Genomic DNA, 125090 nt, shown 5'->3' with positions numbered 1-125090 from the left:
ATCCCAGGACCCTGGGATCATGACCTGAGCCGAAGGCAGACGCTTAATGACTGAGCCACCCAGGCACCCCGACTTTGCTGTTCTTAATGATCTTTCTGAGGCCCACTGCTCTCCTCACTCTACATGTTGCCTCAGGCAATTTCATCCTCTCACCTGGCGTTAGCAGCCAGTTTCTGCTGCGGGCTCCCCAGTCTCTACCTCCCTGCTAACCTAGCCCCAAGCTTCATGTTTGTATAAACTTTGCCACGTGGAGCTCCCATAGCCACCCCAGACTCAATTTTTCAAAAACTGAGTTCCTTCTCTTCTCAAGACGTGCTCCTCCTCCAGAGGACTGGAAATTCCAAAACTCTAATCCTATGGTTGGTTCCCCCTGGCAACCAGACAAGAAAGAGGCTTTCAGCAAAGTGTGATTTCAGTGAGCGGAACATACGTTCACTCGGTCTGCTCATATTGATGTATTTAAGAACACTTTTTACAAGATGTTTCTGAGAAGCGATCTGAAAGATGCATTCAGCACAAGGACCCCATCCTTAGAGAGGGTCCGAAAGTCACCTCATTAATTCAACAAAGGACACCTTTATTGCTCTCATCACTTAGGAAGATCCAAGGATTTTTGGAGCTCTGTGCCAGGAACAGGGTTGTTTCAATGAGTGGTACTCTGTGATGCTTATAGAGAACAGTTAAAAACACATCTTACATGGGGGAGGTGGTGGGGGGATGGGCCAATTGGGGGATGGACATTAAGGAAGGCATTTGTAATGAGCACTGGGTATTATATGCAACTGATGAATCACCGAACTCTACCCCTGAGGGGCGCCTGGGTGGCTCAGTCGGTCAAGCATGTGACTTCTGGTTTAGGCTCAGGTCATCTCACGGTCCTGAGATCATGCCCTGCATCAGGCTCCCCGCTCAGTGGGGAGTCTGCTTCAGATTCTTTCTCCCTCTCCCTCTCTCTCCCCCTCTGACGCTCCCTGCTCCCACATGCTCTCTCTCTCTCTCTAAAATGAATAAATCAAATCTTTAAAAAAAAACAAACCTACATCTTACAAGATTTTTCTTTTCTTTTTTTTTAAGATTTTATTTATTTATTTCACAGAAAGAGACAGCGAGAGAGGGAACACAAGCAGGGGGAGTGGGAGAGGGAGAAGCAGGCTCCCCGCCGAGCAGGGAGCCCGATGCGGGGCTCGATCCCAGGACCCTGGGACCATGACCTGAGCCGAAGGCAGATGCTTAACGACTGAGCCACCCAGGCATTCCCACAAGATTTTTCTAAGAATTATTTGAAAGAGGCTTTCAGCAAAGTGTGATTTCAGTGAGCGGAACATACGTTCACTCGGTCTGCTCATATTGATGTATTTAAGAACACTTTTTACAAGATGTTTCTGAGAAGCGATCTGAAAGATGCATTCAGCACAATGTCGTTTCAGCGAGTGGATGTTCTCTGATGCTTGTACAGATATGTTTAAAAAGACTTCTTACAAGGTTTTTTAAGGATTATTTAAAAGATGATTTCAGGGGCGCCTGACTGGCTCAGCCAGTAGAGCAAGAGACTCTTAATCTCAGGGTTGTGAGTTCGAGCCCCACATTGGGTGTAGAGATTACTTAAAAATAAAATCTTAAAAATAAAAAAAAAGATGATTGTAGCACAGTGTTTGTCCAGTAAGTGGGTAATGCTTATACTGAATGTTTAAGAGCACTTCTTAGAAGATGTTTCTAAGATGCTGTTTGAAAGGAAACTGGGTGAAGAATTTATGGGAACTCTGTACTATCCTCTCAACTTTTATGTAAATCTAAAGTCATTTAAAAAATAGTCTATTTTTGGGCGCCTGGGTGGCTCAGACGGTTAAGCGTCTGCCTTCGGCTCAGGTCATGGTCCCAGGGTCCTGGGATCGAGTCCCGCATCGGGCTCCCTGCTCCTTGGGAGCCTGCTTCTCCCTCTGCCTCTCTCTCTCTGTCTCTCATGAATAAACAAAGAAAAAATCTTTAAAAAAAAATAAAAATAAAAAATAGTCTATTTTCAAAAAGTAAAAAAAAAAAGTCTAGGTTTTGTAAGAGATGGAAGGGAAGGGGCTCCTCAGCTCAGCAGCAGGGTTAGCCTCGGCCAGCTGGAGGAAAGGAGACGTGGGCCCCAGGTATTTCTGTGAGCCCTGGCAGGAAGTTGAGGGTTCACACCTGAGGGCCTCAGAACCTATGGAAAAACTGTGGGTTGCATGTGGTGAAATTTGGAGAGCCCCTGAGGGCTGAGGGGAGCAGAGGAAGACGCTGACCGGAGGACAGAAAAGAGCCATTTCCTGTCGCGTCACAGATTTGTGCCAAGAGCAGGGCCCAGAGTCCCAAGCCTAGAGGCCTAGATTGACGGTCTCCTTGGAGTTTCACGTCTTGACCAGCGGAGGGCGCTGAGACACCACACAATTTTTCTTTCGCTTTCCCACACCCCTGCTTTAGATTTCCCAATTTTCTCTTTCCAAAGTTCCAAAGCCTTCGATTCCAGGAGTTAAAAGTTCTTTTCTGAGCTGGCCATGTTTGCAGGATGAGAAACTCTTTGAAACAGCCCAAAGGGAATACCTTTGAAGAGAAAGAATTTGGTTATGCCTCTGGAAGCTTCTTTCTTTTACTTCCCTCAAGGAAGAGCTAGCAGTGTCCACGCAGGCCATTACTGAATACTCAGTGCGTGTCAGGTGATGTTCTAAGTGCTGTCTCATTTAATCCTCAAACCACCTCTGAGTGGTTAATATCACCCTCGTTTTACAGCCAAATAAACAGAGTCGCAGGGAGGTTTAGGAGGTTACCAGATCATTCCTATCGTGCTAAGCTGCATTCCTATTTGGTTTTAACCAGTTCACAGTTATTCAACAGACGTGTGTGCTGGGCAGCCTGTCCTGGGAGGCGCTCTGTGAGGAAAGGATTCTATGTCAGTAAATTTGGCAAAGCTGCAAACTATCTCTGTTTCTGCGCATATCAGCACAGTGGAGAGAGAACCCCAGGAGGCAGGCAGCAAAGAAACCTGCTTGGTTTTGTTCAAACCCATCATTTTTCAAATGTCTTTGTCTAGAGAACTTTTGTTGTTGCTATCACCTGTTCACATCTACACAACAAACTTTGTGAAGTGCTGTGGTCAGCTCTGCGGTGGTGGCAGGGAGGGGAGAGATGAGACTCGTTTGGGAAGGGTGTTTGGGTAGCTAGGTGCAGGGAGAGATGAAGCATAGATAGACTGAGGCAAGAAGTTCAGTGAGAGCAGTCTGGGGACTCTTCTACCATGAGGCAGTGGCCATGAGGGTGAAGAGGAGGGGATAGACCGGAGACAAACCAGGAGGTAAAAGCAACAGGCCCAGTGGGCCATCGGATTGTGCAGATCTGGGAGGGTAGCAGACAACTGAGGGTGGGAAGTGTGTAGGATGGCTCCTGGGTTTTCAGCTGGAATCGTCAGGTAGATGATGATCTTGCACATTCACCAAGATGGGAAGCCAGGTAGAAGAGATGTGTATTTGGGTTGCGATGTCTGCAAAAAAGTATTCCAGAAGCGAGGAACATGGATATGCATGTTGGGGGAGAGCTTGCAGCTGGAAATAGAGATCTGACATTTAAGGGGTTGATGGGAGAAGAGGAGCTAACAGAAAAGAAAAAGAGTGGGAAGAGACCCAAAAGAGAGGTGCATACCAGGAAGCAGGGAGCACTATTTCTGGAAGGAGGGAGTTGTCACCTGCTTCGGAGCTCATTGGCAGAAGAAGCAGGGTGGGAACTGGAGGTGGACATCATATCAGCCATGTAGGAAGTCATTGATGAAGTTTCAGCAGAGTACAGAGAGGCTAATCCAGATTATTATGGGATGCATAAATGAAGTGGTGGGGGTGGTGGTGGGTAGTGAGGCAGTGAGAGATTCGTAGGGTGAAGCAGGATCAAGGGAAGGTTTTGTTATAGTCTCCTAAATACCACTGCAAGTAATTCCTCTAATCCATGGACACACACGTCACCCCATCTACCGAGAGGCAGAATCTATCTTTCCTCCCTCTGGGCTGGCCATGAGACTTGCTCTGTGTGTGACCAAAAGAGTTGGCAGAAGCGGCGTCCTGGCTCTTCCCACCAAGCTCAGTCCTTAAGAGAACCAGCAGCTTCCCTTTTTCCCTCTTGGAACCAGCAGCTGTGCTGGGCTATGTTGCTGGAGAGATGGCCCCTGTGGAGAGGCCTCTGGGGAGGGCGACAGGGGACTTGTTGGGCACGCCAGCTCCAGAAAAGATCCCAGATGAATGAAGTCATGTCAGTGACCCTAGCTGACTTCACACGAGGCAGAAGAACCACCAGATCAACTCAGAGAATCATGAGAAGTAACCGACTAGTATTTCAAGCCACTTGGGGTGGTTTGTCATGCAGCGATAGATAATTGGAATAGCGCCCTATTTCTGGACTGAGGGGAAGGAGCCGGGGGAAGAGACACTGATTCATGACCAAGGAGGAATAACTGATGGAGTGAGTTTGTCCAGGAGGCTGAAGGGATGGCCCTGGGCAGAGGGAGGGCTCCTTCTTCCCCTGACACAAAAGCAAAGGACAGTGTGGACACAGAAGCGTTACAAGGTGGGAAGCTGGGGAGTCCTCTGCCCCGACCCCACGTGACTTCTGCTTTCATTGTGGACACAGAGGGTGGGGCCTTGCCAAGAGTGAAGTGCCCCGATGAGGTGGGGGTGTAGGTGAGCCCTGGACGCTTGGCTCAGTGATAAAACCCACCAACAAAAACATGAACCCACACTACACACAGAGCGCCCAGTAGGTCTCAGCTCAACTGCTCTCTGGGGTGAATGGTGCAGGGGACAGAGGGACACTGGACTCTCAGAGACTTTGACTGACTCAAGTCCTGGCTGGTCCTATGATCTGTGGCTCCCCTTTAGGGTATCGGACTAAATTAGTAATTCTTAACCTTTTTTGGGTTATGGATTCCCCTGACACTCCGATAAAAGCCTATAGATGTAACTTTTTTTTCATTTTTTTCCCAAGATTTTATTTATTTATTTGAGAGAGAGGGAGAGACAGCGCACGCACGCACAAGAGCAGGGGGAGGGGCAGAAGGAGAGGGAGAAGAAGCAGACTCCCCATCAGAGCACAGAGCCGGACACACTCAATCCCAGGACCCTGAGATCATGACCTGGGCGGAAGCCAGACATTTAACCAACTGAGCCATGCAGGCTTCCCTAGATGTAACATTTTAGATAAACCACATATTATTTATTTGTCTGTCTCCACCCATGAAGACAGGGTTTGTTGTCTGTTTCATTTACTGCTCTCTAGACTAGAACAGTGCCTGACACGTAGTAGATGTTCCGTAAGTACTAATGAATGGATTTGGGGGATGCAGAACCACCCCCACCCCCACACCTGAAGTTAGCCAAGGTTCAGGATCCTGAAAGAAGATGATCATCTTTCTGTCTCAAGATTCTTAGAGTCGGGGCACCTGGGTGGCTCAGTCAGTTAATCGGCTGCCTTCGGCTCAGGTCATGATCCCAGGGTCCTGGGATCAAGTTCCATATCAGGCTCCTTGTTCAGCGGGGAGCCTGCTTCTCCCTCTGCCTGCCACTCCCCCTGCTTGTGCTCACTCTCTCTCTCTCTGTCAAATAAATAAAATCTTAAAAAAAAAAAAAAGATTCTTAGAGTCTATGAAATTCCACCTGAGTGCTTCTGATGTAGTGTGTAGCTCACTCAAACAAAATAAACTGCTAGCCCTGTACCCTGGGAAGAAATATTTGCTATACAGATCCTATGAATAGGAGGCCAGAAGTTGTTTTAAATGCATTTTATGTTTTATCTTATTTAACCTTCACATCACCCAATGAGGAGGATTTTATTTTCCTAATTTTTTAAATGAGGAAACCGAGGCTCAGAGAGGTTAAATAACTTACCTAAGGGGCCCAGCGGATCAAAGGTGGAGCTAGGATCTGAACCTGAGTCTGTCTGGCTCAAAATCAACTGAAAGATATTTCTTCCAGGTTGCTTAGGTGGCTCAGTCGGTTAAGCATCTGCCTTCCGCTCAGGTCATGATCTCAGGGTCCTGGGATCAGGCACATCGAACCTCCATCGAGCCCCGCATCGGGTGCCTGCTCAGCGGGGACTCTGCTTTTCCCTCTCCCTCTGTGCTCTCTCTCTCTCTCAAATAAATAAATAAAATCTTAAAAAAGAAAAAAGAAAGATCTTTCTTCCATGTCCTAACGACCCTGAAGTAAAGGTTACACTTCTTCCTTCCAGCATAAGTACAGTGGGTAGGGTTGAGGGTCTGTGGATGAAGACAGGCCTCCTATCCCACCAGAGGAGCGGCTGGTGTGTCAGGAATATTCCCAGGAGAGGGAGACCTGGTTGTCCCGTTCATCTGCTGGAGGCCCTGGAGCCAAAGCCCCTTCCCTCACTGAAGCCTCCATGAATCCCTGTGACCACGGCGAATTCAGCTGTGCTCCCATGTGTCCTCACCTAACCCCACAAAGAAAACAGTCCAGATACCTGACCTCCCATGAACTGCTAATCCTCTGAGAGGCCCTGTTTCCAAATCTATGAAAGGGACGTAAGGACAGTCACGGCAAAGGGCTGTCCTAAAGCTAAGAGAGACATCTGCAGTGCTTGGAGACTCTGCTCTCTTCTCCCCACCTCAGACCGCCCCCCCCCCCCCCCCGAAGCAGGTGCTAGCGTTAGGAGGAACTCCATCTCCCTGGGACTCCGTAAAACAGGTAAACAGATACCAGAACACTGCAGGATGTCGTGAGCCAGCCCACAGGATTTACGTGGGTGACCACGGGCCTCCCTCGCCTCTGGCCACCCCGCTCCCTGCACCTCCCGCCAACCTCCTCTTAGCTCGTAAATCTCCTTCACACAGAGCGCGATAAATCAGGGGGCTGTGGGAGACCCCCCAGCTCCCTGCGCCCTCCCTCCCCCTCCTGGAGAGGACCAGGGCGCAGGAAGCCCCAGGGACGGGGGGGCGGGGCCGCCGCAGACCCGCCCAGTGCGGCATGTTAATTACAGGCCCGGAGCCTACGGGGCCTGATTTACTGCGGGGCGGGCCGCGTCCTGCGGCGGCCGCTGGGCACGTCTAGGGGAGCCTGGAGAGGCAGGGGCAGGACACCTGACAGGCTCCCAAATTCTGAGGGCCTTGTTGAAATGACAATCTTGATCGCAACAAACTGTAGTATGTTTATATATAAATAAAATATAAACAGAATAGCAATAGCGAACATTGATTGAGAGACTGCGCCAAAGCGGACTAAACTCTTTATTAATTCATTCATCAAATATTTATTGAATGCCTATTCGGTGCCAGGAATTTTGCATATACTATCTCGTGAACATCCCCAAACAGCCCTGCAAGGTAGTCCTTATGGTTCCCATTTTGCAAGTGGAGAAATCCCAGCAAGAAGTGATTAAGTGACTTCTCCAAGGTCACTAAGCTAGTGAGTAGTGGGTCCAGGACTCATACCCCTGGCTATCTGTCCTTGGAGCTTAAACTTTTTTGAGTTACTCATACTGCATCTTTGCTACCGCTTGCCTCACTGTCTTCCTGATCCACCAGGAGCTGTGTGAGCTTGGGAAAATATTTTTGCCTTGTTGAGTCTCAAATGAGACTTCGTTGGCAAAAGAGGAACTCTTCCCTACCTACCTCACAAGGAGTTAGGAGAATCAAACTAAACTGGAGTTTATGGAAATGCTTTTTAAAGTTGTCTGCAGAAGAAAGCAAAAGTGAAGAGAACAGACGAGGAGACAGTGAGAAAGTCTTATCTTGTATGTGATTGAAGAACCATAAGAAGAGAAAAACAAAAAGCAACAGAGGCAGTATTTGAGAAGATAAAGGTGAGGAATTTTACCAGTCTGAGAAGAGATAACAAACGACAAATTCAGGAAGCCTAACAGCTAAAAAACACACACATTTAAATGTGTCCTAGTGAACAATCAAAACAATCAAAACCACCAAAAACAATGCAAAGCTTTCAAAACCAGTCTGGGAAAAAAATTACCTTCCAAGGAGCAATGGTTACTCTGAAGCTGGCATCTCTCATCAATAGCAATGGAAGTAAAAAGACATCATATCTTCAAAGTGATTTTCTTTTTAAGATTTTATTTATTTATTTGACAGAGAAACAGCGAGAGAGGGAACACAAGCAGGGGAAGTGGGAGAGGGAGAAGCAGGCTCCCTGCTGAGCCAGGAGCCCAATGTGGGGCTCCATCCCAGGACCCTGGGACCATGACCTGAGCTGAAGGCAGACGCTTAACGACTGAGCCACCCAGGTGACCCTCAAAGTGATTTTCTAAAAATGTAATCGTCAACCAAGACTTGTATAGGAGAACCAAAGTTGAGAGAGCCATCACCAGCAGGCTTTCAGTAGAGAAAACTCTAAAGACTGTCATTGAGGCAGAAATAAATGGCCCCAGATGGAATGTCTGAGATACAGGAGGTAGGCAGAGCAAAGAAATTCGTGAATATATGAGCAAATTTAAATGAACATTGATTGTATTTTTTAAAAATCTGTAAAACACTGTATGAAAATTATATTGGTTGGGGCGCCTGGGTGGCTCAGATGGTAAATGTCTGCCTTCAGCTCAGGTCATGATCCCAGGGTCCTGGGATCGAGCCCACATTGGGCTCCTGGCTCAGCGGGGAGCTTGCTTCTCCCTCTCCCTCTGCTTCTCCCCCTGCTCATGCGCTCTCTCTCTCTCTCTCTGTATCTCTGTGTCTCAAATGAATAATAAAATCTTAAAAAAAAAAAAAGTATATTGGTTAAGGTGATGTTCGATGCAGCTCTGCTCCAGACATGAAGAAGGGCCCAGGCTTCTTTTCCTTTTTGACTCCTCATCTTTAGCTTGTGGCTCCCATGGCTGCCCTCCATCTTCAAGCCAAGAGGAAAGGGAGGGAGTATGGAGGCTGCATATGAGAAGTTATTATGAACAGGACTGGGAGTGACCTACATCACTTCTGCTCACATTCACAGGAGAACCCAGCCAACTGCAGGAAAGGCTGGGAAATGGTGTAGCCGCTGTATTCATGATCTATTGCTGCATAACAAACTACCTCAAGACTTATTGGCTGAAAACAACAATGAACATTAATTATTTCACAGTTTCTATGGGTCAGGATTTGAGGAGCTGCCTATGTGGTAGATTTCTTCTCTTTTTTTTTTTTACATGATGGAGTATGCATGTGACTCCTAGAACTCCTGCAGCTATTTTTCACGATGAGGGAAGCCACCTTGAGAAAGAAACATACAAAGAAGAGATATAAAAGAATCACAGAAGAATAATCAGAGGGCTGATTAAACTAGACAAAAGGATTCTAAAATTCCCATGGAAGTGTAAAGAGCCAAGAACATCCAAAACAATTCTGAAAACAAATAAGTATCGGCGCGCCTGGGTGGCTCAGTCGGTTAAGCGTCTGCCTCCGGTTCAGGTCATGATCTCAGGGTCCTGGGATTGAGCCCCGCATCGGGCTCCCTGCTCTGCAGGGAGTCTGCTTCTCCCTCTCCCTCTGCCTGCCTGTCTGCCTACTTGTGACCTCTCTCTCTGTCAAATAAATAAATAAAATCTTAAAAAAAAAAGAAACAAGGAGGCCAAGGGAGTGCCAGATCACAGAAGGATTAAACAGAAATGGCTGGGAGTGGCATTATAGAGATGTGGCATTACGAATCACTAGAGACAGAATAAGCTATTTACCAAACGGAGTTGGAAAATTTGGCACCTGGGTTCTAATAATAATAAGAATAGAAATCCAATAATAATGAAAGCAATAACAATAACAATGACTACCATTTATTGATACCTACAAAGTTGTAGAAATATACATTCAATTTATCTCCTATCCTCACACCAACCCCTCAAGGTAGGTGTTATCATTTAGTGACAGATGAGAACACTGAACTTCGGGAGGGCAGAGATGGCTCCTTGAGACCACACCTGGCTCTCAGCCTCCTGGGTGCTGGGGGTGGGGGGAACCCTGTTTCTCTGCCCCAATAGCAGTGCCTTGTCCTAAGAATTCCAGGTCAGGGCAGTGGCTGCCTCCCCGGGAGACAGGGAGACAGAGTCCTCAGTCTACACCAAGCTTGGCTCCTGGACCCAGAATGCCTACCTCACCCCTGACTGACCCTGGGGCAGATCTATGGCTGATTAGAACCAGGCTAAAATCACAGAGGCCCTTTGTCATTGCTTTAATGAGAAGCCAATCACCGGGTCATTAGTGGGTGGAGGTGATAAGGAGTTTGGTACTGGGGTGGAAGGGAGGAGGATGCTCTTAGTTCCTGGATGATTTACAGCTCTAGTGGCCAGACTGGCTGGGGAAGGGAGCAGGGTGGTGGCAGGAGGAGAAAGTTAACATTCGTAGAACACCTCAGAGGAGCCAGGCCCTGTGCTGAAAGCATAATATGCTGTTTCATTTAATCTTCACTACAAATCTGATGAAGCAGTACTATTACATGTCCCCACTTTACAGACACGGAAACTGAGGCACAGAGCGGTTAATTAAGCATCTTGCCCAAGGCTATACAGCTAATAAATGATGGTCTTATCCCAGAGCCCAAACAACCACTCTGCTGTTAAGTGTTATAGGCACAGAGGTGAGGGTAGGTCAAGAAATATCTAGCTTTAGAGCAAGAAGGAACAAGCTATTGGGATGTGCTTGATGGAGGGAAGTTATTCTGTGGGCTGGGCGTTTTGGGGTAGGGTAGAGAGCCCTATGCCTGCATGAGCTTAGAAGAAAGAACTTCTGGGTGGTCAGTCTGCCAGAAAGAGGATAACTATCATAATAACAAAATTGTATTAAGTATCTATGTGCCAGGCACAGCACTAAGGGTTTTCTGTGCATGATGTCATTTACTTACCATAATCTGCATAGGAGGCAGTTAGCAATCCATTTTAGAGATGAGGAAACTGAGGCTAAGAGAAGCTAAGTCACCTGGCCCAGGTCTCAAAGCTGGTACATGGTAGGTACCAGGATTGGCTTGGGAGTCTGTGCTGTCAGGATTCTTGGTTGTAAACAACAAAACCCGATCTGGCTCACTTAAGCAGAAGAGGAACTTATTGGGTAGCTCTGAGGAAGCTCGCAGGATCAATGGAAAGAAAGGCTGGGGATCATGTCTGGGAAACTCATGGGAATTAAGGAAACTGGGTGGCTGGACCCAGGCCTAGGCAGTAACCTCCTGTGGATGCCCCTGCAGGACACTGGAGGCTCCTGGCCCAGGGACTGGCAGAGAAATTTCTCCTGTCTTGCCTGTTTCTATGGGACACCTTGCTCCACATTCAAGTCAAGACTCTAGTCTGTCCCAGCTGGGAGGAACGCCTCCCACCCGGAGCCCCACCAGGGAGGCCCCTCCCCCCAGGTAAGAAGCCTATTGGATGCTACTTAGCAAACAACAACAATGACAACAAAAAACAGGTACGGAATGCCCCAGTGCCCCAGGTCTCCCCACCACCACCCTCCCCCTCCCCGTCCCAGGTGACCATAATGCCATCAGCTCTCTGCCCTACCCAAGCCTTCTTGTCCACAGTTGGACCCTAGTTCAGAGAGCCCATCACTAGGAGCCGCTCAGAAATCCCCGGCTTCTGGTTCTTGAAGGAGGATGGGGAGATGATAGCACTTTCCTTTTCATCATCTGCCACATCCAGTTGGTTGCCCCCATGTACCAAAGCTATTTTCCAAACAGGTGTTGACTCCAGCACCCTCCCCCACCAACCTGCATAGTTCAGGCCCCTCCCTGTCACCTGGACCCCTGCAGTAGCCTCTTAACTGGAGTTTGCCTTAGATCCATTCTCCATACCGCTCCAAAGAATTCTAGCTACAATCCATATACGACTGTGTCACTCCTTAACTTAATATCCTTTCGTGGTACTGAGGGACCTATAGTGACGAAAAGCCAAATTTTTTGGCATGATGCCTAGTAAGCCCCAACTTATCTCCCACTCCCTGGTCTCTCATATCATGGTTTGGCAAAGCCAGTTTACTGCATTGTCCTCATCATACTATGATGGCTTAAACTTCTGGGCCCTCCCACATGTTGTTCCCTCTGTCTTCAATGCCTTTCCACCCCTTGTTTGCTTGGCAAACTCCTATTCATCCTTTGAAATTCAGTTCAGGCATCATGTCCCCTGTAACACCTTTCCTGATCCCTCAAAGAAACTCATACTCCATCCTCTGCATTACTTCTAACCTTCTTTTGTTTCATGCTATTGAAATAATTTGTTTTTGAGGGCAGGAACCCTATCCATTTTGTTCATCACTGTATCTTCAGTACCTAATCCAAGACCTGGCAAATAGGTGCCCAATAAATGTGTAACTCAATCGACTAGGAAAGGCTTGCTGAGATGGAGGGGCTGGGGCGGAGGTGGGGAGATGAATGAATAAGAAGAGGGGTTCAGGAGACTGGGGATGGAGTGTGGCAAGAGCCAGACTCAGTTTATGAGGGGTGAGAACTGGTGCCAGGAGATGAAAGGAAGAAGATAGTCATTTTTTTTTTTTTTTGAAGATTTTTATTTATTTATTTAATTGGCAGGGAGAGAGAGAGATAGCGTGAGAGGGAACACAAGCAGGGGGAGTGGGAGAGGAAGAAGCAGGCTTCCGGCTGAGCAGAGAGCCCGATGTGGGGCTTGATCCCAGGACCCTGGGATCATGACCTGAGCTGAAGGCAGTCGCTTAACCAACTGAGCCACCCAGGCGCCCCAAGAAGATAGTCATTGCAGGATGTAGGGAAAGACTAGCTCAGAGAAAGCAGCCTGAGCACATTTGTATTTCCGAGGAAGGAGCCAGTGGAGAGGGAAAGCTATGAAGCCAAGGGAGCAGCAACTGATGAGCCAAGGTCCCCAGAAGAGGTGGGGTGGAGGCTGAGAGAAGAGGACATGCCCCAGAGCACTGCCAGGGGAGGGAGGACACCAACACAAAGAGATGAGGTAGGGTGGAGGGAGTCTTCATCCAGCAGTCAGAGAAAGAGAAAGTTAATGTTTTGGGGTTTTTTTAATTTTTAAAAAATTTTAATTTTTAAAAAATTTTAATGTTTTAAAAGATTTTTTAGGGGCGCCTGGGTGGCTCAGATGGTTAAGCATCGGCCTTTGGCTCAGATCATGATCCCAGGGTGCTAGGATCGAGTCCCGCATTGGGCTCCCTGCTTGGCAGGGAGCCTGCTTCTCCCTCTCCCTCTGCTGTTCCCCCTGCTTGGGCTCTCTCGCTCTGTCAAATAAATAAAATCTTAAAAAAAAAAAGGATTTTAAAAAGTAATCTCTACACCCAACATGGGGCTTGAACTCACAACCTTGATATCAGGTGTCACAAACTCCCCCAACTGAGCCAGCCAGGCACCCCTGTTTTGTTTTTAAAGCTCCATGAAGTGGGGCGGGGGGGAGGGGGGAGGAATCAATGTTTAATGGCTTCCCATCTCTTGCCCAAGTACAACTGGAAGATATTACAGTAGCCTACACGATCATGTCGCCAACCCAAGCTCCCTTCTTACTCTCTGCCCCACCCTCACTGGCCACCTTGCTTGTCCATACGCTCCTGAAACTTGTCGATACTCTCCTGCCTTAGGACCTTTGCACATGCTGTTCTCTCTGCCTGGAAGCTCTTCCTCAAAATGGACACAATGCCTTGTCTCATTCAAGTCTTTACTCAGATGTCACTTTCTCAGGTGAGCTTTCCCTCACCCCACCTCCCCCAACCCGGGAACCTGCACACACTCTCCACTTTTCTATCTTTTCTGGAGTTTTTTTGTTTTGTTTTTCCCCAGGAGTATTTATTACCTCCTAATGTACTTATAAAATAGTACTGGTTTACTCCATAAATGACTTCTTTTCCTTATTATTTGCTCTCCGCACTAGAATGTGACTCCCGTGAGGACAGGTTTTAGTTTTATTCATTACTGTACACCAGTAACTAGTGGGCAGTCGATACACTTTTGTTGAATGAATGAATGAATGAATGGGCAGCGCCTGAAACTGAGCCCAAATTTGCCAGATTCCAAACTACCCCTGCACTATGTCGGAACTGAACTGTTGAGGGTCTCGGCCTGAAGGCGAAGGAAGTCTGCAGGCCTCCCCCGAGGCCGGCTCCCCGGCGTGATCGCGTTCTCAGGACCCCGCGGGCTCCATTTCTCCGGAAAGCCCGTCCCCCGGCCCGGGCTTCCTCTCAGTTGGGACTTCTGCCCTCCCTCGGGCGAGCGACGCCGGAACTTCCAGAGGAAGAGCAGGAATTCCTGAAATCCAGGCCCAGCCGAGCGGTAATAGGCACCTTCGCGGCCGCGGGCGGAAGCGCCTGGCCCTAAATCACGGCCGCGGCCCCTCCTCCCTCCGCCCGGCGGGGCGCGGGGAAGCGGCGCTCCCGGGCGGGGGCGGTTCCAGCCGCGCGGCGGGAGGGCCCGGCCGCCGCCGCAGGTGCCGCGGACATACTTGTCCCGCTGCCCGCCTTTGAAGTCCGGCCGCACCGCCCGCGCTCCCCGCGCCGGAGCCCCCCGCGGAGCCGCGCGCCCCGGGGACCCAGCGAGTCCCCGCGGATCCCCGGGATTCGTGGCAGCGGGCCGGGGCGGGGCGGAGGCGCTTCTCTCCGGCGGCCCCGGCCATTTGTCAGGGGAGTGTGGCTCAGAATTATGAATTTGCAGCCGTGGGCCATTTCCTGATCTGTGCGGGGAAGGGCGCGGAGTGTGGCGGGGAGCTGGCCTGGAAATGTGTGAAACGCGGGGAAGATAAGCCAGAACTGTTGAGGGGGGACGGGGGACAGGGATTGGGAGGGTGGGCCCCTTCTCAGGCCTGGGAACTGGGGCTGCTTGGGCATTTTCTTGGCTTTTCCTAACCTCGGTTTAAGGTCGATTTGAGGGTTCATGTTAGGGGACCAGAAGAGAAGTCGGTGGTTCAACCTCGTTTTTTTTTTTTTTTCCCTGCTGATTTTCTATGGCTGTTTTGTTCCTTTTGAGACCCATAGTTGTCTCTTGTCATAAATTTTCCCTCCATCCAACACATGGGTAGGGATTTCTAAAGTTAATGCGCGAGAAGAAAATTGCATGTGATCAGAATTACCCTTGAATAAACCTTATGTTGTGGTATGCAAGGCATGATGTAAATAACCCTCAGCAGTCATTCTTATGCAAGCTAAAATTTAATAGCCGCTGAGCTGGACTCTGGAGGAACGAATATATCCTTCTGAGCATTCCAACCACGTTGCTGTTAAGACACAATTTTGAATTCCATGGATCTGGGATGAGGTCTCACACGCTGCTGCCTATACAACACACTATGAGAACCACAGCCTTTCTTTCTTTCTTGTTTTTTAGATTTTATTTTATTTTTTAAAAAATTATTTATTTATTTATTTGACAGAGAAAGACACAGCGAGAGAGGGAACACAAGCAGGGGGAGTGGGAGAGGGAGAAGCAGGCTTCCCGCCGAGCAGGGAGCCCGATGCAGGGCTTGATCCCAGGACCCTGGGATCATGACCTGAGCCGAAGGCAGACGCTCAACGACTGAGCCACCCAGGCGCCCCTTTACATTTTATTTTTAAGTAATCTCTACACCTAACATGGGGCTTGAACTTACACCCCCCCCCCCAAATCAAGAGTCACATGCACTACCAACTGAGCCAGCCAGGTACCCAGAGAACCACAGCTTAGACAACTGTCAAATTCCCCCCAGGGAATGGGGTGGGTGGGGAATTCCAAAGCATTTCTATGTGGCTGCACAGTTTGTTTCCTTCTATTTTAATCCTGAGTTTCTATAAACTTAATACACATTTTTGGTTGTCAACACACGTGAAAGCCTATAGCACTGAGCCCGGTATTTGTCGATGTTCAATAAATGTTTACTGGATTTGAATATAGAGCTTGTTTAATCAGACCAGTATGGAGTTTCCATAGTTTCATAAATTTCTTAATATCAGGGATTGCACCATTTATTCAATATTCAGAAACTATTTCCTTGCACCTGCTGTGTACCAGGCACTGTGCTAGGACTGGGAATACAGAGAGGACCTAGATGTGGACCCAGCATAAACATAAAAGTACAATATGACCTGCTAAATTCTGAGATGGAGTTAAGAAGGGGAGCCCTCTAGTTCCATCCACATCGTTGCAAATGATAAGATTTCTTTTTGATGGCTGAGTAATATTCCATTGTATATATATACACACCACATCTTTTTTATCCATTCATCTGTCGATGTATATCTGGGCTCTTTCCATAGTTTGACTGTTGTGGACATTGCTGCTATAAATACTGGGGTGCAGATGCCCCTTCGAATCACTATGAGGGTATTATGCTAAACGAAATTAGTCAATCAGAGAAAGACAAATATCATATGGTTTCACTCATATGTGGAATTTAAGAAACAAAACATGAACATAGGGGAAGGGAGGGAAAAAGAAAATAAGACGAAATCGGTGGGGGGAGACAAACCATAAAATACTCTTAACTCTAGGAAACAAACTGAGGGTTGCTGGAAGGGAGGTGGGTGGGGGGATGGGGAAACTGGGTGATGGACCTTAAGGAGGGCACTGCACTGAGTGTTATATGCAACTGATGAATCACTAAACTCTACCTCTGAAACTAATAATATACTGTATGTTAATTGATTTTTAAACAAAATAAAAATAAAGGGGTGCCTGGTTGGCTCAGTCGGTTAAGCATCTGCCTTCGGCTCAGGTCATGATCCCGGGGTCTGGGGATCGAACCCTACATCAGGCTCCCTGCTCAGCAGGAGTCTGCTTCTCCCTCTGCTCCGACCCCCCCCCCACTCTTGCTCTCTCTCTCTTTCAAATAAATAAATAAATAAAATCTTATAAAAAATAAATAAATAAAAATAAAGAAGGGAGCCCTGTGGGGAAGGGCTCGGGGCTGGCTTCACAGAGGAGAAAAGGTTAGCAAGTGGCTGCAGAGGCTAGTGACCCCTTGCAGTCCACTGACCTCCAACCAGAACTCCATCCAGAACTCTGGCCTTCCCACCCTGTGTGCGTAGAGAGCTCCAGGCTGATCTTGACTCTCCTGGGGCTACTCCTGGCTTACTGGGCCCTTGCTCACCTGCAGTAAGGTAAGCAGGGGGGCACGGGTTTGTCACTCCTCCTCTCCTGTGCTCTCCCTGGGGTCCCGGCAGTCATCAGATCAGCTGGTGTTGGAAATAGGATTAGCCATGGGAACCCCAGGCAACAAATCTCAGCCCAGGAGGCAGGCAGTTGGGCTCCTCTGGACTTTTCTTGGCTTCCAGCCTATATTCTCTATTCTTTCCTACTTGTCTTTCTTCACTGGGGGGGGTGGGGCCCTCCCTCCCTACCCCAACCCTTCTCTATATATCAGCCAAGCTCTTTTGATTTTTTACACTTGGTTGAAACTATTTGAATATCTTAATGGCTTTTGCTTCAAAGGGCAGGTGCCAGGCCTCTAATACTGGCAGGTGGTTGGTGGGGGTGGGGGGACTCCCTGAGTTGAGAAGGCAGGTCCAGCCCAGAAGGGTTAAGAGCTTGATCTTTGAGTAGGAGCCACACTGCCTTATTTGAAATCCTGGCTCTGCCACAGCTCAGCCTTCTGACTTGGTGCCAGTTACTTAATTCTCTCTGGGTCGTGGTCTGTAAAATGGGTATTATAATAACAAGGCCTTCCATATAGGATTGTTGTGGGGCTACCCTGGGGCTCGGTGGGAAGGGAAGGATTCCTTGGGTAGGTCATGTCTATCCTTCTATGAAGATGGTGGGGGCTCTGGGCTTGCCCATCTATTTCCTCCTGATGGGGGGGAGGGCTATGGCTCCCTGGAGACACCATGGGGGAGGGGAAACCTGTTAATGATCACACTCAGACTGGGGTTACCCTCAAGATAACCAGGTGCAGCATTTCTTAAGGACGACTCTTTACTGGGGCCCATTTCACTGAGACCTCTGAGGCTGGTATCCTAGAGGTCTGAGGACTGAGGTTCAGAGCCTTTCCCTAGGTCTTTATGAAAGAAGCAAATATCAGATGAGTTTGTGCTCATTACAACTACACCACTGTGTCCTGCACTCAAGACCAGCTTCATGGGCATGGGACCTGTGCACCCCCCCTTAGAAGGGCCCCAAGCTCAGTTTAATGCTCTGCTGTCACCATCTTCAAATTCTCGATAATTTTGAACAAGCAACCCCACATTTTCCTTTTGCACCAGGCCCTGCAAATTATGTAACTGGTCCTGCCTACCTTCTTTTGTAGAGAGGATGTCTTCTTTGCAAAGAAAAGGGAACTGAGGTACAGAGAAGAAGATATGACTGGTACTAAGTCATGTAGCAAGTTGGTAGCAGAACTAGAACCAGGTCTCCTGACTCCCTGTCCAGTGGAATTCTCTGGAAGTACTCAGATGCCCAACTGTGCCCTGGGTGGGGGAAATTTCAGAGGGACACTGGCTAAGGGAAGTTTCAGAAGGGGACACTGGCTGGGGGGTAGGGCAGGAGAGGGCTTCCATTCACCAAATCACTTCTCCCACCTGGCCCTTCTGGGACTGAAATGCTCACCTGCTACCTCCTGACCTGCCCACCCTTGGCCCTTGGGGCCAGGCTTTTCTGAAGGGCTGGGCAAATCCATGAGCAGGGCAGTGACTCAATTCTCTCTCTCAAGTGGCATGGAGGGGCTAAGGAACATGGATAGGGGTGGGAGCAGAGGTGGTCATAGAATGTAACACTCAGAAACCGGATTCTCTGGGTTTTGACCTCTCGCTCTGAGACCCAGTGAAACTGACATCCTGTTAGGAGCTGGATGGGTAGACATGGGTGCTCAGCCATGTGTGCCCTCTGCTCTGTGTAGAATTCTGCTGGCGGCGTGCATTGCTGTGTGATTGTGTGTGCATGTGTGTGTGTTGTGGGGCGATGGGAAACAGATGGAGTAGAGAGGAGAAAACATCCACTTCTCTCTGCCTTCATTCACTTTTGACTTTCACAGATATTGCAGATTTGGAGAATAGAGCCCCGGAAATACAAATGTCCTTAGGATGCTTACAGTCTAGTGAGCAAGACTGACAATAAAACAAATAATCACACAGATACATGCATAATTTGTTTCCTAGTGCCCTGTTCTCTTCCTCCGTGGAGCAATGAATAGTTTGAAATAATGGGGTGGTTGGCATGCTCTTTGGTGAGATAGATGTGAACCCTATACCCATCCCAGCTGATGCCACAGCAAGCCTTTGCATTTTGGAGGCATTTGGATTGTGGCTGGGAATGAGATTGAGCTTGGTGCTCCAAATAACTCACTTGTGGATGCCTGAACTTCCACTGAGGGTCTTTCTCTAGGATTAAGTATTATTCTTTTTCCAGAGACTCTATTTAAAATTCAAATCCGGGATGCCTGGGTGGCTCAGTCATTTAGCGTCTGCCTTCAGCTCAGGTCATGATCCCAGGGTCCTGGGATCGAGCCCCGTGTCGGGCTCCCTGCTCCGCGGGAAGCCTGCTTCTCCCTCTCCCACTCCCCCTGCTTGTGTTCCTGCTCTCACTCTCTCTCTCTCTCTCTGTCAAATAAATAAATAAATAAATAAATAAATAAATAAATAAATAAATCTTTAAAAAAATAAAATAAAATTCAAGTCCCCAGGAATCGGTGGGTGGGGTGGGTTCACTGAGTTCATAACTTGGCAGTGCTGTGTCATGAGACAGAGCAGCCCAAGGGCCCTGAATACCAAGAGATGCCCCTGATGGGTACCACAAAGGGACCCGGAGGGCCACAGGACCATCTCCATCACCCTCTGCTGCTGACTCAGTCCAGCTCTGCCTTCAGAAGTGGGGGCCAAAGAGAGGTAGAGGTAGAGTAAGGCCCAATCAAAACCCAAACCCAGAATCCCAGTCAGCCTCACTCGCGTAGCTGAAAAAGCAAGAAGCTCTAGGTCCCTGTTATCCGCAGGGCCCTGCTGTATCAGCTAAGTCCCTCTCTTGTGGGCCCCACTGGGACATATTGGTCCCACTGGGACAGTCACGCTTTCCTCAAGGACAGCTCTGTGTTGTTCACAGGCCTTGACAAGAACTTTCAAGGTTTGTGACACACACTCAACTGGCCCTGTGACCCTCCGGTACCCCATCAGCACTCCTGCCCGGGGGCCACATTTGGCACTGTATTTGGGGTCTGCAGGTAGAATGTCCAATCTGGTCGCCAGAGAGAGGCCCTGGAGTGAGGCAGAGCCAGTTGTCCCTGGCGGCTGGAGCACTGCCCCGGGCGTGGCCGGGCTGCCCGTCTGGTCCCCTTGTACAAGAATCTGCATGCTTCCTCCCTTCGTTGTTTCCTTCCTCTCGGTTCCTCCCTCGCCAGCTTACCTGGAGGCAGGTAATAAAGCAGGAGGAGGGAGATGGATGGATGGGAAGGGTGGAGAGCCACGTGGTGCCATAAAGCCCAGCTAGAGAGGGCCCGTCCGGGGAGTGTCCAGCCTGCGGGAGTCAACGCTCAGAACGTGGACTGTCAGCCCAGTGAGCCAGAGCCGGGGCAGCAAGGCCCGGGGAAGGCCATGCACCGAGGCGCGCCAGGAGGCCTCAGAGGCCTCAAGGGGGCCGAGGGCTCCTCCGAGGACTTGGGGGGCTCTTGCCTGGAGGCCGGGAGGAGCTTTGAGGTGCTGAGGGAGAACGGCGAGGCCGAGGAGGCGGCGGGCGGCAGGAAGCGCGCCCGGCCGGTGCGCTCCAAGGCGCGGCGCATGGCGGCCAACGTGCGGGAGCGCAAGCGCATCCTGGACTACAACGAGGCCTTCAACGCGCTCCGCCGGGCGCTGCGGCACGACCTGGGCGGCAAGAGGCTCTCCAAGATCGCCACGCTGCGCAGGGCCATCCACCGCATCGCGGCGCTCTCCCTGGTCCTGCGCGCCAGCCCCGCGCCCCGCTGGCCCTGCGGGCACCTGGAGTGCCACGGCCAGGCCGCGCGCGCGGGGGGCAGCGGGGATGCGGGCTCCAGCCCGCCGCCGCCCGCCCCGCCGCCCGCCGGCCCCTTCGCGCCGCGCTGCGCCTCGTGCTCCCCGCACACGCCCCTGGGACGGCCCGGGGCGGTGGCCGAGGCTCCGGGCGCGGCCCAGGCGTCCACGGGAAGCTGGCGCCGAGGTCCCGGGGCTCCCTTCGCCTGGCCGCGGGGGCACCTGCGTGCGGGCCCCGGGCTGGGCTTCCAGCACTGCTGACTGGCCCCGGAGCGACCCGGTGCGCCTGGAGGGAGGCCGGCCGGGGAGGAACCAATGGCAGGAGGGCTACAAAAGGGAAGACTACTAAAAAACGTCCTGGACCGAGAAAAACTGAATGGCCAAGGCCTGATAGAGAGAGGAAGCAGCCTTGGCAGTTGGGAAGGAACTCGAGCCCAGGGCTGCACTCCCCAGCACCCCTCTCCGCCGTCCCGATCCCAACCAGGGGTGGCGGCTCTGGGCAAGGAGCAAGGATCGTGCTGGGGCTCTTTCTTCCATTTGGACTTGATGGACTCTTCTTGGAAAGTAAACTTCGCATTTCTGTGCCTTTGAGCCCTATGTTCTCTTGCTGTTTTTTAGGAGAAAGGGGGCTTTTGGACAGGGGGACTTGTATGTGGGAGTGTGGGTGACGCCCGGTGTGGTCTGATGATAGTGTGGCATCCACATCCCCTGCCCGTGCCCATACCCCAAGTCTGTGATCTGAGAGAGGCAACAGAAGGAGCTAAATAAAAACAGAAAAGCTATTATCTCTGTCTGCTATCAGGTGTCCACTGGGCCCAGTGGCTCAGGGTGGCAGGAAGGCCTGAGGTCTGGGAGCTCACCGTGGAATGTCAGGCCAAGGGCCTGATGCCCACAGATAGGTACCTGGGGCATTGATTCATGGCAAGCCCCCAGGTGTGGTTGAGCATTGTGAGGAGCACTGTGGGAGAGGACATTATTTGAAGAGGGGGAGCGGCACCAAGAGACTCAGGATGCAGTCCATCTCATCTCTGGACAGGACACCCTGCAGTGAGCCACTCTGAGGGCTGCAATGGAAGTAGAGTCTGGGCCAGTCTCAGGAAAGGAAGGCTCGGGCAGACCAGGGCCTGGAGGCCAGTAAGTCCCACCTGGACCCTGAGCGTGGGTGCATGGAGCTCCCAGGGAAAAGGGGTCCAGTGCAGCCAGGGCCTCTATGATGAGGAGCAGACAGGGAATCGGGAAAGATTATGGGGAAGAGGTTAAGGGAATGAGGGCCTCAGGCCAAGTCTGCCAAGAAAGTGGGAGGCACCACCAGCCTTCTCAGAGAGGTCTGGAGAGCTTTTGCATCTAAGCTGAGCACTCCCGAGCTAATCTCTGGCCCCACTCTTGCTGACGGGCTGCTGCTGCAGCTGCTGCTGGCTGGGCTGAGAACCCAGATGTGCCAGGGGAGGGCTGAGGGCTCTCTGGTCTCCTTGGAGAGCTGGACACTTGCCAGCCGCAGGAAGAAAAGTTACCCAGCTCAGAATGGGGGACATCACGGAAGCTGGAGAGATGCCTGTAGACCCAGAGATGAGTGAGGGGTCCCCCAAACAGTCAAGGTGAGGTTCAATGCCATAATTAAAGATATCTCTGCTTTCTGCAAGCAAGACACTGGCTGGCACGCTTGGCATCCTGTCCCTAGCCCACAGGTGTTAGGGTTCCTATTTCACAGGGCAAGTGTCTGCAGCACAGATCCCAGGAAAGCTTTGACTCTGGGCAGAGGAGTCACAGGGTCCAAGCAGGAACAAAATGTGGGAATCTGGCCCCAGGCCTGCCCACTGAGCCTTCCATCTGTGGAGAGGCGGGGCCGCTCTTTGATGATGGAAAGGAAAGAGCCACACTGGCCTGGGTCCAACCTCTGCTCAGCCACTCACTCCCTGTGTGACCCATGGCCTATCTTAGCCTCTCTAAACCTCTAGTTCCTCACCGCTGACCCAGATGATTCCATCTCAGGGTGGCTGGGAGGGTTAACATTCGTTCATAAGATACAGTTTGTGGCAATGAGAAGGTGTTCCTTCAATTGTTACTGTTTGTATATTATTATAATCTTATGACCAGTTTGGACAGAGCTTCTGCCTCGCTTCAGCTCCAGGTTTTTATGCCCTGGAAACATAATAAAATGACCAGCAAGTCCTACTTTTTAAGTTCCAGGATAGAAAAAGGTGAGCGATCTGGCTCGGTGGCCCGCGCCGCTCAGGCATGGTGAGGGCGCCCCCTACAGGTGGAAGCTCGAGTGTGCAGGAGATGTGTGAGGTCGGAGGGATGGATGTGAAAGTACTTAGTCTCTTCACTTTCCAGCTGAGTGACCTTGGGCAAATGACCTAAGGGCTTTGAGCCTTGGTGTTCCGCCCTGTATAATGAGCTAAAATATGGACTTACGTCATAGGCTGTTGCACAGAGAAATGAGAGAATGCATTTCAAGCACTTAGTGTAGTGCCTGGCCCTGTGAGCACTCACTGAGTGGAAGCTATTGAGACATATTCTATTCACAAGGTTGTTATAAAGAGAGAATGCCCGGGAAGGTGTTTTATAAACGGAAGTCCACAACACACTAGTTATTCTCTTATCAGGACCATGTGTTTGAGTGCACACATGTGTATATTTGCATGCTGTTAGGTGTTTGCCTAGTATTCAAAGAGGTTTTTCTTTTAAGACTTTATTTATTTGAGGGAATGAGCGAGTGAGCGAGAGAGAGAGAGAGAGAGAGAGAGAGAGAGCACAAGTAGGGGGAGGGGCAAAAGGAGAAGGAGAAATAGACTCCCCGCTGAGCAAGGAGCTCAATGCGGGGCTCGATCCCAGGACCCTGGGATCATGACCTGAGCCGAAGGCAGATGATTAACAGACTGAGCCACCCAGGTGCCCCTCAAAGAGGTTTTCTTTTTTTTGTCATAAAGGTTTTCTGACATACACACATCATGTGAGTATTTATATAGATGTGTGGATGTGTGAATATTTGTGTGTGCATATGTGTATGGATCGACCTAACAGGTACTCCCCAACACATTAGGGTCTCCTGGGCCAGAATACCTTGAATCTGCTGGAGATTCTCTCCCTCCCTCTCCCTCTGCCCCTCCCTCAGCTCATGCTCTCTCTCTCTCTCTCTCTCTCTCTCAAATAAATAAATAAATAAATATATTTTTTAAAAAAAGATATGAAGGACTGGTGTACCTAAAGACAGAAATCCTATATCTCTAAGGTTGATAGGGACGGTCCACTGGAATAGCCTCGAAGGAGAGGGGGCAGAGAAGAATGACAGATGCTTGCAGCAGCTTCTTAGCTCACGAAGGGCTCCAATACACACGGTCTCTTGGCTTCCCTTAGGAAGTTTGCGCCTTCTAACCCCTTCCCTTATCCTCGTTGTCTCCGTCCCAGGGAGCAGTACCTTGTCTGTCTAGCAATGAAGGAGACGTACCAGCAAAAATAGGACTGATGTTGTCAGGGGTGTGGAGAAAAGGGTACATTTATAGATTTGCTAGTTGTCCTGTGTCTCTGTTCCTTTTCTGGTAGGAAAAAATTGGCAAAATCACATTAAAAAGACTCCAAGGGAGTAATCCAAAAAAGAAAAGCAGATTTGCAAAAAGGCAGTCCCAGAGGCACGGCACAGGGAAGGATTTGCAATAATACGAATGCCCAACCGTAGAGGCGTGGCAAAGCCGACTCTGGAGTTCTAACAGAGTGAACATCGTGAGTTAGCAGAGCAGATCACAAAATGGTCTGTGCCCACTGATTATAACTGGAGACAGACATGTAGGTACATGAACATACCCTAAGAGAATTTGGAGGGATGCAAACAGAGTTAGTATCTTTTAGGTTCTTCATAATTGCTTTCTAAAGGTGAAAGATTTGTCTCCCCAGAGCACCTTCCAAAGAGGTGTAGGGAAATGTTTTGAGCAAGGACAGCAAGGACAAAATATCCCGAGGGGATTCCTTAGGAGGGACGCCACCTCACCGGATGTGAAACCCAGGTGCTTGCTGATAGGAGCAGGATTACATCAAGTTTTTCTTACAGTGTGTGTGTGTGTGTGTGTGTGTGTGCGCGCGCACGTGTGCGCAGATTCCAGAAGGAGGCATCTGCCCCTGGTGCGGGGTGAGCCGAGCCCAGGGCAGGCAGAGGTAGGAATTAGTGTCTATGTGGACACACTCTGGGCACTTGGTTGGTGTCTTCATCTTCCTCTGGTTCAGCCAGCCAGCCGTAACTGGGCCAGACCCTGGGCAAGGGAGCCGGAGGCCCAGTGGCCCCATCCAGGACCTCACAGCCAAGCCAGGAGGTGAGGGAGAGAAGGAAGTGACTTTCGTCAGCAGCCAGGCCGGACAGCATGGGAACAGAAAGGCTAATCCATCTGTCTAGCTGCAGGGGCTCACAGTTCAACCCCCCCCCCCCCCACCCAAGGCAGGCAGGCCTCGTGAAGGTGGAGGAGCTCCATGCCCCCTTCTGAAGGCTGCAGCTGGCCCAGCAGCTCGCTGTTCTGCAGAAAATGGGCCCAGAGTTCCCAGATCTTCATGTTAAAAGTCTGAAGCTCCACGTCTATGTGAAATGGATTTTTTTAAAGCACATATTGAATTAACACTGTGCAGACCAGACCCATTTTGCATGATGAGTATGGCCCATGGGCCTCCGTTGAAGACCCCAGTTGGGAGTGGGGGGGCGTGGGGAGGCAGCACCCGCAGGCTGAAGCCAGGGCAACTGGCTGGGCTGGGCTTACCAGCCCTGAGCCCAAACCTGAGGCTCCTCCCCGCCTCTCCCCTTCCTGGACCCCCAACCCCACCTCTGGTCATTCCCCTTCTCACTACCAGGCCACCAGGTGGCACCGTGAGCCCAGCCGCGCACATTGGCCAGAGAAGCCTGCCCCCACCCCGGACCCCGAAAACCAGCCCACCCTACCACCTCACAGTCACCAGCCACCCTGGGGACTTCTTGGCTTTTTCTTTTTCTCTTAGGATTTTTATTACGTCAAAAAGACCCCTTTATGTCGGGTTCATTCTGCTCTAGGCCAGCACTGCCCAATAGAAGCGTAATACAACCCCTGTTTTTAATTTTTAATTTTCTAGGCATATTTTTAAAAAGTGAAGAGACAGAGGTGACATGAATTTTAATAATGTTTTATTCAGCTCAGTGTATCAACAATACTATCACTTGAGTATGTAATCAATGTACACGGTATTCATGAGACATTTTACATTCCTTTTTGTACTAAGTATTCAAAATCTAGTGTGTTTTATACTTACAGCCATTTCAATTTAAACCAGCTATATTTCAGGGGCTCCTTTGGCCAGAGGCTATGGAATCTTTGGGCTGGGCAGCTGTAGGCCCTATGGAGGCCCCGAACTTCCCACCCTCGGCAGGAGGTCTCCTGTTTAAAAAGACATTAGCATATTTTGGAAGTTCCTGGGCAGGGAAGCCCAGCTCACTCTCCTGCTCCACCCCTGGCCTGGGGGAGGAAGAGCCTCCTTTCAGAACCGAGATGAGTCCCTACTTTCTCTCTTTTTTTCTCTCTCTCTCACTGCCTACCCTGGAGGCCTGCATTTTGCAAACAACAATGGGTTTCCTTTATGGAGCGAAAATTCTTTTTTTTATTTTTTTAATTTTTTTAAGATTTTATTTATTTATTTGACGGAGAGAGACACAGTGAGAGAGGGAACACAAGCAGGGGGAGTGGGAGAGGGAGAAGCAGGCTTCCCGCTGAGCAGGGAGCCTGACGTGGGGCTCGATTCCAGGACCCTGGGATCACAACCTGAGCTAAAGGCAGACGCTTAATGGCTGAACCACCCAGGCGCCCCTGGAGCGAAAATTCTTAATTTAATATAGTCAAATTTACCAAACTTGACAATTTGTGCTGAAGCCACACACTATTGTCGAAACTTATTAGCCTCCAGGTGCCTTTTCAGCTCCCCAGACTCCCCCTGAGCCCCTAGCAGGTGGCTCTTCCCTCTGTCTGTGGTCTGTTCTTCCCTCTCGCAGCCGCCTGGTCACAGCCCTTGGTGGAAGCAGCGCTTCTGAAGCCAGGGTGACACACCAACCAAAGCTATTTCTTTCCACTGCAATGGCTCATCGGGCTCCAAACCGGTCCCCGGACCTGGACAAGGGACTGACGTCTGGTTGAGAGGAGTGTCCCTCCATTTCCGGCCTCAGTTTTCCCATCTGGAATATCAGAGGATCTGAAACTCACAACCTCTGAGGCCCCATCCCACCTCTGCCTGCCCCCTCCATCCTGCATTACCCTAGGGGTTTAGATTCCTTCCTCTACCCTCTTCCACCGCCGCCCCCCACCCCCAGCACACACACATGCACACACCCACTGGTTCCAGGGCATGCTTCCGAAACACTGTAAGGAGAGAGAGATCAAGGACACAGAGGAGACATGGAGCATAGAGGAGGAGGCTGAAACAGGGAGAAGACAGGAGAGGGAGTGAAGAGAGACAGCAAGAATCAGAGAGGACAGGTGACCAGGACTGAGGTCCCTCGGAGCTGGCGTCTGCCTCCAGGGAACTCCTGAACAGAAGTATCTTTGCTGCTCTTTAAAAGTACCCCTGGGGCGCCTGGGTGGCTCAGTGGGTTAAGCGTCTGCCTTCGGCTCAAGCCATGATCCCAGGGTCCTGGGATTGAGCCCCGCATCGGGCTCCCTGCTCAGTGGGGAGTCTGCTTCTCCCTCTGTCCCTCCCCCTGCTCATGCTCTCTCTCTCAAATAAATAAATACAATCTTTAAAAAAAATTAATAAAAACACCCCAGAAAAGCTCTGATAGGCATGAGATGGAGCCCACACTTCCTCCCTAACACCCCGTGGTGAGGTGCTCAGAGACCCATTGAGGCAGGATCCTCCGGTGGTGCTTAGTCCCCCTCTCCTCCTGGAGCCAGGAGCCAGGCTGTGGCCAGAACACCTCTGGGGGCTGGAGGTCAGGGTCGAGGTGGGATGCCCTAGGGTAGGTCCAGGGCTCAGCGTTCCCTGACAGAGAGGAGGAAAGGCAGAGATAGGAGGAAGTGTGACCTGCTCCAGGGGCAGAGAAGCAGAGGACTCCATTGCCCAGGACAGGTGAAAACACACCTCTCTGTGACCGACTGTGTCTGTTTCCCCCATCCGGAGCCCCCAGACCAGAGAGGCAACTTCTGTGGCTGCAGTGGAAATGAGAGGCCCACCCAAGTCCCTCTGGGCTGGGCTGGGCTGGGCTGGGGCCCAGGCACTACGCTGCTCGCTGCTCGGCAGTTCTCAGGGGAGTGGGGAATTGAAAAGGAAAAGCATCTCTGAGGAGGGTGGGGGGAGGGAGGCTGTGTGGTGTACTCTCTCTCTCTCTGACTTAGCCTAAGCCTCACCCGGGAGAGGAGCGTCTTCGCTCTGCTCTTGGAGCTGCTTTCTGTTACTTCCCCGCCCATCTCTGCTGTCAGCAGCACCAGCAAAGTTGGCCTCAAACTTGAACAGAGCTGAAGGCTCCAGCTTCCCGAAGCTCCGCGGGGGCATCGGGCCTGCCTCAGCCTCCGAAGTCAGCTGGTCCGGAGAAGCCGACCCTGGCCAGCTCCCGGGTAGCCCTTGCTCCCCTGGGGGACGCTTCTGCCCCTGGCCTGTCGGCCCCCAGTCTGGGCAGAGGAATGGTGTGCTGAGCTCTCTCTGGAGCCGATCATCTCAGCCTGAAGCTGGAGCAACCCAAGGCCCAAGCCAACATGGCCAACCCGTTGCAGCCTCAGTTTCCCTCAGCCCAAGAGCCAGGCACCGCCTTACCCCTGGACCTGCCGGAGATGGAGATGCTCCTCACGAAGGTGGAAGGCAAGGATGACAAGCCACTGAAGCTGTCCAAGTCCCTCTCGAGGGCCCTGGACCTGGAGCAGAATGGCCACGGCCTGCCCTTCAAGGTGGTATCCGAGGGGCGCCAGGACGCCACGCTCCCCTGGTCGGCCTCTCGGGCCAGCTCTAGGCGGGCGTCCTCCATTGCCACTGCGTCCTCTGCCCAGGACCAAGAAGTCCCCAAAGATTACCTCATCCTTGCCATCGCCTCCTGCTTCTGCCCCGTGTGGCCCCTCAACCTCATCCCCCTCATCTTTTCCATCATGGTAAGTGCTGCTCTCTGTTCCAGGGCTCAGCAGGTGTGTTCCCCGGGCAGACGCCAGATCCTCTGCTCAGGGCACAAGGAAGAGAGAGCTGGGGGCTCGGGGCTCGGGGCTCGGGGCTGGGGGCTGGGGCAGACTCCCTTTCTCACCGGGCCTACTGCCCCCGTTGGAGAGGGGGCCAGGGCCAGGAGACCTTCTGTTTGCGGTCTTCCCTCTTCTCTGCTCTTCGGTGTCACAGCTCGACTTTGCACACATCCCTGCTAGGGAGGGGACCCAGGGAGCCACCTGGAGCCAAACTCTACACTGCAGGAAGGCAGGCAAGTTGGGGGGCTTGCCTTCTGCAGGGGGGTGTCCTGAGGAGTCATCCTGAGCAGGGCTGTGCGTCAGTAGAGGTTTGTCCAGCGTGGGGGCTCAGGACCCCGAGTTCTCGGGAGGGGATCCAGCCGACCCCACCCCTCACCCCGGGCCCCCTGGGTATTCCGATGGCCTTTGCCAACTCTGGTTTCCAAGAGCCGGTCGTGGCTTCCCTGCCATGCGCCGGGGGCCCTGGGGCCTGGCTCCCCCGAGGCTGCCCCTTTGGGGAGGGGAGGCTGTTTTTGCTGGGGCCCTCTGGACTTGGTGTCACACTGATTTCAGCATCTGTCTTTAGTCTGTTTTTAGGGTAGGGAGGTCTGGGCCGTGGGTGAAAAATGTGTGTCAGAGGACATGGCTGGCCCTGCCAAGGAGGAGCATGTGGGCTAGTCTTTTCTTCTCACACACTTGTCCTGTAGGCTTCCTAGTAAACAGTCTTAGGTTGTCCCCAAACCAAGCCATTTGGATAGAACTACTTATACAAGATCCACAGAAATGTCCATAGATGTTGGCAAGTGACTTTCGAGGTCCAGGAAGAAGAGGGAGGCGGGGGGGGTGGTGAGAGGGAGAGACTGGGCAGGCAATGGCTTCCAGAAGGTAAATAGAAAGTGGGAATAGTAAACCCCCAGCCCCAGGCTGGTCAGGGCTGGGGGACAGGGTGGGGAGATGCTGTCTGCTTCCCTCTGGAGTGACTCCCCTGCTGAGTCATCTATCACCGAGTCCTCAGGAGCTGTGGTCACTCCTGCTGCCCCCGGGCTGTCCTCTGAGAAAGCCCCTGTCTCCTCAAACACCTCCTTCCACTTCACGAAGGCCCAGTGTCCAGCCAGGGATGCCTTCCCTGACCCCCCATCAAATCTAGCTCCCCCTGCCAGGACATCAGGGGAGCCCGGTGGCATTCCTGAGACTTGGCATGGGCACAAGAGCAAGGGCTGAGCAGGGGCCGGGGGTGGGGGGCGTGTCTTTGAGGAGTTTCCTGTGCGGCCTGCTGTACTTGGGGGTGGCTGGGGGCAGAACCAGGTCCCAGGGGTGCAGCCGGGAGTTCTGGGCAGGGCCAACCTCTTGGTTACAGGGAGAAGCCCCAGGAGGGGAGACAGGCTTCAGGGAGGGAAGCCACAGAGGGGCCAGGAGAGAACAGTTGCTGGAATCCATCTCCTTGTGGGGGCGGCAGGGTGCAGGCTGGGTAGACGCTGCCTTTGTCAAAGGCGCCTGCATCCAAGACTGTGAGACCACTGAGCCCACCCCCAGGGCATTTCTACAGCCTTCTCAGGTTCCCGAGTCAGTTCCAGAGGCCACTGGGTCAGGGGCAGGGAATCCGGTGCTAAGCCAAAGCCAGACCCCATCACCAGTTCCCAGGAGCCTCCAGTCCGGTGGGGAAAAACTTGTAAACAGATCCTATAACCCATTGCAAGAAGTGCTCATGCTAGACAAAACCTCAGCATATCGTGGGGCCTTGGGCAAGTCACTGAAATCTCTCTTCTCAGTATTCCCATCTGCAAAATGGGTGTCACATAACACCTACATTAGAGAGCTGTGTGGGGGTGAAGTGAGATGAGCTGCACGAAGGGCTGAAGAGCAAGTGCTCTTACACCTTAGCAATAATTGAGTGGGACCTGAGTGTCTCCCTGGCCGGGGGTGGGAAGCCATCATGAGTTTTTTGGGGTTTTCTTAGAGCTTTGACATATAATACACATATCATACAATTCACCTGTTCAAAGTGTACAATTCAAAGATTTTTAGTATCTTCACAGATCCATGCAACCATAACCATAGTCAGTTGTAGAACATTTTCCTCATCTCCAGAAAAGCCCATCCTTTTTTTTTTTTATCACCCCATCTCTCCCTTGATCCCTCTCAGACCTAACAAACCAGTAATCTTTCTGTCTCTATGGATTTGCCTCTTCTGGACAGTTCATACCGGTGGAATCATACAGCGTGTTGTCCTTTGGGACCAGCAGCAAGCTTCACCCGGCATTTACATCACAGGGCCCGGAGACAAAGAAAGGTGTGGTCAGGTTTCCATTTTGGTGGAGCAGGTTGGTGCAGGGTAAGAGGAGGGGTGAAAGGAGGCTCTCTGAGCCTGGCAGTTGGGAGAAGGAACCTTTGCAGGAACACTAGGTGAGAGATGAAGAGGTCTGGACCAAGGCCCTGGCAAGGGGCAGATAGGGTTTCTGGAAACCTAAGAGTTGTTAACACAGAACATTTATTTATTTACTCAGTGAATCATTCACTTGACTGGCAAGTTGCTTGTTTGGAGGCAACTAAATGGTAGAGAATGATTAGGTCCCCCTTGAATGAATATGCCTCTTTTACCAATGAGGCGCCATGCTAGGCATTTGGGAGGATGGATGACATGGTCTGTTTGACATGGCCAAAGGATGCAAGGTTATGGTGATGGAAGGAGGTGGGCAGGGACCCGCTCTAGGAATTTAAGTTTTATCCCAGTGGCTCTGAGGAGCCCCTGAAAAATTTTAAGCAGAGACATGATGTGGTCTGTTCAAATTTTAAAAGCAACACCCAACTGCACTGTGGGAAATGAGCTGACCTGGCAGGACTGGGAGTAGGGAGACCCCATAGTAGGCTTTTGAGACAGTCCAGGTGGGCTGATGAAGGCATGGACCAAGCAGTGGCTTAGGAAGGAGGGCACCGATGAAAGAATTGTTGAAGAGAAAATAACAGCACTTTCTTCACACTCCTGATTATCCAACTCCAAGATAGAGCTGTCTCTAAGACAGCGCTGGGGACTGCGGCAGTTAAGGGGTGGGCAGAAGGAAGTGGACAGGAAAGAGTTTTTTTTTTTTTTTTTAAGATTTTATTTATTAATTTGACGGAGAGAGAGAGAGATAGCCAGAGCAGGAACACAAGCAGGGGGAGTGGGAGAGGGAGAAGCAGGCTTCCCGCCGAGCAAGGATCATGACTTGAGCCGAAGGCAGATGCTTAACAACTGAGCCACCCAGGCGCCCCAGGAAGGAGTTTTGAAAAGAATATTTTGGGGGGGTGGGAGGCTAAATAGAAGAGAGGGGGAGACGCCCAGGGAGGAGTGAGTTTGAAAGGAGGAGGGATGGTCAAATGCAGTGCAGAGGTCAGGTCCAATAAAGATGGGAGTGTCCACTGGCTGGGCCATTTACTGACCCCCAGTTACCCTGGTGATGGACAGGGTTAGGCAAAAAGGAGAGAGGTGACTGATGAGTTTCATGAAGAGATGGGATCCCGAAGAAGGACCCCGTCCCCGGGAGCCTGCAGGAAAGGCCATGAGGGCAGAAGCAGATAAAAATACTCAAAGGAAAAGGAGTTGGCTCATGCTGTATGGGCTCCATGCCAGCAGGGATGTGGAGGGCAAGGCCATTTGCTGAGAAAGAAGGGCCTGGTGGGGCGCCTGGGTGGCTCAGATGGTTAAGCGTCTGCCTTCGGCTCAGGTCATGATCCCAGGGTCCTGGGATCGAGTCCCACATCGGGCTCCCTGCTCCTTGGGAGCCTGCTTCTCCCTCTGCCTCTCTCTCTCTCTCTGTCTCTCATGAATAAATAAATAAAAAATCTTTAAAAAAAAAAAAAAAAAAAAAAAAAGAAGGGCCTGGTGACAGGGGAGAGGAGAGGTGACAAGGAACAGAGAGGTCAATGGCCTGAGGGCTCTGCTGAGGCTGGAGACCATGGGTCTGAGTTGTTATCAGTCTGCGTGGTGGTGCATTTTTTCTCCAGCTATAGGTATGGAGTCACAGATGGGACATTGGGCCCACCCGAGGCTGGGGATGGCAGAGTTGCCATGAGGGCAGACCCAGTGGCACAGAATGATGCTGGTGAGGGGGGCAGAGGTGGCACACTCAAGGATCAGGCTGGACTGGGAGGGAGTGAGGCTGGGAAGATTGTGATGACCTTGGAGGAGAGGGAGGGGTCACAGGTTGAGGCTCAAAGACGTCGAAGGACAGATGCCGTGTGAGAGAGGCGTGAGAGAGACACCAGGGGCTGAGATTTCAGCAGAGGGGCCGTGTGGGGTGGTGGCGAGGGTGAGTATAGCTGTGGAAATGAATTTCCAAAGAGAACCACGAGAAGCCAGGAAGAAGGAGCCTGAGGAAGCCCTGTGTTAAGGGCTAATTATTCTCATTTAACACATGAGGCAACTTGAGCAGTGCCTTGCCCATGGTCACACAACTGGTAAGAGGCATGTCAGCCGGATGCTGAATCTAGTGTTGTCTCCATGACCCCGCCCTGCATCTACCTCTGGGGACAAGGATGGTGTGTCCCTCCCAGGAAAGCCAAACCTTTGGGGCATTTGTTCAGGGAGGGAAGAATCCCCTTTCTTCCCTCTTTCTCTCCACTCTCCCCCCTCCCACCCGCTGTCCTTCCCCACCCCTATTGACTCCACCGGTGGGAGACTAATGGACCAGCAGCGTCCTTCCCACTGTGACTCAGACAGGGGCCTGCTGTGACAGGAGCTCAACCCGAGGGGCTGGGATCCCAGGTATCCAGACCCAGCCTTGCTCAGCACTGCAGCCTCCCTTGAGCCTCCCGAGGTGGCCAGGGCACCTGGCTTCATCCATTCTACTCCTGGGTCAGGCTGAGAAAAGGCCATGTTCCTCAATGCCAGCAAGGTCTCCTGTCCACAAGGGGAGCTGGACCCCAGGCCTTCAGCTGACAACAGTGCTTAAACCAGCATCAGATAGACCTGGGTGTGCTTCCCAGGCCATGAGACCATGTCCAAATCCCTCAACCGCCTTCTATAGCCTCAGTTCTCTCATCTATAAAATAGGTGTAATAAGACCGTCAACCCCATAAATCTGTCCGGAGGATTAACTGGGTTAATATGTGTGAAAACACCTAGCACAGAGCCTGCCACATAGAAAATGGCAGTGGTTACTGTTATCATTAACGCTAAATGAAACACTGTAATGTCAGAGGAAAGGGCAGATCCCCAGTGGACAAGCAATTCTGACTTTAGCCAGTTTGGGGGAGACTGGAGTGTCAGCCCTCGTGACACTATTGCGGGGGGAGGGGCAGCCCTGTCTGTGGTTTTGGTGGAAGCCTCTGAGCAGCCCCTTCTCTGTCTTTCCTCCTACCCCATGCAGGAGTGTGAAAGAGGTCCAGAGTGGCTCAACACCTCCTTTCTCAGGCATTCTGGATGACCTGGTTATTTAACTGACCTGCTGCAGGCTCCCTTTCATGCATTTATGCATTCACCCAGCGGGAGCACTGAGCCCCACCCAGCCAGCACTGATGATTGGCTGGCACCCAGACATGTGGCTGAGAATATTGACATACTTCTGAATGGGTTGGCAAACAGTTGCTATCTCCAGGTCCTAAGCATCCCCAACCACTCCCACTCCCACCCACCACATGGCAGCTGCCCTGACTCCTTCCCCAGGACCACGCCCCCCCATGCCTCCCCACTCTCCAGCAACTGAAGTTAACCCTGTAATCAGGGCATTCCAGAAAGAATTGCATTGTTGTAGAGAGAGGGACGTGAAGGGGGCATGAGGAGGCACATCCCTTGGCTTTGACCTGCCCGGATTTGCTTGATCTCTGTGGAAGGACAAATAGCTGATCATCGAGCAGCTGATCACATCTTTTCAGTTCTCCACAGATCTGCTAGGGCTTGACCAGAGCCTCATGGGGGGAAGAAACTCTTTCCTGATAAGTTCTGTTACCACCCTCCCCTGGCTGGTTTCATCCCCTGGCAGCTCTCTCCAGCACCTTCCTTACCCCATCCACTTCCCTCCCCACCCCCTACCAGCTCTCAGACTCTTTTCAGTGCCTTTCTTCACTGGCCTATTAACCCGAATTCATTTTCTCCCTTACCATTCCCACAACCATTGCAATCACAAATGATCTATTAATTCACAGTCATTACAACCATCACTGCAATTATCATTGTGTCTTCAACTTGAGCCATTTTGTATAAAGGGAAGAGGATGCCACTAAGTGGGGTTTGAAATGCAGCTGGTAATTTACTCATAAAAAGTAATGAAGGGTCTTCTTCCATCCCTGAGGTCCAGGGATGGGTTTTTCACTTGGAAACTAATGCGGGGACTTCAGAAACGAGTGCCAGCTGGTGGCAAGCAACTTCTATATGTAAAAGTAGGGCTCTACTCTTCAAGGCAGCTATTGACTTCATTTTACAGATCAGAAAACTAAGACTTAAAGAAGGGTTGTGAGGTTTACATTGGACGGCGTATGACAGATAAAGTGTATGATCCAACAAAGCAGGTGCAGTCAGGTCTGCCCTGCTCATTCGGTCTTTACCAGTGCATCTCCCTCAACGCTGTCTCTCAGGCTCAAAGGAACATGCGTGACTGGGATGCATAGGCTCATGGCTCTGTGGATAAAGAAGAGGGATTGGGTTTAGATGACTGAAAAATTCATCTCTCCCTCTCTTGCTTCCCCTCCCCACCTCTCATACCCAAGCAATGACACGTGCACCTCTCTCCACGGTCCTGAACCAATGTCCTGCCCAATGCACAATGATTTCTCTGGCAAGTGAGGAGCAGGACTCATCTCCAGCCCTGTGGCCCTCCACCGCATGCCATGCTTACAGCTGAGAATGAGTCTCTTGGTCCTTGAGAGCTTGTTTGGAGGTTCTAGCAGGGGAGCGCAGCTACTCGTATACCCTTGACCGAAGAACGGTCCTCCTCTATCGGGGAAGGTCATCCTCTTCGACTGAGCGCGCAGCTTCGGGAGGGACGCACATGGAGCGGTGAGGGAGGAAGGGGACACCCGCCTAGCCAGCCAGATCAGCCGAATCAACCCTGGCGATCAATGGGGTGACAGATGTCGCAGCCAGATCGCCCTCACATCCGAGAATGAGTCTCTTGGTAATGATTCAAGGTAGCCCCAGAATTTCTAACGCAGAACTTCCTGGAAATTCCTGAAGCTTTTCTGTATGTTGCCTCCGCTTCCTCCCAAGAGGAAGGTGTTGCCTTGGTGTTGAAGTCCTTCGTTCAGTGACCTGGGCTGGCCATGCAGAGAGCCGGAGGTGGCATGGGTTAATGGGTGGGGCCAAAACCCAGATAACAGATATCTTTCCTGTGGGACCCATTGCCTTTATTTCATTCATGAATCTTCTATTAACTTGGAGCATTCCACTGGCTAAGTTCAGTGGTTAGAAAACAGACTCTCCTCTCATTCTTTTTCTCTTCTTTCATTCTTTACTTCCTCAAATACTTACTGAACGCTTCTTAGGGCCAGTCCCTAGGTTACATAAGAGGGACACCAAGCTTGAGGCTGTGCGGTCCCTGTCTTCAAGTCTAGGGCAAGAGACTGACAAAAGAACTAATGACACAAAGTGGGAAGGGAGGAAAAGAGCATGGTTTAAGATGCTACGGGAGCCCCAAGGAGGGGCTGATTAATTGCTTGTGGGCACCAAGGGAAGTTTTACTGGAGGTGACTCTTGAAGGGTGAGAAGAGCTACGGAGGTAGCAACACGGTAATGAGGAAAGGCATTCCAGCAGAGAGAGCAGTCCACGAAAAAGCACTGAGGCATAAAAATGTGTCCCTTTCGGGGCATGTGGCTGGCTCAGTTGGTTGAGAATGCGACCTTAATCTTAATCTCAGGGTCATGAGTTCAAGCTCCATATTGGGCATGGAGCCTACTTAAATTTTTTTTTAAAAATTAAAAAAAGAAACAGAAAAAATTAATTTAAAAAATGTATCCATTTTATGGGGTGTCATATGACCAGGCTTATGGCTTAAAGACCTGACCTTGGCTGTTGAGAAGAGGTCGGCTGGGGGCAAGGCTGGAGCAGAGAGACTAGTGAGGAGGAGGCTGGTGTAGTCTCTAGATGAAATCTATCGTGGGAGTGGGCTAGGGCAGTGGAGTTGGCTGGAAAGGTACAGACAGATCTGAGGGACATTAGAAAGGTCAGGAACTCATACCTGATTGTATTTGAGGATGAGGAGAGACAAAGAAGAAGCCTCTCACCTGGGGTCATGCAGCTGGGACAGCTGTGGAGGGTGGGGACAGGCCCCCAAGAGGTCTGGCTCCAAAACCTGTGCTCCCTTCCAGGCTGCCCAGCTACACCTGCTCCCGGTCGAGTCCTTGCCAGGTCCAGGTGTGCCTGTGAGTCTCAGGATGGGCTGTTGCCTGAGCCCCTGCCCATGCCCCTCCTTAAGCCAGAGACCCACCTTCTCTTTAATCTCTCAATGGATGACACTCGTCCACTGTCATTGGGCACCCTGAGGTCCAGAGGCATGGACACTCACAACTTTCTGCCCAGACCTGCCTGCAGACCTGTTGAGGTGTGAGACCTGTACCCACATTTGTCCAGTCTCCAAGGACGGCAGCTCTCTCCTCTGCTGCCTGTAGTTCATCCCTGTGCTCAAGTTCAGATCTCTCTCTCCGCTGCCCTGGGACATTGGGGCACCAATCACTTCTTGGTCTTTTCAGCTTCTTCCTCTGACTGAATCTTTTTCTTTCCTGTTTTGATGAAATCCTCTATTTGTCTCACCCAGTTGTAGCACGCCCCCCCCCAACAATGCCTACAAGACAAAATCCAGATTCCATTTTGTGATAGCGCCCTTCCTGACCTGGCCTTTCTTCCCTTCTCCAGTTGCTTCTTTCACACCTACATGATGCTCTGTGCTCCAGCCTCTCATTTATAAAATGGCCTAAGAACACTCCCTAACTCATAGGAGTGTTAGGATGCTCTAATGCTCTGCTGGATGGCAAGGTTTAACACAGTTCCTTGTCCAAGGTAGATGTTTAAATAAGGTTAAGGATTATTATTATTATTATGCTGGTGGAGGTGGAGGAGTCTTGGTGGGCTTCCCAGAGGGGGTGACGTTGGAGGCAGTCCTCGAAGGATGGAGAGGATGTCATAGATGGTTGAGGGGGAGCGGGAAGGCGGGCAGGAGAGTTGCACTGGCAGGTGTTCAGACCCTAGAGGAGTTCAGACTGGCTGGGCCCAGAGGTTGTGGAAGAGAAGAGTAAAGGATAAAATCTGGAAGGGCAAAGCTAACCTGGGTTCAGACTTTGTTCTGGGGACAGTGGGGGGCCATGGAAGATGCTGGGCAGGATCACTGGCTAAGCCACCATCATCTCCTTAAACTCAAGCATCAGCTCCCAACTCTCCACCTGCTCTCTGATGCTGCCCCACAACCGCATGCCAGGGGCCTAGCACAGGGCCCGGCATCAATCTCTGTGGAGGGGAATGGTGGTGTGGGGAGTGGCCTGGAGAGGAAGAGCATAGAGCTGGGGGCTGGGTCTTCAGGAGGCCGTTGTGCTGGCTTGAGTGAGAAGTGGCACGGACCCAGGGCAGGTGCAAGGCAGCCGGGGAGGACTGCAATGGAATTGACCAGGAGAGGAAACTTACTGGTCGGGCGGCATGGGACAGGCATTGTGACCGAATGGGAGGACTCCAGGCTGTGACCAGTAATGGGGCAAGTGGGCGAGGAGCACAAGGCCAGGAGCAGATCTGAGGCAAAGCAAATCTGATGGCATCAAACACTGGCAGGAGGTGGCTCTGTCCTGGGAGGAGCTTGAATAGGGAGCCATGGGGTGGGGTAGGGGGTTGGTTAGGTTTCTGCAAGGAGAAAAGGACAGGACCTGGGGGAGGGTGGCGCCCTCATGAAGAGAACAGAGAGGCAAAAGTATCTTCCCTGAACTTCAGCTTCTTTAAAAGTGGACAACACTGCCAACCGCACAGGATTGTGAGATCACTCAAAGAGATCATTCAGGTACTGTCCTTAGCAAGCTGTCCGGCACAAAGTAAGTGTTCAATAAATCATCACCACCACCACCACCACCATCATCAAGGGACTCAACTACATTTCCATGCTGAACTCAGGAGCCTCCAATAATTGGAAAATAAAATAACCAAATAAGTGGCCTTAGACCTTGAAAGCAGTCACACCTTTAGGGGACTCCTGCCTGTAGCTGTTCTAGAAGTCCAGGAAGCATCAGAGAGTTCCAGAGCTGAAGGAGTCTGGAGGTCACAGGCCAGCCCCGGCCAGCAGGTTGACTCCTGAACCATCCCGGGCAGGGGTGTGGCACCCTCCATGGACATGCTTGGGACACACCTCCTATCGAGCCACTCCAGGACCTCCCAAGATCCTTTCTGGTCATCCCCACACTCACCCACCTGCTTTCACCAAATTAAATAAGGCTGAGAAAACCCGAGCTCACTGAGAAAGAGTAAAGTATCAAATGGGCCCCTGTGAAGCCCGGCGAGGCTCCCCACACACCCCAGCCTCTCTAGTTCAAGCCCAAGATGCCTGCCTTTCTGATGTGATTTGGGAAGTCGGCTTGTTTGAATAGGGATGTGGTTCCTGGGTGGGAAATGAGAGAAGGTAGGATCAATTATACTTTTTTCCTGTTGTGGAAGAGGGGTCACAGAGGAAAAGAGGCAGGCACCTCAGGCCACAGAAAAAGCCAAGGGGCCGTCTTAGTGTGGCCGTAGCAGTGAGCCTTGGGCAGGGGTCCAGGGAGACCTGGCTTATCTGCTCCTGCCAGCTCAGCATGACCTGGCCCCGGCCCATCCTCCCGCACCCTCAGTCTCCACCTGCCACCTGCCTCATCACCGTCCTGAGAGGAAGTGCCCTGCATTGCTCGGTTCTGCTTCCAGCGAGGGGCAGGCTCGGTTGGGGGTTCCCACAAGGGGTGTGGGAATCCAGGCCAGTTCTGCAGGAGAAGCCTGCTTCCCGTCCCCAAGGTGGGTGCTGCAATGTGGGCTGTGGTGGGGGCTGGGTGGGTTCGGGAGGCACAGGCAGGGGGCCCCCCACAGGTCTGCTGGGAACAGCCTTCCCGAGGTCTCTGCCACCGTCTCTCTGCAGTCCCGAAGTAGTGTGCAGCAAGGGGACCTGGATGGGGCCCGGAGGCTGGGCCGCCTGGCCCGGCTGCTCAGCATCACCTTCATCATCATGGGGATCATCATCATCGTTGTGGCCGTGACCGTCAATTTCGCAGGTGAGGCCCAGCCACATGGAGCTGAGCGAGCCAGCTTGCTTGGGGTGAGGACCACGGAAGGGTGCAGCCCAGCTCCCTGGGGAGGGGGCGGTGGGAATGGGGTAAGAGCCTGTGGGGGACACGGGCTGATCCTCTCTGAGAAGCGACCCCATCCCCGGCAGGGCCCAGTCGAGTGGGACTGGCTTCTGCCTTGCCTTATGCCCGGATCATTAGGAAAGGGTGTGGGAAGAGCCGGGGGCCTGGGAAGCAGAGGTGGCCAGCTCCGGTCTCCGCTCTGAGAGCCTTGCGGCCTGGGCCAGTGTCGTGTCTGGCTGAGTTTTGTGAGCGTCACCGAAGATCATGGTTGTGATGCCACTTGGTGAATGGTGGGCCTGCCCTGCAAGCATTCCTGTTGGGACGGCCAGCACAGACCAGACATAACCAACGCACGTGGTGGAAGTCTGGCAGTAACTCTTGTGAGCCCCAGAGCTGGCCCAGGGAAGTGAACCCCGCAGGGGCACCATTTTCAAGGGTGACTCTCAGCTGCTCAACGGCCGGCGCAGCTCCGCGTGTCTGGGCTCTGTGGGGTGCTTTGTCCATTTCCCTACCTGCACGTACCCGCCTTGCGAAGCCCCCCCAAGCCTCTCTGACTCTTGCACTGGTCAGTCTAAGCTTTTCCCCTAGACTTCACTACTCCAGTGGCTGATGACACCAGGAATTTGTCAGAAATGCAGAGACTCAGGCCCCGGCCCAGAGCCACTGAATCAGAATCTGCATTTCAATACGATTCCAGGCCCGGGCCTTAAAGGAGGCACTGAGTTATAGAACATGGGGGTTCAACCTGGGGCAGAAAGCCTGGGATTCAGCGGTGGGGTCATGGGCAACCTTGGCCACTTTGGAGAGGGAAGACGAGCTCAGGTGTGTAATCAGGCCGCCCGGCTTCAAAATCCACGGCCCCCACTGTGCAAGTGTCGGAAATGAAGTGCGTTGCGTGCTCTCTGTGGGGCAGGGGCCCGCCTGCATGGGCATTAGCTCGGGAGGACCCTCTATGTGCCTCAGTCCCCTCTGCCCCCCGCCGCTTGTCACGCTCACCATAACTGTCGACGGCAAATGACCACTACTGAACTCAAATTGGCAAAGGGAATTGTTTAAAAAATTCAGGCCTCGATGGTTCTCTGTTTGGGGGTCGCGTGGCGCCGTGAACCCATGCCTTGTCGCAGGTGGGAGCTCATTTCCACCGAGAGACCCCAATCAGACGACCCTGGTGCCATTTCCTGCCTGGAAACAAAACCCCAAATCCTCCAAACGAGCTCTGTTCTGCCGTGACTGTTCCCTTTACAGTGCAGAAGAAATAAAACAGGCCAGGGCGCTGCGCAGGCGGAGGCTGGCCCCCTGGAGGCCTCCACTCTCACGCTGCTCCCCCCTCCCACAGGAGGACAGGACGGTGACGTCCCTGCGCCCCCAAAGCACGAACTTGGAGGGAAGCCCCCAGGTCTCCCCACTGTCAGCCCACCTCAGATGTGAAAAGCACGAAGAATGATGGATGGGGTTTAATCTCATGGACGCTGCCCGGTATTTGGCCTCCATGCGCTGGCTGGTTACTCATCCCCACTGTTTGCTGGGATCCAGCACACAGCACATACTGCCTATTTGAGGAGGAACCAGCCCCGCGGATGAGACGGAGACGAGAGGGACCGGACGGTGGCAGGAGAGAAGCAGCACACTCCCTGCGTGTCTGAGGACCGGGAGCCAAGACGTGGGACTTTCTCTTTTGTATTTTTCTTGGGTGGGGTGGGGTGTAAAAAAGACTATTTGCATGCTTTGTGCCACGTGCTTGCTGCGATCGCAGCTCAGGGGCCCATCTGCCGCCCGGCGTCCGCTCTGGGATCCCCTTGGGCACCCAAGATGAGCAGCTGGAGAGAGGTGACAGCCACATGCATGACAGGTGGAGGCACCAAGAGGTATGTTGGTGAAGACACGACCCACAGACTTCTCCAGCTTTTCAGTCTCAGGAGCCTCTCTGCTGAGAACTCTGGTCCCAGCGTGTTTCCCAGGATGACCCAGCCTACCTCTCGCTCCCTCCCCTCCCTGTGCTGTCGCCTGGGGCCTGACCCCAGCCCTGCTCAGCCAGCCAGGATCAGCCTGGGCCTGAGCTCGCCTCCAGCCATGGCCTCCCTGATGGTCTAGGCTGCACACTTGGGGCCCCGTGCAGAGTGGCTCAGGTGGGGCTTGGACTCCGGCTCCCAGCCTAGCAGCACCTGATGCTCTGTGCCTTACTTACCCTGTGTCCCTGGCCATCCACATACTGCAAAAGCTTTCCCTGCAGGGGGTTTTGGGACCACCTCTGGGGGGAGGACTTCCATGAGCTCCCAGGCTGTAAGCAGGGGGGTGGGCCAGAGGGTTTTTCTGAAGGTTTATTGTTGATTTGGTCTAGAGAGTTCTAAGACAGAGGGAAGAGCGTGGCTGAAGGGGCCAGTCTTTGGGGGAGTGGGAGGCCCTGGGCTTGGGAATACACTCACATGCCTGGAGGCGGGGGGCGACACTGTGGCCTCTGTCTCAGGACCTAATGGGACACCTGAAAAGACTGAGCAGGGTCCTTTGACCTCCTGCCTGGTTTCTGGCCCTGGGATTCTCCCCAGACTTCCGCTGGCGCAGGCCCTGCCCACAGGGGCCTCTCTTTTGCTCACCTACCTCGCTGGCTTCAGCTCCCAGACCCTCAGACAGGAAAGCTCCAGGCTTTCCCGCTCTGGGAGGCCCTGCCCAGCAGCCAGGGTTACTGCCCTTGCTGGGAGGGCATGTTCCCAGCGGCAGCCAGACTAGCCCCAGGCTGGCAAAGACTGTTTCCCCGGACACCCATTCAGGGCCCCTGCCTGTCTCCCCGACGCTCCTCAGAGACTCCTGGGAGGGAGTCTGTTAGCACAGAGGCTCTGTCTACCAGGAGGCGTCCCAGGTGCAGCTCTGAGCCTTCTAGGAGGGCGTTCGTGGCAGGAGAGGGGTGTAGGGCCCAGGGGCCCTGGGTGGGTCCCTCTGGGGCCTGCGTTCCTGCGTCAGTTCCCCCACCTGGGGAGCAGACTCCAACCGCTCCGGACCCTAAAGGAGGGGCTGGCTTTGCTTTACAAGACCTTTGAGGCCACAATAGAGATGCCTCTGTTGGGGGAGGGAGGGAGTGAGCCCAGAGGATTTGCGTCACTTGTGAAGGCAGCTCAGGCCAGGAGGTGAGTCATGAGGTCTACGGAACTGGTGGCTCATGAGCTGGTGGTCTCCTGGCAGCCCCGGGGGCCCCAGCCTCAGCACCCCAGGGAGAAGAGGGAAAGTAACCAGCCGGTTTAGGCATGGTCTTGTAGGGAAAACGATGGCCAGGGTGGGGCTCTGTGGACTCTGTGCGCACTGTGACCGGCATACACACCCCAACCTGCCCCGGGCCCCCGCAGTCACGCCCGCATTTCACACCCGCACCGACACACGCTCGTTCACACTCAAAGCCCAGAACAGTAGAGAAAGAGGGAAGCTGCTGGCGGACAGCCACAGGACAGCTGGGACACCCATCGATGTAGGTGAGGACAACTTGGGAAACTTCTAGTTGTACCAAGGACGGAGCTCAGAGGCGCTGAGGGTTGTGGAAGGAGCCTGATCCCCCTGGCAGGAGGAGCACAAGCCTGAGGACCAGGAACCCTGCAGAGATCCGACTGGGAGGGAGGGTCCCCTGACTCCCCTGCTGCCTCCACCCACAGGCAGCCTGGCACCCCAAGGCCTCACCCCCTGCTCCCAGCTCCATCATGGGTCCCGCCGCTGCCTGCCTGAACCCAGCGGTCCTCCAGCTTGGGGCGCTGACACAGCCTCTCCCGTGTCCAGGGGAAGCAGCGAGAACTACTCCCCCCATCCCACCCCACCCCCGCCCCACCCCGCCGCCACCCAGCACCACACTCTCCAGTTGGCTCCTCTGTATTGCTTGGCATGGAAAGAAATAAAGCTGAAAGTGCACGTGCACCATGGGTCTGTGTCTTTGTGCTGCTGGGGTCCAGGGGTCCCCAACAAAGGGGGGCGGGGGGATGCACTCAGCCTGTTGGTTCCAGGGTTGGGGCCGGGAGCTGGGCAGTGGGAAGCCTGGGCACGCTCGAGGTGTTCCCCTGGGCAAGTTTGTCCTCCCCGGGCCTCAGTTTCTCCAGTGAAGAATGCCAGACCCACCTTCCCTCTGGGGTCCTTTCTGCATCTGGACAAAGACCTAGGGCTCGGAAAGAAGAGAGCGGGAACCCGATACCTGCTCACAGCCTGGCACATCCTGGGCATTTCACACACACGGGTGTGAGCCCCGGGGTCAGACTGGTCAATGGAGGCTCAGAGATGTTCAGGGATTTGTCCCAGGTCACACCGCGCCTGGCACACGGGAGTACTGAATAAATGTTGGTGAACCGACCCTATCTCTGGGGCTGACCCCGAAGTTGGCTTCTTGCCCCCATGCTTTGCTACGCAGAAAGGAAAGCCTTGTGGAAGGAAGGCAAATCGCCAGGGCGGGGCGGGGGTGGGGATCCACCTCCCAGGCTGCAGGAGGCCAGGCCAAGCGGGGAGGTGAGTGTGGGCAGAGTGACCCCCCTCCTCTTCTTTTCCTCCCCCTCCCCCTCTTTTCCTCCCCCTCCCCCTCTGGGGTTTCTTTTATAAGGGCACTAATCCCAGAACCCTCTTGACCTAGGCACCTCCCAAAGGCCCTACCTCCTAATACCATCAGCTCAAGGGGGAGGATTTCAACACGGGAACTCGGGAGTGACACAGCTCAGACCCAGGGCAGTGTGAGGTGCTTCAGGGGGTACTTATTGGGAGAGCCAAGAAGGGAGAAGCAGCCTTTGCCTGGGAGTGGGAGGGAGGTCCCCCGAAGGACCCTGGGCTGGGCTGCCCTCTGTCCTTCCACGAACTTATACTAAGTGTGGGGCGCTCTGATCGGATGGGGGGGCCACCAAATGTGGGGATGGGGGCTGGCGGCGCAGGTGCTGAAAGGATTCACCCAAGGCAGGACACAGGAGATGGAAGTTTATGGAATACACCATGAGGGGGTAGCGGGCATGACAGCGAGGGAGAGACTCTGGGATGAGGTGGTGGTGAGGGGGCCACAGTTACAGGGCGTAGTGAGGGAGCATGGGAACATGTGGAATTTTCTCCTTTTTGGTAATCTTAGGAACTGCACCTGGTTGTACTTGGTCAGTTAGGGCCTATGGCCATTTCTAGGTGGGTCGCTTCCTGAGCCTGTTTGCACTCAGCCCGGTGGTCACTGCGGGCCTTCTACCTCACTCAGCTTCCAGCTGCCTCTGCATTAAGCACCTACTACACACCAGGCCTTGTACTGGACCCTGAGGACACCAAGATGAAAAGGACAGGCTTTCTGGACCATAGGACCTTTGACCTAAAGGGAAAGTTCTGGAAAGAAGGAGAGAGCTCGTTGCTGGGGTCAGGGTAAGAGAGGGTGCCCTGGGTAGATGAGGACAGCAGGAAGGGGAACCTGGGACAGAGGTCAGGGGAGCCAAGAGCAGGAAGGTGGCCTCAACTGATCTTTCTGAAGATATTTAAAGCACCACCCGGCGATCCAAATGAAGATGAAATGCCACTATTGTAATGCTACTAATTTAATAAGACTCAGGTGAATGGACACCTCCTATGCATGGGCTCTGCCAGTCACAATCGTGTCCCCTTAGTGCCTGGAGTAGAGGCCTGAAAGCATCGTTCGTCAGACACAACCCAATTCTAGAAACTCTGAAGGGGAAGGGGGTACACATGTCTTACAATCAGTGAGGGAAAAGTTAGAGCTTCCGCAATGCAGAAGGCCTCACGTGACAGATGGCTGTACCCTGGGACCAGGGGTCTGACCTCTCTGAACCTCAACTCCCCATCTGTAAACGGGGTGATAATCTGCTCTGCACACCCACAGGGCTCTTGGAGGCCTGATGGCCCTCCTTGGTGAAACATGAGGGCTCGATCCATGTGGGGAGCACAGCCTGGCCCCAGCCTGGAGAGCGTCCCGGAGTCTGGGTGGTTCTGGGCACCCCGAGCTGACCCTTGAGTTCCCGCTGTCCTCCATCCCCAGGCTTACCTGCCTCCTCCCCACTCCCTGACACAAGATAGGAGAGGACCCCATGTACCCTGGAAAGCTCTCTGGCTCAGGCCCCGAATCTTTCCCTCACTGTCTGTGTCATTGTGGTCCCCAGCCTCTTTCTGGACCTGTCTCCTCAAGTAAAGGAGTGAGCCAAGCTGGTCTAGAGCGGGCTTCTCAATCTGGCTACACAACGGAATCACCTGCCGGCTTCGGGAAATGCTGATGCCTGGTTGCCACGCTTAGAGAATCTGGTTCAAATGGCCCGGGGTGTGGCTGGGGCATCTAGATTTTTAAAAGCTTTCCAGTGGTCATCCCAATGGTCTTTTGATGTTGGGAGCCGCTGGGATAGACTCTAGTCTTGCTACTTAGAGTGTGGTTGCTGGACCATTCGTTTGGGCTTCGGCAGGAGCGGGCAAAAAGGCAGAAACTCGGGCCACACCCTGACCTTGAACAAGACCATCTACCTTTAACAAGATCCCCAGGTGGTTCATATGCACGTTAAGTTGGGGAACCTCTGGTCTGGGTGCCTGAAGGGGAGCTGGCTAGTCTGACCTCAGGTGTACTTTCTCCAGTGGGTCTTTTGTCTCCCTTCCAAAAATAGCAGTCATTTTCCTTTCTTTCTTACTACAAGGATCTATTGTAACAAACTGAGAAAATCTAGGCAAGACTGAGAAACAAAGAGAAGGACAAAGAGAGAAACCCTACATAAGTTTGGCAATTCACCATAGCAGAGGTCTGCACCCCTCTTCCCAGAGTGTTTGCCAGTGCGGCTCTGTCCCTTTGTGGAGGAGGCAGCCTGTGTGTAGGGGGCATGGGTGTGTGTGTGTGTGTGTTTGTGTGTGTGTGTGAGTCAGAGGGTCATCATGGTGGTCGTGGCTCCAAGGCACCATTCCCAAGGAAGCACGAAACTTCCCCAGCCTCTTGGCCCTCCCCACTGTGGACCTGCTAGAACCTGCTAGAACTTGCTAGCGACCGGAGAAAGTCAAACAGGTGTCTTCAAGCTAGAGCTTGGATGAAAACTTCTACTTGCAACCAGAAACAACTCTCTGGCTCTCCTGGGTCTCTACCCGCCAGACTCTGGGCCCTAGAGGAAGAATGGGGGATGTCTCTTGCACTCTCATCCTGCGACAGGAATTCCTACTCCCAGGGCTGGGTCCGTACACAGGGTTCCTTTGTGCTGAGGGACACGGGCCCCTCCAGGCAGAGGAGGTATGGAAACTGTAAAAAAAAGGTCCCCTTCCTGGGTATATCTGCAGCCCAGCTCCTGGCCTGGAGCCCTGAGGACAGCTGGGTTTCAGCCACAGATTTCAGAGATCCGGGCATGGAGGCCTGCCCACACCGCCCCGCTGCGGGAGGGCTGTGGAGGGTCCCTCCCTGGAGCCTGGGGCAGAGCCGGTCAGCTGGAAGCTGGGCCCTGCCGGGACTTCTGCCTCCTGCATTATTGATCCGCTGCCTGGCCGTGGACATGAATAATTCATCTGGGGAAGGAAGCACTGAGGACTGCAAATTGGAGGCAGCCAGGCTCCTCCCACCTCGAGCAGCTCAGGGTTTACTCCTCTTTGCTTAATGGGCTTCCTGGGAGGCCCTGCTGAATCTCAAGTTTCTTCTCCTGCCCACGGGTGGGCCCAGGAAAGGCCCTGCAGGTTTGGGGTGGCTCTGAATCCGGCCTAACTGGTACAGAGCTGCTTGCAGCCCCAGGTGACCCACCCTGCCCATGCTTCCTGCTGCTCACCCCGGACGCTAGCGTCACTGGGCCCGAGTTCCCATGCTGAGCCCTTTCACTGCTCTGATGAGCTGGATCCTTATGCCTGATGGTCCTAACGTCATCCCGACCTGCAGTGCTTGCTCCGTAAACAGGAGCCCTTTATTGATGTTGATGCCATTTATGATAAATGGTGGCTCTTTCATTGCTGTCCGGGTCTTGGCGAAAGGCCGAGGGCAGCAGCTGGGAAGGGGTGAGTGCTGGATGATGGAGAAGTCTGCTTGGGGCAGCGTGCAGTCCGAGCCTCAGGGGTGTGGGGTTGGCCGCGGAGGGCAGGAGGTGTGTGTGTGTGGGGGGATCATTACAAGAATTATTCAAGATTCCTCCAGGGATTTTTCCCTCTCTGACCAAACTTTTCCAAACAACAGTCTCAGGGCCCCCAAAGCTGCCTGGGAAGGGCAGGGGGACTGCAGGGTTTGCAGTCCACCAGCTCATCCCTGACACTGTGGGTCTTGGGCTCAGGTCTGGTTCCTGTTTCTATTGAACACATGTTTATGAAGGGTAATGTACAGCGTCTAATCTCAGACCAACCTCGGGTGTGCAAGAAACGTCATTTCTCCTTTGCCCCCATGCGTCCTAGTGGTCCGTTCAGATGTCTTTCCCCTTTCCCTGGGGATTACAGCAGGCTGAGGTGTTGGGAACTGGGCTGGCAACAGTCTGGTCCCTGCAGATGGCTGCCGAGTCAACCCTCCCCTCTTCAGTCTCTGATCTCACTCCTCTGCTCCTCCACCCTCTCCTATGTCCACGGATGGTTCCATTGTCTCCTCACTGAATCCACTAAGACATGTCTTTGGTCAAGGCTCTCCAAACACCAGTGTATACAAGATAGGGTTCTTTTTTCTCATTTAACAAGAAGTCCAGAGGTAGGCAGCCCAGGGAGGTACAGTGCCCTATGGGGTCATCGTCCAGGCGCCTGCAGTCTTCTTGCTTGACTATCCCAGCCTGGAGCTTTTGCCCTTACGCATTCCAGCATCCCACCTTCTGCGCGGCCACAGGACGGCTGCCATGGCTCTGGCTATTCCCGCTAGCGAGAAGCAGGAAAGGGGGAGGGCCAAAAGGGCCGGTGAAGGCTGGGTGGGCTCCATTTTAGGAGCTTTCCTGCAAGTGCCATCTAGTGACTTCTGCTTTACATTCCTTGACCACAGCTGTGTCACATGGCCACCCCTAGCTGCAAGGGAGGCTAGAAACACAGTCTTCTAACTGGCTATGCTGCTGCCCCAAGGAAAATCAAGGTTCTGTAAGGAAGGAAGTGAGAATGGACACTGGGCAGCGACCAGGGTTTCCCACCACCTTTGCTCTGTGGGATCCAGATGGCTCTGCCCCAGGTGCTGCTTGCCCACACCCACTGTGTGTTCATCTTCTCTGGGGCCCTGTTCTCCTTCCACCTGCTCAACCAGAGGAAGATGCTCAGAGCCTCTCTGTTCTTGCATTTTATAAACCCACTTGATAGCTGCGCTGTGTGCCCCTCACCACCACCACCCTCACCACCACCACCATGGGAGCTCAGCCTGCAGGAAATGGGCAAATAGGACCCCTCCCCGCCTTTCTCACTTCCCTTCTGACCAGAGATTCTTGGGGTAGGAGCCCTGCTCTGGCTCGTCTGACATTTATTCTTCCAAATCTATTTCTTAAGCCCCTAGTGCTTTCAAAAGACCAGGCTTTTGAAACTCACAAGCCAAGAACTGGCTCCTTTTGCTTCCTGCTTCTTCCTGGATTTTTCTTAGGAAATGCTGATTCGAAGAAATACAAGAACAGGGGAAAATGTGGTTAATATGTCCAAGTAATACTCTGCCACAAATACACTGAGCTGAAGGCTTTTCCTAGTTATGTGAGCGGCCCTAAAGGAGGAGAGCGGGTGTGGTCTCTGCTCATAAAGAAGGCAGAGACAGAGTCCAGGCTGTGTGAAGATGGGGATAAGCAGAGGGAACCCCAGCAGCGTTGAGGAGGGGTCAGAGGGCTCCCTGTGGAGCTGAGCTCTGGGCTGAGCTGAGTGCTGGCGTGGGAAGAAGAGAGGGTGAGGAAGGGTGACCTAGGGAACAGCCTGAGCAAAGACCCAGAGGTCTGGAGGGGCGTGGTCTGTGCCACAGAGAACATCATGCTGTTGGACAGCCTGGGAGGGGTGACAGCAGACAGGTGGGGAGGACCTGACCCATCACTGGAGGCTGGGAGTGGCTGCCTGCGTCCAGGACTCCATCCTTGAAGACGTTTGCTGTTTCTTGCTTCTGTCTTAAGTGGAGCCTGTCCCTAACTACAACGTCTTTCTAGTGGGGCCTGACTTCTCACTGAGCTATCTGCCTTCAAGTGGCCAGATCAGAAGCAGATGCTTCCTTCTTTTTGCTCAACTGCGTTCATCTTCCCGAGGGCGCTAAGACAAAGAGCTAAGATGAGCAACACGAAAACCAGCATTATTATTATTATTACTACTATATGTGCAGCTAGTTGGCAGTTAGTAATTGCTGAAAAGTACAAGTTGCTTCTTTCTTGCTTGCTTTCTTGCTTTAAACAGTATTTGCAACATACGGTCAGACTTGATAATTTTCCTTTCCTTATCACTCAAGGTGAATCATAAATAAAACATATTGAGAAATCCTCCAAGTTGGGGATTGGCAAACTTTTTCTGTAAGGGGCCAGAGAGTAGTCCTAAAGGAGCCATAGATACTACATAGAAATGAATGAGTATGGCCGGGTTCCAATAAAACTTTATTTACAAAAACATGCAGTGGACTAGAATTGCCCCATGGGCCATAGTCTGCTCACCTTTGCTCTAAACTCACTCAATATATTAGTTTCTGTGGCAGAGACTAGCTTTTTTTTTTCTTTTTTTGGCATGGGCCAAGGACTAGGTGGGAAAGTGCTGGGTTCATTATACAGCAATGTCAGGAAGGCCAGTTACCGCACCTGCTCCTGCCTGGTAGGTGATTAATCCCTAATTATAGGTAAATCAGTAACAGTGGAGGGGTGGATTGATTGCTCATCCTATGATGATAAAACCCATCGTAAACACAGTTAAAGAAGAAGGAAGGAGAAGTCAGATGATCAGTATCTACACTGGAAATAAACATGGACTCTAATTCCAAAAGGTGTTACTGCAAACTCCCATGTGCCAGGTCATGCGGTGGGAACTAGAAGTGAGGGGGAGGAAGGAAATGCAACCTCTGCGCTTCAAGGAGCTCCTGGGGCCTCTGGAGAGGCATGGGGAGCCAACCATCTGCTGGAGACTCAGTGACCATCCAGGAGGGAGACAATGAGGCAGGCAGGGTGACACGCCTTGATCCCATGGCTGGGAAAGGGGTCTACAGAACAGGGTTCTATCATCAAGTAGATGAGGAAAACACAATTAAATAAGGCAAAGAACAGGCACTTGACTGGAAGACTTCTCAGAGCCTTGAAGACGCTGACCTGCAACATGAATCTCCGAGAGGCTAGAGATGCGGTATTTCCTAAAATTAATGCACTGCCAAGCCCTTTCTTTGAGGAGCATTTTCTTGCAAACCTACTTTAGATTCGCAGAGCCGAACATTTCCCTGTTATTAAAGACTCTTTGTGAACATCCTTTTTAGTGGCTGTATAATATGTATAAGCCACCATTTATTTCTTTGCTTATCTTTTCTCCCATTGCTGGGCATGGCTCAGCAAGGTTGCATGGCTCCCGGCACCCGCAGGCCACCAGGACTGGCAGCCAGAAGCCTCTTCCTCCCATCGTATTTGCCTGGAGGGGCAAAGTGGGTGGCGGAAGTCAGGAGATGGACAGGTGGGTGGCTGGGCGTCGATCAGCCCACATTCTTGTCTCAGTTTCCTCCCATGTCTCCAAAGTTTCTCTGCTTGTTTTCCCTGGATGGAGAATTTTCTTCTATGGATGTCTTAATTTGCTTTGAATTCTAGGTTCCTCAAGGACATTTTAACAGGGATACCCTTGTGCACAGTGGCCTGTCAGAGGCTGACGTTTCTGGGTGAGAGGACACCTGGTTTTCCTGGGGATCCCCCCCAACAGGAACACAGTGAGCAGGAGGAGCGTGCATGGCCCAAGGACAGCATTCCAGAGGCCTCTCAGGCACCACGAATGTGGTCAGCAACCCTCCTCCACAAGAACTTTGTGCTCCCCAGCCCCGGTAACCTTCATTCTTTAACATTTTTTTAAACATAAAAACGATACAAGTTATACACCCCAAAGTGAAATCGGCAGGCACCCCCAGAGAGGGGAGAGAGGCAGCCTCCCAGTTTTTAATCCATAGCCTTTGTATCCTCAGACTCTCACAACAAGCACTTATTTCCATATTACTCTCACAATTTATAATTTAATTTTTTTAAAAATAGGAATGTAGGAGGGAGGAAACAGTCTTCCCCATAATCCATTAGCTGAGGCAATCAATGTGAATACCTGAGCATTTTTCTTCCAGGCTTCCAGAAAGGAATTTGTTTTCGATACACAGCAAGTTACCTGCTAGTAAAAGGGCTCAGCTAAGGGCCCTTGGCGCTGGAGCCGGACCCTGCAGGATTAAGTAGCAGCCCCCTTCAATTTCCTGCAAAACGGCCTCCTCACGCAGCCTCACCTGACTGAAAGGATGCACAAAATAGCACCACGCGGGTGGGATGCGGTGGCTGTTTTCCGAGGGGCCGGAAGCCCAGAGAAGCTCTCTCTCTCCTTGGACTGACTGGGCTGATCTCCAGAAAACCTCCCTCCCTTGGCCTGGGCATCGCCTCCAGGGACCTCTCCAGGCTTTACTTCTTCCGACCTTTGCTTCAGATTCAATTCTTGCTCTTGGCCCCCGACCTAGAACTGGATGCTTCTGTCTGGCTCTTGTCTCAAATCTCCTCTCAGCCCCTGCCCCAGTTTCCCTTTGCTGGAGCCCTGCCCTCCTGTTGCCCCAACTGCAGGCGGATCCCTCCAGTACCTCCTTCCCCTACTGAGGTCAGAGGCCCTTTTCTATTTGCCAAGCTTTCTGAGGGCCTGTGGCCATAGCAAGATGTCCACATAAGGGACAACTTGGATGCTGGAAAGTCCATGTCATGGGATTCAACCTGGATTGGCCCTTGTGGTTTCTTTATGCCCCTCAAACCACCTCATAGCTCTCCCCAAACCCATCCATCTGTGGGGGGCTTTGGGAAGCTGAGGGAAGTCCCAGGCCAGGCTCCCTCTAGGGTCTCAGGACATCCCCCGGAGACGGAGACACGCGGTTCCAGGGCGGGCCAGCTCACCCTCCCAGAGGAACAAAGAGCGATGAACTCATGTTTTGATCATAGCCCGTGGGAGCTGCTCTTGTGTTGGTTAAACAGGCAGGAGGTAAACAGGCGCCGAGGAGACCAACTTGGGCTCCCTGTGCAGAGGGTTTCATTATAATGACGACAGCCTCAAAGGTGGGTGGGGGAAGAGGGAAAAACCCCTTACCACCGCCCCCCCCAGCTGGGTGTGTACGGGCTCCCTTGTGCTCCCTCCGGGTGACTTCTTGGGAGTGTGCAGTTGTTTCTTCCTTCCTTAATTTCATTCTGATTACAACATTAATACAACTTCATTGTGACAGACTTGGAAAATGCAAAAAGTGTAATGAACAAGACAGAAATGTCCTGAAATTGCATACTCTAGTCACTCTTTCTCACATTCAGCAGCCTTATTGTCAGTACAGCACTTACCATCCTCTGAATTCATCTTACTGATTTATTTGTTTTGCTTGTTTACTGTCGATTTCTCCCCCACCACAATCTTAAATCTTTTTTTTAATTTCAATTTTAATTTTTTAAAAAGATTTCATTTATTTATTTTAGAGAGAGAAGGAGAGAGAGCACAGAGGGAGACGGAGAGGGAGAGGCAGACTCCCCAATGAGCAGAGAGCCCTAAGTGGGGCTCGATCCCAGGACCCTGGGATCATGACCTGAGCTGAAGGCAGATGCCCAACCGAATGAGCCACCCAGGCACCTCTTTTCTCCTTCTTTTTCTTCCTCTTCTTCTTCTTCTTCTTCTTCTTTCTTCTTCTTCTTTCTTCTTCTTCTTCTTCTTCTTCTTCTTCTTCTTCTTCTTCTTCTTCTTCTTCTTCTTCTTTCTTCCTTTCTTCAAAGCATTTGCTGCCGGGTTTTTGTTTGGTTGGCTGTGTGTATGCAGTGTATATAAGTTGAGTTGCAGAGAAGCCCAAAAATCTGTCTTCAGTCTCTCTTGTACCCAGTTAATGCCCAGGGCCCAGGAAAAGGCTGGGCACAGAGGAGGTGCTTTATTGCATATCCGACAAATGAATGAATGCAGGGCAATGTGTAGGCTTTCACTCAGTTGTGATCACCCACAGGAGACGGTAGTAGGCAGGAGAGGGTAGAAGTTCACCAATTGTAATAGTTCACTTCAAATGAAATCTGTCAATTGCACTTGCTAATTAAAAATAAATTTCCCCACCTCTCTGGATCTTTGCTCTTTCGAAACCAAAAAGTATCTCAGAGCAGCTTTTGAGATGACTGTTGCACCTGCTGTCTCCCACCAGCAACAGTTCACAAGTGTGATCCAACACAACAGCTCCTGACAGTCTGTAGTTTAAAATCCAGCATAAGTCTTTCTGTTCCCCAAATCCAGGCTCTTTCCCAGCTGCCTCCTCCGAGGCTCTCAGTCTTCTTTCTGATCACTTACAGCCATCAGCTCTTATGAAACCAGAATACGAGAACTTCACAAGCCAAAGCATCATTTTAATGAGAGGCCTTAGAGTTTTCAACTCTGGATTGCTGCTCATGTTTCTGGGGTTTCTGGGGAATCTGTTCTTAAAAGTTTCCTCCAGCCCACTTCTGGCCCCAGTGGCAGCTCTGACTGGCCCACCCACATCAAGGGCAAAGTCCTGCCTGCCAGAGGAGCCTCCCTGAAAAACTCATGCCCCAGCAGCTGCAGTCCCGAGAGCCCTCTGCCCCAGGATGCCTCCGTTGGCTCAGGGGAATCTTCCAGGGCAGATCAGGGGTGCAGGGAGGTGGGGCGTATGTTTGGGGGAAGCTGAGCCCTGGAGGCTCATTCTCAGGAGGATATTTGGTCCTGCAGGGAAGGAAAACCACCTCCCTTGAGCTTTCTCCTGTCTCAAAGAAGGAATTCAGTGAGGCAGAAATTAAGAAAACCCTCCATCTGGGGACATGGGCATGTGTTTGGAGAGAAGAGACATGAAGAAGTCACCCCCTTTACAGATGGTTAGTAGAGCACACAGATGAGTTAAATAGCAAACTGCAGATTTTCATTTTCACTAAAAACTTCAGTCTCCTGGGGATGCCTGGGTGGCTCAGTGGGTTAAGCATCTGCCTTCGGCTCGGGTCATGATCCCGGGGTCCTGGCATCGGGCTCCTTGCTCAGCGGGGAACCTGCTTCTCCTTCTGCCTGCCACTCCCCCTGCTTGTGCTCTCTCTCTGACAAATAAATAAATAAAATCTTAAAAAAAACAACTTCAGTCTCCTTCTTAATGCCAATTACCAAATCATAAGATCCTCAATTCCACTCCCAGAAGCTCTATTTTAGATGAACAAATCACATTCAACTAACATTTACTGAACATCTACTATGTATCACTTACTTTCCTATATACTCATTTGATCCCCATGACAACCTCTTTTAAAGGGGAATTCGTTTTCCCATTTTACAGATGAGAACACAAAGGTTTATAAGTCCAAGTTACTGTGATTACACACAGCCAGGAGCACTGCAGAATGAAAATGACATCTTTGGCTTTGACCCTGACAGCAGAGAATCTCTCTTCAGTTTTAAGCCCACAGTGTTTATTCTTCATTTTAAATTGTGGTAAAATACATGTAACATCAAATTTACCATCTTACTCATTTGAAAAAATGAAACGCTTCATGAATTTTCATGTCATCCTTGCACCAGCGACATGCCAATCTTCCCTTATTCCAATTTTAGTCTACGCGCTGCCAAAGCAAGCACCCATCTTACTCATTTTTACGTGTACGGTTCAGTAAGTAGTGTTAAATACATTCACCTCTTGGCAACCACCACCACCCCCCATCTCCAGCACTCCTTTCATCTTGCAAAACTAAAACTCTGCACCCATTAAACACTAACTCCACGTTGCCGCCTCCGCCTCCCCGAGTCCCCTGGCAACCACTTATTTTCTATTCTATTTTCTGTCTCTAAGAATTTGACTGCTCTAGGTGCCTCATATAATATGTGGAATCATACAGTATTTGTCTTTTTGTCACTGGCTTCTCTCAGCCTAATGTTCTCAAGGTTCATCCATGTTGTGGAATGTGTTAGGATTTGCTTCCTTTTTAGGGCTAAATAATATTCCACTGGACATACATAATGCATTTTGTTGATCCATTCATCCATCAATAGATACTTGGGTTTCTTCCACCTTTTGCTTCTTGTGAATAATGCTATGAACATCAATGTATACATAACTCTTAGAGACCCTGATTTCAATTCTTTGGGGACATATACCAAGAAATGGAGTTGCTGGATCATATGCAAATTCAGACTGACAAAGCCAAGTGTTGGTGAGGATGTGGAAACTGGAATATTCATACATCGTTGGTGGGGATGGAAACCCGGTATGATCACTTTGGAAAACTGTGACAGTATATCCTAAGGCTAAGTATTCTAAATATACTTATAAACTTATAATCCAACAACCTTATTCCTAGGTATATATAACCAGCAGAAAAGTGTACATATGTGTCCCAAAACCTATGTTCAACGATGTTCAGACCAGCCCATTTTGTAATAGTTCCAAACTAACAATTATCCATCTACAGTAGGATGGTTAAACAGAATGTGGATATCCATACAAAGAAATGCTCCAGGGCAATGGTTCTCAGCTATTTGTGTGTGTTAGACTCACCTGGAGGGCTTGTTAAACTACTGATTGCTGGCCTCCAGCTGTCTGTCCCCTGCCACCACACAGAATAGATCTCACATTTCTCCCCCTTAGCTGCTCTTACTATTGTTGAAGATCGCTGCCGCCACCCCCTGCGTATTCTCTCCTCCCCCACATCAGCACGAGCGGGGACTGAAGAAGCATAAGAGGCCTGGTTTCTGACCATTAGTACAAACTCGAAAATCTCTCTTCTGTCAGGTCAGCCCTGCACCCCTGGATTTGTTGATATGCTTATGAACGTTACCTCCCATAACTCTGACAACATAATTAGCGCACAATTATGGCGCCCATCTTTATCGTTGTTTTGTAGAGAAGGAATTGACCATTAGCTGGATTCATTGCAAGGTCCTGCTGCTAGACAAAAGTAGAGAGGAGATTCAAACCCACGTCTTCCAACTCTGGGTCTAACGTTCCCTCCTCCACAGCCGGCCATGTCCCCACAATGCAAGGCACGCCCCTCCCTCTTCCCCATCTATCCAGGTGCTACCAAGTTCCACCTCTAAGGTGAGGCCCCCTTTCTCCAGGAAGCAAATACTACAACCCAAAGCAAGATGGTCTTGCCTGATGTGAATATAGTATTGTTTAGCTACCTAATGTGCTCGGCATTAGAAGCTCAGCCCTGAAAGAGCTCCTTTAGGCAGTGTCTGCTGTTTCTGTGGCTAATTGGCTGTCTAGGGAGGTGGATGCAGCTGCAGTGAAATGCTGATCTTTCCACCCTAATCACTAGGAGTGAGCTGGGATACTGTTACCTCTGTGCATCAGCATTTCTGAAACAGCTGCTTATGACTTTGGCAGAGCAAAGTGGGAGGTGGCGACTCCCTGAGAGTAGCCTGTGGCCTAAAGAGATTCAGCACCAAGGGCAGCACCTCCAGCCCCACTGGAGGAGTAAAACGCCATAAAAGCAGAGGCTCTCAGTCCTGGCTGCAAGTTGGAATCATCTAGAGAGATGAAAACAAAATTCCAATGTCTGGGCTCCACCCCAAGTCCAATTGGGGTAGATCTGGCAAATATGTATATTTAAAACCCCTCTTTCCCAAGTGATTCCAGTATGCAACAAGGATTGGAGCACGGTCATAGTAACGAACCAACAAATAGGAGGGGGAGTGTTCCAAAGAACAGGCAGTGACCATGAGACTTAGAGTTTTATTTATTTGTTTTTATTTTTATTTATTTTATTATTATTTTTAAAGATTTTGTTTATTTGTCCAAGAGAGAGCGAGCGGTGGGGAGGGGCAGATGGAGGGAGAGATTGGGAGAGGAAGGCTCCCCGCTGAGCAGGGAGCCTGATGCGGGGCTCGATCCCAGCACCCTGGGATCATGACCTGAGCCGAAGGCAGATGCTTAACTGACTGAGCCACCCAGGTGCCCCTATTTTATTTATTTTTAAAAGATTTACTTATTCATTTGAGAGCAAGCGAGCGAGTGGGGGGAGGGGCAGAGAGAGAGGGAGAGAAAGAATCTCCAACAAACTCCTTGCTGAGCTCCTTGTCCAAAGCAGGGCTTGATCCCACCACCCTGAGGTCATGACCTGAGCCCAAATCAAGAGTTGGATGCTCAACTGACTGAGCCACCTAAGCTCCCCAAGACTTAGAGTTTAAATGGAACCTTCTGGGGGAGGTCATTTAGTCCTCTGCAGCCCTTCTTCCATGAAAACTATTCTTGGCCAACTCTAAATGGGCAAGTGCTACTCTCTCTAATCTGGTGTCATCCTCCTTGGGATCCCTTTTGTTTATATCCACAAGAAATAGCCTAGACATTCTTCATGGCAAATTGGAGAGCTCAACTAGGTCCAATTAAAAACACACACACACAGTGCTCGCTTCGGCAGCACATATACTAAAAACACACACACACACACACACACACAGAGAAAGAAGCCAAGAAGCTACAGATGTCTTGAGAATTGGCAGAATGTTTCCTTCTTTCAAGATTTTTAAAAAGAAAAATCAAGTGTGCTCAGTTATCTATAATGGGGTAAAAACTGGAAACCATGTTAGAGTTAAAAAACAGAGTGTTGGTGGGGTCGCTAGGTGGCTCAGTCAGTTGAGTGTCTGACTCTTGATTTCAGCTCAGGTCATGATCTCAGGGTCATGAGATCAAGCCCCGTGTTGGGCTCCGCGCTGGGTGTGGAGTCTGTTTGGAATTCTCTCTTCCTCTCTCTCTGCCCCTCTCTCCCATTTGTGCTCTCTCTCTCAAAAATAAATAAATAAAATAAAAAATTTAAAAAATAGGGTGTTGGTTGTATTTGTATAATTAAACAATCAGGAGTTGGGTGTCTGCATAATGAAATTCAGTGTGGCCACTGAAAATATGTTGCATATGCAAATGTAATTATATAGAAGCTGTGTATGCTCTAGTCCGTGAAAAAAATCTGACAATATGTACCTCATGATCCCAAATTTAAAAAAATATGCACATAAGTGTTCAGATATTTTCAAAAATGAAAACCATTTCAAGTGTTAGTCATTATCATAGAATGTTGATTAAACAGGGAATTTTTATTTTCTTTGAATTTTTCTAATGATCCTTATTTCCATAATAAACGCACATTTCTTTTGTCAGGAAAAAACTAATACAAAAACCCTTAGATGCTGAACCAGTGACAATTCAAATTCCATAAGAATTTCCCATTTTCAACAGAGGAATACAGGGAGTTGTAGGCTGAAATAAAATGTCAATGACATTCAAATAATGACAACAATGTAGATCCTTCCCTACAATAAAGAACTTCTTTAAGGCAAATGTCCATGCTTCCTTGGAGTTAAATATTAATCTGATAGAGCCCAGCCCAGCCTAGGAGATGAATTTTAGTTTATGTGAAATTTTTATGAACTGATTAGTGGGTTGGATCAAAGAGCAGGACCAGAATAGAGTCACAAAGAGGTCTTAGAAGATAAAGCATTTCTTATTAATTCACCATTGCTTTCTTAAAAGGACATGAACTTGGACGAGGAAATCTCCTCTCCTGGATCAGAACACCTACAAATCCAAGTCATGTCCCAGGTGGGAAGCAGGGCTGGAAGTGGAAAGCAGGCTATGGGAAGGAGACTTTACCAAATCTTCTATCACAGATAAGAGGGGAGAGAGCCAGTCTTGGGTTTTCTTTCCATAGGCCAGCTTCAGCAGGGAAGAGGGAGGAAATTAACAAGCTGGAACAATATTCACTCAAACGTAAATACAAAGCAGGGCGCTGGGTGGCTCAGTCTGTTAAGCGTCTGCCTTCGGCTGGGGTCACGGTCCCAGGGTCCTGGGATTGAGTCCCACGTCACGCTCCCTGCTCAGCTGGGAGTCTGCTTCTCCCTCCCCCTTCACCTCTCTCCCCAGCTTGTGCTCTTTCTCTGACAAATAAATAAATAAAATCTTTATAATTAAAAAAAAAACCCCAAAAGCATGAATACCAAGCCCTGCTTGATGGGGTCTTAGAGGAGTCCTGGCCCAGACAGCAGCATCGCTACTGGTGTACCACCATGAATGATTAAATATGATGCGATGTAAAAAGCTCAGGGTTCCATTAAGGCTTCAGCGCTCCGATTTCCTATCAGTGTGGAGTTTCTGAACTGCTCTTGGCTAAACAGAACAGTCTCCATCCATCCGTTATAAAACGTGGTTTCAATAGTGACATTTTTCTAAGCAGCCTATTTCCCTTTTAAAAAATATAAACAATTATAAGATGCAGCATATGCAGGGTGAGAAATGAAGAGTCCTTCTCAACTGTGGCCTCCAGTTTGCTCGTTCTGTTTCCCAGAGGCGGCAGCTCCTACCGTCTCCAATACCTTTCCCGATATTCCACACACAAAATAACCCATAAAAGTGAGCAAAAGATTTAGACAGACATTTCACCAAAAAAGATATATAGGTGACAAATAAACACATGAAAGAGCTCGACATCATTAGTTATTAAGGAAATGTAGACTAAAACCACGAGACATTACTACACACCCATGAGAATGGCTAAAACTTAACAGACTTATACCAAATGTCAGTGCGGATGTGAATGAACTGGAACTCTCATAGACTAGATTATAAAATGGTACACTTTGGAGGCACCTGGGTGGCTCAGTCGATTAAGCGTCTGCCTTTGGCTCAGGGATGGAGCCCCACATCGGGCTACCTGCTCAGTGGGGAGCCTGCTTCTCCCTCTGCTCCGTCCCCCTGCTTGTACTCCCTCTCTCTCTGACAAATAAATAAATAAAATCTTAAAAAAAAATAAAATTGTACATTTTGGAAAACAATTTGGCAATTTCTTTTTTTTTTAAAGATTTTATTTATTTATTTATTTGACAGAGAGAGAGACACAGCGAGAGAGGGAACACAAGCAGGGGGAGTGGGAGTGGGAGAAGCAGGCTTCCGGCTGAGCAGGGAGCCCGATGCGGGGCTCGATCCCAGGACCCTGGGACCATGACCTGAGCCGAAGGCAGACGCTTAACTACCGAGCCACCCAGGCGCCCCAACCTGGCAATTTCTTAAAAAGTTAAATACACACTGGCCAATGGATCCAGTCATTCCACTCCTAGGTATTTACCTAAGAGAAAGGGAAATACATGCCCATACATAGACAGGTGTGTGAATGTTCACAGCAGGTTTATTTGTAATGGTCCCAAACGGGGAACAACCCAAATGTCCAACAACAGAGAAGTTGATGAGCATTCATACAATGGAATACTATTCAGCAAGAAGAAAAGAAATGATCTATTGGTACACACAACATGGATACATCTCAAAATAATTATGCTAGATGAAAGAAGCCAGACCCACTCCAAAAGAGTACATATTGTATGACACCATTGATATAAACCTTTAGAAGATGTCACCTAATCTATAGAGACAGAGAGCAGAGCATCGGTTGCTTGAGGATGAGAGGGTGAAGAAGGGTTAGAGGGAGGGATTTACAAAGGGGCACAAGGAGACTTTGGAGGATGATAGATATGTGTACTATCTTGATTATGGTGATCAAATGGTTCACTTTTTAAAATATTTATTTATTTATTTATTTATGAGAGAGAGAGAGCGAGCACGAGCCGGGGGTGGGGCAGAGGGAGAAGCAGGCTCCTTGCTCAGCAAGGAGCCTGATGTGGGACTCAATCCCGGGACCCTGGGATCATGACCTGAGCCGAAGGCAGATGATTAACCAACTGAGCCACCCAGGCGCCCCAACGCAGATCATTTTAAAGTGTACAGTTCAATGGCATTTAGTGTATTCACATCATTGTGCTCCCACTACCTCTATGTAGTTCTGAAACAGTGCATCACCCCAAAAAGAAACCCCGTACCCATTAAGCAGTTACTTCCCACAGGTAGGGTTTTCAAACAAGGAGGACGTGCTTCACAGGCAGGCTTGGAAAGGAAGCCATTCCAAAGGAGGAACTTTACAAAGCCCTTGGCACATCAAGTCACTCGGGATGGTGACAGTGTGTATGCTGTGGGGCTGAGGAAGGAATGGGGTGAAGGAGGGAAAGGTAGAACAAGGGGCAGTGAAGATCACAGGGCCCGCTCTGTCCTACAAGCAGTTGGAGCCAGTCAAGGGCAGTGAGGAGGAATCGGTGGTTAGGGAACCTCTTTGAGTAATCTTCATCCCTGGAGGGATACTGTCAACTTTAACATGAATTCAGTTTGAGCCAGGGTTTCTCAACATTGGCGCTCCTGGCACTTGGGGCTGGATGATTCTTTGCCACAGGTGGGGGTGGCTGTCCTGTGCGCTGTAGGATATTTGGCAGCATCTCTGGCCTCTACCCACAAACGGCCACAGTTGTGACAAGCAAAGATGTCTCCAGACACTGCTAAATGTCCCCTGAGGGAGGGGCCTGGAAGGACTCAGATTCTGTACTGCCCAATCCTAAGGAGTGGGCAGCTCACAGGGTGCTCTGGGAGGCCCTCCCTCTGAGCCGTGTGGAGACAAGAAGACACGGGCAGGACTACCCCTGAGCGCTGGGGTGTGGGTCCTGAGCTTCCAGACACAGCAAATTAGGGTTAAAACTGTGGCGTTTTTTGTTTTAATTCCTTCCTCCATTTACTCAACAAGCACTTAATGCCTACCTTGTGCCAGGTATTGAGGTTACCACCGCGGGGGAGGAGCTCCTGAGGGAGTTAGCCTCTCATTCTTTCACCTCACCAGTCCACAGAGGAGACCTCAACAGTCTGTGTCTGGGAGAGTGGCATCTCATGGGGTGGGGGTGGGGGGGTGGGAGGGGCAAGAGGAAGGTGGGAAGAGCGAGGGAACCTTGGGAGCACGCTGGCAGACTGGGAGGTGGGGGGGTGGTCCCTGGTATCAGCTGGGCCTCGCCCTCTGCCAGTGTCCCCTTCCCTCACAGTGACCCCAGCTCAGGGGAATGGCTATGGTTTGGGGTGCGCCAGGGAGGCTGAGCCCCAGGCCCAGGGGCTCTTTGGCAAAGATCTGTGTGCCCAAAGGTGACATGGAGGCAAAGCGGCTGGTGGCTTCAAGGAGGACTCTGTGGGCTCAGATAGTGAACACAAATCAGTGGGGTTCAGTGTGGATCAGAGTGCCTGCTCCGCACCTTCTGGACATTGAGACTCTTGGAAGCTTTGCACAACCCAGAGGCAAAGGGAAGGAGATTCAATTATGACCAAGATTATTGTTATTTTTTTTCTTCTTGTTTTTTTTGATAAGCCCCGGAGGATGGGGCTCTGAGTCAGATGTAACTGAATTTAGAAGAGTTGCGTGACAGTTTCTGCATAAAGTTCATGCACACGGTATTGAGGAACAGACGCTGCGCTGGCTCCCCAGGGACTTGCGGTCGTCTGGAGAACTCCCTCTCCCCACCCCCCATTATTTCTTGAGAACATTCTGAGGAATTCTGTACCATTGCTATCTTTTACTTGATTCAATCTTTACAACTGCGCAAAGTTGCTAGAGTCCATTTTGCAGATAAGAAAGCTGAACTGAGAGCGGTTCAGTGCCCTGGCCCATGGCCTAGAAGTGACCGAGCCGGCGGCACAATACAGGACGGCTGCTCTTGCTAGTGCATTGGGCAGCCCCGCAGCGTGCAGCTCGCAAGGGATGAGGAAGCGCTCCGTAGGCAAAGGGCGGCTGATGGCGGGGGCTGGGCTGGGCTGGGCTGGGGGTGGGGGTGGGCTGGGGTGGGGGGTAATTCTGGCTGCGGAGCCGCCTCACTGGCCGCCACGCGCGGGTCCAGGGGCTGCAGGGCGCGCGGCACTTCCGGCCAAGGAAGGTTCGGTGCTTCAGACCGGCGCTCAGAGCTGTGACCAGAGCGTTTGTGGAATGCCCCAAAGCAGGGAGACTGAAGAGGGACGCGGGGACACTCTGGATGAGTCCCATGACAGCTGCCTCCCAGGACCCAGCGTTCACTGTCCGTTTAGTTAAGCGCCAGGCGGAGCGCAACAGTACTTGCGGACGGAGCCGTCTATGGAGCGAAGACTTTTACATCTGTGGCGGCTTTGGCCAAAAGGAGGCGACAGGCAGGATTTGCGGCCGCCCTGGGGGGCGGGAAAGAGCCCGAAGGCGCATTTTCCAGGGCGGTGCAGGATCACTGAGGGCGAGTCCCACGCTGCCTGCCCTTTGCAGCTGAGTGTCTTAACGAAAAGGTTTTTCCCCCTTGATGATCACAGTAATTAAAGCGGGCTAAAAATTGTCAACGGTAAGTTTGATCAGCAATTAATTTGCAGTTTAATAACAGGTGTGAGAAGGCCCCTTCTTCCCTCATTGGGATAGTCAGAAATCTTACACAGATTGTGCAAATAAAGCTCACGTGGTGTTCAAAAAAAAAGAGTACTCTGGTCTCTTGGGCTTGTCTCCTTATCTGTAAAAGACTACTACCTCATGAAGTGAACAGGATTTTGTGTGATGTATGAATGTAGCAAAGTGCTGGGTGTATATTCCGAGTGTTAACTCACTATAACACACTGGCAAACATAATAGGGAGCTGCCAGATATTCTTGAACAGAGCGATGAGAGGTTGGAAGTTGTTCAGGAAGATAAACCAGGCAGGTGTGTGCAGAGCACGTTGAAAGGTGGTACATGAGAGGTAGGACACCCAGCTCAGGACGGTCACATGCGGTTAGTAATGAACAATAGGGCCCTAGCTTGTGGGACATGCAATGGGGGACAGGACAGGACAAGGTGGGGACTGAGGACTTATTCCAGAGTGAAAAACACAATGCCATATTCTTAGCACATTATCCATGAGTGCACATACATCCAGGAGAATTATGAATTATGTGCCACACTCATAGAGATAACTAGTCACTTTGGGGGAAATGATTATGTTTAAACCATACTTTTTCAGCAGTGATTTAAAAGTAGTTACCAATCATATTTGCCTGCTCTCCCTCAAGCTGTAAGCAATTTCACCAGTAAAAGCATGAACTAATTGGATGCTTGAGACTATCTAGAAGAAATGCACTAATTAAGAGAAAGTGTCGGTTTCCTAAGAGCTTTGTATCCCAAAGAGGGAAACTGAATACCACAGATCAGGATAACAAATTAGATGATAATTTGACGAGGGCAGCAGAACATCGTCAAGTGATCTCTGGGATTCCTCTAAGCAGTTGCAGATTTTCAGCACCCAATCTTCTTAGCTTTTAAGTGTTTTCAGAGACTTAGTAATAAAGAGCTCTGCAAGCTGAGGAATCTTAGCTGGGCGGAGCGGAAGGCATCAGGCTAAAGTGCATTCTTCTTTGTTCCAATTCAGCCAGCAAATATATTCAGGATGACTATACTTTTCTCCTGGCTTTTGCTGTAGAGAAACAAGAGAAAATGTCCTGATAATATCTTCAGTGAGATTCTCCAGCCACCCCCCCACCTTTTTTAAAATTTAAATTCTAGGCATCTCTGCCATCAGACAAGGCATGTTGGGGCAGGGCTTCAGATCCTTTCCCAAGGAAAGGGCAGGTTCCATAGGAGTGGCAGCCCATCAAAGCCATTCCAACCAGAAAGGAAAATGGAGCATACCACGGCCAGTCGGCCATCTCTAGGAAGAACTGTGAGGTTCTACACTAGAAAGTAGGAAGAGCTGAACAGGAAGTTTGGTCCAATTAAAGCCACTAAAAACCATTTTTTTTTTTTAAACAACTTCAATGCATTACATTAGTTCTCGTAAAGGAAGTGATTTACAAACAAATCCTCTTTACTAAGCACTCAGCCACTAGTTAGTATTCCTTGAAAATAATCAAGCTGTAGGACTTTAAATGAGATTTTAATGTATCACTTTTAAAACCAGGCAAAATTGGTGGTTCTTTCCTATCTTCTCTCATAATCATGCAGTACAGATTAAATGGTATTTTGCGGAACTAGCACAGTATTTGGCATCAAAAAGCCCTCAAGATTCAAATCCTTGCTTTACTTACTGTTCACTCTGATTTTGAGCAAATCACTGAATCCTTCTGGGCTTGTCCCCTTATCTGTAAAAGGGAGGGCTAACCTCACTAAGAGTGGTGTTGGATTTTATGTAGGTCTACGTGGGGATGCACACATACAGGGCTGGGCAGAGGTTCATAGCCAAAACGTTAGGATCTCAAGAAAGAAGGGGGTACTCTGGATACCATGTGAATGGATGAGAGCGAAAAACTGGGGTGGCCAAAACAGTAAGAACAGTCTGGTTGGATAAAAAGGCCAGAGATGGGGGTGGGGAGTCACTGCTAATGGGGACAGTGCTGCTTTTTGGGATGATGAAATGTTTTGAAGTTAGTGGTGCTGGTTGCACAACTAATAGTAACTAAAACCCTTCAGTACACTTTAAAAGGGCGGATTTTATAGTACATGCATTTTATTTCAATTATACTGTTATTTTAAAAAAGGATGCAGAAAACATGAATAAGGACATTTTGGAGAGGTAATGGAACATGAGGGATTTTCAAATTCTCTGGTGGGGTAGAGAATCAAGTTCTGGTCTGTAGTATAAAAAGTCATTATTTAGGGAGGGTAAAAACCCATTTCTCTGGCTAAATTCTACAATTTTACATTCCACCATACCTTCTGAAGTTTCATTTTGAGAAGAGATTCTCCTTCATTTCTTGGGTTATCAGTGGAATATTCCTATGATGTTTTCGAACAATAGGTGATGGGCAGCTTTTCAGTACCTGTGGTGTTTCACCCTGGGTTTTAGGACATCTTAAGAAATACTTACAGATACCAAAGATTTCATAATTACTACTGCACACTGCCTCGATGGTACCGTTTCAATATAAACAACCACAGGCACAACCATTTAGATTTCTAATTTATTATTAAATTACATAACAAAGCTTCTCCTATACAGTCAGAAAATGCACATTTAGATGAGAACAAAAATTAAGTACAAATACAATAAATCTGGTTCCAAGAAGCTATTTTAAAAGCAAAAACATAAGAAAGTGCATTTGGAATAGATTTTTAAAAATCTGTATTGGCATTTTTCATGAGGAAACATCTTTCATCATGGTAAAGTGTGACTGGAATTGATTAAGATCCCTCAAGACATGGCTCAGCTTTGTCTCAGCTTTTTATCCAATAAACATCCTTCAGAGTCACTTAGTCCTTCCTTATTTTCTTTTCCCAGAGAAGCTTAAGGATATGCAGGTTTATAAAAGAACGACAAGCTTGGTTTATAAAGACCATGATGAAAAGCCCTGCATCTGAGTAGAGACCAGGCTAAACAACCTCTGACCCAAAAGGAGAATGGAGCGCAATCATTTTACTTTTCTGAGTGGAATCCATTTGTGCGTTAGTTACATTTGCCACAGACTTTGGTGTCATCCTAGACATGGCCATTTATCCTCCACGGCAAGTTAGAGAACTGGGTCAATTTCTAAGAAATCATATCTGGCTAATGATCAAACATGAGGTATTAGAAAACCAGAAAGGTTAGTCCAGTTCTTTAAAGTCCTTTTCATCAGGTTGAGATCATTAACAGTGAAATAGGAAATCAATGGTGGGAATGCAAGTCCAAGGTGCCTCAGTTCCATAGAGGCCAAATGTCATGACATCAAAAGGCTCAGTAAGTACATTTTCCTAGTCAGATGTATTCAGCATCCAGTAGGAAAGAATTAAAGTAAATATTATTTGGTTTCAGGTATAAAAAGTGCCCGCGTGATGTCTCCTCTCTTCACTTGTCTCAATTCTTAGCATTTTACTTCCATGCCTGATCTGCAGTAGGGAAAAAGGCATTCTCTATACAAGTGAATTTTGGTACAAAGGAGAGAGGAATAGTGAAGAAGGAAAGCCCTTTTCTAACACTAGAAAAATAAAGCGTGAGCAATGCAGGTTACAGGAAATCCTTCAGCATCCTTAAAAACACTAAGAAGAACATAGAGAGAGCCAGGACAGATCAACTGAAGAACTTGGGAGATCTGGGTTTGAACTTAGTCAATTAAATATTTTTAACTAAAGTTATCAGCACACATTAAAACAAAATCTCAGAAGTATATTTTTGGGAATTTTGTCCTTTGTGTTGCCACGGTTTTTCATACTTCTTAGTGAAAAAGATAGTTCTGAATAGTTACTAAAATGATCCCAAAGGAAAGATCCATTATTATATAAGAAAATGGCTGAGGGAGAATAATTTCCCCTAAGAGGCAACTTCCTTCTGACCTCCCAGCTTTAACAAGCAACTTACAGTTGGCTCCTGAGCCTAGCAGCAGGTCTGTAAGGGCAGAAGGAAAGGGGAGGAAACCAGGATGGTTTAAAAAAAAAAAAAACAAATTGAATGGCATGAAACTGAAAGAGTTCAAATCAGCTATCATGGGATTCAAATCCTCTTCTTGTAAATGGCATACTTCTATTTCCTTATTCCAGGGCTTGTTTCTGCGAATGCAGGAACTGTAAGAGGAGAGGATGAGCCCTGTCCTAGCTATCTACATTTGCCCTGGGTCACCTCACTATGGGCTGCAGCCCTGGGCGGTTAGTCAGACAGACCTACCTGACACCAACATCTACACCAAGCTTTTTCAACTTCCTTGGAAGAACTAGTTTCTTTTCATAAAGAAAATAACCAACATAATTCTATTACTTCATTTAAGCATAACCCTAACTGAAAGGCTCATCACCCATCAAAAGTATGTGTTTGCTTAGTGCAGCAAGCTAAATTAGCTCAGGTCCTCGGTTTACTCTCACACAATCAGCTTTAATGAATGTACCAAATAATCAGACCAGTAAAAAACACTGGTAGTATAATTAAATAAATAACTTTATTTATGATACTTCAGATTTTATAAATGCCAACCATATAGCAACGAAAGTCCCATAAATTCTAGCTGAGGCACAACCACCAATCAAGGCCCTTTGAAAAATCAAAGATAATAATAAAGTGTCAGGGGAGAGAAGTTTTGTTCTCCCAACAGAGAATTTAATAAATGAACTTCTCTAATCCTTTAAGGGTCACGTTGGGAAAACTTACTTTCTTTTAAGGGCATCCCCAATCAAGTAACTGATCGATCAACCCATATTTAGAAAAATAAACCCCATAGTTTAAAAAAAAAAATGTATCAAATGCCTTTCATACCCAGGACATAATAAAACTTAGACACCAGAAGGAAAAACCTCTCAGTTTCTGTACCAGACCAGCGGTCAGCACAGCCATCAGCCTGTGTATTAAGCTCATCTGAATGTCATCACCTACGCACTGTAATGCAGGTAAGAACGACATGCTAATACCCTTTTATTCCCTGTGGCACAGTCTGAAGCCAATACTGTAAGTACCAGAGTCAATTCCAATGGTGAAGAGCAACCTTCTTTCTTGGTGAGGAGTGCAGATGTTGAAGTCTTCAAGCTATTTGTGGTAGTTCAGTTAGACAAGTCATACATTTACAGAAACGGAGAAATGGTTAAACCTGAAAAGAATTCTGGTGGGTGGTTTAAAATTTTGTCACTGTCCAGATGATAGAAGACAGGTGCAGAGAGAGATTCTGTCACATGGACCTTCAACAGTAAAACCATTCTCTGGATGTTTGGAAAAAACAGATTTGGAGTAAATAGGTCTTCGTAAAACTCAGAATTCCTAATACATCAGGCAGTAGTTCTCAAACTTTTGCTCCTAGATCATGGAGCATTTATAAATGGAATTATCTGGATGGTGACCCCGCAAATCAATGTCTTTTTACATGTGGCTTGTTGAATAGATCTCACTGAAAACTGAGCAGTCCCCTCATTCAGGGTTAATCCTGACATAATGAGGAATTGGTGGGGGCAATGACAGACACTGGCTATTAGTTACTTTTATCATGGTAGAACCGAAATTTCATTTACTTGTAGTAGGAAATATTAATCCAATGGAAGAAATAAACAAAAAATCAAAACAATGACTGACAAAAAAAGCCTGTTATTCTTGATGCTTTTCCAGTAATACAGTCAACCCTAGTGTGCATACAATTTACAAAAAGAAGAAGGAAAAAAAAGCTTTTTTGCAGTGTTTGTCTTCTGTTTCAGACAACCTCAACTGTGTTGAAGTTCACCTGTTGGCATCTCAAAGAATCTGTGAAAAATGTAATTTTCCTTGAATACCAAAACAGGGACGCAGAGTAGAAATTTATAGCACAGCTTATCAAGAAATGACTTGTGATTTCTCATCATGAGTGTAAAATAAAAGGACAAGAACTATTTTTATTCACAACCCAATCTGGGGGCTAAAAGGAAAGCAGTCTTTGGATACAGAGAAAGCTGGTCTTCTGAGGAGTCCAGCTCTAAGACCTGGCTTGTCATCAGCCTTCAACACAATTACTGAAGCACAGAAACTCTGTTTCTGATTGGTTTACTTACCTCCTGGGAGGACAAAAGCAACTGAAAACTTTTTTTTTTAAAACTAAAAACAGAAGGAAATGTGTGTTAGAAAAGAGAGCACAGAAAAACTGTGGCTTCAGCTCAACCTGACCACGTGACAGAGTCCAGAGCTATCAGTCGTGAATTAATCCTGCTGGTCAGGCTAATCATCAGGACAATCAACTTCTCCTTCCTACTTTTCCTTATTCCAGATCAGGGTGTGAAAGTGGTGGCTGTCCAGAGTCCCCGGAGATGTTCCATCAATGGAAAGCATACAGCAGCAACAGGATGGTACAGACACCAATGACACTGCCCAGGATGAGGGAGTCTCGCCGCTTCCTAAGATTGATCCGCTGGATCAGGCTGTTCACAGCAGGAAAATGATCTTTGGGAAATCTTTATTAAGGTCATATTTAAAGAAGCCTCTTTAGTGAAAAGTCACAGGAGTCACAAAAATAGAGATCAGTGTAGTCCAGAAACAATAAATAATAAGAAGAAATACAAGGGAAGAAAATTACACTGAGGGAGTCTTTAAAAAACATATGCCCCAGCTGGGGGTGTCCTACTAAACAAGGACCCAAACAAATCGAGGAATTACTACCAAGCTTCAGGTCAGGTTGGGAGCCACTGTGTGAACGGAGGAACAATGCAGGGCAGGGAGGCATAGGTAACAGCCACCTACCACTGCCACCGCCACCCTGTTCCGCCCCCCTACTCCCTCCTTCCCGCTCCCTCCCCCTTCCCCACCTCTCCATCTCTCTTTAAACCCCCTTCTCTCAGGAGAGTAGGAAGTTTTGCCAGAAGAGTTTTGAAGAAGTAACTGATCTTCTCTTTACAGGGTGATAACCCCCTTAGAATTGGACAGTTGGTGGGAACCAACTCTAGGGTCTGAATAAATCAGTTGCTGGTGAATTATTTAAATTTTTTAATTTACTTTGCAGCAGTAGGTAGGATATGGTAGGAAAGTGGGTTACATTGTTCTAGCTGTCCTACTTGGGAAACATAAAAAAAGGAAATTTCCAATTTTAGAGGTTTAGAAACAGTCACAACTATATTTTACTTAGTATTTCAAAGTATCTTCATACTCTAGTTTGTATGTTGTAGACCAAAGCAAATGCCTGCGCATCCTGTATTGTTTTGCATGTCCAACAATATACCTGCAGTGCATCCTCTTTAACAGAGAGATATCCTATCAAAGTCAAAAAACCACCAACAAAAACCATCTACAATACTGGACAGCTGGAATAATACCTCCACCCTGTGAATCCTGATTGCATTTTCCTGTAACTAAACTACTCAGCAGGGACTATATTCGTGCACTTATATATTCTACATATTATATGATTAGGACCATGTCTTCTACTAATCTTGAATTTCCCTGTCTACCCAGAATAGAGCTTCACATACTGTAAGCATTAATGTGCTTTTTGAAATAACGAAAAAAAAATTTGCAGAAATAATTTTTAAAATATACAAGAACAGGAAGCATGAAATAATAGGCAAAAACTTTTACAAGGTATGGGGAGCCTGGGTGGCTCAGTCGTTAAGCGTCTGCCTTCGGCTCAGGTCAGGATCCCAGGGTCCTGGGATTGAGCCCTGCATCAGGCTCCCTGCTCAGCGTGAAGCCTGCTTCTCCCTCTCCCACTCCCCCTGCTTGTGTTCCCTCTCTCTCTGTGTCTCTCTCTGTCAAATAAATAAAATCTTAAAAAAAAAAAAAAACTTTTACAAGGTACGAATCTCAAATAGAGCAAATGCTTAATCTTTTTTTGCTTAGTAAAAGGATCAACAATCCCCTTATAAGGAGTACGCAAAACTTCTGGCATTAGGAAACCCTGTCTCTAATGGGCACCTTTCTGTCCAGTTTACCTTTAGGGAGCCCCCTCCTTCTCCTACATAGTAATTTAGTTCAGTCCATGTAATAGTGTGGGCTGACCTTGTCCTCTGCCATCAGGTATATGTACAAACTCAGGATTGGCTAGGAAGAATATTATTAGTGACTCTAGCTGGGGAAACTACAGTCCTCTTGAGACTTTTATCACAGCTATTAGAAAAGACCCCCCTTTCCATGGGGATTTCTGAACTAATAGAAGGCGACTCGTATAGCTATCTCTGTCACCATGAGGAGAAAATCTGAGAATGAGGCCAACCATAGGAAAGAAGAGATGGAGTAGGTAGGGGGAAAAGAGAGAGGAAAGGCAGATTAATAATAAAATCTGACAATAAAATCTGAGCTCTTGAATCGATCCATGCCTTAGGCCAAATTTTACCCGAGAATTTTAGATAAATATAAACAAATTAATTCCCTCCTTTCCCTCCTTCAGTCAGTCTGAATTGGGTTTCTGTTACTACCTCTCTATGGAGTCCTGACTAATACCCATTTTACTTGATTTTTTTGAACACACATTGTTCTGGAAGTATTATAATTTGATGATACAATGTATATAGCAGTACTCTGTAAACTGTATAGCCCTATATAAAATACAAATGATTGTGGATGTGTGGTTTCATACTTAGGGTAATGAAACAGGAACAAAATTCACAAAAAACTGGAAAATACCAATACACTTCAGGATACTCCTTAGGCAAGTAAGTATCAAACTAAAAGTGACCTTAAATTATCTTGGACCAGAAGGTACTCAACTTTTGAAAATTATAGATCCTTCCTCCCTTAGTAATTGGGAAAGAAAGCTTTTTTTCTCCAAAAGGCTTGACTTTTCAGAGAGTAAACAAAATGTTTCAGAGTAGCAGGCTTACCAGTTTCTCCACTGGGTTTCATGGAAATATTAGTAATCCTAATTCAAATCAGGAAACTCAAGAATTAAAAAGGTAGAGGTCACAATAAACTATCCTAGCATTCAGCTTGTGCATGAAGAGTCACATGAAAATACTCTACTGGCAGTTACAACTCATCTACATGTATGGCTGTCTGTCTCCTTCCTTCTTCTAAGCATCTGCCACTGACTTAATTCTCCAAACTGGAAAAAGAAGAAAAAGCACGTCATTTACAATGTTGAGGTAAGAATAATATATACTGTAGTGTTCTAACATGGATTCAAGAGCTTTTAAAATGTAAAATAATTTTATGAGTAATTTGAAAATTCACATTTATAATTTTTTTCTAAATCTACTAATATCAGACTTCTGGTGTACAAGCTTTTACAAATGGCACTAAACAGTATCAACTTTTATAAAGTAGGAATTCAAGGCATATTCATATTATGTAATTACTAATGGCCTCAACTGATGATGGCAACCTGACCAAAAAAAAAAAAAAAAAAGCAAGCATAGACACCTCCCCCTTGCGAAAAACTAGAGACTTCAAACTTTCAAAAGGATACTGGCCAAAGTATTCATTTTGCTCTGAATTGACTTCAACATTCCTCTCTGGGAAGTCATATTTTCTTTTGTTGCCATAGCAATGCTGAAGGGGTAAGAGAGAAGATAATTAATTACATTGGCATTTAAAATTACCCTGCATGGATCCACCATACTCTTAAAAAGTGAACAGAAAACTAAGATAAGCAACATCATCTTGAAAAGCACAGGCAAAAAATAAAAATCATTTCCCAAGTCACCTTCACACTGTCCTTTTCCCAAATGACCACTCCAGCCCCGCTGCTATCCTCTGATGTCTTTTTGGACAAGGCAGTAGGCCATTTCCTGTGATTTTTCCCAGTCAGTTAAGCATCTGCCTTCAGCTCAGGTCATGACCCCAGGGTCCTGGGATTGAGTCCTGCTTCTCCCTCTCCCTCTGTACTCTCTCTGAAATAAATAAAATCTTTAAAAAAAAAATGGTTTTCAAAGGGGCCAGCTACTAAAATATCCTTAATCAGGAACTGTTGAGAGGAAAGTAGGAAATTATGATCATAAAAATAGAACCAAAAGTGTAACACATCACAAAATATTCATATATAACCAGTCCTTAATTTATGAAAAGATTATGTTCCAGAATTCTACTTGGGAACCACCTAGGCAGATTTTATTTTTTTATTTATTTGTTTATTTGACAGAGAGAGAGACAGTGAGAGAGGGAATATAAGCAGGGGGAGTGGGAGAGGGAGAAGCAGGCTTCTCGCAGGGATCCCAACATGGGGCTCAATACAGGACCCTGGGGTCATGACCTGAGCCAAAGGCACCAGCGAGAGCACAAGCAGGGGGAGCGGGAGGCAGACAGAGAGGCAGAGGGAGAAGCAGGTTCCCAGTGGGGCAGGGAGCCTGATGAGGGGCTGGATCCCAGGACCCCGGGATCATGACCTGAGCTGAAGGCAGACGCTTAACCAACCTGAGCCACCCAGGCGCCCCAACTAGGCAGATTTTAGGAGACACATTCAACATTTTGCTGGGTTTCCAAGCCAGTTGACAAAGGTTACACATTCACTAAATGACTGAGAGAGATGGGGTAAAGTCCCTTCTCTTACAAAGAGAACAGTCTCTTCCACGTGACTACTCTGATGTACTGTTTAAAAGAATCTGTTAATATTTTTTGCTATCACTGCCAGGATTAACTTTCAACAGCCTTATCTCCCTGGACATTAGAAACCTAGAGGGCAGGGTCAGTATCCATTTTGATATGTAACACACAGGGGAGTGCTATAGATACTGATGTTATAAAAACAGCAGGAAACAGAATGTTCTTGAATAATTCTGAAAATATATGAAACATTAAAAAAAAAATAGCAACAGAGATGAAGAGATTCTGGGAAGATGATGATCAGAGCACATATTCCTGACCTCATCTCTGGTCTAATTTCCTCCATGGAGGAACACAAGAACAAGGCAGATATGAAGGGGAGGGGTCCACCTGAGATCCCAAGTTCTTTTGAAATCTCCAGGGAAGAAAGCCAGGTAGGCTATACTCTCTCAAGCAAGGGAAGAACCAAGGAACTGATGGCGGGGAAGACTAGATTTTCCTTCAAGCCTGGGGCAAAGACCTAGGTTTCACTGCATAGTGAGGAGCCCAGAGAGTGGAAGAGATGGACCTGCATGCATGGGAGCTGCAGTGATGGACGGAGCTGCTCCCAGTACCTGCAGCTGATAAAGGGCCGCTACGCACAACCAGAGGAACCTATAAGCTGAGAGCTGACAGTCCACCAGCTGGTGTGATGCCAAGCCCTGAAGAAGAAAAAAACTGCTGGGCCATCCACTACCACCTGATATGCCTCTGCTTAGGGGTCTCTAATAGCCTGACCTATCTGGGAGCTGACTGAAAGTACTTTTGAACAGGCAACACCAGGTATCCTATTGGAGGAAAATACTAGAGGGAGTACTCTAAGCAAATGGCAAATCAAAACTGAAATTTCAAGATTTGAGAAGGAGGCGAAGAAGAAACAAAAATGTATGAGGAGATAGATAAAAGGATATATATTAGAACATTGTTTGATATAGTAAAAGACAAACACACAAAAACACCCCCCCTCCCATGGAAACAACTTTGGAATGGTTTAACAGATTATGATATAACCATACTATGAAATAATATTTGGTTATTAAAAAGAATAATATGGCATTATTTCTATTAACCTGGAGGAATGTTTATGATATACTGAATGATTAAAGCAAGCCACAGAATGTGTGAAGTATGAATCCTTTTTCATTTAAAGCAATAAAACATCTTTGTATATGTTTGTATGACAGTGAGAGCTTATTAGAAAGACATTAACAACTGTCAGTTAATACATGTTACTCAGGGGATAGGAATGGAGGGACACTACCAGGAGATGAACTTTTTATACATTTTACTTTTAAACTGTTCCAATAAGAACATTGTACTTTTCTGAAACATACATATCTAATAAAGGAAATTGAAAAGAAAATTGCAGGAATTCCACTTGACAAGACTAAGAAATGTGAATAACATTATCAGCACCAAATCTGCCGCAGTTATTCACCTTAGTACCACTATGAGTCAAGCAATGATTATAAAGTTTTTCTCAGATCCTAGAAAAGATCAAGAATTGAGGGGATCAGGTATCTCTGAAGGTAAAACTGTGGAATACAGCTAGAGATGGAAATTCTTAGAAATTTGTACAAGGAACTGCCAGACCCCTATATTACCCTCCCTGAACCATGAAGTCAGGTGACTGCCCCCAGTTCAGTAGAAGATCTAACCTAGAAGAGACCTCAGAGATAATGACACTTTGAAGCTCCCAATGAAACAGCCAGGCCCCCTTCTGATCATCCATTGTGAGGCCTACTACTTGGCAAGTGTCCCACCACCCATGGACACAGAATGGGCTTCCAAGTACTGGATTTTGGAGCCTTACCCTTAAATATGAACAAAGAGGGGTGCCTGGGTGGCTAGTTGGTTAAGCGTCTGCCTTCAGCTCAGGTCACGATCCCAGGGTTCTGGGATCGAGCCCCACGTCGGGCTCTCTGCTCAGTGGGAGCCTGTTTCTCCCTCTCCCTGCTGCTCCCCCTGCTTGTACTCTCTCTCTCTGTCAAATAAATAAAATCTTAAAAAAAAAAAAAATATGAACAAAGAACGAAGAATCACTACAAATTTGAGAAGAGCCTCTAATGAAAGACAGAGATCCAAACAAACCAACCAGCAAACAGAAAAGTGAATCTGAGGAAACAGAGGCAATAATAGAAGCTCAAGAAAGTCTAAAATTAAATTATATTTAATGTCTTCAGAGAGAGAAAAGAAGGCATCACATCCATGAAACATATAAACATATAAATACATGTATATATGCATGTGTATATGTGTGTGTAAGAGTGTACTCACCCCTTAGAAAAGAGCAGGTGTAAATTTAAAAAAAGAATGGAAATTAAAACGTAATAGAAGCACTGAAAGGACAAACTGAGTAAACCCCTCAGAAAGTAGAAAAAAAGGTAAATGGAAAACGAAGACAAGACAGGAAAAACAGAAGGTCCAACACATTTATTACCTTTTAAAATTAAAAACAAAAACCAGAAAACAAAACAGTGAAAAAGGAGGTGGGAAAATGATAGTTTAAGAAAATTTCCCAGAACTGAAGATGAGTTTCCAGATGGTAGGAGCCCACCCAACGCCCAGTGCAATGAACTGGAAAAGATGCATGCTAAGCTCACTATGGGGAGGTTAAAAAACACCCAAAACATGGGGAAAAAAGGATGACCCTAAAAGCTTCCAGAAGAAAAAAGCTCATCACATACTAAGGACCAGATATCTTAATTGGCACTGGACTTAAAAAATAATACTTAAGGGGCACCCAGGTGGCTCAGTCAGTTAAGTGTCTGCCTTCGGCTCAGGTCATGATCCCGGGGTCCTGGGTTGGAGCCCCGTGTTGGGCTCCCTGCTCAGTGGGGAGTCTGCTTCCCCTTTCCTTCTGTCTGCCACTCCCCCTGCTTGTGCTCTTTCTCTCTCTGTCAAATAAATAAATAAAATCTTTAAAAAAAAGTACTGAAAATAGCACCTTCACAAATTTCAAAATTACTTCTAACCTAGAACTCTAACTTAGCTAAACAATGAATCAAGAATAGATGTGAAAAGTTCAAAATTGTACCTCCTGTTCTTTCTCAGGAAACTACTAAAGAACGTGGTCCAGCATAATGAGGGAATAAACTAAGAATATGGAAGACACTAAATTCAAGAAATAGGTGATCCAATAAAGGAGGTTATTTGAAGGCAACAGGAAAAGGGCACCCCAGGACCAGTGCAGTGGAGCAGGCCTGGAGAACAACCAGATAAGAGTAAAACAGAAGGAAGCCGGCAATGTTAATTTTACACCGAATTTCAGATCCAAAAACCAAAAAGAACACAAGAGTCCAAACTAACAACATCCTTTGCATCATTCTTATTCATAATTATGTCTGTGATAGAATACGATACATTTAAAATGTGGTTGTTTTAACATAAATTTATAATGTACTTTAAAACGGGTATTATGGTCTTGTATAAAGTAACACAATTTCATTTAAAGAGAGGCTGAGCTTCTGAAGGCAATCTTTGAATCATATATGCCTCTGTTTTTTACACTGGGACTATCACCATCTCCCATGCACTTTGACTCAGAAGTAGATAAAGAAGATTAAAAAATAATTTCCACAAAGCACTTTGTATTCCTTAGAGAATGGATATTATCATCATACATTATGTTATTATCTTGTTGAATATGCATGATTGCCAGTACCACACACAGTATATCTAGACGTACTTTCTCATCTCATTGCATCATTTGGAGTCACTGAGTGAAATCTAGGTTGTTGTTATTTCAAGGGTCAAATACTCAGAGGCAAAACAGAAGCTCCAAATAATATATAATGCTTTTAAAATGATAAATCATTGATGTGCTTACTGGAATTTTCTTACCTGCTCTGTAAACTAAACTCAGACATTTATTTTTTCAACAACAGACAATACTAGTTATACATTTAAAGCTTAAGAATAAATATTAAAAATATTAGTTCTTTTCAATTAATTGATGCCAGAGTCTATATTCAGTTGTGCACATATTCTTAAAATCTCCAAAAGGAAAAAGTAAATTGTTACATACAGAATATGCAAAAATATTGTCTGACACTTAAATTTTATATTATCTATAAGTAATCATAACTAGCTTAAGAGTCAATAAAATTTCGGGTGAGGGAAACCCAGGGCCGGGCCAGCCCTCTCTCCTTCCCAGTCTGGGCATCGGGTGGAGCGGCACTTCTGCGGCCCGCTCTCCGCCTGCCCCGCCGCGCCGCGGGAGGAGCTGCCGTCGGGAAGTGATGCCACCAAGAAAAAATGAGAAATACAAACTTCCTGTTCCACTTCCAGAAGGCAAGGTTCTGGATGATATGGAAGGAAAGCAATGGATGCTGGGCAAAATGATTGGCTCTGGAGGATTTGGACTGATATATTTAGCTTTCCCCACAAATAAACCAGATAAAGATGCAAGACATGTAGTAAAAGTGGAATATCAAGAAAATGGCCCTTTATTTTCAGAACTTAAATTTTATCAAAGAGCTGCAAAAAAAGACTATATCAAAAACTGGATAGAATTCAAACAACTTGATTATTTAGGAATTCCTCTGTTTTATGGATCCGGTATTACTAAATTCAGGGGCAGAAGTTACAGATTTATGGTAACGGAAAGACTAGGAATAGATTTACAGAAGATCTCAGACCAGAATGGTACTTTTAAAAAGTCAATGTCCTGCAGCTAGGTATCCGAAATTGAATATGTTCATGGTGATATAAAAGCAGCGAATCTACTGTTAGGTTACAGAAATCCTGAGCGGGTTTATCTTGCAGATTACGGACTTTGCTACAGATAATGTCCCAATGTGAACCACAAAGAGTATCAGGAAATCTTAGAAAAGGCCATAATGGGACAATAGAGTTTACCAGCGTGGATGCCCACTAGGGAGTAGATTTGGTAAAGGTGCATATGGGAAGAATTATTCCTGTTTTTCACCAGGCCCTTATCAGAGTTTTAGAAGATACCATCTCTCAACAATAAGGAAATCTTTTCTGAAACTATAAAGTGTTAACTTGTGGAAATCTCTCCTAGTCGCCTTTCATATATCTTATTTATTTAAAGTCACTTTGATGGTATTGGAAACACATTTGCAGGTAAATTACATACATAGTCCTTTTATTGGATATTGATTGTACTGCCTTGCATTCCAACGCAGACTTAATTCAACAATTCCCTAATTAAAGTCATAACCTATGTCTTGTATTCATTTACCATTAATTAAACTTTAGCTGTTTATTACACTGCAGTCCAAATCCAATAGCCAACCCAGAAAGCCATGGAAAAGGAAGTAGGAGGTCAATATTGAAAATATATGGTGCAGAGTCCCACTGATGGTTGCTTTGTTCACAATCAATATGGTCAATGCAACTGTACTTTCTTAGTTGCTCTCTCAGCAAGACAAAAAGTCAATTCTAATGTTATGCTAGTAAAAAAAAAATGGTGATTACTGAAAAAGTTTGCCTTTGAAAATTATATTCTTTGTAAACTTTATTTATAAAAGTATTTTCAAATATGCTAAACCATATAAATAATTTAAAAACAGCTTTGAAAGGACCCCATGTCACTAAAAGGCAATTAGACATTTGCACTTGTTAATGGCTGTTGAATTGTTACCCTAAACTGATACTTTCTGGCGAGTTTTAGTTGGTGCAAACAACTGTGTATTATTGCCTTTTCTATTAAAAGGACCACTGACCATGTAAAAAAAAAAAAAGAGTCAATAAAATTTCACCTGTGATACCTACCAGATTTTGAAATAAAGGGAAATAGTAAAATAAAAAAAACCTTATAATTACATTTTTTTGCTTTTTTTTTTTTTTTTTTTTTTTTTTAAAGATTTATTTATTTATTTGAGAGAGCGAGAATGAGAGAGAGAGAGAGTACATGAGAGGGGGGAGGGTTAGAGGGAGAAGCAGGCTCCTCGCCGAGCAGGGAGCCCGATGCGGGACTCGATCCAGGGACTCCAGGATCATGACCTGAGCCGAAGGCAGTCGCTTAACCAACTGAGCCACCCAGGCGCCCCTACATTTTTTTGCTTTTTAATTAGCAAAATAGCAGTAGCAGTGATTCAACGGTTCTCAAATGTTCTTATGCTAGGAAGTATTCCAAATTTTTATACTCATAATTACCAGCCCTTAAGTAGTCCAGCTTTGAGTTGAAAAGCTTAATTAAGGCAGCCTGGTCCAAAGAAGATCAGGTAGAAAGAGGAGGAAATAAAAGGAAGAAAAAAGGGAAAAGGATAATAGGGAAACTTTAAGTAAAAATTCCTTGGCAAGGGGTGCCTGGGTGGCTCAGTCATTAAGCGTCTGCCTTCGGCTCAGGTCATGATCCCGGGGTCCTGGGATCAAGCCCCGCATCGGGCTCCCTGCTTGGCGGGAGGCCTGCTTCTCCCTCTCCCACTCCCCCTGCTTGTGTTCCCTCTCAGTGTCTCTGTCAAATAAATAAATAAAATCTTTAAAAACAAACAAACCTTGGCAAATGTGTTTCACTTTATGTGCTGATGAAAGGGAACGAGTCACAAGGAAGATATTTCAGTTGACAATTAGGCAATGGTGCAAAAACTTTGTTCAGATGGACAACCCAGTGCATGTAATTTAAACAAAATCTCCAGATATGGTAACTGTGTATTATTGTAAGAGATTATACTTTATTAAATAATGATAGAAACATTATAACCTACTGAATAAAATAAGAATCCATGAGTCCATTATCAATATAAATACATATTTAAAATATGAACGATGAAATATTTAGTGGTAGAGTGGCATCATGTCTGCAATTTAAGTAGTTCAGAAAAAAAAGTGAAAAAGCAAATGTGGCAAAATGTTAAGGTGGGGAATCTAAGTAAAGGGTATATGGGAATTCTTTGTACTATTGGAATTATTCTGAAATCTGAAATATCAAAATAAAAAGTTTAAAAAAAGTCTGCATTAATAATACAGCTACTACTTACAGATTACCTACTATCAGCCAGGCACTGTATTAGGCATTTTACCTCATACTATCTTTAATCTTCAAAATAATCTTTTAGGGTAGGTATTATCATCAATCCCTGTTTTTAAACACATAACAAATGAAGGCCCAGAGTAACTTATCCAAGAACAGAGATCTGATAAGTGGCACAAACCAAATCACACTCCAAAGCTTGTACTCTTTCTACAGGTGGTAAATATAATAGTCATTTAGATAGAGCTCTGGTTCTAGAATTATAGAGATTCAGATCTGAGGATCTGAATCCTCAACACAATGTATCAGTCATGTGATCATAGGCAAATTACTTACCTTAATTTCTTTTTTGTTTTGAACACAGTGTTTATTTCACGGGTTATTGAAGAAATTAAATAAAATAAAGCACGTAAAGCACTTGAGCACAATACCATGGCCTCCGGTAAAGGTACATATGTTTGTTGATGTTTCCATGTACTTTATTATACCTTTCCTGAAAAATGCTTTAGACATTGCTGAATTCTAAACTGTAGAGATCAGATCTAGTTCATTTACTTTTTTACTGTCATAAGATAGTATCTAAAAATTCACCAAACCTAGAGAATTAAGCAGTTCAAACCAACAAATGAATGTCCCTTACCTTAAACAATAAACTACTTCAGTGTTATTACAGATAATACTAAATCTTACTGCAGAAGATTTTCTGTAGCTGCTGCGACAGAAACCAAATCTACATAAATGGTATAAATAAGACACTTACCAAATCACACGTCTAAGATGGTTTTCCATTAAAAAGTGAGAATGAAAAAATTGAAGCTGAAAGTACTGAGTATGAATTAATCAGAAAAATTAACCTAGGTAAATCAGCCTAATTCTAGAAACAAATATTTTGGGCTTCAAATGTCTCTGATAAGAGAAGGATGCAGTAAAAATACATCACAATCCAGTGAAATTCCCATCTTTAAGAATGATAAATTAACTTTAACTCTAGTTACAGGGTTAACCTAATCTGTTCATTTATGTTGCAAGCGAACAAAAAACACACTAAAGTAAAACAAAAATTTTTTCCTACCTTATTGTCTCTTCTATCAGACGATCTGAGCTGCAAATAAAATGGAAATTAAAATTCTGAAATTATTAAGGCACATTTAAAACTTGTACTTAATTTTTCTAATTTTGTTTATTTATTTTTTTTTAAAGATTTTGTTTATTTGACAGAGAGAGACACAGCGAGACAGGGAACACAAGCAGGGGGAGTGGGAGAGAGAAAAGCAGGCTTCCTGCAGAGCACGGAGCCCTATGTGGGGCTCGATCTCAGAACCCTGGGATCATGACCTGAGCCGAAGGCAGATGCTTAACGACTGAGCCACCCAGGCACCCCAATTTTTCTACATTTTAGAGATTAACTTCTCAGCCACTTATATAAACAGAATACCCAAGACTTTTGAAAGCATCTGGAGAATATTCTAGGCTCTGAAATAAATTAAACTCATCTACCATATATAATTTTCATCTTAAGTTACTGTAGGAATTAGGGGACAAAGATGAACTTTAAAAAATGTCATAAATATCTTATATAAGCCCTGTGATTAGAATTTCAAAAATAACATGGGGATCGTGGGTGGCTCAGCCAGTTAAGCATCTGATTCTTGGTTTTGGCTCAGGTCATGATCTCAGGGACATGAGATGGAGCCCCGAGTTGGGCTCTATGCTGGACATGGAGCCTGCTTAAGATTCTCTCTCTCCCTCTTCCTCTGCTCCATCTCACCCCTCTCCCCCTCTTAAAAAAAAATTTTTTTTTTTCAAAAATTACAAAGATAGTGGAGGAATTAAGAGCCAGACTATGTGGCTTTTGAATGCTGTCTCTACTACTTACTAGCTATCTGACATTAGGTAAATTACTTTATGGCTAAATTTTCTCACCTGTAAAATGGGAATGACAGACAAGCAAAAAAAAAAAAAAAGCCCTATCTGTTAAGAGGATTAGAGAAGTTTATATATAGTGACTAGAACAGAAGCTGGTACATGGTAAACACTAAGTATTTTTTGCTATTATTACAGTAGTTTCTCAGTAACTATGGACTAATTCTAAATCTAAGCATAAAGTTGATATAAATTTCCATATAAACTCACTGTTCTGGTGAATTCTATTGATAAGTATGCATTTATTTTGGTAACAAATGTGTATGGAAGTGCCCTGGAAGAGAACTGCATCAGACAGGGGCTACAAAGATAAGGTACTAACTTCTACAGACCTTACTATGGAGACAGACAATACATACACCTACAGGTGTCTTCGTAAGGTCGTCATAAACTCACAAAAGAGGGGGTGGTTAACTAGAATTGGGTTAATATCTCCTTGTTCAACACAACTGTTTTTGATTGACTGTCCCCATTAGAGCCTTTTAGTGTATTGAAGGGCAAAAAAAAAAAAAAAGACATTTTAGGATGCAGGAAGTATAAATGAAAGTAAATAATTAAATTGCCAATCTCAGCAAACCATTTTTTATTTTATTTTATTTATCTGAGAGAGAGAGCAAGAGAGCGCGCACTCATGAGGGGGAGTGGCAGGCTAGGGGGAGTGGCAGGCAGAGGAAGAGGGGGAAGCAGACTCCCCACTGAGCAGGGAGAACGACATGGGACTCAATCCCAGGATCCTGGGACCCTGGGATCATGACCCAAGCTGAAGGAAGCCGCTTAACCGACTGAGCCACCCAGGCGCCCCCAAACCATTTTTTTTTTTTTAAGATTTTATTTATTTGAGAGAGAGAGACAGTGTGAGAGCGAGCGCACAAGCAGGGGGAGGGGCAGAGGGAGAAGCAGGCTCCCTGCTAGTCTCCCCTTATCCATGAGGGATACATTTCAAGACCCCCAAAGAATGCCTCAAACCATGGAGAGCAGTGAACCCTATGTGTACGATGTTTTTTTCCTATACATACATACCTATGATAAAGTTTAACTTATAAATTATGCACAGTAAGAGAGTACAATAACTAAGAATAAAATAGAAAAATTGTAACAATATACAATAACAGTAATGTGAATGTCATCTTTCATTCACAAAATATCTTACTGTACTGTACTCACCCTTCTTTTTGTGATAATATGAGGTGATAAAATGCATATGTGATGAGATGACGTGAGGGGAATGAATAGTAGCGTTAGGCTACTACTGACCTTCTGACAATATGTCAGAAGGAAGGTCACCTGCCTCTGGACCACAGATGACCATAGGTAACTGAAACCATGAAAAGTGAAACCACAGATAAGAGGGGACTACTGTATAGGCCAATATTCCTGATGAACACAGATGTAAAAATCCTCAACAAAATGTCAGCAAACCAAATTTAATACATTAAAAAAGGGTCATACACCGTGATTAAGTGGGATTTATTCCAGAGATGCAAAGATGGTTCAACATCTACAGTCAGTCAATGGGATACATCACACTAACAAAATGAGAGATAAAAATCACGATCATCTTAACAGATGCAGAAAAAGCATCTGACAAAACTCAACATCCATTTATGATAAAAACTCTCAACAAAGCAGGTACAGAGGAAATGTATCTCAACATAAGGGCCATACAGGACAAGCCCACAACTAATATCATCTACGATAAAAAGCTAAAAGCCAAGATCAGAAACAAGGATGCCCACTCTTGCCACTTTTATTCAATACAGCTTTAGAAGTCCTAACCAGAGCAATTAGGCAAGAAAAAGAAATAAAAAGCATCCAAATTGGAATGAAAGAAGCAACTGTCACCATGTGCAGGTGACATATTACATATAGCCATTTATTTATATATAGAGAAAACCCTAAAGACTCAATCAAAAAACTGTTAGAATAAATGAATTCAGGGCGCCTGGGTGGCTCAGTTGGTTAAGTGACTGCCTTCGGCTCAGGTCATGATCCTGGAGTCCCTGGATCTAGCCCCGCATCAGGCTCCCTGCTCAGCAGGGAGTCTGCTTCTCCCTCTGACCCTCCCCCCTCTCATGTGCTCTCTCTCATTCTCTCTCAAATAAATAAATAAAATCTTTAAAAAAAAAAAAAAGAATAAATGAATTCAGCAAAGTTGCAGAATACAAAACCCATGACTCAAAAATCTGTTGTTTCTATACACTAATAATGAACTATCAGAAAGAGAAATTAAGAAAATCCCATTTACAACTGCATCAAAAGGAACAAAATACCTAGGAATATATTTAACCAAGGAGGTGAAAGGCTTATATATTGGAAACAAGACATTAATAAAAGACACTGAAGAAGACATAAATAAATGGGAAGATATTCCATGCTCATGGACTGGAAGAATTAATATTGTTAAAATGTCCATACCACCGAGAGCAATATGTAGATTCAATGCAATTCCTATCACAATTCCAATGGCATTTTTTTTACAGAAATGAAACAAATAATCCTAAGATTTGTAAGGAATCATAAAAGACCCTGAATAGCCACAACAATCTTGAAAAAGAAAAACTAAGCTGGCAGCATCATGCTCCCTGATTTCAAACTATATATTACAAAGCTATAGTAATTAAAATAGTATGGTACTAGCATTAAAACAGATATAGATCAATAGAACAGAACAGAAAGCCCAGAAATAAACCCACACATATATAGTCAGTTAATTTATGACAAAGGAGCTAAGAATACACAATGGGGAAAGGACCGTTTCTTCAATAAATGGTGTTGGGGAAACTGGACAGCCACATGCAAAAGAATGAAACTGGACCACTATCATACACCCTACACAAAATTAACTCAAAATGGATTGGCGACTTGAACATAAGATCTGAAACCATAAAACTTCTAAAAGAAAATGCAGGCAGTAAGCTCCTTGACATAGATCTTGGTGATGATTTTTTTGTATCTGACACCAAAAACAACAAAAGCAAAAATTAACAACTGGAACTACATCAAACTAAAAAAATTTTTTTTTTCCAAACTAAAAAATTTCTGCACAGCAAAGGAAACAATCAACAACATGAAAAGGCAACTTACTGAATGGGAGAAAATATCTGCGAATCATGTATCTGCTAAGAGGTATCCAACATATGTAAGGAACTCCTACAACTCAGTACCAAAACAAAACCAAAAAACCCAATCTGAATAAAAAATGGCATAAGACCTGAATAAATATTTTTCCAAAAAGATATACCAATGGCCAAAAGATAGATGAAAAGATGCTCTACATCATAATCATCAGGGAAATGCAAATCAAAATCACAGTAAGATATCACCTCATACCTGTTATAATGGCTATTTTCAAAAAGACTAGAAATTACAAGTGTTGGAAGGATGTGGAAAAAAGGGAAACCTTATGCACTGCTGGTAGAATGTAAACTGGTGCAGCCACTATGGAAAACAGTATAGAATTTCCTCAAAAAACTAAAAATAGAACACATGATCCAGCAATTTCATTTCTAGGAACTGAAATAAAAAGCAAAAAATAGAAAGCAAAAATACTAGCTCAAAAAAATATATGCATCCCCATGTTCACCGCAGCATTATTTACAAAAGCCAAGATACGGAAACAACCTAAGTTCATCAACAAGTGAATGGATAAATTGTGATATATACAATGAAATATTACTCAGTGGTAATAAAAATGAAACACTGCCTTTTGCAACAACATGGATGGACCATGACAGCATTATGCTAAGTGAAATAAGTCAAGACAGAGCAAGATAAATACATGATCTCTCTTATATGTGGAATGTATATATATATATATATCTTTTTTCTCCCTCTCTCTTTGCTCCTCCCCCCACTTGTGTGCTCTCTCCCTCTCTCTCTTGCTCACTCTCTCTCAAATAAATAAAATCTTAAAAAAAAAGACAAAAATTGAATGATGACTATGAACAAGGAAAAAGTTACCAAATCTGAGAAAGACTAACGAAATTATAAGAGCATTCATATGTTCATTCTTTGGAGTGAAGGGTCAAAGAACTGTTGAGTCTAGAATATGGATAGTCTGTCCTCTGTAGCTATTTAAATTGCTTCCTAGAATGATAAAATTTAGAATGGAGAGATCCTCCACTGACATGGAGGTTGCTAGATGAGAGGAAAGGGGAAGGATAGAGAGATGGAATGAACCTTAAGAGTACAGATTTTTATTAAAGTAGAGATAAGTCATAATCTAGAAGTAGTAAGGGAAACTAAAACTGACTGTGGAGAAAGAGGGGAAGAGAGCTATCATTTATTGAGATAGTGAGAGCCGAATTTCTGAAGTCAGACTGCTTGAATTTGAATCCCACTTCTGCTATTAATTGTGTGACTGATGATCAAGTTACTTCTCTCAGTCTCAGTTTATCTGTAAATGATGAGAATGGTATCCAGTCTTGGATATGTGTGTGTGTGTGTGTGTGTATGAATATTTATATATATATTACTCAGCCATAAAAAAGAATGAAATCTTGCCATTTGCAATGACATGGATGGAGAATATTATGCTAAGTGAAATAAGTCAGGCAGAGAAAGACATTGTATGATTTCATTTATATGTGTAATTTAAGAAACAAAACAGATAAACAAAGGGGAAGAAAAGAGGGAGAGAGGGGCCAAACCAAGAAACAGACTCTTTAACTACAGAGAACAAACTGATGGTTACCAGAGGGGAGGTGGGTGGGGGGGGATGGGTTAAATAGGTGATGGGGATTAAGGAGTGCACTTGCTGTGATGAGCACCAGGTGTTGTATGGAACTGTTCAATCACTATATTGTACATCTGAAACTAATACTACACAGTATGTTAACTAACTGGAACTTAAATAAAAACTTTAAAAAAATTATTAAAAAATCAATCAATGTAACCCACCATATATGAACAGGCTAAAAAGCTTTTGACAAAACATAACAGCCATTCATGAGAAAAATTCTCAGAAAAATAAGAATAGAGGGATACTTCCTCAACTTGATAGGGTATTTACAAAAACTTACAGGTAGCATTATACTTAACAGTGAAAGACTGAACACTTCTCTGTAAGATCTGGCACAGGGCAAGGAACTCCATTCTCACCACTCTTATTCAACATAGTACTGGAAGTTCTAGCCATGCAATAAAGTAACAAATGGAAATAAAAGGCATACAGATTGGAAAGGAAGAAATAAAACCAACTTTATTTGCAGATGATAAGATTGTCTACATAGAAAATCCCAAATAATCTATATAAAAATTCCTAGAATAAGTGAGTTCAGCAAGGTTGCATTATACAATATAAACATGCAAAAATCAATTGTATTTCTATGTACTAGCAAAAAACATGTGGACACCAAACTTAAAAAGACAATGCCATTTATAACTGTTCAAAGAAGAAAAACATAGGTGTAAATCTAACAAAACCTGTATAGAACTTGTATAGGACAACTATACAACACTGATGAAGAAATCAAAGACCTAAATAAATGGAAACACACACCACATTCATGGATTGGAAAACTCAACATAGTAGAGATGTCAATTCCCCCCAAATTGATTCACAAATTTAATTCAATTCCTAGATATAGACAAGATTACTGTAAAAATTTAAGAAAGCCAAAAGAATTAAAATAGCTAAAGCAACTCTGAAAAAAGAATAAATGAGAGGAATCAGTGTACCCAATTTCAGTATTTATTACATAGCTATGGTAATCAAGACTGTGTGTGATACTGGCAGAGGGACAGACACAAGATCAATGGAACAGAAACAGTCCCACACAAATAAGTCCAATCGATTTTTTTCTCATTTGGATCTCATAATGAACACTTGAGGTGGATATCTAAGAGCTGATTTTTAAAAACTGAAGTGAAATCATGTAATATAAAATTAACCATTATAAAGTATATAATTTAGTGACATTTAGAGTACATTCACATTGTTGCAAAATCACCACCTCTATCTAGTTCTAAAACATTTTTATCGCCCTAACAGAAAACTGTACCCAGTAAACAATTCAAACTGATTTTTGACAGAAACGCAAAAGCAATTCAATGTCGGAAAGAGAGCCTTTTCAACAAATCGTGTCGGGACAATTAGACATGCATAGGCAAAAAAGTGAATCTTGACCTAAGTCTCACATCTTACACAAACATTAACTGAAAATGGATCATAGATTTAAATGTAAAACATAAAATCACAAAACTTTTAAGGGAACAACAACAAAAAAGAAAGTCTTTGGACTTCAACACAATTAAAAGCTTTTGCTCTGGGAAAGACCCTGTTAAGAAGATGAAAAGACAAATTACAGGCTGAGAAAAAAAATATTTGCAAACCACATATCTGATGGAGGATTAGTATTTAGAAAATATAAAGAATTCTCAAAACTCCGCAGTAAAAAAAAAAAAAAAATCCCATTAGAAAATGGGCAAAAGACATGAAGAGACATTTCACCAGAGGAAAGACCACAAATAAGCACATGGAAAGATGTTCAGGATCATTAGCCATTAGGGAGATAGAAATTGAAGTCACAATGAGAGATCTCTACACAGCTATCACAATGGCTAAAATAAGTGACATCAAATGCAGGTGAGGATATTAAGAAACTAGATCATTCACAATTAGCAGGAATGTAAAATGTAAAATTTTAGTTTTTATTTAAATGTGCTCTGGAAAATAGTTTTAAAACTAGGTATTTTTTACATTTAGATTCTTGTTCTTTTTTTAAATTTTATTTTATTTAAACACACAGTGTAGTGATTCATCAGTTGTATATAACACCCAGTGCTCATTACATCCAGTGCCCTCCTTAATGCCCATCAAGAGTTACCCCATCCCCCCACCCACCTCCCCTCCAGCAACCCTGTTTGTTCCCTATAGTTAAGAGTCTCTTATGGTTTGTCTCCCTTTCTGATTTCATCTTATTTTATTTTTCCCTCCCTTCCCCTATGATCTTCTGTTCTGTTTCTTAAATTCCACACATGAGTGAAATCATACGGTAATAACACAAACCCAATTCCAAGTTAGACTGAATAGGTACATACCTTAAGTAGTATACAATGGTGAATCAGTGTTAAAAAAAAAACAAAACCAACAGACACTACTGTGTGGACATTTCTATCTAACTAAACTCAAGTGAATCTGCCTAGACAGCAATGAAAAAATAGAAAGCTAAGCATTTCACACAAATCTTCAGAAAATCAGCCAGATATACTTCATTATTACAATTATCTGATTTCTGTAAGATTGAAAATATAATAGCATTTCTTTTGTATCTGTTCTCAACCATAGATGTCAGAGCTGAAGTTCACTACACTAGCTAATAAATCAACCTAACTACTAGATTTTGATTGGAAAACAAAGTGATTATGTTTTCTATTCAAAGATAATGTCCTTGAAGAAGTGAGGTTGAGGGGCGCCTGGGTGGCTCAGTCGTTAAGCGTCTGCCTTCAGCTCAGGTCATGATCCCAGGGTCCTGGGATGGAGCCCCGCATTGGGCTCCTGCTCCGTGGGAAGCCTGCTTCTCCCTCTCCCACTCCCCCTGCTTGTGTTCCCTCTCTCGCTATGTCTCTCTGTCAAATAAATAAATAAAATCTTAAAAAAAAAAAAAAAGAAGTGAGGTTGAAATGGCCACTAAGGAACAACTATCTGGGTCATTTCATAGCAAGAAAATTCTTTGATGTTGTTTGTTTGTAGCACACAGATATAATCCTTGTTTAATGTAATGAGTATGTTCCTTAAAAGGTATCCTTTCTGAAAGTAACATTTTGGCCAATTTAAGTCATATTTTAAATGTAATGAGACCATTCTATTTACATAAATTAAATTAAAAATCTTACGAGGCAAATACTCATGCCTTCATTCTCCATTTTTTTTTGTATAAAACTAGATTTTTTTTTTTTAAAGATTTTATTTATTTATTTGACAGAGAGAGAGAAAGCGAGAGCAGGAACACAAGCAGGGGGAGTGGGAGAGGGAGAAGCAGGCTTCCCCCCTAGCAGAGAGCCCGATGCGGGGCTCGATCCCAGGACCCTGGGATCATGACCTGAGCCGAAGGCAGACGCTTAATGACTGAGCCACCCAGGCGCCCCAGAACTGGATTTTCAATAATAAGTCTTAAAAGGATACATTTTCAGTGAGATAGGTCATTTTATATATTTGAAATTCACAATTTATCTTCATATAATGGTAATTTTATAGCATCATCTGAACTGCAGTCAAAGAAAAGAGTTTGCTGGATTCCCTTGAAAAGGAAACCAAACTAATAGGCTTTACTTACATAGAAAACTAAAATTATAATCCCAAATATTCTACCCTATGAAGGAAGGAGGTCTTCCCTCCCTGTGGTATCCTTAGTTTATATAGTGGCATAGACAGAGGAAGTCCAGTGATTTTTAAGTTTCTTCTCAGATTGCCCAAAGTCTCCAAGACCTTACTCATTTAAGCTAAGCCCTCCACTGAATAAACACCATTCATTAAAAGCATCCTGGATAGTGTGGATACCAATTCAACAACAGAGTGGCTCCATAAAGATGGCATAATCTAGTAAAAGTCGAATTTAAAATTGCTTTCCTTTGGGGCATAACATATACAATCAAGTGGAATTATCCTTCTTAAACCAGTACTTCATAATAGCTCAGAGGCATTCCATAAAGTCATTTGGAGTCTGTAATTAAGCAACAAGTTTCTGTTTCTCTCAAGACCAATTTAAACTAGCTGAAAACAATGAGCCAAATTTCATCAACAATGATTGTACGGAGGAATCACTAAAGCCACATTAAAATAATCCTCTTTTTAATAATAATTCATTTCCCCCAACACACGTACTGCAAATGGCACAAATTTCGGGAATAAAGATGGGATTTCAAGCACATATTTTAAAGCAATTTAAACCAACAAAATATAAGAATTTGGCAAAATCACTTAGATAACACCTAATTAGAATCCTCTTTTATTCTAGTAAATAAGTAAATAATAAACAAATAAATAAATAAGAAAATAAAATAACCAAGTACATAATAAATAACAATTTTAAAATTGATCCCTTTGTAAACTGCAATTGGTGAGGCTGTCACCAACCAATCGTATCATTTACATCAAACACTGTGGTGATGCAATCTTTTACTTAGACAGACCCCTAAGATCTATGTCTTATTTATTTCTGTATATATTTCTCTTTTTTAAAAGATTTTATTTATTTGAGAAAGACAGAGAGAGAGAGACAGTACAAGCAGGGGGAGAAGCAGAAGGAGAGGGAGAGAAAGGGAGAAAGAATCTCAAGCAGACTCTGAGCTTAGCGCAGAGCCCTACGTGGGGCTCAATCTCAGGACCCTGAGATCATGACCGGAGCTGAAACCAAGAGTCGGACATTCAATCGACTGAGTCACCCCGGTGCCCCTGTATATATATCTCTTAAAACATGTTAAGTGAATACAATTAAGCTGCAATAGGCTACAAAAAACTGTTTTAGTGCTAACAAATATTTATTTTACAGATAACATCTGGGAAATACAGAAAAACAAAGATGAAAGTATAAATTATTTGTAATCCCTATTTCATTAATATGGTGGCTTATTTCCTTCCAGTCTGGGTAGACCAAGAATATCTTTACTTGTTTTTTTTATGGTTTATTTGGCACAGGAATTTTGTTTCATAATTACGTGAAGTTACCTAAGGACAAAAAGTAAAGCATCTGACAGACTCAAAATTCTAATTGAGGGAGGAAAAAAAAAAAGAACAGTAAAAGCTAAATTATTAGCAGTGAGTTCTTGGAAAGTCACTTTTTCCATTTTTTAAAAATTAGTAGACTTATTTTTTAGATGAGTTTTAGGTTTACAGAAATATTCAGCAGAAAGTACCGAGTTCCCACGTACCCATTCTCCCCCGCCTATTATTAACATCTTTTAGTGTGGTACATTTATTACAACTGATGAACCAATATTGGTAATTATTAAATAAACTCCATCGTTTACATTAGGGTTCACTCTCTTGTGTTGTACAGTTCTACAGGTTTTATCAATGCATAATGTCATGTATCCATCATTACAGTGTCAAACAGAAGAGCTTCACTGCCCTAATGTCCCGTGTACTCCACCTACTTACTCTTCCTCCTCTTCCCACCCTGAAGACCTGGCAACGGCTGATCTTTCTACTGTCTATAGTTTTGCCTTTTGTCATATAGTTGGAATTATACAGTATGTAGCCTTTCTAGACTGGCTTCTTTAGAGTATTTAAGGCTCCTCCATGTCTTTTGGGGCTTGCTAGCTTACTTCCTGTATCACTGAATAATATTCCACTGTTAGTTTATCTGTTCATTTACTGAAGGACACCTTGGTTGCTTCCAAGTTCTGGCAATTATGAGTAAAAGTGCTATTAACATTTGTGCGCATGTTTTTGTTTGGACATAAGTTTTCAATTCATTTAGATAAATACCTAGGAGCGTGACTGCTGGATCATATGGTAAGACTGTATTTAGTGTTTTAAGGAAGCTGCCAAACTGGCTTCCAAAGTGGCCGTACCATTTGGTATTCCCACCAGCACTGGTGAGAGTTCCTACAGTAGGAACTGCTCCACATCTTTGCCAACATTTGATGCTGTGTTTTGGATTTTAGCCATTCTAATAGGTATATAGTGGTATCTAGTTGTTTTAATTTGCAATTCCTTAATGACATGATGCTGAACATTTTTTTATATGCTTATTTGCCATCTGCTTAATCTTCTCAGATGAACTGTCGATCTTTTGCCTATTTTTTTTTTTTTTAATTGTTGAGTTTTAAGAGTCCTTTGTGTATTTTGGGTAACAGACAATCAGATATGTGTTTTGCAAATATTTTGAGTCTGTGGCTTGTCTTTTCATTTTCTTGACTATCTCTGGCAGGGCAAAGCAGAGGTGTTTAATTTTAATGAAATCCATCTTATCAGTTTTTTCTTTCATAGATGGTGTTTTTGGTGTTGCATCTAAAAACTCATTGCCAAACCCAACATCACCTAGTTTTTTATAGTTCTGTATTTTACATTTAGGTCTAGGATCTGTTGAGTTATTCTGGGGAAATGTGAAAGGTCAGTGTCTATATTAATATATATATATATATATATAAATATAAATATATATATTTTGCATGTGGATATCCAGTTGTTCTAGCACCTTTTTGAAAAACTCTTTTCTCCATTGAATTGCTTTTGTTCCTCTGTCAAAGATCAGTTGATTGTGTTTGTGTAGGTCAATTTTTGAACTTTCTATTCTGTTCCATTGATGGATTTATTCTTTCACCAATACCACAATGTCTTGATTACATACAACATACAATATACATACAAGAGAAAATCAAAAATAAATGGAGGAGTTTTGTTTCTTTTTCTCTATTCAAAGTATTTTAACCAAACATTTTGGTGCAAAAAATATTTTTTTAATGTCAACAAATTTGTTCAACTATAGCAGAAACAGAAAGCTTAAGAGAGAATGTGGGGATGGCAGTTTCCATTGTCTGTTCTTTAGATAAATGGTTTAAGAAGATTGAAGATCCCAAAATACTACCTGAGTCACAAAGAATCTATGAAATATTAAAGAAGCATTTTCCAAAAAAAAAAGCATTTTCCAATGTTTCTGAAACCTCTAAAAAAACCCCCTCATGTATCAATATATGCTAATCTGCTTACATAAAAATGGTACTACACTTTTCATTTTATGTATGTTTCTCTCCCACTTACTTATAACTGAGAAAACAGTTCTTTCATAAATATAACCACAGAAATTCAGTAATACTAGCAATCATGACATTCATGAAACTATAAAGAAAATAGCTAGTTGTTCTCTCTTACACCCTAGGACCTGGGTTCTTGTCAAGGCTTCAAGCGCTTGACTGTATGAACTCACTACACAAAATTTTCATAAGGCTCAAAAGGGATAATGTAAACAAAAGTATCTTGTAAACTGTATAAGCCTTCACATACATGGTTGATATAGATCAAGGCACTTTCAGGTCTTAGTCTTTCTCTTGCCTGGAATCCCTTTACCTGATTCTCAACATAAATTGCTTATATTTTTAAAGTTCAGCTCAAGAGTCACATCCTTTGTGAAGCCTTTCCCATCATCTATACACCTGGGCAGAACTAATTCTTCTTTATACTATAATATTATGCTCTCCTTGTTCTTTGTTCTTTATCAATTCATTCAAGAATAAACAAGCATTTAAGATATATCAGACATTGTACTATGCAGTGGAAGAAAAATATCTTAAATTTGTAAAGCTTACCAAGTTTTTTTCATATATGTTATCTCATTTAATACTTTAAAAATACAATATTTCACAAGATACCATAATTATGTTTATTATTTCTCCAACCAGAATGAATTCCCAGGGAGCAGAGGCTGAGTCTAATTCATCTCTGACTCCCTAGAGTCTAGTGTCTAGAGTCCTAGCACACAGGAGACACTCATTAAATGCTTGATAAATGAGTGAGTAAATGAGTAGCAGATACTTGTTAGATTAATAAAATATCGATCAGAGTTAACAGAGTTAATTTATAAATTTCCACAGGAGGGGGGCAGAAAGAGGATATATATGTCAAATTGTGCAAACATATATCTGGAGAGAGAAAGTTCCTCACTATAGCAGAGCATCTCCAATTCAAGTTTTATTGTATAACAAAGCCACATACCAACTGAAGATAGATTTGATTTCAGTGTGCTCCAGGGGAAGAAAAATGAGTTCTGTATAAAAGCTCCAAAATAGAGGGGCGCCTGGGTGGCTTAGTCAGTTGCACGTCTGCCTTCAGCTCAGGTCATGATCCCGGGGTCCTGGGATCGAGCCCCACATCGGACTCCCTGCTCAGGGTGGAGCCTGCTTCTCCCTCTGCCTGCTGCTCCCCCTGCTTGTGCTCTCTCTCTCTCTAATAAATAAATAAAATCTTTAAAAAAAAAAGCTCCAAACTAGATTATTTTGCCTTGTAAAACTCTACTACCACATGAATATAAAAATAAGAAAAGTATTATTCAGGGTTCTATTAATTTGCTTTGTCATCTATTTCAATATGGCAGACAGCTGCACCACCTGAGACAAATGGGGCTTTGACATGTAATTTTAAAATATCCCACGAATGAAATGATAGATAACACAGTGAAATAATCAAATGCTACCAGTCCTCATATGTTAAAAATTTAACTATTATACAAAAGACCTCTAAGATAGGTAAGGGATATAGCTCCAGATCTTTGCATATTCCCATACTTATGGCTACTACTAATACATGTAGCTTCTTCCATAAGCTTCCCATTTTTCTACTTAGGAGCACCACTTTTTGTAGGCTCACTTCACTGGCATTACCTTTATATAAAAAAAATATAAATATAAAAAATATATAAAATACTGGCATTACCTATTAATGGTGTCTTCTCCATGGAGTGATGTTTCACAAAAAAACAAAAGTATACGTATGTGTATGTATAAATCATTTCAGGTAGGTACCAAGTAAATAACAACAAGCAGCAAATATGAACACAGAAGTGAAGATGAAGTGTAAATGTAGGTTATACATACTTGTTAGCCAAGTGACTTCTTCAATACCAGCTCATTAGCTTGTAACATTCAAGTTTGTATCTCAACAAAACTATACATCATGAACCTTTAGGTTTCATAAATAGTTGAGAAAGCTAATGTCAAATCCTAAATACCAGGAGTCTATTATATTATCCCATTCACAGATGTTATAATCTGACCATCCATTTAATTGGAGTCATATGCTATTTATTAAACAATAAATGTATATATGATTACAAAAACTTTTGGGATAAAGCCACTACTTGTAAAAGTCACTAAATTATGGTGATCATGGGGCGCCTGGGTGGCTCATTCGTTAAGCGTCTGCCTTCAGCTCAGGTCATGATCCCAGGGTCCTGGGATTGAGTCCCACTTCGGGATCCCTGCTCAGCGGGAAGCCTGCTTCTCCCTCTCCCACTCCCCCTGCTTGTGCTCCCTCTCTCTCTGTGTCTCTCTCTGTCAAATAAATAAATAAAATCTTAAAAAAAAATTTATGGTGATCATATGTCTCATACTTTTCAAATACAGTCATGGTTCGTTAATAAAATTAGAATTTAATTTCACAAAGACTATCCTAGCATCAAAAGTATTTCAAATTATATTTAAGACATGTAAACTGACAGTGTACATAAAAGGTTTTCTTCTTTAGTATTTGCTTTTCTGACTCCGAAAACCCTCATTATGTTCTGCTTTATACAGACGTGTCTCACAGTTTACAGCTTTTTACGTGCACTATCTTAGCAACTCTGTGATGCGGATACTGTAAGAACTGGTTCAGAGAGGCTGTGCACTATTGCAGAAGCAACACAAGCAGAGCACCTGGGTTTGCATCTCAGCTTTTACTAGCTGTGGGACCTCAGAGAAATCTGGCTAAAATCATGAAACAAACAAGAAGTGAAACCATTATCATTGTTTTTAAAATGCCTATGTAGGGTGCCTGGGTGGCTCAGTTGTTAAGTGCCTGCCTTCAGCTCAGGTCATGATCCCAGGGTCCTGGGATCGAGCCCCCCATCGGGGTCCCTGCTCCGCGGGAAGCCCGCTTCTCCCTCTCTCAATCCCCCTGCTTGTGTTCCCTCTCTGGCTGTGTCTCTGTCAAATAAATAAATAATATCTTTAAAATAAACAAATAAATAAAATAAAGTGCCTATGTAAAATATTTCCCCTACCACAACTTTGGATCACCTAACCTAAATGACCAGGCTGGTGAATTAAAAAAATTCAAAATACTAATAGTCTAAACATAGGCTAAGAAAGAAAGGTCATAAGAAAAATTGTTAGCAGAGAAAAGGTAAGCCTCTGACAATATAATAATTCTTTACTTGCTCATGACATATTTATACCTAAGTGTACAACTACAATACAGATACGTGTGCCATCTCAGAGGATAACAATCGTATCCTGCTGAAGTCAATGGAATGAAAACAAAACAAATTCTCAATACTGTAACTGATCCTGTTTATTTAAGTGTAACTTGCTTTATACAACAGTCCTGTTTTTGAAAAGTTATGTGAAACAAATTCTTCAAATTTTTTAAGTGCTTTTAATTTTGTAAAATGCCTTAACTCTTAAGCCGTTCTTCCCGAAAATCATGTAATACAAAGGGACAGCTACGATCCCATTACAAAAAACCAAAAACCAAACAAAAAAAACCAAAAACAGACACAGAGAGGCCAGGTCACATGCTTTTCAGAGAAATGTAAAGCAGCTGATCTTTCAAACCTCAAAAGCATTATGCATGCTGAATCCCTAATATAAGAAAAATAAAATTTTAAAGCAGCAAGTCACAGGGAAGGCAGTATGATGTGGGACAAATATGGAAATAGGTTAGGAAATGCGGGTTTAGTATATTACTGAATAGTTACGAAACCTTGGCCTATGTCTTTCTGAATCTTGTTTCCTATCCATAAATAAGAGAGATGCTTGCCAAAGACTGTTAGTATATACCATAGAAGAATTTGATTTTTAATAATTCATCACATTAATAATATCCCCTTTAGTTCTCAAAATCAGATTTCATATGTATATAAAGCATCTAGACCAATATTGTATACATAGTATGTATTCAATGAGTATTTGGGGAATAAGTAAATGAATGAAACAGGTGTCGTACATATACATATATATGAAACAAAAATTAATACCTTCTATTTACATCCATTTATACAAGAAATAAATATTAAGTGTCTATGATATAACGGGAACTAGCGACACAACACTGCTAAGAACTAGACTTAGATTAACCAGGTCCCCTATTCTTATGAAACTTACATTCAAGGAGAGTCACATAATAATAAAAAAAATAAACAAAAAACCACAACAAATTATTACAGATTCTCATAAATGCTATGAAAGAAGCCAAAAAACCACTTTTTTATGTAATAAAAAAGGAAGGTCTATTTTATTTTATTTTATTATTTTTTTGACAGAGACAGAGAGCACAAGCAAGGGGAGCAGGACACAGAGGGAGAGGGAGAAGCAGGCTCCCCGCTAAGCAGGGCGCCAGATGAGGGGCTCGATCCCAGGATCACGACCTGAGCCGAAGGCAGATGCTTAACCGACTGAGCCACCCAGGCGCCCCAGGAAGGTCTATTTTAGATAAGATAGTTTAAAAAGTCCTTTTTGAAGAGCTGACAAGTGAGCTTAGGCTATAAAGATGTCAATGAATAAGCCATATGAAAAGCTAAGAAAAGAGTACTTTAAGCAGATAGAACGAAATGTAAGTACAAAGAGGCTGAGAAGGGAAATGGCTTAATAACTCTGGGGAAGGAAATGAATAAAGGCCAGTATAGCTGGTACCTGATAAGTAAAGGGAAAGAGTAATATAGATGAAGGGATGGAGATGAAGTTGGAGATTTAGGCAGTAGGTTGATCATGAAGGGCCCCACAGGCCCATAAAAACTTTTTAATTCATTAGTGGTGGTGGTGGTGGGGGGGGCGGAGAATGGTAAAAGTAAAAGTCTACCTCAATAAATATCACTAGGAAAAAAGAGTTTGTTTAACCAACTATTTCTATGTTTATGGCTTGGAATACAGAAGAGAGTACAGTAAACCCAACTGAAGTGACCAAGTTGGCTGGTAACTTCTCTGGAGCCCTGTATATACAACATTATCTTCTCATAACAGACTTCCTAAGTCACAGGGATGGATTGTGACCAGTTGGGCCAATCAGAGTAACCCTCCCAGCCTCCCACACCTCCACCCCAGGGATAAATCCAGAGCCATAGTCTTGTATCTCCAAAAGAACTGCATTTGTAATTTAAAAATCTTGCCACAAAGAAAACTCCAGGCTGAGACAGATTCACTAGTAAATTTCATCAAACATTTAAGGAAGGAGTAACACCAAGTCTGTACAAACTCTTTCAGCAAACAGTACAGGGGACATTTCCCAACTCATTTAATGGGGCCAAAGACATCTCAAGAAAAGAAAACTAAAGATATTCTTCACAAGCATAATATAAAAATATATCAAAAGGATAATAAGTATATCATGACAAAGGGGTTTATTCTAAGAATCAAGACTGCTCTAATGTCTGAAAATAATCAATGTAATTCACCATATTACAGCAATAAAGGAAAAAAACTGATTACCTTAATAGATGCAAAAAAGATATGAAAAAGTTCAACCCTATCCATGACAAAAACTTTAAGCAAGAGAGAGGCTAGAAGCAGTAACACTTCAATGGCAATAAGCACAATTAGCACCCAGTTCTTAGTTTCTGAACCATTCTCCAAAAATAGGAACTAATGCTGCTTGGAGAAGTGGTTAATTCCAGGGCTGAGGCAGGGAAAATACAAGAGCCATGAAAACTGTGTGGTAACAAACTGTAAAGAAAGTGATCAAAAAAAGATGGGACATGTCAAATGACAGAAGCTAAGGGAAGGAGCTCCCAATGGCCAAAGCTGGAACAATGTGAACAACAAAATAATGATAGTGCTGGATTATAACCCGAAGTATAAAACAAATATTCATGAGTATACATTGATAAATAAATAAATAAAATAAATAATGGAGAAGGGGCCTTAGAGAATCTCAACTATTAAATGTACAAGGACTGATGGAAATAGAAAATCACCAGTAGGCAAACAACCCAGGAATAACTGGGGAAGCAAGATTCACTAGGCGATGCTAAAATTAGTGGAAAAGTCTTGCAGAGAAATAGGGTATTTGCAGTTTCAAAGCATCTTCCCCTATATTTATTAATTACAATGGGAAACAATTTTACGGTGGAGAAACATGACCGACACCACTTGAAGCAATCTAGATTAACATTACAAGGCATATTACATGATATACACCCTGACACGATGCTCCAAGAAGGGCCCAACATCACCATATGGTATTCTTGCCAAAACTGTGTAAAATCAGGACCGTAACATTTTAGAGTAGAAGTTATTTTTGTAGAATGTCCCTTAACTTGGGTTTGTCTGACATTTTCTCTTGACAAATTAAGGTAAGACAATTTTGTCACCGATCTGAGGAAACTAAGGAGACATGACACCTAAATGCAACATAGGAGCTTAAACTGGACCTTGGAACATAAAAAGAACATTACTGGAAGAACTGGTGAATGAAGTCTGTAGTTTGGTTAATATTGTTGTATGATAATTTGCTGAATTTGATAATTGTATTAAGGTATTATAAGACATTAACATTAGGAAAGCTAGGTGAAGGGTATACAAAAATTCTCTGTACTATTTGTGCAATTACTCTATAGTCTAAAATTATTTCAAAATAAAAAGCTAAAAAGCCTAACCACCAAAAAAAGCAACTCTTGGTAAAACAGGAAGAGAAAGGTTCTTCCTCAACCTGATTAAGGGCATGTACAAAACCTGTTAATATCAAAGGATAAATGTTTCTCCCTAAATACAAAACAGGGCAAGAATATTTGCACTAACCGCCTCTATCCAGCATTGTGTTGGTGGTTTTACCAGTGCAATGAGGAAAGGGATAGAAGGAACACAGATTAGAAAGGGAGAAATAAAACTACATTCTTGGATAACAGGACTGCATACATAGAAAATCCCAAAAGATTTACCAAGAAACTACTATAATAAGTAAATTCAGGGCGCCTGGGTGGCTCAGTTGGTTAAGCGACTGCCTTCGGCTCAGGTCATGATCCTGGAGTCCTGGGATCGAGTCCTGCATCGGGCTCCCTGCTCAGCAGGGAGTCTGCTTCTCCCTCTGACCCTCCTCCCTCTCATGCTCTTTGTCTCTCATTCTCTCTCTCGCAAATAAAAAAAAAAAAAAAAAAAAAAAAATCTTAAAAAAAAAAAATAAGTAAATTCAGTAAGGTCACAGGATAAAGTTATATACAATAATCAATTACTTTCCATACTAGACAAAATAATTAGAAAATTAAAATTTTTAAATTCCATTTATAATCACATCCCCAAAGAGGAAATATTTAAAGATAAATTTGACATAATTTGTGTAAGGCCTGCACGGTGAAAACCATAAAATGCTACAAGAAATAAAGGGAGACCTAAATAAATAGAAGAACATACCATGTTCCTGAGTTGGAAGATTTGCTGTTGTTAACATGGCAATTCTCCCCAAATGGTTCTACTATAGATTCAATGTAATCCTATTTAAAATGCCAGCAGGCTTTTTTTTTTTTTTTTACAAGCTGGTTGTAAAATTTATATGGTAATGCAAAGGACTTGGAAGAGCCAAACAATTCTGAAAATACAGAACAAAGTTAGAAGACCTGCATTACCTCATTTCAAGACTTAAAGCTACAGTAATCAAAAGTTAAGGTATTGGCATAAGGATGGACCTATAAAAAGGTCAATGGAACAGAACAGGGTTCAGAAATAAACCAAGTAACATATGGTTAATTAATTCTCAACAAAAGGTGCCAACATAATTCAGTGGGGGAAAGTAGAGTCTTTTCAACAAATAGTGCTGAAACAACACGACATCCATGTGACAAATAAATGAATCGACCTTACTCACACTAGACACAAAAATGAAGTAAAAATTCTAAGACTGTAAAACTTCTGTTAGAAAACAAAGGGCAAAATATTTGCAAACTTAGGTCAAGATTTTTTAGACTGAAAATAAATGAACCATAAAAGAAAAACTGATCAACTAGACTTCATCAAAATATAAAACCTCTGCTCTTTTGGAAGTCACCATAATGAAAACGAAAAGGTAAGTCACAGCCTTAAAGAAAATATTTGCAAAACCTCTGACAAAGACCTTGTATCCAGGGTAAAGAAAGAACTTTTAAAACTCAATAGTAAGAAAAACAAAACTAAACAAAACTCAATAGTAAAAAGACAAATAGCCCAATTGAAAAATGGGCAAAATATATGAACAGACATTTCACTAAAGATAAACAAATGGCTGATAAGCCTTGAAAGGATGCTTATCATTAGTCACCAGAGAAGTGCAATGAGATGCAATTACACATCTATTAGAAGAGCTAAAATAGAAGGACTGACAGTATCAAATGCAGGCGAGGATTTGAAGCAACTGGACTCTCAATACGGGACTGTCAGGAATGCAGAAATGATAAAACCATTTAAAGACACCTGACAGTTTCCTATAAAATGAAACATAAACTTACACTTGCCATTAGAACCCAACAATACAACTCCTAGGTAGTTACTCAAGAGAAATGAAAACATACAGCCACATGACATTTTGTCTATGAATGGTCATTCTAGCTTTAACCAAAACATTAACCTAAATATCCACAATGGGTGAATATATAAACTAACTGAGGTATATCAACAATGGAAATTATTCAGTGACAGAAAGGAACTGACTACGGATACAAAAAACAAAAACAAATAGATGAATCTTAGCAACACTATGCTAAGTGAAAAGTATACATTGTATGAATTCATTTATATGAAATTCTGAAAAGGTAAAATAATCTTTAACGACAGAAAGCAGGTAAGCAGTTGCCTGAGACTAGGGGACAGGAATTGACTATAAAAGGGCATAAAACTTACTTGGGGTGACAGAAATGTTCTGTATCTTGACTATAATGGGCAACTAGTGTGTGTGTGTGTGTGTGTGTGTATACATATATATACATGTTTGTTAAAACTACATCCTTTAAAAGTAAAGGATGAAAGATGTCATAAAGGTAAAAGTTCTTTAAGAAAAAAAAGAACTTTAAAATACAAAACTAATTCAGACACTTCTTTCAAAAAGGAAAATATAAAAGAGCAATGAAAGAGAATGGTTAAATAAAGGAAGAGAAATTAATCTAAATAGGAAGCAAAGAGTTCATAGAAATGCATCTATACCATAGTCCAGTAAAAAACAAATAACTACAAGCTTGACACTAATTCAAAGTCAGCCATTTTCTTCTGACTGATGTACTAAAAACAGACTCAGAGAAAGACGACTCAAAAATGAAAGCTACTTTATCCACAGGAAGAGAAATTATTGTCTTTTATAAGATAAATTGTCACAAGCCAACAACATTAACTTTTAAGACAAAAAGTGTTAACTGGAACTGGTAAAAACAGTTACAAAGTTAGGTTTGTTTTTTTTTTTAAAGTCTGGCATTCATTTATAAAAATTGTTTTATTCTTTTTCAAGGTAAAAATATGTACTTTTGAAACAAGAAATTTAATTACCATAAAAAATGTTATGAAGAATCAAATAAAAATCTACATATGCTTCTAGCCATAAAAAGTCCAATGCTACTGTACAAAATCAAACTAATTATCTCAGTTATTGGGTATTAAAAACCTTTATCCATGAAAGATCAAAATAAAAACTACCCTAGCAGCAAATCTGGCCTATTAATTATAGAAGGAGTATATAATCTATAATCACTATAGGTTTCTATAATCACTTTTAGGTTAATTTAACTACTACTACTACTTTATGCTTCTTTTGCTTGGCTGTTTAACCTATGTTTTTCTCTAATGAAAATGTATCCCTTATATTTAAAAAAAATCTATTACTGGAGTATTTTTGCCTATCTTGGCATAAATTAAAAAAAAATCAAAATATCAGTGTTACTGAGGGCACTGGGGAATGTTTATATATATGGTACTAATGGGACTCCAGCTAACCTTTAGAGGGAAATTTGCCAATAATATATCAAAAGCTTTACAAATGAATATATTCCAATTCTAGGAATTTATCATAAGGAAATAATTATGGATACTTGTAAAGACTTCAATATGTATAGTAATAAAAACGGAATATAATCCAAAAGGCCAACATTAGGGAAATGGTTACATCATGGTTTATCTGTATTATGAAACAGATGCAAAACCAAACAAATAATCAAATAACATGCAAAAGACTCCCAATCTACTGATGAGTGAAAATGGTTACAGAATCTGTACTAACGAGTGATTTGAACTGTCTCTTTTGTGTTATCCATACTTTCTAAGTTGAGTACTTTATTATAATGAGCACTTACAGCTTTTGTATGGAAAAAGTTCTGAAAAGATCTTGCCAATTCTTCCTTAAAGCACTTAGCCAAAGACATAGAGATGACATTGAAAAAAACAGAAAAAGTTTTCCATATTATTTGTACACATATCATCCATGATTTTACGTTATCACCTAACAAATATTCATAATTTACACACAAAAGATTGATTTTTCCAAAATGCATTTGGAAGCTATGTTCTAATATTGAGAGCAATGACTGAGCCCTGTTTTCAGTCTCAACTTCCCTAATTCATCAGAAGTTCATATTCCATTCAATTCATCCTGCCTCAGTTTCTCTCTGTATAGAATGAGCACATACAAACTTTCTCATAAGAATATTAAAAGGAATATATATAAAGTATATCATATGTAAAACTGAGGAAAATGGAAAACACCTTTTGATTTCCAATCTTCTCATCATTTTTATAACCTAAATTGTTATATGTCCCTGAACTGACGGATTTTTTCCTGTAAAATGGACAATATAAAACTCCTGGTGGCTTTTCTTTGAATTATTAAAACAAACGCAAACTCCAAATTTTCATATACAATTACAATAAGCAGTATGTTCTGAAATTATGAAATAAAGGATATTAATTTATATAATCACTCTGGTATACTCTTCAGCAACAAATTATTCTTTTTTTTTTTTAAAGATTTTTATTTATTTATTTGAGACAGAGAGAATGAGAGAGAGAGAGTACATGAGAGGGGGGAGGGTCAGAGGGAGAAGCAGGCTCCCTGCCGAGCAGGGAGCCCGATGCGGGACTCGATCCAGGGACTCTAGGATCATGACCTGAGCCGAAGGCAGTCGCCTAACCAACTGAGCCACCCAGGCGCCCAACAAATTATTCTTAAAGTAATTCAACTTTTCTAACTTTTTAACATCTTTTTGAGGCAATAAATACAGAAACACTGATGCAATCTAACCTTTATTTTGTGCTACCTGAGTATCTTATCCTTTAAATTTACTCTGTAACTAGAGAATGTATTAATATAGCTTTGGATGTAATGCAAAATTCTTTTTTTATGATGGTTTTTTTTTTTGGGGGGGGGTGACTATATTTTTTTTATGTTAATCACCATACATTACATCATTAGTTTTTGATGTAGTGTTCCATGATTCATTGTTTGCGTATAACACCCAGTGCTCCATGCAGAATGTGCCCTCTAATACCCATCTCCAGGTTAACCCATCCTCCCACCCCCCTCCCCTCTAGAACCCTCAGTTTGTTTCTCAGAGTCCATAGTCTCTCATGGTTCGTCTCCTCCTCCGATTGCCCCCCCTTCTTTCTTCCTTTTATGATGGTTTTATCAAATACAAAAAGAACTACCAAAGCTAGGAATTAAGTATAAACTAAATATACTCTAGGAAAGACTGCCCCCTTGTGCCAATCAATAACATTCAACAGATTAAGAAAGAACACTAAACTATATCCAACATCAGAGGAATCCAGGCTTCTATTTTTTAATTTTTTAAATTAAAAAAAAAAAAAAATTTTTTTTTAGAACCCAGGCTTCTACAAAGGTTTTGATTTTTCCGTGTTCTGATTATAACACCTTATATCTAAAGTAGTGATCTTTAAAGAAAAATAAATTGAATAGTACATTAAGCTCATACAGATATGATTAATTTATGACATTCAGCAGCAAATATCAACATAATTTGTAACATTTAATTATAATGGATACTAGATGCTCAAGGGCTTAGAGGCTGAAGAGAGATAAGTAACTTTCTGACCCTTAAGTTCTACAACAAAACAGAGAAAATACTACAGAAACCAGTAGCTTGAAGAGAAAAACATACACGAAAAGGGATAGAATATGGTGACTTGTTTTACAACATATACATAGTTCATCCAAGTTTTTAGGCATTTTCTTCTGAATTCCTGGATAATCAGATAATTTCTTTGGATTTGATGTATAGCCTATTACTCTTTATAAAGCTTCTTGGCATATGTAAGTGGTAACAGGCCATTCAAACATAAGTCATTATCAGCATCATTACTATATAATCTACAGTAGTGAACAAATTTATTAGAGGGATAGACTTGCTAAAGAAAAGAAACATTAAGGCAATAAAAGATATATTAAAAGTAACAATTAAGTGATTTGAATGCAGATTTTGGATACTCGATAGCATAATATCTTTCCTAATTAATAGCGGGAACAGTTACAATTCCACTTTTACCAAATAGGGTCGTTAGGAGAATTAAATGAGTTAGCACTGATAAAACACTTGCTATAAAAAACAAAAAATGTTTGTTATGTCAATAAAGGAATTAGTAAGTATAGGAAGCTACATGGTATGTATGTATACAATAATACCTACTTTCGAAGGTGGTCATGTTCTTTCAAAAATAGTTCAGTTCTTCTGTTGTTTACTCCAGACCCACTTTTATATGACCTAGAATAAAATAGAGAAAATTTAAGAACAGCTTTGGCAGATACTGCAAAACAGAAGTGACTGACTCTAGTAATATCCAAAGTAGGCAAATTGAACCTCTCCATAGTTTTGAATGAAGTTAAAATGTTTGATCATTTTCATCTTCTAAAAATGACATTCAGAATAAATAAATATAATTGCCTCTCTAATTTAGGGCTGTTTATTATTTTTCACCAAAATAACCCAACATTTTAAACAAACAAAAACCTTACTTGCCTTTGTCTATTATTATTATTTTTGTCTATTATTATATCTTTATTTTCTTTCTCCAAGTGGACGTAAAAGTTTAAACTTATTACTACATAGCCCATGGGACAGGAAGCTACTGCCATGGAATGTTTTCCTTCACATTGGTATGTGCAGTCTATTAACCAGAGCCTGTAGAGCTAAAATGAAGCTTAAGATCTGCCAATTTTGGCATACTTAAGGATTTCTGTCTTGGCCTTAAGTGCACTAAAATTTACAAGAAAATGCTTTTTATCGTTACTATCACCACTTTCATGTTTCTGCTCTTTACTCACATTAAAGTAACAAGAACAAAATAAAAAATTCAAGAAACCGCACACATGTATAGTAAGACAAAAGAGGGTCATGCTGATAAAACTAAACTACTGGCTGAGAGGCAGTGCTGATTTGCAAAGCACAGAAGGAAAGAAAACCCCAGGAAAAGCAGCATGAGATAACCAAGAACACACAGGACTTGCAAGACAGATGATTTACTTTTTTTTAAGATTTTTTATTTTTAAGCCCGAGATCAGGAGTCGCACACTCCTCTAACAGAGCCAGGCAGGCGCCCTGAAGACAGGTGATCTAGATTTAAATCTATACTTGCATTATTTATTAGCCAGTTAACCTTAGACAAGTCTCTTAATATCTAGTTTTATAAAATGGTACTAATAATTTCTATCTATACCAAAAGACTATATGAAGCCAGAAAAGAGGTAATATATGGAAAAGTAGTGTACAACTGCAAAAAACTTTAAAATGTCAGTTATTACTACTATATCTCATCTCACTAATCATATTCTGCTTCATGTTATATTAATTTGAATACATGTCTTACTCCCTTCTAGCACCTAGATTATAAACTCCAGGAGGGCCAAGTTGGTCTTTTCATTTCTAGCTTCTACTGTGACTGATCTAGTCTTAACTCATGGCTGGTAATCAGGAACAGTTTAATGAATGGATGAACATGTCCCTTTTATGATTGTTTTTCAGAAAGCAAGTTACTACAGTGGGCTATATTCTAACAATTCCCACAAATTTTGAGGGAGGAAAATGCCTAAACATTAAAGGCTGTCCCCTACACTGGTTTTCAATGTATACCTGAAAATACATAGATAAATAGTCTGTATAGATATTAAACAAAAGACTTACATGTTCCTGAGAACTAAAAATATTACAAAATATCTAATTATGGCAAAAATGTTTTTTTACTCCTACATGTTTCACAAAGTATGTAAGACTAAACATTAAAAAAACAGAACAGAGACAAACAAAAATTAATTTTCCAAGATAATTTCTGGGGATAGGAACATAACTCTGATGGTTGGATAATCCTCGATTAGTTTTGAGCAAAACGTATGAATGCAATGAATATGAAATTATTTCTGTTGCAAAACTGTCTTACTGTTGTAACAAAATAAAGGATCTCTAAGAAAATGTTTCTTAGAGTACACATGATACATATTAGCTTATGATATGGTAATGTATATCATAGATATGTTTATGAAACACAAGATAATAATTACTTATGAAATGTATCATAAATTTATCACAAGTGAGACAATGATAGGCATCAATAGATGGTCCAAAAATGGAAAGTCTTCAGTTTTAATTAGATGCCCAATGGATTTACCTTACCAGTTGTGTTCAGTTATGAAAAACATTTTATTTTTTAAAGATTTTATTTATTTATTTGAGAGAGACAGAGAGGGAGGGAGTGGGGGAAGAAGCAGAGGGAGAGGGACAAGCAGACTCTGTGCTGAGTGCGGAGCCCAAAGCGGGGGCTGGATCCCACAACCTGATATCGAGGGTTAGACGCTCACCCGACTGAGCCGCTCAGGCGCCCCATGAAAAAAAATTTTAAATGTCCATATGAAACATTAGGATGCATTACTGAAGTTCAGTGAGGTAAAGGGATGGATGAACAAATCTTTAAAATTAGGGATTGAGATTAACATAAAAACATTGGAAGTTCTTAAATAATTTGACATGTGGCTATGAAGCCTGAATAAAACCTGGAAAGCACAGATACTTCAAATTCCAGAGAAATAAAGGTTACTGAAATTACTCTGAGATACATATATATGTAAGTGTTAGGGCAAGAAAGAGGGTAGGGGGATAGGTGGTAATCAGAAAGGGAAACACAGAGAGCTTCAGTTATTGGCAATATCATTATTAAGGTGGATGTTAGGAAAAAAAAAAAAAAAAAGGTGGATGTTAGGAGATCAGAGAAAAACTCATGAATATAGCATCTAAGGACTCTGAATTAACACAGTGAAGTCAAGGTTGGCAGGAGCCAATGATAAAACTAGGGGAAGCTGGAGAGAAGAAGACCAGGAAAGTAGATTAGATTCGGCAATGTTTAAAGAACAGTGAAATGAGATTCAGAGAATTCTCTATAAAATGAGAATTAGAAACCTTGAAATCGAAATCATGGTTGTGCTACTTAATTTACTGTTAATCACTGATATGCTCTAAATCTAAATCCGAATAAACATCCTACAAAATAACATAAAAGGTAACTTACTCAATATCCTTTCGTACTGATCCCATGAGATTCTCCCTTTCCCGTATTGCCACGAAGTTTGCTTTGGTTTTATGGAATTCATGTGTATAATCCTGCAATAAATCAATATCCAATCTCAACATAAGCTCATTATATATTTTCCTCTTATTGAACCAATTATGTATTGTCATCATATTATAAATTTCTGTCAAGAAAACTGCTCTTTAAGAATCAAATAGTTAAGAAGTAAAAATAACATTATAATCCCTTTCCTGAAGAGTGACCAATTTCTTTCAAATGAAAACAATTCCATGTTAGGGTAACAGTACCACTAAATCACTATCCTTTGTATCTTCTAGTACTTTGTCTTATGGGACAGAATTATAAAGAAAAAAACAACTTTAAGATAAATGATTCCAAATAGCGTAGGATAAAACTTGAGGGGCTCTTTCTACTTATTAGTGTACACCCAATGGGGCTTATTTTCATATTTCATCTTTTTGGAATTTCCACAGAAATTTAATTCCTAAACCAGTCAAAGGAAGAAGAGAACCAAAAGTAAAGAACAAAATAATCTTCAAATATTTTCCTTTCTTTTTCTACTACCATACTTTTAAGAGATTAAGGAATATTCATTACTTTTTAAAATTCAGAAATGTGTATAGAGAAGATGAAAATCATAATCCCATCTCCCAGAAAGCCCCTACTTCCCCTTTAAACACAAAAATATAAATGAACATGGAGAGAATACCAAAAGAGCACCAAAAGGAACAAAAATAAAAACCATCCTGCTCTACAGCTCATAACTCTGATCACTTTCTTGTATTTTCTTTCAGGAATTATGTTTCTGTGTATACAAGCTTCCTATTATTTCTTTCACTTATGCTAAAGAAATCAAACTACAGTTGATCTTTGAACAACACAGATTTGAAAATGTGTAGGTCCATTATATGTGGATTTTTCTTACAGTGCAGTTCTGTAAATACATTTTCCTTATCATTTTTAAAAATTTTTATTTATTTATTTGACAGAGAGAGAGAACGCAAGTAAGCAGAGCAGCAGGCAGAGAGAGAGGGAGAAGCAGGTTCCCCGCTGAGCAGGGAGCCCGATGCGGGGCTTGATCCCAGCACCCTGGGATCATGACCTGAGCCAAAGGCAGACACTTAACTGACTGAGCCACCCAGGCGCCCCTTTCCTTATCATTTTTATTTTTTTTTAAGATTTTATTTCTTTGAGAGAGAGAATGAGAGACAGAGAGCATGAGAGGGAGGAGGGTCAGAGGGAGAAGCAGACTCCCCGCTGAGCAGGGAGCCCGACATGGGACTCGATCCCAGGACTCCAGGATCATGACCTGAGCCGAAGGCAGTCACTTAACCAACTGAGCCACCCAGGCGCCCCTCCTTATCACTTTTAAATAACATTTCTCTAACTCATTTTATTTAAGAATACAGTATATAATACGTATAACATACAAAGTATGCGCTAACCAACTGTTTATGTTAGGCTTCTAGTCACCAGGAGACTACCAGTACTTAAGTTTTTAGAGAGTCAAAAGTTACATGCAAATTTTCGACTGCACAGGAGTGCAGAGGCGGGGTGTCAGCACCCTTAATCCTTGCATTGTTCAAGGGTCAGCTGTATTCTGCTATATACCTTCTTTTCAGTAGTTCATAAGGTATCAAGTAATCTTTTCATATTAACAAATAGAAATCTACATTCTTTTTAATAGCTGTACCGAATTCTATCTTATGACTGCCATAGTTTAGTCAATTCCCTACCAGTAAACATTTTAGTTACTGTTTTTGTTTAAAAAATGCTGTTTGAAAAATAAACAGTCCTGTATATATATTTTACTGTACTCTTACTCTTTTTAAAGTGTATTTAAAGAGTAAATGCCTAACAGAAGTGGATCAAAGAATGTTACATTTAAATTTTGATAGTGCTAAACTGCCTTCTAGAAAGACCACCAATTTATGTTCCCAGCAACACTGGATGAGGTCCATTTTTCTATATTCTTGTAATGTGCTACAGATGTTTCAATATTTGCTGTTCTGACAGGTGAAAAGTCCTATCTCATTTTAATTTGTATATTTTCCTTTTGGCATGTGGAAACATCTTTTTATGGTTTGGGACATTTTCTGTAAACAGCCAGTTCGTATACTTTGCCCATTTTCCTATTAGGTTATCTTTTTATTTCTATTAGTTCTCTGTACATTAAGCAAATCAGACATTTCTTAGTTTCTGTTACTAGGTATTGTTTAGAAATGTAGAATTTCTTTTTTTTTTTTTAAGATTTTCTTTCTTTCTTTGTTTATTTGACAAAGAGAGAGAGAGCACAAGCAGGGGTAGAGGGAGAAGCAGGCTCCCTATTGAGCAGAGAGCCTGACGTGGGGCTCAATCCCAGGACCCTGGGATCATCACCTGAGCTGAAGGCAGATGCTTAACTGACTGAGCCACGCAGGCACCCCTGGAAATGTATAATTTCTAAAATGTATAATTTCACCCATGCTTTATTCTGAACTTTTAGTTTCTTTTTCTACATATAAATCTTTGATCCATTTGGAATTTATTCTGGATGTGAGGATTGAAATAGATATTCAAGTTTGTTCTTTCCCCCCTACATAATTAGCCAATTGTTACAGGTCTATTTAATTTAGCGATACCTCTTTTTCCCAATGATTTAAAATACCACCTTTAGGTGCACCTGGGTGGCTCAGTCGGTTAAACATCTGCCTTCAGCTCAGGTCATGATCCCAGAGTCCTAGGATTGAGCCCCGTGTCGGGCTCCCTGCTCAGGAGGAAGCCTGCTTCTCCCTCTCTGCTGCTCCCCCTGCTTGTACTCTCTGTCTCAAATAAATAAATAAAATCTTTTAAAAAATCTTAAAATAAATAAATAAATAAATAAATAAATAAAATAAAATACCACCTTTATCAGAAACTTAATTTCCATGTGAACTGTTTTTTTTTTTTTTTAAATTTATTTATTTGAGAGAGAGAATGAGATAGAGAAAGAGAGCATGAGAGGGGGGAGGGTCAGAGGGAGAAGCAGACTCCCTGCTGAGCAGGGAGCCCGATGTGGGACTCGATCCCGGGACTCCAGGATCATGACCTGAGCCGAAGGCAGTCGCTTAACCAACTGAGCCACCCAGGCGCCCCAACTCTGTTCTCTTCTATTGGTATATTTTTTTTCTCCAGAATCAAACTGTCTTAATTCTTCTAGCTTCTTTTTTTTTTTTTTCCTTAATTTATTTATTTGACAGACAGAGAGAGAGACAGTGAGAGAGGGAACACAAGCAGGCTCCTGACCAACCAGGGAGCCCGATGTGGGGCTCGCTCCCAGGACCCTGGGATCATGACCTGAGCCGAAGGCAGACGCCCAAGGACTGAGCCACCCAGGTGCCCCTAATTCTTCTACCTTCTTAATAGGTTTTAATATCTGGCAGAACTAGGCATCCTTTACTACTTATCTTCATTTTCACATTTTTTTTCTTGGTTACACTCATATGTCTGTGATTCCAAATGAACTGATAGTCATTTTGCCAATTAGAAAAAAAAAAAAAAAGAACATAAACCTCTTTCTCCATTTGGAAGGCACTCAATTTACAGGTTGATTTAGAGAGAAATCTTCCTATCCAAAGGCAGAGTAATTTTTTCCTTTACTTAAATCTTCTTTTATTTTCCTCAATAAAGTTTTATACATGCAACTCCTAGTCATTCTTATTAAATTTATACACAAGGATTTTAGTTTCTTCCATTATATTTTCTAAAAGATTATTGGTTTTATGTAGGAAAACTACCTGCTTTAATACATTAATTCTGTAATCTACCATCTTAATTTCTCTTTTTTTTTTTAGTTGTTTTTCTTGGTTGTGTTACATCTTTTCACTGCTACATAATATAAGTTTTGCCTCTTCCTTGTCACTATTTAGATCTTGTTTATTTATATCTCTGTCTAATTGTACACCAAGAACTTCCAAAACAATAATAAACATCTGTGGTGATTGGAGATCTCTTTATCTTGTTTCTTTCTTCAAGGGGAATGCTTTCAGTGCTTTATCATTAAGCATCATGCTAGCTTTAATTTGATATACACATTTTTGCCTTAGGTAAATAAAGTATCCTCCTATTCCTATTTTTACAAGAGTTTTTAAAATTAGAAATGATGGCTGAATTTTTTCAATATTAAAAACATTTTCCGGGGCACCTGGGTGGTTCAGTCGTTAAGCGTCTGCCTTCAGCTCAGGTCAGGATCCCAGGGTCCTGGGATCGAGCCCTGCATCGGGGTCCCTGCTCAGTGGGAAGCCTGCTTCTCCCTCTCCCACCCCTCCCGCTTGTGTTCCCTCTCTCTCGCTGTGTCTCTGTCAAATAAATAAATAAAATCTTTAAAAAAAAAAAATTTGCCTTCCTATTTGTACTACTCTATTTTTAACACATCTGTATGTAATTATTTCATTTTGTTGGTACACTTTTAATATTTTCTCAAACAACATACTGAATATAGTAAATTACTTCCCTTCCACACATTATCTTCAAAGCCTGATGAAAGTATACTCTAAACCAACATATTATGGCCTATGCATGACCATTGGCTATTTCACTGTTATTGCTAGCTAGCAAGGTCTCCCAGAGTAGAAGTATATTTACCTAGTGATGAATATTATTCATTTTTACCAGGCAAAGCAAGAGCTATCAGATATTTTCAGAATTTTATTATACCAAGGGAAAAAAAAGTAAAACAAGACAAATTTCTACAGCATAATATTATTATCTCAGAAGATTCTTCTCTTTATTCTCTTAAATACATGTATACACATTCTATTCAGAGATTTAAAAAAAACACTACAATAACTTAAAAATCTCAAGCCCAATATATTACCTGCAATATATCTCTATGTCTCTGTAATGTATGCATCAGTGCTGCATTCAAAGACGGGACACCTGCACTGTTGGTATATTCTGCCATTTTATCATTTACTCCTGTAAGCTAAAAAGAAAAGAAAACAAAACCAATCAAAATATTTTAAAAAGCACTATAAAGAGATAAAAGTAAATTTTTGCCTGTATGCTCTTTCAGCTAATGGCAAAGCAAACAAAAAACCACCCCAAAACCAAAGCCAAAATGACAGACAAGGATTCAGTATTTTCTCCCAATAGTCCAGAAAGCCTAAAATAATAACCATTAGACCTGAGAATGGCTATAATCTAAATTCAAGGGGCCTGGGCAGGCACATATCTTGGATGAAAGGGTGATTTCAATAAACATGTCTGCATTAATATAATCTAGTACCATATCTAACAACTGATTAACACAGTTAACTAGTAAAATAGCCATTTAACAGAAAGTACTTACCCTTGCCAAAAGCTGTTCAATCTCAATTGCCATTGTTTCAAACATTCTGTCTTGGCTTGATCCATTTAAAAGGGGTGTTGTGTCAGAGCTAAAGAGAAGTTCCATTAAAGAGAATCCATTACTTAAACCTAATCCTTTATAAACATACTTAAAATAATAAGGTAATTATTCTTAAAGAAGTCAAGTGGAACCCCACAGACATTCTCTGTTTAAGAAACTGTAACTTTTACAGAAGTTTTCCTATAAAGATCACACACATTCTAAATATTAAATTCAGTATAAAATATAATTTTTTTTTGAGAGAGAGCCCATGCATACATGTGGGGGGGGGCAGGCAGCAAGGGGCAAAGGGAGGGAGAATCTTAAGCAGGCTCTACGCCCAGTACAGAGCCTGATGCAGGGCTCAATCTCATGACTCTGAGATCATGACCTGAGCTGAAATCAAGAGTCGGACGCTTAACTGACTGAGCCACCCAAGTACCCCCGGTATAAAATATAATTGTATATAAGATTTTCCTGAACTTTAATACATACATCTAACCTTAATAATGTAAAGAAATTCCAAATGCTTGTTTATTATTTCCCAAATGAAAGTAACTTAAGCAATGTCAGTGCCCAATTAAATGCTGAATCTAAAAGTATGTGAAACAAAACTGTAGAACTAAGTAGTACTACATATAAAAGGAGGCATAAAAGGTATTATGGATTATGTTATGGGATCTGTGAGGAACAATCTTTTAAATTTTTACTCCAAAGCAATAATGGTTCCTCAAATTAAGTTCTCTCTTCTTTCCTCGACTCTTAACCAAAAAGAAATAAAATTGAGATTTACATAATCCACAGACTGGATACCTAGTTATTAAGTAATCAGGAACTGGCTTTAAGTCTAATATAGATAGCCATTTCCAGCAGGGAAGTTTCAGTACCAACTCTCTACATTTCCACTTGTATTATGCAATTGTTTCAGGGTTTTTTTTACAAAAATGTCAACTGTCTTCTAACCTGAATAGTCAGTCAAAAATCTAACTTTTTACAAGTGAAACTTATGTTTGACAAATTCAAATTCCAAAACCAGATGTGCAGGAAATTTGTCCTGCCTCTTCTGAAAAACCACTAACCTTCATTTGGTCCCCAAATGGTATGCATTATCATGTGAGCAGCTCAATAGAGATCTGTTATACTGAACACAGATAAGTAGACAGGCAATGACAATGGTCTTTAATCTTACTGAAGACTTTGTCCTGCTCAGTGACAGTGCTCGGGTGTGGTGAATGAAAACTGATTAAATCATCAGTTTAACATCAAAAAAACACTTTAGCTACTATTTCCCTTCTCCACATACAATTCCACAGCAATAGTAATGGGCAATGAAATAACCAAAAAGTAGCTAATAAAAAGGATTTTTACTTTAAGATGTTTAATTAGGCCCAAATTTGTATTTCTTAAAACATTTCAATTTACTTGCCTTAAAATATATCCAAATATCGAGTTCTTTATATTTCAAAGCCAACCCAAAGTTCTGTGGTTATCTCTTAGAATGTGCCCAGGCAAAAATGCTCTAAATACTACTAATACAGATCCTCCCCTACCAGATATATGAAAAAGAACAATGGGCCAACGAATGTGAGCTCCATGAAGAGGTAAACTGCCTGTTCACAGATATATGGCAAGCACCTAGAATAGTGCCTGGCACATGGTAGATACTCATTAAATACTTGAATGAATGAGGAAACAATCTCTATATTCACCATTCTCAGAGTATATGAGTCCAGGGAAATGGTCAAAAACTCCTTCTCCGTAATACTGTGATTCAGTTAAATTGAATTCATTTTATAGATATGTGATGATTCATAGACCATAAAGTTCTCAAAATACAGAAAGTAAAAAAAAAAGTTACTCCTAGATGAAAAATTCTGGTCATCACTAAGATTATTCATTATGACAATCTGGGCAATTTGGGCAATAACAAAACACTTTAAAATAAACATTGGATCTTGATCCTCATGGCCTGAGGCTTCTTACTGAAGGGAGAGTTGGGCTGTAGGAATCTACAAAGTCAGTCCCAATTTGTTGTAGAATTTCTTAGGAAATGTCTTCAAGATAGTTTTCCCTTTAAAGGAGTTGTAAAAGTATTAAGTTCATGAAGCACAGAAAATATAGAAAAAGCATCATGTAATTGTGTCTCCTGACAATTCAGAGTTTTAAAATTGCATACTCACTGGCATAGTCAAGTGGAAGACTTAAATTTCGGAAAAATGCTTTCTAGTGATAAAATTAAGTTTACACATACAAAAGAACCTTCCTCATTTTCTTTACTTGCTAAATAAAGGTAAGTCCAAAACAATGTACTGCAGTCAAAGCTATGTGACATGCCAACGGCTTATTTTTAGGTCCTATAGTCAATATGTTGGCCTCGCTATCTTTAATTCTTTAAAATTCTTTTTTTTTTTTTTTAAGATTTTGTTTATTTATTTGACAGAGAGAGACACAGCGAGAGAGGGAACACAAGCAGGGGGAATGGGGGAGGGAGAAGCAGACTTCCCGTGTGCCCTTATTAAAAAGAATCAATACTTTGGCTATGGTGTTCAAATTAGTCTTTTGTTGGAATGTTCATAGACATGTTTAGAGTACAGGCTCTGGAGACAGAAAGACCTGAGTTCAAACCCATGCTCAATTTTTATTGTTTTATTATTATTAGGTGAAAAAAAAATCCCACCCACTGCCAATCTTCAAAAAAGTATGTTAAATAAAAAAAAGGATAACAACTAACGACTCTGCAACCAGCAATTCCACTGCTAGATATACAATATTTTTATAGGTAAAAATGTTCCTAGCAGTCTTCATATAAAATGCTTAAAACAGTACCTGATAAAATCTTAAAAAAAAAGGGGGGGGGGCACCTCGGTGGCTCAGTTGTTAAGAAAGAGTCTGCCTTTGGCTCAGGTCATGATCCCAGTGTCCTGGGATCAAGCCCCACATCGGGCTCCCTGCTCCGTCTGTGGGAAGCCTGCTTCTCCCTCTCCCACTCCCCCTGCTTGTGTTCCCTCTCTTGCTATATCTCTGTCAAACGAATAAATAAAATCTTAAAAAAAAAAACCCAAAAAACAGTACCTGATACATGATGAACACTGTCAGCTATTAAAATTATTACTATTATTAGCAAAAATTAGAAACAATGTCCATCTACAGATTACAATATACAACTACACAGTCACAGTATGATACTATATGTAGCAAACGAATATACCAATGTATCCAAAGCTTAAATGTATCCAAAGCTTAATCACAAAGATAATGTTAAACAAAACCAAGTTGCAAAATGACTATAGTAAGATACCATAAATTGTTTAGGAACCAAACATATGTAGTAAAAACATAAGAAGATGGGGGGGCGCCTGGGTAGCTCAGTCGTTAAGCGTCTGCCTTCGGCTCAGGTCATGATCCCAGGGCCCTGGGATCGAGTCCCGCATTGGGCTCCCTGCTCAGCGGGAAGCCTGCTTCTCCCTCTCCCACTCCCCCTGCTTGTGTTCCCTCTCTCACTGTCTTTCTCTCTGTCAAATAAATAAATAAAATCTTTCTTAAAAAAAAAAAGGAGATTATGGGGAAGCAGAAAATGGGATACTGATAACTGATACCAACCGAACTGATAATGATTATTTCTTAAAGAGGGAGAGAGGCACATAAGGATCCATTACTCTTTATACCTCTCTAAGTGTCCTAAATATTTCCTAATTTTTTTTTAAACAAGTAGATGGCCTAAAGTGAGCCTAAGTTTCAAAGATAAGATTACATTTTCCGTATGTTCAATACAGTAGTATTCCAGTTTCTCAAAAAAGAACCAAAATTAAAAATAGCTTGGATGATTAATAGTGAGGATACACACTGCATTAGATTCCTTCTAAAACACCAGAATAGCAGTATGTATACTTTACATTTGGGTAGTTTCTCAGATCCAGTTAGCAACCAAGAGATATAAGAAATACAATGTGGGCAAATCAACCATATACCATACACTGGCTGAACTAGAAAAAGAATGAGAAACTCATTCTTAAGCCTTAGCATTTTCCTCCTAACACCATCACAACCTTTGCCTAAGGATCCCAAATGAATGCTAGTTTCAAGAATTAAGAAGAATTTTTATAAATCACTAAAATAAACAGTAACAAAAAAATAAAATACCAAAAATTCACCAATTGGTCAAGTTACAGAGTTATATATTTTAGTTTATTTTTTAATGCTTTTAAAACATTCTATGGTTTAAGGCATAAGAGACAGAATCTGGTAGTACCTATACCTGTCGCGTCTTCCATCTCGGGCACTGCTATGACTGTAACTTGTACATAGTTTACTGAAGGAAACTAGTTTCAGGTCAAGTTCATTTTCCAGCTGTCGAGCTTGTTTCCTGAGATCTTTAACAAAATTTCAGAAGTAAATAATTAAACACAAAGAGTCCATCAGCAGACATAAAAATTACAAAACTATTCTGAAGAAAACAAACTATGAAAATAATCATATATTGATCTAGATTCCCCATAAAGAAAAGTGTTAAAAGGAGAGAGCCAAAGACTTACCCAGAAAAGCAAACTGTCTCTTATTTAAACTTCAGATGGGTCAAGAAGGGGAGAAACAGTGGGAGGTGGAAAATTTCACCTGTATTCCAAAGATAGCTAGACAACAAACATTCTAACATCTCTGAAATTATTTCTGTAACAATGCCTAAAATTCTGTAATTTGGGGGGAAAACAGAAGAGAATACAAATCATAAAGAAACTTGAGTATGGGTTATGACCAGCAGTATATCAACTTATAAACTAACTTCATTAAAAAGAAACCATCGCTGTTTTTGACAGAGATTTTCCTATCTCTTTATATTCCAAAGCTTATGAAATTCTTAGTAGAATGACTTAGTAACTGAAGCTTAAAGAAAAATAATCATTAACAAAGGATTAAAAATTGGTCTTTCAGTAAGTTTACTGAAAGACATTTAGAGACTCTTAATAATAAACTATGTGACTAACAAGGTCAAATATAAGTATGGCAAAATAAGGGCCTAAGTTTTAAAAGAATAGAAGCAAACAGAAACATTGGTATAAGAGAAGCCCCAGGCGGGAAACCTACATCTAGATGTGAGTACTCTCATTCATGGTGAAGTGGACCTCAAAATAAAAGGGCTGAAATTTAGAAAGGAATATTGTAAGGACCTCATCTTTCAGGAATAAGGATTACAAAACATTATTTCAATATATTTATCAGCAACCAGAAGTAGGAAGCAGTATAATACACTGGAGCATATTTTGCCAGAGACGACCAAGTCTCAGAATCTTAGCTCACCCTAATGTTCTGAGATTCCGAGAACTGACTCTGAGATTTATTGAAAATCTACTTAACCTGTGAACCTCCACTTTTTTTTTTAAGATTTATTTATTTATTTGAGAGAGAGAGCGCCCGCACAAGTGTGAGCAGGAGCAGGGGGAGGGGCAGAGGGAGAGGGACAGAAATCCTCAAGCTGACTCCCCGCTGAGCTCGGAGTGGGACATAGGGCTGGATCCCAGGACCCTACCTTCAGGGTTTTTCTATGCATTAGTAACCATATGCTTAAAGCACAGAGTAGGTTGTTAATAATAAGCTGCTATAATTATTATAGCACGGCGCTTCAAAAAACTATGGCCTAATGACTAGCATTAAAGATACCAATAGCCACTTGTACATAATTTAAAAATATTTTCTATCTAGTACACATATCAAATAGGCATTTAAATGCATGTTTTAAACTATAATCATGGTTCTCTGTAACTAGTAACTGTCTTCCCTAATACAAAACATCAAGTAAAAGTAAAAACTGTCTTCCCTAATACAAAAACCAAGTAAAAGTGTAAGAAGCAAGTATGGATGAACTATTCTAAGTTCTTAGACCAAGGGGCTGATAGTGACAATACTGTTACTTGTGGTTTCCAAGTGGCTTCGGAGAGTAGTTTCTATTGTAATAAAGCAGAGACAATTGAAAGAAAAAGATGAGCCTTCTCTGATCCCTGGTCGTCATCATGGTCCAGGAGTGAGTTTTACATGAGCCCACTTTATCGGAACATATTTTCAGTAATTAAATAAACGTACTTGTCAAATCACAAGACGGTTTTTTGTCTGTCTGTTTTTTGGGTTTTTTTGCAGAAGAGGTATAGCAAATGCAATCATTGCAATTCACACTGGTTCTCTCAACTTTCTCTTTTTAACAAAACTCATATCCACAGCAGAGGGTAAAGTTATTTCCTCTGCCTTCAAACGGGACTCGACACCCAATCCTCGAAGTCCTAGCCTGAAGCTCCCAGGGGGACCCAGTAGGAGACATTTCGTTCATATAACTTCCCTCGATGGACCGGACTGACAAGTTCCTTCTTTCCCTTATCCTACTCAACCGTCCAACAGTGAGTGACCTCAACTCTTAAAACGCTGACTCTTCCAGCCTCCTGGGCTCGGGATATTCTCGTTCAAAATTCGTCTCCTCTCGAGAGTTCGTGCCCCAAACCCCTTCGTCCAAGTTCGCTTAGCCCCTCAACCCAGTTCTCCTCCAGTGACTCAGGACCCTCTTCCACTCCATCGCCGCTCCGCTCTCTCCGCCCAACCCCTGCTCCAGGTCTCGCTGCCTCTCGGGTCAGCCCCCAGCCCCAGACCGTTCCGTCTCTTCAGCCCCCAGGGCCGAGGCTCCCATTAGACAAGCCCCACCCGCCGGCTCGGCCGCTCCGGAGGCCAGGCTCTTTCCTCTGCCGCCTCCCGCAAGACCCGTCCCCACCCAGCCCTTCTGCCTCTTGGCGAGACCAACACGGAAGCCTCGCCCTCACCTTCCCAATAATTGCTGGTTCCTGCAGCCATCTTTGTTGTCCAACGTCAGTCGGAAAAGGAGAGTAGAGGCGAAGCGAGCCAGAGAATTACCTCCGCACCTTCTTCCGCCCCGGCGCCAGGGCCGATGGGATACGTGGGCTTCCACAGACACCGCCACCTGGCGGTCAATTAATCATTTTCCAGCTTTTGAGCAGTGGGGCTGAAGACCAGTCAACTCCAGACGCTACCTGAGTTGTCTGTCCTTCTGGTGCTCATATCCTCGCTCGGCGCCCCAAACCCGCATCATCGCCCTCAATTCGGCTAATCCCCTCTTGGCTGCTTGGCTGAGAAGAGAGTCATCGTCAGAAGCAAGTCCCTGTTTCCCTCGCCTTTTCTCAATGTGTGTCTTCAGCCAACCTCAGGCTCTTTTCTTCCCAAGACCAACCTTTCATCCTGAGTGTGTGCTGACTGCTTCCACGTACCTCATCCTGCCCCCTTTCAACCTGTTGGAATCAGCTGTCCAAAGCCACCCAAATAGATACATAAATTATCACAGTCGGTTTGTGTCCACATTTTACCAGTTCTAGTGAAATGTGGAAAAGTTACCTCCTGTAAAGGTGTTTAAATCATACCTGTCCCTTTACCCACTCCCATTTATAACGGTCTTGAAGATTTCCTCTACATTCATTGAGAACCACACCAGGTAATGTTATCGTTTTTGCTTTGACTGTCAAGGATAATTTCTAGAATTCAAAAGCAGAAGGAAAGCCGACTGTATTTACCCATATTTTACTCTTTCCATTTTTCTTTCTTCATTCCTGATGTTCCAGGCTTCCTTCGTTTATCATTTCCCTTCTGTTTCAAGAACTTCGTTTAGCCATTTTTTAAAGAGTAGGTCAGCTGGAGACAAATTCTACTAGTTTTCCTTCATTTGATAACGTCTTGATTTCCCCTTCATTCCTGAAAGATATTGTTGCCAGATATAGAATCTGAGGTTCACAATTTTTTTTTTCTTCAGCACTGGAAAAAATGTGCAATTCCTCTGTCCTCTAGGGTTCTGATGAGAAATAGGCTGTTCTTTGAATTGTTTTTCCACTATAGCTAAGGTATCCCTTCTCTCACTGCTTTCAAAACTTTTTTCTTTACTTTACAGAAAGTTGATTAAGATGTGTCTTAGTGTGGATTTCTTTGGTTTTATCCTGTTTTGGATTTGCTCAAGCTTCTAGAATCTTAGGTTTATGTCATTTGCCAAATTTGGGGAATTTTCAGCCATTGTTTCTTCTAATATTTTTTTCTGCCCCATACTCTTTTTCCTCTCCCTCTGGGACTCTGATGACACAAATGCTAGATCTTTTGCTAGAGGCCTACATATCCCTGAGGCTCTACTAATTTTTTTCAGTCTGTTTTCTGTTGTTCAGATTGGGTAATTTCTATGTTCTGTCTTCAAGTTCACTGACAGGCATATCTTTCCTCTCTCCCCTCCATTCCGCTATTGAGCCCATTCACTGAGTTTTTTTATTTCAATTATTGTGTTTTTCAGATCTAAAATTTCCGTTTGGTTCCTCATATCTTCTATTTCTTTGCTGAGACTCTGTTTATCATTTGTTCTAAGTTTATTTGTAATTGCTCATTAAAATATTGTCATTATGTCCTTGTCAGGTAATTCCAACATCTGTGTCATCTTGATATTGACACCTGTTAATTATATTTTTTTCCTTCAAGTTGAAATTTCTTAGGTCCTTGGTATAATGAATGATTTTTAAGTTGTAGTCCTGGATATTTTAAGGTATTATAAGACCCTGGATATTCATATATTCTGTTTAAGCAGAACTCCTCTGACATTGTGCTGGTGGGGGTGCTGGGGAACTGCCTGTTGCCACAAGGTTGAAGTAGAGAAGTTCAGGTTCTCCCCTGGCCTCTGTAGATAACCCAGGTGGTATGTTGGAGGTGCCCTGTTACTCTTCCCCAGATGGCCTCCACTGACATTATAACAGGGGGCCTTA

At 44.2% G+C, this 125090-nt stretch overlaps 4 protein-coding genes, 1 non-coding gene and 1 pseudogene across 7 annotated transcripts; 4 read left to right on the top strand and 2 right to left on the bottom strand.

Moving 5' to 3' along the window:
- The first annotated feature begins 20419 nt into the window (after positions 1 to 20419).
- BHLHA9 (basic helix-loop-helix family member a9) lies at positions 20420 to 21073 on the top strand. Its single transcript, XM_032429259.1, has one exon. It carries the CDS (start codon positions 20420 to 20422, stop codon positions 21071 to 21073), a length of 654 nt encoding a protein of 217 aa, XP_032285150.1.
- Positions 21074 to 28224: 7151 nt separating this feature from the next.
- Positions 28225 to 41626, top strand: TRARG1 (trafficking regulator of GLUT4 (SLC2A4) 1). The gene is made up of 3 exons (XM_032429258.1): positions 28225 to 28887; positions 39991 to 40123; positions 41535 to 41626. The coding sequence occupies exons 1-3, from the start codon at positions 28501 to 28503 to the stop codon at positions 41624 to 41626; spliced, it is 612 nt and encodes a 203-aa protein (XP_032285149.1). The 5' UTR covers positions 28225 to 28500.
- Positions 41627 to 43454: 1828 nt separating this feature from the next.
- On the top strand, positions 43455 to 64292 carry LOC116647713. The gene is given in 5 exon segments (XM_032429257.1): positions 43455 to 43656; positions 45352 to 45544; positions 58466 to 58527; positions 63891 to 64140; positions 64142 to 64292. Coding segments are annotated over 5 exon segments (858 nt in total).
- Positions 55729 to 55831, bottom strand: LOC116647774. The gene has a single exon (XR_004302379.1). It is a non-coding gene; the product is annotated as a U6 spliceosomal RNA (small nuclear RNA).
- Positions 64293 to 70528: 6236 nt separating the features above from the next.
- Positions 70529 to 123214, bottom strand: GOSR1 (golgi SNAP receptor complex member 1). 3 transcript variants are annotated; one of them, XM_032428594.1, is made up of 9 exons: positions 123108 to 123214; positions 120563 to 120683; positions 116275 to 116362; positions 115801 to 115908; positions 110946 to 111037; positions 108080 to 108154; positions 82951 to 82980; positions 73827 to 73909; positions 70529 to 70873 (listed from the first exon to the last, which is right to left on the bottom strand). In XM_032428594.1, the coding sequence occupies exons 1-9, from the start codon at positions 123136 to 123138 to the stop codon at positions 70749 to 70751; spliced, it is 753 nt and encodes a 250-aa protein (XP_032284485.1). In that variant the 5' UTR covers positions 123139 to 123214; the 3' UTR covers positions 70529 to 70748. The 3 variants fall into 3 exon arrangements, with proteins under 3 accessions (XP_032284485.1, XP_032284486.1, XP_032284488.1); XM_032428595.1 differs by having other exon boundaries at positions 120569 to 120683; positions 123108 to 123205; XM_032428597.1 differs by having other exon boundaries at positions 70757 to 70884.
- Positions 77817 to 79913, top strand: LOC116647678 (annotated as a pseudogene).
- Positions 123215 to 125090: the final 1876 nt, after the last annotated feature.

This window comes from Phoca vitulina, unplaced genomic scaffold (genome assembly GCF_004348235.1).
Source record: "Phoca vitulina isolate PV1807 unplaced genomic scaffold, GSC_HSeal_1.0 scaffold40, whole genome shotgun sequence".
NCBI classification, from domain to species: Eukaryota; Metazoa; Chordata; class Mammalia; order Carnivora; family Phocidae; genus Phoca; species Phoca vitulina.
This window is presented reverse-complemented; position numbering and strand designations above follow the sequence as displayed.

What these genes read in the sequence shown, in the direction of transcription:
- BHLHA9 (XM_032429259.1), top strand. Translation starts at nt 20,420, where the DNA reads ATGCACCGAGGCGCGCCAGGAGGCCTCAGAGGCCTCAAGGGGGCCGAG.
- TRARG1 (XM_032429258.1), top strand. Translation starts at nt 28,501, where the DNA reads ATGGCCAACCCGTTGCAGCCTCAGTTTCCCTCAGCCCAAGAGCCAGGC. An exon ending in CCCTCATCTTTTCCATCATG is followed by an intron (nt 28,888 to 39,990) that starts GTAAGTGCTGCT and finishes GTCTCTCTGCAG; the next exon opens with TCCCGAAGTAGTGTGCAGCA. An exon ending in CGTGACCGTCAATTTCGCAG is followed by an intron (nt 40,124 to 41,534) that starts GTGAGGCCCAGC and finishes CCCCTCCCACAG; the next exon opens with GAGGACAGGACGGTGACGTC.
- GOSR1 (XM_032428594.1), bottom strand. Translation starts at nt 123,138, where the DNA reads ATGGCTGCAGGAACCAGCAATTATTGGGAAG. An exon ending in AACCAGCAATTATTGGGAAG is followed by an intron (nt 120,684 to 123,107) that starts GTGAGGGCGAGG and finishes ATTTTGTTAAAG; the next exon opens with ATCTCAGGAAACAAGCTCGA. An exon ending in GAACATGACCACCTTCGAAA is followed by an intron (nt 82,981 to 108,079) that starts GTAGGTATTATT and finishes TTTTATTTGCAG; the next exon opens with CTCAGATCGTCTGATAGAAG.